The 144,179-nt window shown below is 42.8% G+C and overlaps 1 protein-coding gene across 2 annotated transcripts; it reads right to left on the reverse strand.

The window, feature by feature from the left end:
- Positions 1–2,805: 2,805 nt before the first annotated feature.
- TMCC3 (transmembrane and coiled-coil domain family 3) lies at positions 2,806–73,443 on the reverse strand. 2 transcript variants are annotated; one of them, XM_036455043.2, is made up of 4 exons: positions 73,207–73,443; positions 14,384–15,288; positions 10,625–10,760; positions 2,806–6,384 (listed from the first exon to the last, which is right to left on the reverse strand). In XM_036455043.2, the coding sequence occupies exons 1-4, from the start codon at positions 73,282–73,284 to the stop codon at positions 6,082–6,084; spliced, it is 1,422 nt and encodes a 473-aa protein (XP_036310936.1). In that variant the 5' UTR covers positions 73,285–73,443; the 3' UTR covers positions 2,806–6,081. The 2 variants fall into 2 exon arrangements, with proteins under 2 accessions (XP_036310936.1, XP_036310937.1); XM_036455044.2 differs by lacking the exon at positions 73,207–73,443 and adding an exon at positions 40,258–40,375.
- Positions 73,444–144,179: the final 70,736 nt, after the last annotated feature.

Genomic DNA, 144,179 nt, shown 5'->3' on the forward strand with positions numbered 1-144,179 from the left:
TTGCCTCCGGGAGGACTGATGACACACTGCTGCCCGCTCTGCAGCAGGCCACGAGAGCCAGCCACGGCCGTCAGCTCCTGTGTCCTCCCTCGGGAAAAAATACTGGAGCAACTGGCTGGGCCTGTTCCAATCCAGCTCCACATGGCTGAGGTGGTTGTTGCTTGCTGATAAGGGAAACGCCATGTGAAGCAGGAAGTCACCCTGCCCCAGTCTGACCTGGAGTCTGGGGAGAACCGCCTCCCTGTCTGGGACCCTGTTGGCCTCAGCCACTGTGTGAGGGGGTGTGTATGGTCTGGCCATGGCCTACTTTTGGGGGTTCTGTCTTATAGATCTCTGTTCTCTGCTGATAGAGGGCGAGGGCTTCAAACCCCAGGGAAGTATGATGATCAGAGTCACCGAAACCACTTTTGGGAGGAAACACCCAGGGGAAGGCTCGGTCAGCATCGCTGCTCGTGATGTGAACAGTCCCAGAATCAGAGAGATTCGTTGGCAAATGGAGTCTCTTAGCTATTAGCACAGACCAAGGCATGACTTCATTTTCTTTCTGCAACAGCCACACCTCATTTTATTGCTCTGCACCTCATTGCGTTTCACAGATGTGGGGCAGGCAAGACCCTCCACCAGCAAAAAGATTATGATGTGCTTTATTGCTGTGGTCTGGAATTGAACCTGCAGTGTCTCTGAGGTATGCCTGTACTCAGTTTGTTTTTAAGCGGAACAGAAAAAAAAAGTCCAATTCCCAAGGCCCGGGCCAGAGTAGAGTAACCACCAGCAAAACAGCTGTTAACACGGCTGATGCTCATTTCTGTTAACTGCTTTACTCCAGTGAAGGGCCTGGCGAGGGAGAAATTCTGGCTGGCTTGGCAAGGAGAGAAATTTCAGAGGTAGCCGCCACAGATGGCAGCAGATGTCATGCAGCTCAGAGCAGAGCCACTAGGGACTTCGCTATCTCAGAGCTAAGCAAAAAAGCTGATAAATACGCAGCCACGCCAACTGCCAATTATACACCCAGAGGCTCAGGGAGCCAGGGAGGGTGCAGAAGTTGCTTTAATTAACAGCTTTCCATTCTCTTCATCCACAACTATGTCAGCCCTTCTCTTCAAAGACTTCGGATGCTGGCTTCAGGTAATCATCCTTACCACAGTATGCCAGCGGGGCGAAGGTACTAGTATAAATGCACAATTTGCAATAATGGTATTGACTGTTCCAGTCCTAGGGTTAAAAGTGGCCTTTCCAGGGCTTCATGAGTCATCAAGCTCAAAGGAGCTGAGAGCTGGGAGTGACTAGAAGCCAATAGCTCAGTCCCTCCTATTACAGTGCGGGATCCTGCTTCCCAGTGTGGGCTCCTCACACCAGCTTGGGGCTGAATAAACAGCTCCCCCAATACCCGCTGCACCACGCCGCTGGTTCTTTAAGCTCAGCGTCCTCATCGGTTAGGCAGGGCTAAGAGTGCCTATCTTACTGAGTGTTGGAACAATTACATTTGGCGTCATAGGCAAAGCATCTGGCACAAAGCACTGTGTATAGTAAGTGCTCAAAGAATGTTAGCTGTCATCCCACATCTACCAAAGCCCAGGGTGTTTGTGTATCACCATGGTCCTCTGTGTCCTATAAACTTCTACATCTCATGGTCATACCTGTTAGAAAGTAACTCCCTCCCCACGAGGCTTGAGGAATGGGCTGCGTATCACACATTAATAATGTTGTATGTGATAGATGTGGAATTAGTTTACAAGCTGATTAAGAGAGGTAGTGGAGGGAGGGATAACTGGCAGAACACAGGGCTTTTAGCTGTGAAACTATTCTGTATGAAACTATGGACACATGTCATTGTACATTTGTCCAAAGTCATAGAAGGCACAAAAGTGAACTGTAATGTAGACTGTGGACTTTGGGAGATAATGAAGTGTGAATGCAGGTTCATTAACTGTAACAAGTGTACCCCATGGTGGGGGATGTTGACAGTAGCAGAAGCTGTGCATGTGGAATGGAAACATCTCCGTACCTTCTGATCAAGTTTGCTTGAAATAAAGTCTATTCAAAGAAACAAGAAATAAAGGCTATTAAAAATTGGTGATACACAAATGTACTATTGATATTGGCTCTGACAAATGTGAAAATTTAAGAAATCTAGCTCTTTATTTCACTTCAAAGCTAACATCAAGTGTTTATTTAAAAAAAATAATGGCACCTGCTTTGAATGGGGTGATGATCCTACAGAGGACTTATAATACAATTTTAGGCCGACATGAAACTGAGTAGTATTCCACCAAGTGTTAATTATGCAGTGGATCTCATAGTAACCATTTCCAATTTGTACTTTCAGAGCCAGTGACTAGCACCCAAACACGTCTTAAACATGGAGCACGTTTTGTTGAAACGTTTCTCTTAGGACAAGCACAGCGGGAGACACGCTTTAAATAACACATAAATTAAAACTGCAACGCATTAATCATTCCTAAAACAATTCAGGTACATGACTTCCCAGCTTCTTATAAACAGAGAAATTGTACTTCCTTTAGAAAGTGATAGGTTAATTCTGCTTTACAGCTTATGGGTTATCAAACTCTGAACTACCTTTTTCTTTTAGCTTCTTAACTACTTCTGATGTAAACAGGCCAATCTCATTGTTTTCAGTGGCTTTTTTTTTTTTTTTTTTTTTTAGTAACTCTTTTCTTAGTACATGTGCTAAACTTCTTGAAATACTTCTCTCCAGATAAAGCCCGAATTTTAAATAATGCCACTTTATCCCACCACCGGTTCCTCAGAATTATAGAAATATGCAAAATAGGTTAATCACACATATCCACATTAATAAGTATAATTAAATGTTGTTGTTTTTCAAACCAATACAACTATATTTGGATTCAATACAAAAAAAATGTTCCCATTCAATGCAAAATAATTTGGTATTTAAAATCCAAATGAAGAGGACAAAAGTAATTAGTTGCCCGAGGGAAGCTAGTTTCCATCCCTATCACTGAGCCCATAATTAAACCTGATTCACTACAGAACGGCTGGGCAATGAACACACACAGTGGAGCAATATTTCAATGAAAACAAGAATGACAAAGCAGGAGAGGGGCTAAAATCACACAGATGCTAAGTGATTGAGAGGGACGGCAGCACGATGGGCTGAAATGAAAAAGGAGGGGAAGGTTTCCAGAAGATTCCATCTACCAAGAGATGATAGCAAGCATGAGTAAAACTACTAATGGGACATGCTAGACTTTCACTGCCCCAAATCTGCAAGGGGGTACTTTTATTTACTGCTTCACTGTAGGATTGAATTTATTTACTTTTTTTTTTTTTTTGGGGGGGGGTCTTTTGTTCTTGCTTAATCATATTCAAGATATAAGCTGGAACAGCCAATTCAAAACCCACCAGGGAGTATTTTTTAGGTTTTTGTTTTGTCCTCAGCTATCGTCCTGGTGATCATGAAAATAATCTCACCAAAAATGTCAGCACCCAAAACCACTCAATCAGTTCACAGGATGAGCAGGTGCTCCCCCACCCAGCTGGCTTTCCTCCTCAGTAGGTATGTACAATGTTTACTACTGATGCAAGGTGTTGAAAAAGGATTAGCTGACTTAAATGTCAGTTACATATCCAATTCCAGCGTATGTCATAGCTTTATTACTACTTCCCATTGTGTACTGATAAACTTTTATTTAATTTCCTCATGCAGTGGGAGGGTTTATTCCGTGAGAAGAGAAAAAGAAGAGTCTCCTTGGAGTATGTCATCTGATTAGAAAGCTTCATGAACTTTCAACAAGACTCCAAAATAACTATGCCGTGTAGGCTGAGCATATCCAAGGAAAACAAGCTCCTCCGATGTTTAATAAGAGGCACCGAAAATATGAATTCTGGAAAAAGAATTCATGACAAGGTGCAATGAATTAGATGCCACGCTGTTTCAAACAGAGCATTTCAAGCAGCTTGTTAACTGCTCCAGACTGGAGGGGCCGAAGTGTGCTGCCTCCCACTTCTTTCATTTTCCCTGTGGGGGAAACATGGATCACAGGCCTAGGAAGTCCCTGCAAGCTTGCTGGGCTGAGCCACGGAGTGGAATGTGGTGGCAGGAGGTGGCTGATGTCTTCCTAGACCCCCCCCCCCCCCCCCCCTCAGAGCCTTACATGATGCCCACAGGCAAAAGGGAATGCTGGCCATGAAAACATAAAGCAAAAGGAAGCACACCATTCCCTCCCTCTCCCTCCCCTAGACCTGGAACCTGTTTCTGTCCCCTGGATATGAAGGACCACAGTATGTTAGCAGTCAGCTTGGGTGACCCAGGGTGAGTCTGATAGCGAAAGGAGACGGCCATGAGATGGGATGGGCTCAGTAATTCCCTCTTCCCTCCATCCAAAAACACTCTCTAGCCAACGATTTCATGAAATCATGTTTATTGTTTTAAAAAGCTTGAGTCTGGAATTGGATAATGGTGACAATTGTATGAGTTTGTGAACTGATTAGAACCACTGAATTGTAAACTTAAAAACAAAAGCTTGAGTTGTATGAGTCTCACGCACATTGGACTTGTGCCACATGCTCGACTATTCCATTCTCTCAAACCATGGCACTGTCACATTTCTTTCACGAGATTTCCCTAAAAGCAGCTCTTTGCAAAATATTGCACTTAATTTATACCCAGGCAATTTGAAGCTTTCTGGTAGAAAATGTACACTAACACGCATCTTGTGTCTTCAGATAACAGAGTGGGTGGTGGGAAGAGGAGCTAGACAGCAGTTCCCATAAATCCACCCCCCCCCCCCCCCCCCCACGTTCCTTTCATGTACAGGGAGCAACCCGTTTAAAGGAAAGTCTCACTGGGCTGAAGAGAGTGAGTGGCATCCCCCAAATAGGCCTGGGATGCGAACTTTTGGATGCTGCTACCACAGGGGCATGTGGCCACTCGGTTATCCTAGGACTTATTTTCAGTGAGATGCCAGGAGACAGATGGCACCCTTGGCTCAGACACTGCGTCTAATTTATCTTACTCCCGCTGGTCTTTCAGGATCCTCTCACTCTTCATCCAGGCGAACGGCGCCCACCGAGCTAGCTGCCGTGTCGTATTTCCTCCTGCTTCCAGTGCTCCTGCCCGAGTACGCTTCAGCTTTATAAATTATGATTCAGTTTTCCTTCCTGCATCATGTGCTTGCATTTACCGAGTAAGCTTCAAACCCCTCACAGACCTGCGAATACAGTGAATCACACCCTCACCGGGGGTTTGTCACAATTAAGGTTTGTTGAATCACAGCCTCTGCAGTAGTGCTGACAGGACCCCAAATTGATGTTAAAGCCGCAGCCTGGTGAGGGGTTTGGGAGCCTTTCTGTATGCTTTGGAGGCTGGGCATTCGATAGCCAGTTCAGAAGGAATCAGTGGACGGCTCTGTGGGTATGAAAAGGCACAAGTCCCATTCACACGTCCTCCTGTCTCTCCACGTAAAGTGCAACAGAACAACTAGTTAGACTTCGGATGGATAAACAGGTGTGTAAGAAAGGTTTCCATGTTACAGAGAGCCACACACAACTGAGCACTGAGGACACTGGGCACACCTGGGACCTACGGTCAACTGTGGAATGGGTTACACGGGGTTCACTGGGCTTCCACAGGCCGGGAGTGGTCCACACGGCCAACGCCTGCCCTTCCCCCCTTCCCCGAGCCGTGCCACATCTCTGTGGCTATGTGACTCAGGGCAAACGTGACCACTAACAACGGTGAGCTCATTTCCAATACAGGTCTGAGAGGATCTGTATCAGAAATTTTCTTCTGAGTCACCAGTTATGCCGAGTGCTTAATAACCAGAGGTCTACCTTGCCGGGCGAGTCAGCGGGGCAGGAAATCTGGTCTGATTAAGGCAGTGAGTAACATGGGAGCTCTGAACAGATTCACATAACCAGGGACGGGGACCGAGCTGGCAACGGCTGCTGAGATAAGAGAGTTGTTGTTATTTACAACACAGTCCCAGTCCTTCTGGTAATCCTCATTGGCACAACTGCTCATGTTAAAATTTGGTAGTATGCACAGAGTTCTCTTTAAACTAAAAACCAGGAGACACTTGAAGACGGGAACTAGCGGCCTCATCTGGGTATTATTATCCTTTCAATGGCACACAGAATGTGGTCCCAGTTTTTACAAAATATTGCGAGAAGAGTCACAGCGAAGAAGGTGCCAATGATGTGGAAGCGGCTCTTCATCATGGGCGAGACGAACTTGGCGATGGTAGACACACACACCAGGATGACGGTCATGAAGGCCAGCACCACGTTGATGCACTTCCCCAGGAGAACCCTGGCGTTCGCCGTGTCTGTCTGCTGAGCCTGCTGCTCCTGCTGGTGGAGCTCCAGCTTAGAGATGCGTGTCTGGCAGGATTCCAAGGCTTCCTGTGGGCAAAAGGCAGAGCAAGGGTCAGATGCTGTGCGATCACGGGCAACCTGCGATGGCCTGCCTGGAAGTGCAGGAGAGCCCCCAGCTCAGAATGCTGGTGCCGAGACAGCCTCACAGCCAAACTGACGACGATGATGAAGATGATGACAGCAAAGAAAGAAAACAAGGCTCATTTTATCGTTATTTATGGGCAGAAGAGGCACGTGTACACAACCATAAATGAGAAATTAGGATTAGGCATTATGACTCCACCTACGTATGAAATAAAGTGCACATTGGCATCTGCCGGTACCACAAGGGACTGACTGGGGGTAGAGGTGGGGAAGCGGGGGAGTTAGGGTTCCATTTTGGGACAATTGTCTGCTTCTAGCCATGGAGTAGGTAGTATCTCTAATTCTAGTCCTTCTTTCACTGCTCAGGCTGTGTCCACCCATTACAGACTGGCTGAGCATGGAGAGAGAAAGTTAGGAACAGGACTGACTGTGGGACAGCTCTGTTTCGCCTGTGTCTCAAGACACGATCTGAGGCCATGCATGCTCGCTAGATCTCGTTCTTTCCAAGACTTCAATGACTCAGACAAGATGATGCCAGGTATACCTCTGGCCCAGCTGTCTCTTCTGAGACTGACTCATATATCTACACACCTTCTTGAGCTTCCCTAAAAGCACCTCAGATGCACTATGTCCAAATGTGGATTCATGTATTGCACCTTGACCTATACCTACCATCAGTCCTGTTTCCCTTCCAGTTCCTTTTCCCAGTTCCTCAGGCCAGAACCCTGAGAGGCATTCATCAATACCATCATCACCCAGCCCCATCGATACAAGATCCAGGTCTATTTCTCTCCCCTCCCAGTCACCATTCCAATCTGAGCCACCAGGATCTCTTGCCTACAACAAATACAGAAATTTTTTTCACACACCTTCCTGATTCTCAACCCCATGAATCCACTTTCCACACAGCAGCTCAAGTGATCTTTAAAAGATGCACATCTGCTGTCACTCCTTGTAAACTTCTTCCATCTTTAATATGGCTCAGACCCAGCCACGCTCTCCTGCTCAGTGTCTGGCCATCCTGGCTTTCCGAATTCTGAGAAGGAGCACACTCAGGGCTCTGCATATGCAGTGCATGAGTCTGGCATGTCTGCCTCCCCACTCTCTCCCCTCTTCATCTGTGGACCTCCCATTCTCTTTCAGGCCACAAATTAACTGTCGCATCCTGAGGGAAGTCTTCCTGACACATCAGACTACGCCAAGCCTCCCTTTAGCCCTTCTCCCTGACCAAGAGGCCATAGCTGCATGAGGATAAGGAGTAGGCCCACTGAGCTGCGATCCCCAGCAGACCCCTGGCAGGCATGCAGCAGGTGGGCAGGCATGCAGCAGGTGCTACATACTAGCTGAATACTCAGGAGACTGGGTTATGAGATCTGAGGCTTGAAAGAGAAAAACCCTTAGTATCTTGAGAGAAAAGCACCTAACTAGAAGGGGGTATAGTGAGCCCCTTTTAGTTCACTAGCCTATTGTCTAACTCAGGTTTTTTTTAACAGCACAAAGATTTAACACAATTTGCTTTTCTTCTGCTGAATATACTCTATGGGCCCAAGAACAGGGTTTGCTGTTACTATAGTAACTTTCATTACACAGGCTACCAACAAAAAAGGTAAAACTTCTTCAGATCTTCATGTTCTAAAAAATACTGCTCTCTACAATGACACACAAGTACCCCACATCATATATATATATATATATTTTTTTTTTCAAATGTTTTGCCTCAAGGTTCCCTTCATTTAGGACATGGCATGGGAAAGTGATAGAACAAAAGACCAACTTTGTAGGCAAATTCATCTATCTTTGATTGGGTAGATAAATTACATATATAAATAGAATGATCCTAGAATTGTCTTAGAACTGCTACCAATTGTTTTTAACCAAAAGAAAAATCCAAAAAAAAAAAAAAAAATTAAGCGCTGCATTGCAAGGACCTTTAGTGACAGCACACACTAGGAGATAGTCAGCCCCACAACCGTCAGCCTTCCTTGGGCCCAGTATTTAATTTATTGAGAATAAAGACAAAGGACAGGGTTATCTTCTAAACTCTTTTCATTGGGATTCAGGGTTAAAAACCCCAATACTCAATTGCTTAAAATAACAACAAATCCTTGCAACCCCACAGGCAACAGCCACCCTCATCTACACTGGCGCATCCTCTGGAACAGGGGTCTTCAAACTACGGCCCGCGGGCCACATGCGGCCCGCAGAGGAGTCTGATCCGGCCCGCCAGGTTTTTTGGGCAGTGAGTGCAGCCGAGGTGTTACAGTAGGAATTAGTAGTTCATATAGTCCGGCCCTCCAGCTCTCTGAGGGACCGTGATCTTGCCCCCACTTTAAAAAGTTTGAGGATGCCTGCTCTGGAATAACCCTGTGAACAAAAGACACAACAAATAGGACAAAGCTGAGCAGGCCCAACTGCTAAAAGCCCTGAGGAATATGGCTACCCACCTACATACTAAAAAGAATGGTCAACATTTATTTTTTGACTGCTCATGTGTCCGGAAAAGATTTAAGTACTTTACATTATTATTCCGTCTCATCCTCTCGACAACCTTAGGAGACAGAGTTCATTCATATTTCCATTTCACAGATGAGGCAACTGAGGCACAGAACGCTGAGCTGTCCAGGGCCACACAGTAAGTAGTAGAGCCAGGACCCAGACACGTTCTAAGACAGAACGATCCAATAAACCTGCATTGTTCACCTGGCAGCACTGCACTCTTAAAAGGGTTCCCATTTTCTGAAGCCGGTCAGTGGGGAAGCTGTCTGCTAGCCTAGAGCAGGGGCAGACATCCTCAGCGTCTTCGGCCCCATGTCCCCAGGCAAGCACTTCCTACAGCTCTGTCTGATGCCAGAACTGCCCAAATACACATGTGGGATTAACCCAAGCTCTACCCTCCACACAGAGTGGAACAAAACATGGGTGCTGACCCTCCAGCTCACACACTGCGGGAGAAATCTCTATGCTTTAGTTTTCTCCCTTATAAGTGGGTCTGGAGAAAATGATCACTGGCTATAAAGAAGATTTGCAAACATGAAGCTGAACATTACTCGAAGAGTATAAATTTTTTTTTTTTTTTTTTTTTTTTTTTTTTTTTTTTTTTTTTAAATAAGGCAAGCTGAGGGTATATAAACTGGTGCAGCCATTGTGGAAAACAGTATGGCAGTTCCTAAAATAATTAAAGGTAAAACTATCAGAGGACCCAACAATCCCACTTCTGGGTGTATAACTAAAGGAAATGAAATCGGTATTTAGAAGAGACATCTGCACCCCATGTTCCCTGCAGCATTACTTACAGTAGCCAAGACATGGAAACAACCCAAGTGTTTACTGATGAATGAATGAAGAAAACGTGGCATTATATCTACAATGGAATACTATGCAGCCAGAGAAAGAAGGACATAACTGCCACTCGCAATGCCATTTGACATGGATGGACCTTGAGGGCATTATACTAAGTGAAATAAACCAGGCAGAGAAAGACAAATACTGTATGTTCTCAAGTATATGTTGAATCTAAAAAACTGAACTCATAGAAACAGGGGATAGACTGGTGGCTGCCGGAGGTGCAGGGACAAAATGGGTGAAGGTGCTCAAAAGCTATAATCTTCCAATGATAAAAGCAAGATTTGTTTTACGTTTTAAAATTTGTAAAAATTTTGGTTGTGGTGGGGAGAATAGGGTATAGGTGATGAGCTTGGGGTGGGGGGGCTAGATAATAAAAATTTGTTAATTAATTTAGGCAGAAAGTAAACAGAATATAGCTTCTTTTACCCAGTAATGCCTATAACAGTGACTTTAATCTGATGTGCTACAAGAATTTTTGCCCATTTAGTCAGGAACACTGATCTCTTTTCTCTTAGATTTTCAAATAAAAAAATGACAATAGCCAACACAACAATAACCCTCTGGTGTGAATGAAACAAAATTACATCTTTTTTGGTCAGATTGGCAAAAATATAAAAACTACTTACTAAAATTCTGGTGTGCCACAGAATTTTAATAAGTAGTTTATGTGTGCCACAAGATGAAAAAAGTTGAAAATTGCTGGTCTATAACATGAGTTCATAGCGTTAATAAGGTAGAGAGAGGAGAAATGCTTGCTGAGGGGTATGCACTTGGTTTGTTAAGTGACTTAAGGGCTGGGAGAAGCCCGGTGAGCGCCCAGGGCGGGGAGGAAAGGCACCTGGATGTCCCGCGAGCGCTCGTAGGCCTGGTAGGCCACCTTCTCCTCGATGCTGGCCAGCTCCTGCTTCAGGTCGGCCGTCTCGTGCTGATGCAGGTCCGTCAGGTCATGGAGCTGGTCTTCCAGCCGCTCGTACCTTTTGGAGAGAAGAGCCAATTCTGAGCACGACATTTCAAAGGTGTTCTAACAGCACATTCTGGAATGCTGCCGGTGCCCTTTGGCTGGTTGTCATCTCCTGGCAGACTGTTTCCAGAAGAAAAGTCTAGCTGTGGGAAATGCACTGACTTCTAGCTCCGGTCTCTGCAGACCTAACTGTCCTCACCACTGGGTGTCATCCAAAGCAAATCTGGCTTTTCCACCCAGGTCAGAACCGCACACTGGCTGGCTGTGATGGCAACAGGACGGACCTCAACAATGACACGTTTACTACGGCTGGTCAGGAGGTGGGCTGTGGGGGATCCTGCTCAAGGCCAGGACCCACTGGCATCCCGGTGCTCCTCCCCCCTCCACCCCCACAGCGCCCAGCAGCTCACGGCAGGTGCCAGAGTGCCTAGAAGGAAAGAATCAACTCTTACACACTGGAGCCAACTCCACGATTCCCCAGTGAACACACTGATTCTGAATATATGTCCCAGCTCTTGGAACTTCAGTCCCAATAACAAATTAAGCTCACTATAAATTATAGACGGCTTACCAGGCCAGGTGGTATTTCCAAAAGTCCAAATCTAAGGTAATGGAGACACAAAGATTCCCATTCTCAGCCCTCATTCCCCTCAGAGAGGAGAGATTTGCCTCATGCATATTTACATAAACTTATGTTTATTTTGAAGCAGGAAGCACTATTTGGAGAAGATACATTAGCCTGAAATGACTTTGATCAATGCCAGTTTTAAGATCCTTATACGTTTTTTAAAAATCAGACCAAAAATACAATACATATTTAATGCTTAATCTCAGGTAGGACTTCATAGGTGTCCAATGCTGGTGTTATAGATAAGCCCTTTAAAGATCTCTTAAAAGTAAGCAATATTGCCAGTTGCTAAATCATGGAGATCACAAACATTAACTATACTAGTGGCCTGGTGCTTGGATTCGTGCACATTGAAAGGAAATTAATTAGAATAAATATTTTAATATCACTATTTGCCCTTTCTCTATGATAGAAGTGTTAGAGGTTAAAGAAAATTAGTAAAATATATATGAAGATAATATCTAAGTTGATTAATTAATAAACAATAACAACATGATATAATAACAACAAAGACATGCTATAAAAACAAAAGCATTATATAAAAACATTGATAAAAACAATGACTGATAAGCTGATTAAACTTATTGCAATATCTCCCTGTATACCACATTAAGCATTAAAATACTTTCAGAGTGCTTGATTAATTTCCTTTGTGATGAAGAATTTACAACTTTAGCCGAAACCGGTTTGGCTCAATGGATAGAGCGTCGGCTTGGGGACTGAAAGGTCCCGGGTTCGATTCTGGTCAAGGGCATGTACCTTGGTTGCGGGCATATCCCCAGTAGGGGGTGTGCAAGAGGCAGCTGATCGATGACTCTCTCTCTCATCGATGTCTCTAACTCTCTATCTCTCTCCCTTCCTCTCTGTACAAAATCAATAAAATATATTAAAAAAAAAAAAGAAAAAAAAAAGAATTTACAACTTTAACGTCACATGCTCTTGGAACTCGAGAGAAAGCAACATATAACTGAACATATCCAAAAACGGGTTCAGGTAGGAATATTCCTACTCTGCCTAGAGTTTGTCCTTGTGATTTATTAAGTCATCACAAATGCTGGCATCACGGGAAACTGTCTCCGAATTAATTTAATGGGAGATCAGTGTCAGATGGGACAAATCAATTCTTGGAATCAGAACAACCTGTCCTTCTGCAGATCCTGTTAATAATTCAGCTTCAATTATGTTAGGTCGCAAATTTTTTGTTGTTGTTGTTGTTGTTTTTAAAAAATATATTTTTATTGATTTTTTTTACAGAGAGGAGAGAGGGATAGAGAGCTAGATACGTCAATGAGAGAAAAACACCGACCAGCTGCCTCTTGCACACCCCCTACCAGGGATGTGCCCGCAACCAATGTACATGCCCTTGACCAGAATCGAACCCGGGACTCTTCAGTCCGCAGACCGACGCTCTACTACTGAGCCAAACCGGTTTTGGCAGGTCGCAATGTTTTGATAATAAATCTAGTACCATTACAAAGACTCCTTTTACTATTAAGATTTTTCAGTAGCATGATCATTATACCTCTTTTAATTTTAATTTATGACATGGCATTCCCTAAGGAGTAACACTATTAAGAAAATTGATGGGAATTTTATATGTATCATGCATGTGTGAGTCAACATTTATTTTAAAACTAGAAGCCCAGTGCACAAATTCGTGCATGGGTGGAGTCCCTCTGTGGCCTGCAGGGATTGGGCCAAAACCCATAATCCAACACTGCCTATGGTTCCTACCTGCCACTCCCACTTATCGTGGCCACTCTGCACCTGCCACGGGCTTGTGCCCAGTAAGTCCCAATAGGGAGAGGCTTGTGCTGCCATACCAGTGCTGGCCAGCTGTGAGCCCTGTGTCTGGCGCCCTACCGAGGGGAGTGGCCTTCAGGATAGGTCTGAAACTGGCTCTCTGACATCCCCTGAGGGGTTCTGGATTGCGAGAGGGCTCAGGCCAGCTCTAGGGACCCTATCAGTGCACGATCAAGGAGGGACAATGGGAGGGATACAGGGTGTGTCCCCTGTCTTGCCCAGTCCTGATTGGCTAACCTAACTAGTTGGAGCATCTGCCCCCTGGTGGTTGGTGCGCATCAGAGCAAGCAGTTGAGTGGCCTTAGCATATCACTAGCATATTACACTTTGATCGGCTGAACAGTCGACCAGTCATTGGACAACCAGACACTTAGCATATTAGGCTTTTATTATATAGGATTGCCATATGTCATATTACTGGCTGGTCAGTCAGTCAGACCTACAGTTGGTGGTCACTTAGCCTTTTATATATAAGATAACAAATGAGAACAAAAACTTTTCTAGATTTATATAAGTGGGTATTTGTGACTTGGGATAAAATTTGGACCCAAAGAGGACTGCATCCCAAACTATTCGAATGGTATTAAGGTTAATATTCTCTGGAAAATTTGTGAGTTAAAAAAGTTCTTGTGTGACAAAGAAACCAAAGTCAAAGACATATGACGAAAGTTTAAAAAATTGTTTCATAAAATATAGCTGAAGAAAGCCACACTCCTAAATTAATACATATATAAATGTACCAGATATAAAACATGTAAGCTAAAATTTAAATCTTACAATATGTGATAGATATTTACTTTTTCAATCTACAATTTTGTAAGTTAACATATTCATTTAGACCAAAAAAACCTTTGAAGGATCTTTTTATTGGTAAAATGGTGGGCATATACACTTGTTTTTTATCCTCACCCAAGGATGTGCTTGAATAGATTTTAGAGAGTAAGGAAAAAAGGGAGAGGAGAGGGAGGGAGGAAAGGAGAGAGGAAGAGATAGAGAAAAACATCTACATGAGAGAGAAGCATGCAACCTTTTGATTCAGAGGATGTTTCTCAACTGAACCACACCGGCCTGGGCCGGAATGCCTTTTGATCCATATTCCTCTTTATGAAAAGTACAACCATTAGCGTATCACTGTTAAGCAATCTCTCTGCAATTAGTAACTCATGCTTCCAAATAAATTCTAAGAGAATTGTCTGAAATAATACCTGTATCTCTCCTCTTGCAGGGTCTGAGAAATAAAACCGTATTCTCTCTTAAACTGCACCTTCAGGGCCTCGATGTCCTCGGCCAGCTGTGCCTGGGTGTCCTTGATCTCCCTCAGTTCCTCCAGGATCATGGTGAGCTTCCCCTGGCTGTCCAGTGTGCCCGCTCCGCTGGCCCCGAACGACTGGTTCCCATTACTGTCGGCGGAGCCCGATGTGCCGCTCGAACACTCGTCGTCGCTGCCGTACTTCGGTTTATTAACGATGGTCGAGCTGCCCCCATAGGCCCTGGCACTCGCCTCGGGCCTAAACTCCTCTAAGGAATTTTTTAAGTGAGCAATGTTGTCTGCACTGCCAAACTTATTCCGGATCAAGTTGGCAAACTCTTTGGACTTATTGAAGACAAACACCGGTGGAGTGAGGGAGACCCCCGGCATGCCTGACTTGCTGCTCTCCAAGCTGTGCGGAGCAGTTCGAGACTTGGCCTGGGCATCTTTCAGGGAGTGCTGGATATCCTTCAGGTTGTCCTTGGAGCTTCTGGAGGCTCCGTTCTGTTCGATCTCCTTGAGCTTCCTGTGATACTGCTCTAACTTCTTCTGCAGCTGGGCAATGGAGTGAGCTGATTTCTGATTCTTCTTCTCAAAGACCTGTTTGATACGCCCAGCCTGCTGCTTGTCAGCGCTGTTGACTAGTTTCAGATATTCTGCAACATTCCCGTCCCGGGATGTCTGCTCGATTTTGATCTGCTCCGTCACCTTTAGAATTTTTTGTCTCAGGCTGTCGGCATTGAGCTTGACCTTGTGGAAGTCCAGGATGCCATCCGGTACATCGAAGTTAAGGTTGGTGTCTGACCCGCCTCGGCGTATGTTCAGGGGCAGGCTTAGGGTATTCATGTCATGGCGCTCCACCTGGAAAAGAGCAGAAGTAATTGTAAGGTTTGAAGTCTAAGAGACAGTCACTGTGATAGAATCTGTGCTCACAACAGACATACTTCAGTGCCAGAGTTTTTAAAAAAACTCCCTACTATCATCTTAAGTTGAATACAGGACAACAGTCCAACTCCTTCCCATATCCATGTACACTACTGTGAGATTCAGAGTCTAGTCTAGGGCATCCAATTTTCTTTTTTTTTTAAATTTAAATATATTTTACAGAGAGGGATAGAGAGTTAGAAACATCGATGAGAGAGAGTCATCAATCAGCTGCCTCTTGTACACACCCTACTGGAGATGTGCCCACAACCAAGGTACATGCCCTTGACCGGAATCGAACCCGGGACCTTTCAGTTCGCTGACCAACGCTCTATCCACTGAGCCAAACCGGTTTCGGCGCATCCAATTTTCTGTCTGATCTGATGGCAACGTTTGGTTGGCAGGGGAGAAATGCATAGAATGAGGTTACCAGTCAGTCCAGGTTTCCCAAAGTGCCCAGGTAATAGGGATGCTTGCCATGCCCCATTCACCACTGTGGGAAGTGCATCCAAGTGAGAACTCAATCATTTAATAGAAGGAGAATGAAAGAAAAAAAGAAGAGAAAAATGAAAGTAAAGTTCTAGCAGGTACATTCATCTATACAATAAATTATTTTCTTTTATTTTTTTAAATAATGTTTTTATTGATTTCAGAGAGAAAGGGAGAGGGAGAGAGACCTAGAAACATTAATATGAGAGAATCATTGATCAGCTGCCTCCTGCATGCTCCCTTACCCCCACAACCTGGGCATGTGCCTGACTGGTAATCAAACATCACGTGATCTCCTGGTTCATGGGTCAATGCTCAACCAGCTGGGCAAGAACTTATTTTCTTAATGAAATAATTAACAGATGTGATGAAATAATATGGTGCAAGATTAATTTTAATAATTGAGCAATACAACAATATTTAGATGTAGAAACAACCATAAACCACAACAGTACTAATATTAAGACCATGTGAAATAGCTTTCTTACTCAATGACCGCCTGGGGAAAAGAACGGTGAAGTTAGCATGTTGGCAGGGAAGGTGGGTGGGTAGGTGGGGTGCTAGACTGTGCTCTAAAAGGGAAAGCAAATGCAGTCTGTGTGCCAGGCACAGTGGATGCTCACAGGACTGTCCTACTTGATCCTCTACCACACCAGGCAAATAATGTGTTAAATCCGTGTAATAAGGAGAAACTGAGACTTCAAGGAGTCAGGATTTAAATCAAATCACCCTAACTCAGGTCCTCTTGCCATATCAAGACACTCTCACACTTGTGTCCCCAGAGGACCAGAACCAGGTGTTGGTAGACTCTGAATACATCCTCTAAACAAAGATTTGTAAGATCTAAACTGAAGCATCTTACTTGTCAAGTTAACAACCCTTTGATTAAAATAATGCCTTGATATAGATTCTCACATGGGAGACAATACAATATTCAGCCCAAATTACCTTTTTTGTTTTAAAAGGGGACAGAACATTGACATAGCAAAAAATTATTAAGGTAATATAACTTAATAGATTGCACACTGCCTAAGTGGCCCAGACTTGAGTGAATGAATATTAACAGTTTGCCATATGAAAAATGCCACCCAGTACTTTTTCCCAGAGAGGGGATCCCAGCAGCACAGGGGGATACACCCAGACTGGTGGGGCAGGCCTCCTCCATAACTTACAAAATCTGTTACCATTATTCCTTGGCCCCATCTTCCCACACACCATTTTGCCTTAGGTAAGTGACACTGGTTGTTTTATCTGGCAGAAAAGAATCAGGCTGGAAGGAACTTAATGTCAAATCACTATCAGACTAGAAAACAGGGTGTATGAAAAAAGAATAAAGGAATAGTAACCAGCTGGTCAAGAGGGAAGATGGGTGCAGGGACTAAAGAAAGTATGTAATAGTCATCAAGTCCTAGAAAGATGAGTACAGGAAACTCAAGGATGGCGCCCTAATGGACCCAAAAAGGAATGAGCTTCAGTTACAGCAATAAGGCATGCACTAAACCTAGCAAATGTTTATTTTGGGCAGATCGGGTAACTGCACAACCATGAGATGGGAAAATTATGTCATTGAAGACATCTAATTTGCTCGTGCTTCTCTACTCCTCAGAAACTTTCTTTGGCTCTCTAATGCCTCCCAATGAGATAACACAATCTGGCCACTGTAAGGCCTTAGCTCACCTTTCAGGCCTCACCCTGCACCTGATGGATGCTGGTTATGTTATGTGGCCCAAGCAACTCAAAGTTCCCAGAATGTATGTGAATTTTCTATAGCTTTCCCCCTGTGTCTAGTATTTGCAATGCTTGCTACCCATTCACCTCTGCTAATTCAACTCCTACATGAACTGCAATATGCATTTCAAATGCCACTTCTTCCATGGAGTTTGTCCCATTCCCCCTGGAAAGCTGCCTTTCCCTTCTGTGATCCTCCTTTGTCCTCCTTTCTCATTCATGCAGGGGGAGATGGGTCATACCTGTGCCCAGCCCGTGCTGGCATGGCCCCTATTCACAGGAGGCTGTCTCTGAATGTTTGCATGATGACATCATTCAGGAGAGTCTACACTGGAGTCATTTAAGATGCATTTTAATAGAATCAAAAAATAAGCTTGGAAGTTCGGCCCACACAGAGGTAGAATTGTTTTTCTAATACCCACGTAATAAACTCTACATCATTTCACAATGATCCAACTAAATGGAGATCAGGTGCAACAACATACACAAGCATATATCAGGACTTTTAAGTATAGCTTAGAGTCAGAAAAGAGCACATTTAATAAATTTAAAACTTAGTGAATTTCCACAAACTGCATGTATTATGTAACTAGGACCCAGTTGAAAAAACAGAAGGAAAACTTCCTCTTGCTCCTTTCAGTCACAACTGCATCATCCTCACCTCCAGAGGTAACCATACACATGACCTCAGCATTCTCACCTTTTTTTTCCTCTACACTGTGAGATTCACAAGAACCTGCTCCTGACCTCCTTGTGCTCAGTAGGATAAAGTTATTAAAAACAACAACAACAAAAAAAAAACACCAACAAAAACAAAACCCCCAAACAACCTGCTTGTATTCTCCATTGAGAAGTCTGAAGAAACAAGAGGTTTCTATACCTTACCAATCGCAGAGGTTAAGTCCTCACCTGTTCTTCCTCCATTAATTCTCAACCACACGGCAGCTGGCCACCCAACAACTCCGGCATCTCAACACAATGGCCTCGCTCTCCTACAGGCTGCTGGCCAGGACAGCCTCAGAGACACAGGAGTGTTTATGCCCAGAGGGCTGGCTGACTCTATAATAATGCTTGGCATGTTCACGAGAATCCAGGTCAGGAAAAGCTACTACATTTAAAGCTCAAATCAATCACTCTTAATGCTTGTCCTCAAATCTCAGTTAGAAATGTTTGATAAGGTAAAAAGTTGGACCTATTGCTGGGCCACTCTTTGCAGCCTTATAATCTTGAGCTTTGCCGAAAAACTGAGAATCAGCTAACACGTCACCCCGAAATGCCCATATAGTCCCTGAACAGAAACTGAAACTTCATGCACACGCTGAGAAGAAAGCATGAGGGGCCTCCGTCCTCCCTTTAATCTGCACTGAGGGCAGCTGTGCAGCGCAGCTGTTTTAGGGCTGAGACCTGGGGAAGAGGACAAAGTGTCACCAATCCCTGGAGCCGCCGGCATGCATGTGGACTATGTGGGCCAGGAGACACGTGTTTCAGTTCTGGCACTGACATATATCAGCTATGTTGTTCTTTGGTGAACCAAATCACATCTGTGGATTTAGATTTCCTAATTATGGGCAAAGGAGATAGAACCAGACTAACACTGCAAAATTCCAAGAAATGTAATCCCATTCTATGAAAAGCATCTTTACTGTTGAAAGCGGGGTAGAAATAGAATGTCGGGGAACCAGCTAATAGTGTAAGAAATATTAACCATGCTCTGTTCACTGTGATTGTTTTATTCTGATTAAAGAGAAGGCATATTCTACCCTTGCTGGAGCTGCCCTGGAGAAGCAGCCCTTCCTCCCTATTTGGAGTTGTCTGTTATCATGGAAAGATTAACAAAGATTTGTTAAGGAACCAGAATTGCCAGCCCTTTGAAGGTCCCCAGTCCTTTTGCTTATCAGTAAACTGCCCTTTTGCCTACTTTTCCTTTGTACTATATAAGTGCTGGCTTACGGTGGGCTACAGAGCAGACTTTTGTCAACCTGCTGCTCTACCATACTGCCGACAGTATTGGAATAAAGGCGCATATACAATTCAACCCCGTCTCTGCTTAATTGTCTCAAGTAGTGACAGGCAGCCCATACCCATATCTGTCTGGTTTGCACTGTGAGATAGCATCAGTAATAGTCAAGGGCTGGGCTCTGGAGGCAGACTGCTCTGGTTTCCATCCTTGGCACCACTCTTAAGAGCTGTGGGATCTTGGAGAAGTGACTTCGCCTCTCTGTGCCTCGGTTTCCTCTTCTGTAAAATGGAGATAATGATTCTTCAAAGAGTAGTTGTGAGGAAAAATAAGGTAATGCACAGAAAGTGCCTAAAGACTTCCTGGCACAGATAGTGGCTTCAACAAATGTTTGCTATTGTTATTTAAAAATGTACCCTATAAGTAACAACTAAAAGGAACAATGGTTATTTTTGTACTGGGGGTTCTAAAGAGTCATTCTTCTAATGCTTCTGTATGTCCCATTTTCTAAAAAATAATAAACACGAATTACAGTTTTGGCAGAGAAGCTGCTGTTTTTAAAATGACGGCTAGCCTCTTTCAGTTCTCAGAATTGCTTGGCTATTGTTACCTGACATGAAAGACGGAACACCAGCTCCTCAGTGAAGCCATTTCTGATAATGTTTTCCTTCCGGCAGTAGAAACATTCCTACTGTCATCTTGATGTTCTGGAACAAAGGCTACGGGAAAGCTGAAGCCCTGGACAGACGTCAGAAACTGACATAGTCATCGGTGCGACAATCCGGGCCTCCAGCCTAGGGCTGAGGAAGCCGGGCTCCAGACACCACTCCATCGTCACCGCCCGTGCTGCTCTAACACACTGTCAGGGGTCCAGAGAGAGCCGACCCCTGCCACATCCACATTTATCCCCTAGAGCCCCAGGAGGAAATGAACAGAAAGGGAAGGAGCGCTAGCGCAGAGGCGCACCACCCAAATCCCCACCCTTCTTGGGGACCCCTGGCGGGCGTGGACCGAGGCAGGAGTCCCCTGAGGGTCTGGGGGGTCACTGAGTGGTCAGAATGTGCAGGGCATTGAGAGGCAATGTGCCAGTCAGAACGAGGGGACAGAAGCAACCGCCTGCTTAGTCCCCAGGCCGGACACAATGAATCTTTGCTTAAAGAAAAGCTGCCTGAGCTCAGTCACGTGAGGAAAGGGTCAGGAATTTCAACGGGGCCGTCATTCCCAGGCAACAGGTGTCACGGCCACGTGAGGCGGAGTTACAGACAGGCCCACGATGGAGCTGCAGGTTCAGCAGCCCATCTTCCACAGGTGAGGCCGAGGTGTGTGTCAGCACAACTGACATTTTGGACTCATTTTAGCTGAAATCTAACTTCAGGCCTAGAGTTAAGGCTGGCCAGATGGTGTGCCTGTCAGAATGTGCTAGGCTTTGCTCTGGTTACAAACAATGTCAAAATATCAATGGCTTAAAAAAATAAAGTTTAATTCTTGCTCAGGTTCACACACCTACCATGTCAGGTGAGGGACCCAGGCTGAGGGAGCCTCTGTCTTCTAGACTGTGCCGGTGGTCATGGCAGGGGCATGGAGCCTGGCAAACCATCCACTGGCTCCTAAAGGCTTTGCCAGGAGAGCTGCCTGTGACCCCCACTCACTGCACTGGCCCCCAACTCCAGGGAAGTACAGGACAGGGAGGTACAATCCCGCCACATACTCAGGAGGAAAATTTCATGTCCGTGACACGCGCAATGTCTTATTTGTTAAAACCTCAGAGACAGGTTTTACTGTCATTATTGCTTTACAAATGAGAAATCTAGGCACAGAGGTCAGTATACTGTCCAGGGGCACATAGCTAGCCAATGGCAGAAGCCAGGACTGGAATCCACTCACTCTGTCTCCCTAGCAAAAATTACTGAGAACCTTGAAAGATCTGTACAAGCTCAGCCACTGGTCATGAGAATCCAGTCTGCAGTGTCCCTGCGTGGTTTTCCAGACCTGGGTGGCAGCTTCAGGCTTGGTGTAGACTTCTCTGTCAGAAATTCTCCCTCAGGCTAGCCTCAAAGTCATCGTCCATGTAACTTCCTACCCCTGGCCCCGGGCTGGGGCCGGGAGTCGCACCAATTTCACGTTGGATACAACTTTCTTTCATCCATGTTCCAAAATACAAATAGTGAACTAGGAAAAATAATTTTATGAGGGTAAAAAAGTTTATTGCTTTGATCAAAACTGGAAGGGTTAATCAAGAAACATGGCTCTGATTCAGCTGGGGCTAACAAAAGAAAGCTCCTTCTGCACACCTAAGCCTTGCACAAACACGCTCCCTGAGTGGTTATTTCACAGAAACCCCTGAAGACCATACCCCTTGCACAGCCCCCAGGAAGAAGGACTCTGGTGCCAGCAGGAGGACAAAGGGCAAGGCCTTAAAGCTAGAGGGGAGGGGGGGGGGGGGAGGAGGGGGAAACCCCATCTGCAGCACTCCCCGAGCACATAAAAAGCCTGCTCCCTCCCCCTTTGCCACTGGTTTCTTTTTGGGACTCAGTCCACCTGCACCCAGGTGACTTAAATAAATATCCTTTGACTACACTGAACCTTGAGTCGGATCTGTGCGAGCCTGGCCCAACCCTGAACCTTTCAAAAACCATGATCAGGCATTTACAGTCCCTAAGAAAGAAAAGAAAACAAGAGAAACAAGGGAAGAATAAGAAATGTAAGGCCTCTGGAGAAGAAGCAAGGGCCTCACAAAGGAGGGGGTGATACCTGGATACGGAGGGAAAAGGCACTTGGCAGACAACCCACAGCCCTGCCTGGAGAGAAGGGAGTGACCCTTCCCTGTGCTGGGCCAGGCCACACCGCTCAGAGGCCGAGGCGGGCCCTGCAGCGGTACCTTGTATCTTCTCCGGGAAGAACACGCGCTTTATCACCTTCCTCCCTGTGATACGTATATGTGAAACCACTAGGCAATCTTCCCTCCTGCTCGCTGAGGTCACTCGGCATGCACTAGGGAAATGTCTCTCCAGCCAGTGAACATGGAACCCAGGAAGGCTCGCCAGTCACAGATCCCAGCAGCAAACACTTGGTTTTCTTGCTCATTGAGCTAACCTGTCCTGGAAAAATCACGCTGAAGGCTCATTAAGCACCCTCCTTATCGTGACAAAATTAACACATCCACGTGGATACCTACCCACAATTCCTCTATTTCAGAAGAAAGCCACTTCCCCCACTACATACTAGAATTGGAAAAATCTTAGATCGTCTCATAATATCCAAAAGGATATAAGTAAAGGGTCTTAGTGACATGCTGGTTCTAATTTGTTTACACAAAGACATTTCCTTTTGTAGTTCAAGTCTGACAACAGTACACATTGAACTTGAAATAAGTTCACGGTGTACAGAACTGGAATTGAGTCCCCCAGTTTGGCCATAATGGTTCAATGCCCGCCTCCTCTTCCTCTCCTAGCATCACTGACAACAATCTGTAGTGTCATCCTTCTGGGTCTTGCCTGCAGGTGAAGTAGACCTCATGACTCAATCAAGGATCCTTCAGAAGGGAGGCTGAGATTCGGTCCCTGTGACAGCCAATCCTTCACTGCTAATTAACAGTGTAAAAGTGTTCAAGGCTCACAACAACAAATTTTTCAAACATCTTCAAGCACTTACAAACACTTGATACTGTAATTACAATTAATTACCTTCTCATTAAGCCTCTACCAGGCAACAGTGATAACCTACTTTGAGTTACATGCACTAGAGAATACACATTTCTTCAAAATAATTTATAACTCCTACTTTCAATTTTGTAAACTAACCCTTTACAAAATTAGTCTGACCTGGTAGATTTACTGTATTCTGTGTAATTTACATAAAAGTTATTAAAGGGGGGAAAAGGCCAGATTTTAAAAGACTGCCTTGAAGGGTAAAAGGGGAAGGCTATGGTAATGAAAATCAAGCAGCTTATAATGAGTAGCACCTGCAGGTAAAAAACAACCAAGCCTCCTCTGTAGAGGGTTTCAAGGCATCACCCAAACACCCCCAGCGGGCTATTTCTAAGAAGAGAAAGCAGCCTCTGGGGACCCCACATCCCTGGAAGATAGGCAAGTTTGGGAAAGGGAAGTGAGCACCTACCATCTGACCCTCACCTTTGCAGGCCTGGACATGGTGAATTCTCATGAAACGGAAGCAGGAAGTCCTGATATCAGAACAATTACAGAACAAACGTCATTGAGGCTTTTAGTTCCTATGTTCAGAAGAAACTGAGGGGAGGGATTCCCTCTTTGCCTTGGATGCTAGAAGTGTAAACCCCTGAGCACTAAACCAGTGGTCGGCAAACTGTGGCTCGAGAGCCACATGTGGCGTTTTGGTCCCTTGAGTGTGGCTCTTCCACAAAATACCACGGCCTGGGCGAGTCTATTTTGAAGAAGTGGCGTTAGAAGAAGTTTAAGTTTAAAAAATTTGGCTCTCAAAAGAAATGTCAATCATTATACTATTGATATTTGGCTCTGCTGACTAATGAGTTTGCTGACCACTGCACTAAATAACTTCGGGAATCTTTTCCATCCATGCTCGTTATACCCCATTGGCTCTGGGCAGTGTCTGTCAGTAAAAATTTCCCAGGAAAAGGACCTGAGCATGTGGCCTGAGGGCTAAGGGAGAGGTGGGCATACCACATTCCACGAAGGAACTCAGGAACTGAGGATTTGGCGGCAGCTCTAAAGAAGAATTTTAAGTGTCACCACCCTCAGCTAGTGAGCAAAGAACCCCAGCCTGGGCCTGGGAGGCAGCTGGGGGTAGCAGACCTGCCTCCATCCCAGTACTGCTACCCCAGCCGTCCACAAGCATGTCAAACTTGTAGCCAGCGGGCCACATGCTTTGTTTTAAATAAGTGTGGCATGCGGTCTGCCAGTCATGAGTTTGACATGCTTGTACCTACAGCATTTATTCATGTCTTCCCTTACCCCCCAAAATACAGAGGGTGAGCATTCTTGGGAGGGATGTGTGCTTACCTAAATTTCTATTTTTTTTCCCCTTTCAACATATTTTATTGATTTTTCACAGAGAGGAAGGGAGAGGGAGAGTTAGAAACATCAATGAGAGAGAAACAACCGTTAGCTGCCTCCTGCACACCCCCATTGAGGATACGCCTGCAACCAAGGTACATGCCCTTGACTGGAGTTAAACCTGGGAACCTTCAGTTCGCAGGCCGATGCTCTATCCACTGAACCAAACCAGTTACTAATATTCAGCTAAGTTTCTGAATGATAGCTACAAACCCAACACTGTCCTACCCCGTCCTCAGCACCACCAATCGAAGGCCTTCGAGGCATTCATAGGGCCTCTTAGGCACACACAATAACTGACTTCATGTGAAGAGCACAGACCTGGAACAGGAATTAGACTTTCAGAGCTGGAAGAATCCTTAGTTTTTAAAGGCCGCTTGAATCTGAACCCAGGTAACATTTCCTTTTGGTCCATGCTCTGTACATGATAGCTGCCTTGCACAAAAGGGAAAGGAACTTGTCTGCTGAAGTACAGCTTCTTGGATAAATGCAGAATGAATTCAGTGGTGAATATGAGAGTGTCTATCAGATAACAAGCGCGTTCCCTCTTTGCCTTGGATGCTAGAAGTGTAGAACCAAACTTAGAGCCACTGTTAGACCTGGTGCTTAGCCCTTTTGCTTCCCCCTCCTGTTTTCTTTTACGATTTCTGGACATGATTGCTACTCTATTTTCCATGTGCCTTATCGTAACCTGACTCTCATGGGAAGAGGTGGGTGAACTTTGTAGATGCGAAGCATGTCATGCCATCTGGAGATGAACGCTGCAGTCACTCCCAAATGTAATGGGGGTAACATGATTAAACATACCCAGCTCATAAACTGGCACAGCTACTTCCATCCCCTGCTCCAGGGCACCCAGAGGAAACCGCACCACGGGTTACAACTGGGCTTGTGCTTTTTTTGAAAAGTTGACATATACTAGTAAGACTGAGCCAGGAAATAGTAGTTGGTGCTCAGGTCCCAAAGCACATTCCCAAAGCAAATCTAAGCCTCAAAGTAAGTTCCTCTCTGCAGGCAGGGGTTGAGTTTGTTTCTGGTGCCCTCCCTAACAAATACTGGGGGGAGGGGGGGAAGCATATATGCCATATGATTTGTAGTATAGAATTTTGTTATAAATGGATCAGAATACTACCAGCCACCAGGTAGGGCCTAGAGATAACACACATTTGAGGGAGTGGGGAAAAACTTGATCTATATTAATTTATTTTCCCTTTGTAATAAGGTTGTTTCTAGCAGTTTTATTTTTTCTAAGATAAGCCAGCAGTATTGCTGCCAAACAGAAATTAGAAATAAAAATCTGTTTTTAGTTCTACCAAAATAATAAATAGCTTTACATTTAGAGAAAATAATGTTAATGTCCATGAAAAGTACATTCAACCAACACTTTAGTATTTATTTCCAATAAGGAAAAGCAACCTTATTTTGAAGTTGTGTTAGATTTTCAAATGAGGATAATCAATATAAAAACCTCTGACCTCTGTGGGTCAAATAAAGTGATCTTTGAAAAAGATAAATCAGGTCATGTCCTATTCTTTTGAAAATCTTTAAAGTTCCTAGATTAAAGTATAAACTCCTTAGCAAAGAATTTAAAATTCTGGATTGGGTTCCTATCTTAGCTACAATATATTCCTATAGACTCACCCATAATGATATTTTGAGAACAAGAGGAAGGTATACATTCTCAACCCCACAGCTTCATGAAGCAGGCGTCATTAGCTATGTTATGTACACTTGAAAGTGGGGAGGCAACAAATAAGTTGTGGCTATAGCTAGTAAGATTTGTAGCAAGATCTAAGCTTTCAACCTACAGCTTATTCCACGAGTTCAAACAGCCAGCTGCCCCCGACTGCTCTGCGTGCTTTCCTATGTAAGCATGTTAAATGCCTGCTAGTTCCTCACCCTAGAGGCCTCCCTGTCTCCATCCCAATTCACCTTTCCACTGCTGCTTTTCACAGCCACCTCCCATCTCAGCTGAAACTAACTGCTTCCTTTGTGCTCACCCCCAGGTCTGCCTTTACCCTTCCACAGTAAGCACCGAGTATACTAAGAAGGACTTGTGTAATATTTGTCCCTCTACGACCCTGAAGCCTCGAGGGGTGGAATGTCTAATCAGCCTCCTGCGTCCCGCCCACATTCCTCCCTCAACAGGACCTCAGCATCTGTTGCATGATTCAATACCTGACAATCAGCCAACTGGGGCAGCCTCATGTTTACATTCTCCCAGCTGTGTGCCCTGAAAGAACCTGCAGCTGAGGTTGTGCTGGATTACATTCCAGACAGACTGGGCTGGTAATGCTGATTCACGCCAGATCAAACATTCAGGAAACTGATATATCTTTATATGGCTCTGAGCAGAATATGGTTGACCACCTGTGGTTCAGTGGTTAGACGTCAACCCATGAACCAAGAGGTACTGGTTCGATTCCTGGTCTGGACACATGCCTGAGTTCCAGGTTCAGTCCCCAGCAGGGGGGTTTGGGATACAGCCAATTGATGTTTCTCTCTATCTCTCCCCCTTCCTCTCTCTAAAAATCAATTTAAAAAAAATATGCAGTTGTACTCCCTAAGTGACCTTTTCCCTGGGGTTACCGGCATAATTATGGCAGGGAACCCAGGAGGCTGCTCCATCTCACACATATTCAATCCATTAATTGTGATGACAAAAAAGCAGTCTTGCCTTGCATTAAAGTAAAAAACTTAAAATTTTTTATTTATTTAATGCACCAAGCAAGATTATTAAGTAAATATAGTTCCTTGTCCCTCAGAAAACCACAATACAATAGAACATGGAGGCAAAACAAAGGAGTCCTTTTATCCTCCAGGGTCTTAAAAGTCAGTGCCTTCTGTAAAGGGGAAAAGAAGGCCTCAAGAAGAATGGTCAGATATAAGTATTTATATCAGGATATTTTTATTTTAAATAAATTGGCAGAGTATTTAAAATTTACTTTAGAAAGAGAAGTTATCAGTTGCTAAGGACTTGTTAAGAATCACGTAATTTTCTAAATGCTTCACATATTTTATTTTTGCTTTCAATAATCTAAGTTAGGACAATTACTTCTATTTTATATATGGGAAAAATAAGTTACTTGTCTGAAGCCATAAGACAAGCAAATGGCAAAGCTGTGGTTCCAGCTGGCTTCAAGGTCTGGATGCTAATACTATCCCTGCCTTTTATTGAGAGCCCACTGCATGTACCTGAACCATTACCCCTATAGCCCCTGAAATGTAGTTCACTTAAATCATTGTTACCATTTATTATTACAACGTGAAAAATATGTATAATGGAGAAACTGGAACAGCAAACACAAGCAGACAGCTTTGGACAGTTCTTTAGAGATGTTCCCCATTTGACATCAATAAGAGAAGAGACTAACTTAAATCCCAAAAAGTCTTACGTCATAAAAAAATGTAGGTAGCTTCTGTTTTAACCACAAACAATGATTCTCGTCTCCAGGGAAGCATACCAGCTTGTACATATGCTCCCTCGCCTGGCTCAAGCCCTGTAATACTGTAATCATTAGACACTCTGCAACCAAGGCACAGGCGAGAGGCTTCCTTTCCTCCCTCCTCCTACAGCCACAACAATGGAAAACACCAAAGATTTAGATCTCAGAGAATAGTCCTCTAAGAACACAGTGTTTTATAATCTGGGAGAAAGGAAACTACAAAGAAATAAATTGAATGTGGGTTGTGATTTTTTTTTTTAAATAGATACTTTAAAAAAATGTATTGTATTGATTTTTTTACAGAGAGGAAGAGAGAGGGATAGTGAGTTAGAAACGTCGATGAGAGAGAAACATCGATCAGCTGCCTCTTGCACACCCACTACTGGGGATGTGCCCACAACCAAGGTACATGCTCTTGACCAGAATTGAACCTGGGACCTTTCAGGCCTCAGGCCGACGCTCTATCCACTGAGGCTAACCGGTTTCGGCTGGGTTGTGATTTTTAAGATAAACATTATACCATGACCCTTCTTAGAACCCGAGTCTACATTTGGGTGGTTTATCTTTTCGAACAGAGGGAACTGCCTGCCAGGACCCACTCACACCTTCAGCAACCAGCCAGCTCAGATTCGTAGGAAAGCCCTGATCCAGAACCATATGTCCTACAACAGAGGTTACTAACTACACATAGTGGTAGCATAAAAGCACAGATGCTGAGCCAGACTGTATAGGTTCAAAGCCCACCTTTGCCACGTCAATTGTATCACCTTGGGTAACTAACTTCTCCTCTCTCTATGCCTTGGTTTCCTTATCTGCAAAATGAGGGAGGACAGCAGTGTCTATTTTACAGGGTGACTGTGAGGATTAAATGCATTAATGATTGTGAAGTGACTGTGAAGTGCTTGGAACAACGACTCATACAGAGTAAGTGCTTCAGTGTAGGCTATTATTTTTTTAAACACAACAAACCCCCAATAGGTGGGAACTTCAGGAATTCCAGAGCCAAGAACAATGATGCTACTGTCACCATGATTAAGCTCTTCTGGTGGAAAGTGATTACTACTCCGCCCACTCATGAATCCTCCTGTGTACACATTTCTTCTGAGGAAGAGAAAATACATATAGGGCCTCAAACACATACCCGGAGGGCCCATAAGGATCAAGTTTCAAAGTACCTGAACTGAACAGTAAAGATACCCAAAAGAGGAATACTTAGTATTTGAGTGATTTAACCTGACTTAAAAAGGCACAGAACCTCAAATGACTATATCTTAAAACCTTTTAATAAATGTCATTAGTCTTCCCTATTGCTATTTACAGTAAAACCAGGACTCTATATGAAGACCTAAAGACAGATACATAACATTTCCCATCTCTAAGTCTTTAAGCAAAACAAGGGGAAACTGCATTAGAAATATTTATCTAATGATTGTAACTTGCTTTGTCTTCTAAAAAGTCCCTCAACCTAATTCTTGAGAGTATTATGTCATGGAATCTTGTTTCTATAGGTAATGTGCAGGGTTATTAAGGGCCGGGCTATAGTTAATTCCATGACCTTATCCATGAATGGCATCATTCTCTAATTTTATCCAGGTTCTCTCTCCTTCATCCTTATTCAAACGGTCACCAAATTCTGTTATTTCTTTGTCCAATCATTTCTCTCTAGACGGCCCTTTCCTTGCCATATTTGGACCCATCTACCTGCCTCCACGCCCTCACTTCCTATCTTACTTACAAAGGTACGAGTTTAATCAGGTTTTCAATTCTTTCAATGTTTTACTTCTTCAATCCAGCCTTAGAGAGTCATTACACGAATCTTCTAAACTTCCATCACTGCTCAGGATGTACAATGGTTCTTTAATAAAGGAACTGAGTTCCTTCTGCTGCTAGGACTTAATTTCTGAATAATTTTTCCCATTCCAGCTCTCCAATGTCTCTTCCTTCCACCACCCACTGGACAGATCTCAGCCCAGTAGTCTAATGAACGCATTGCTGAACTTTTACTTTTTTTTTTAGCCCTAATAATTACATCATGCCCTTCTGGACACACCATTTCTGAGGCCTCTGTCTTACCCAAATCTGATCATCCCCATGAGGCCTTCCCACAGGACTCCTGCCCGTGTTACTTTCTCCCTGCCCATCCATTTTGGCTCTTATTTATACTGTTGCGTGGGACCCTACTTGTGTTGTCTTCCTTGCTGAATTTTTGGATCACTGAAATATTCACTTTTATGATACCAAACAAAAGGCAGCACACACAGAACTAGCAGTATAACTGAGTGGCAAATACCTGTTTTGTAATCGGCTTCTTTGCTATAAAGCAGTCTATTACAAATTCTGGAAGAGGCCCACAGTAATAAAACCTATTTTACCAATGAATAAATATATACAGTATGTGTGCATGTATACACATATGTAATTGAAACATGTTTTATGAAATAATGCTTATCTCTACTACATGTGATACAACTGTCTTTTTAAGAAACAACCTATATTTGGACAGCTGAATACTTGGAAATTATAATGAATATTGTTAGATATATTAATTTTATTATGTAAAAAAGTGCTTGTTTTTAGATACAGACCAGAAACTAAGTTCCCTGATAACTTACCATTTTGAAACAGATTACATACACACCCACACAAAACAAATATAAAAGTTTAATTGTTTAATCTGGATAAGTATGTGGGTATCTGCTATATTCTTCTCCTTTTCCTTATAAAAATATAAAATGATACCTGTTACTTATTCAATTTATTTCATGGCCAACCAATGAGCCTCAATACTGTTTGAAAAATAGTGCTTTATAAATAGGAAAAAGTCCAGCCACTCCTTCCTGTTTGCTAATTATATTTAAGGAGGCGCTAACATACTAAAGAATGTTCTGAGGTTACTTCCTAGAGTGGGTCAATAAAGGATTTAATTTTCCATTGCTCCAAGTCCACTAATCTCTCCTTGAAAACTCTTTCTATGAAACTTTCTATGAATTATTAGTACCTTAGCAGGAGGGTATAAGATTAAGGATTAGTTTTTTACTTGCAGAGATCACAGAATCATAATTTACCCTAAGGGACCTTTCATCCTACGAAGAATCTTTGCAGTATAAGGATTACATCTGGGAATGGCAAAAGTTCAAGACAATGTATTGAAACTGAAAATGTCATAATTAACATGTGCCCTGGTTAAAAAAATGTTCCATGAGCAGAGCCATAACACCTCATTGAAGGCGTGTAAGAGGGAAGTGTTATAAGTGAATGAAAGAAATTTCCAGAGAAATAAAATTCTTTCCATTTAAAGGCCAATATTTTTAAGTCTTGCTGATTATATATTTCTGAATTTCTAAATTCCTAGGACTATTTTCCTGATGACTGAGTCACTTATATGATGCAATTTGCATTGTGATGTAGCTCCTTGACTGCAGAAAGAAACCAGGACTAGGTCAGCAGGGGACCTGGGCTCCAAGTGTAGGGCCCTCATTTGAGAAAACAAGGTAGTTGGACTTTCAACTTCCAAGGCCTCTGCAGCTCTGATACCCAACAATTCTGTAACGCTGGCAGCCCTACGCACATACCAAAGAATACAAATTGAATACGGGGTGGGTTACAAAAAAAAGGTTTGTAGCTGTTTATATAGAAAATAATACAATAATTAATAAATAATAATATAACAATAAACTTTGTTTTCCATACTCAAAACTGTAATCCTACTGTTGCCCCACCCTGTATTTATCCTTCCTTATAATGAATCTATCTTACCAAAAATGAAAATTAAGCAAACAGTAGTTAAAAACCATATGCAGCAAGTGAAAGAAATGAATAATTCTTAACACAACATAGATGAAGCTCATGTATGTCATACTTAATAAAAGAGATCACACACAAAGTGTACTTGCTGTCTGATTCCAGGGATCCAGAGGTCAAAACAGTGGTCGCCCTTGTGGGGAGAGGTAGGGAGAATGATCTGTGGGAAGGTGGCACAAAGGGGTGCTGGGTGCTGACAATGCTGATGCTGGGGGTAGTCACTCAGGGCACGCACAGGCAGAAATCATGCAACTGTACAATTGTACATTTAAGGTGTATGCACTTTACTACAAGTTATTCCTCAAAAAATTTAAAGAATAAAACACACCAAAAAAAAAAAAAAATCAATGGAAATACAGGAGCTGTTAAAATTACAACTTTATAGTACCTATAACAGTGCAGGTACTCAATAAATGTTAGTTAACATACAGTGTTGTTCAATTCCAGCAGAAAAAAGAACTTTAATTTCATTAGTATGTCAATATATACTGCATTCTGTCAGCTCTTTAATATTTTTAATGTTTCCAAAGCTTTCATGACACACCTAATAAATATTTGGTTTTAGTATCTATATATATATAAAAGACTAAGATACTAAGTGTCTGGGTAATGAGGTCACATAGCAATGCTAGGCTTCCTCTCCCTAGTTAGAACACAATTTGCTTTATAGCCAGGTGGAAACATTTTACACTGTAACCAAATGTCTGTGTAGCATTTTCCTGTGCCTCATCTCATTTGATCCTCACAGAAGTCCTGGAGTAGGTAGATAGAAGACTTGGTAGAATCCTATTTTCTTTTCATTAGCCAGAAAAGGAACATTTAGAAAGCTTAGAAACTTTACCTGACTGAAAAGTAAGAAATGGTGGACCTTGAAAACAACTTCAGGTTTTCTCACTGCACAGAATACAGTCAAACACTGCTGCAGTTAAATATTTTACCCTTTGTTCTCACTGTGTGATCTACAATAATAATCTGCTTTGTGTTGATATTTACTGCTGTGTTACTGACAATTACCTGAAAGAGAAGTTGGGGTACCTCACTGGACTGGAAAAAGTTTATCTAAATCAGAAAGCAGGTCTAATTAAGCAAGTTTATTTTATATCTATAAAAGGCTAACTTGACTCATACATGCGTGATACATATAAAGCTCTTGCTGGTACCTATCGCACGCGCGCGCGCGCGCGTGTGTGTGTGTGTGTGTGTGTTTCCATCTGTCAATATCTATCGTAAATATGGTTGACACTTCTATAATAGAGAAAGGTCGAACAGCGATATTAAAATATTTCTTCTAACCCTAACTGGTTTGGCTCAGTGGATAGAGCGTCAGCCTGCGGACTCAAGGGTTCCAGGTTTGACTCTGGTCAAGGGCATGTACCTTGGTTGTGGGCACATAACCCAGTAAGGAGTGTGCAGGAGGCAGCTGATCGATGTTTCTCTCTCATTGATGTTTCTAGCTCTCTATCCCCCTCCCTTCCTCTCTGTAAAACATAAATAAAATATATTTTAAAAAATATTTCTTATAATTAATTTCCTTTCAATGTGCACGAATTCATGCACCGGGCCACCAGTCAGAATATAAAAGAGCAAATGTACGAAACACAGTGAGTAGCCATTTGTATGGCATACTAGTAGCAAGGTTTTAATAATTGTGGTATAATTAAGTACCTCAGATCTACACACAAATATATTTAATTTTAAATTCTGCACAATACAGCAACATCCTAAATGCCATGTTGATGCAGGTTGCAAATGGCTCACTCATAATAGTTCTTAAGAAAGCCAATGTTTCTCCAAGAGGCTGAATTAACCAAAGCACACAAAGTACAAGTAGTGCCTACTCAGACCAAACTGTTTTATGACTGTTAATGGAACTGGTTAATTTAGGTTCCAAGCCAGGCCCTCCACAATACAAAATTTCCACTTCAAAAATGTTTTTCTGGGCATCTTTTGTGAGCCAGGCAGTATGCTAAAAGCACTCATGGAAAGATGAGTATGGTGAACTCTGCCATAAGAGCTGTACTAGGGTGGAGAGACACTTAGACGGGAAGATGTACAGGACACAGGGCTGGGGAAGAACAATGTGGTTAGGACCTTGAGTGCACAAGGGCTGGAAGTGAGCAATCAGAAGCATCAGTGATATACCTCCCAAGATGATATTTGGCTCAGACGTAGGAGAGGAAACTCAAAAATCAGCCAAGAGGGCTAAGAAGAAGCATAGATAAAAAGTAAAATATTTATTTTTAAGAGGCTTTTATTCATGCATAGTTCCCTAAAATATGTGAACGATGGGGTTTTATTGTCTTTTATGGGGAAAGCTGATGAGCTTTTTAATAAGACCCCAATGACTACTGTGTAAGTATTACAATGTAGTGTACTTTATTTTTATTAAATTGACTCAGTCCACCTACATTATTCAGCATTTCAAAATGTTAGAGGACCATCTGTTCAAGATTCGCCACTGAGAACATTATGAAACCTCATTCAGCCCAAGATGTTACCCTGAATGTGATGAACAAAAATGCCTTTGATTTCTATACAGGATGATGCCTCTGATGTCATTCATTACATCAGATGTTGTTATGACGGACGTTTTATTAATAAGGCTATTTTAAATATCTGTAAGTGTCACGGTCCCTGTAGCAGAGATAGTTTAATTGCTTTTTATTCTGGATAAACATGTAGATCACAGCCAGTGAATATATAATTCATATTACAGGACTGACTCAAAGTGTTCAATCCTATCTAATCAGAGGCAAGAATATGTTTATTTTATTAGGAGGCACATTCTTAAAAGGAGCCAAACTTCTTATGCAAACAGTGAGAAAGTGACAAATAATTAAACAAGAATTAAATGGCAAGCAGATCTGGGCACATTATTTATTTTCCAATTATATAGCATCTTTCATCAAAAATTTCAATAAATCTTGCCAAATGTTCTTGTCCCAACCCGGGATATGATTATCTGAAAGTGTTACAAGTCTGTTCTGAATTTCACAATAAACAACTGACAGACATTAAGTCTTTAGGACTCATTGCTAAGTCCTTCTTCCCCTTTGCCTCACATCAAGCTCTCTTTCTTTTTTGATGTTCTCGCCAACACTTGATACCTGCCTGGACTAAGTCTTCATACTGCACATCTGGACCACACTTCCTAACTCAATGCACTATCTCCAGACTGTCCCTCTCAACGGTCACCACTGAGGCTATATTCAGGATGAGGTCTAAATTTTGTTAGTTGGAAGTCAAAGTCCTCCACCTCTCGACCCAAACTGAATCTCTCCATTCACACCTCTTACCTGGACCAAATGGTCTGATCCATGGGAACTTGACAAGAGGAAGAACATGCCTAGGTCATTTCCACTAGCTCATCTCACCTTTGCTCATGTGCTCCGCCCACGCATGCAGTCTTACTACCCCTTCCACTTTCACCATCTCCTACTTGGTGCCTGCTATGCCCCCGAAGCACGACAGATGTTTGACATTTTTTGCCTTTAATCCTCACCCCACTTCTGTAAGTTATGTTTAGTCAATCACGATAAGCATCACAGAAATTAGGACTTTGACAAGGTCACAAACTAGCAAGTGATGAGACAGAGTCTGAACTCACGTCTGATTCCATAGCCTGTTTTTTTTAAAATCTCATGCACACTTCCTCAAATGCCATTCCCAACCTTCTATTTACCAACACCTTGGGGTTCCTTAGGAGTTTGGCTCAGTTTAACCTTTTCCACACACAGTCATTTCTTATCTCCTCCCATGTAGTAAGCAGTGCTTACTCAGAACTCCTGCTGCTCTTAGTGTCCTTCCTGTTGCACTTAATCCTCCACTGCCTTGTATTATTAGTTACCTTATTGTGTCTTCCCTTTTTTGCAGTCCCAGAGCCTCACATTGTCTCTTGAACACAGTAGGCACTTGACTGTCATAACTGAGCCTTCTGTACTTTGATATTGTCTTTGGGTAAAATTCCATATTGGGTAAGATAATTTCAGTAACTGAATAAAGTAAGTCCAACTATAGGGGCCTTTTTGAGCTCACAAACTAAAAAGATTAGAGGACAGGGCTAATTTGGTAGCTTAAAAAAATGTTATCAAAGACCCAATCTTCTTCCATTTATCCATTCCAATATACTCAGGACATTTGCTCATTCCTTCCTGGAGGCAAGAGAACTACTGCAGTTCTACTGCAGACATACAGACAATATCTGGCTATAGACAAGTATTGCTGTCTTCTCATATTTCATTAGAGAGGAAAATGTTTTCCAGAAACTTCCCCCTTTGGCCAGGGCTGAGTCCTATGTCTATGCATTAGTTGCAAGGGAGGATGTGGAAGCAGTAACATTTCAGGAGCTGGCTCTGCCAGCTATATGGAAAGGGAAGGAAAATGGTGCTTGGATAGGCAAAGGACAGTGTACGCAAACACTGTTAGAGAAATATTAATGTAGTAATAAACTCTGTATAGTAAAACTCCTCCATGTCTAAATAGATGAATCGTCATAAGAAAGGTTTGTTAATCATGCTATAACAAATAATCCATTATAGTAGAGGTAAGAAAGAAGAGAAATGGAATCTCCCAGCTCTTTAGCTGATAAATTGTAAATACATTCCTTATCTTCAGGTCATCAGTTAAATTGATCATGATTTCTTCAACCACCATGACCATCACAAAGGAGGAAAGGCGAGTGGGGGTGAAAAACTAGCCCTCTTGAGATTCTATATAAAAAGCACATTAAAACAGACAAATATACCAAAGAGATTTAAAGACCAAAAATGGACAACAAAGTATTTACAAGCCTTTGTCTTTTCTCCTTTTTCTTCTCAGTTCGAGAATCAGCACCAACATCCATCAACAGGGAACAACTTTTAAAAATCTAGTACAGCCCTAGCTGGTTTGGCTCAGTGGATGGAGTGTCGGCCTGCGGGCTGAAGATTCCCAGGTTTGGTTCTGGTCAAGGGCCCATGCCAGGGTAGTGGGCTCAACCCCCAGTGGGGGGCATGCAAGAGGCAGCCAATCAATGATTCTCTCTCATCAGTGATGTTTCTATCACTCTCTTCCCTTTTTCTTCCTCTGAAATCATTAAAATAAATAATAATAATAATAATAATAAAAAAAATATATATATATATAAATTCTAGTACAATGGAAAACAATGCAGCTGTTTAAATGTAGGTGGATTTGGATGGATATCATGGGAAGCTGTCCAAGCTGAATGACTCGAGAAAAGATGCAGAGCTCTGTCTACATACATATGTATTTGTGCTTTAAAAGGGGGGCAGGGGTGGGGTTATATAAATGTATACACATGTGCTGTGTATGACAATCTTTAGGGTATCTTGGGAATTGTGAATGGTAGTTATCTCTAGGGAACAGGACTAGGAAGCTGGGACCAGAGATACTTTTTATTTTACAACCTCTTTCTGGTTTAGTTTGTTTTTTTCATCTTATAAATTTTCATATTATAATGTTTCATATTAAAACATCTCCAGTGCCCACATTGTCAAAGTGAGACTATTATGCAAATACTTGCAAGATTTCATTAGCACACTTAAAATACTTTCTTGTTTCCTCCTAGGACGTATGATTTTACTAATAATAGCAAAATAACTGGCCTCTGTATTCAGGACAGTGAGCATTATTGTAATGCAAACTACTTTAATTTAATATATGAGATTACTTTCTGAAAAGCTCCCTACTGAAAAGGTTTTTAAAATCTGACAAAGAAGTAAAACCATGTTTCAAAAGATAGTTCTAAAATAATTTTGTATAACTCTTCGCAAAACGCCATCTCCTCCAGGGACCAATGCTACTGAAATATTTATATGGAGAACTCAGTCTCCAACTGTTCACAACTTTGAATCTGTATTGTGTGGGTGATGATGTTTCCCAAGCAGGGTCCTTTAAGAGAGCCTCATAAGAGCACAGGCAGCATATGACAGGCATGCATGTCCCTACACATGCAAACAAAAAGAGTCACAGAATTCATTCACCTAGTGACTGTCTACAGTGACTGACTCCTGAGGCTAGATTGTTTTATTTGCGATTGTCAGATTTTAAAGTTTTGTTTTGCCCTTCAAAATGGTTTTGTAACAACTATAAAAAAAGCAAAAAAGCCATTCTTAAACATTGAAGTTTCTCAGAAGCCAAAACAGGATCGGGCTACTTCCATTAAAAAACAAAACAAAACAAAAAAAACTTATTTTGATGGTTCTGGAATTTATTTCTAAATGAACCAATACTAAAATGGGATTATAAGATATATCTAGAATACTTACACTTAATGAATTCTTAAAACATTAAAAATGGTTTGCCCCAGAGACCCAGAAATTTCATTCCTAAGAACAAATGCCCATGGTTCAGAGTGCACTGAAAATATCCATAGCAGCAATGTACACATCAGAAAACACCAACAATAACAGCCACCCAGAAATAACCCAAAGGTCTACAGGCATTTGTACAGTGCAATAAAATGAAACATAGCTATAAGAATTAAAATGGATAAATCTTAAAAGAAGCAAGTGAAAGAAGACAACAGGCAGTATGAATTTCTTTATAAAGGTCAAATGCAGGCAAACCCTTATTTAGGTCTAAACACCTAGGCTGTAAAATGACAGAAAAAGCAAGGAATGGCTAACACAAACCTTAGGATAGCATGTTCTAGGGGTGGGGAGGCTTGTGATGGGAGAGATACACAATCAGGGTCAAGCTTGATTTCTAATCCTGGGTTTTAGGTATAGTGGCAGTTCACATTATTTTTTTAAACAAATATCTTCTATATGTAGTATTTTATAATTTATGGACATATAAATTTAAAAACTATTGACTAAATTCCACGGTAACATAAATGTGTGTATCTGTGTAAATTATATTAACACTTATTTAATCCCAATGCTCTCTCTAGCTCTAAACTTAACTCTTTGGGTAGCAAGTTAAAATGTAAATTTGAGGCCCTATTTAAATTGTGACCTGGACTCAAAGGCCCTTAGGCTATCAACTGCAGTATGTCCTATAATCTTTTTGGGACATTATCCTCACTGGTTTACTGCTGGGAATGTGAAGGATCTAGTCAGGTGAGAGCCCCAAATTTCCTCCAGGCTATGGATTTGCAGCCTGCAAACCACACAGGCTTGAGCCTGGAGGAGGAGGAGGAGGGGGGAGAGCTGACCAGAACTGAGGGGGCTTCTCCAGAGAGGCCTGTCAGCCAGCAGCCCAGCAGCCTCGGGAACAGCCTCACAAAGAGCGCAGCTACACTTGTTTATTTAACAAGCAGGGCTCTAGCAATTTGGGTGGGAATTTCCCCCTTTCATTCCAACTGAAACTGTGCATATCAATCTCTGCCAAACGTTGCACTCAGATGCCATGCAGCTATTAAGATGCTTTGCTGTTAGAACAACTGTGTGTGTGTGTGTGTGTGTGTGTGTGTGTGTGTGTTTTAAATAACAGAAATTTAATCTCCAAGATGCAAAGGATCAAATGTAAGCAGCAAATCCTTACAACTTTCCTGACCCCTCCTCCTGCCACTACTTGTTTTATTTTCTAAAGGCTGAGAACCCTACCCACAGGAAAGCAGCCCACTGTGACACTGCAGACAAACCTCTGATGCAGAGCTAATTGAAAAAAAAATTACCGCAATAAATAAATGTGTTCAAATATTTTAATATTCAGGGAATGAAAGAAAGATTATATTTATTTTTGAGCAATATATTGACATCTCCCATGACAAAGACACATACACAAAGCCACAAATTAAATACGGATTTCTTACGACACCAAGCAGCTCACATGGGCAGGGTTCAGGTGAAATGGAAGCTTCTCTGCCTCACAGGGGCCTTGTGTCCGGCACCCTGGGGTGTCTGAGGATGGCCGGTGAGCCCTGATTGCTCAGACCCACATTATGCTTCCCCTCCTGCTCCCAACCCAAGGCTCAGGGGCAGCCGCGATGCCTTTCTTTCTCACAGAGGCTGACAGTGGCTGTCACTGTCACCCAAAGTCAGTGTTATGGAGTCTGAAGTTTCTAGGGAAGGAGGGACTCAGATATCCAACTGCCAAAAGATCAGCGGATATCACAGTACAAAGTATAAACAACTCAGTCTGTTTAGACCCACGATCACTTCCAAATTGACAGGGAAGGGGAAGGACAACTGGCTCCTTCCCAGCCAGTCACCGGCACACTCCAAACAGACCTTGTTCACCTGACATCACACACGCTGGGTTTACATTTTTAAAGGACCAAAGGTGGTTCATTAGCAGTCCAGGCAGGCTAAATGCCTAGAAACCTGATGAGAAATAGCGAGGGATTTGGGCAAGCACGAGAACAAATATTAAGAGCACAAAGATAATTCATCATTTTTTCAAATATCTCATAGAACATTAAGGAGCACAAAGCGCTATGATACATATTTACACAGTCTGGGTGAAAGGCCAGAGTGGTAAAGAGACTTACCAAATGCCACACAACAAATCAGGAAGCAGACCAGGATCAGCAACCAGCTCCCTCCTGCCCAGCAGGCAGTCAGTCGCTTCTGCAAGACCGGCAGGCCAGACACCAACAGCACCTTCCTATGACTCACTCTGGACTTAGAGATACGGCTCACATGTCTCTGGGTATTCCCGGGTTGAGCTTAGAGAAACTCCACGCCCTGAACCGTAAATCAACACCACGGCTAGCAATAATACACTGTATTCAACCCATCACTGGACAAATGCACTCTTTGTGTGGCCAGAAGAAAAGATACACATTCTCTATCTTTTTCAGGGAGGCAGCCTAGGACAGAGTCCTGTTATCACACAACACAGGGATGGTGAGAGAACCCTTGACACGGTCCACTGGCACTCCCGGCTTACCAAAGAAGAAACAGGCTCAATTCAACAGACTCGGGTTGGGCAGAGTCAACACCAATCCAGTGAACGGAGCACAGGAATCCCCAACATGAATGAAGGCAGAACGAGCAGTAAGCAGCATGAGTACCTAAGGAAAGGCAGTGACTCAAAGGCAGAGAGGGAAGTCAGGAGAATCCTTTCTCTGTTGCTTCATTCATGAGACAGATGCTCACCGGTGCCTCTCTGTGTCAGGCGCGGGGAGGTGTCCTGGAGTGGTAAAGGGCACAGCACCCTCCCACGTCCAGTGGCGAGGGAAACAGTGTCCGCCACTGGTGAGTGCCAGGAGAGGTACACAGGCGCTATAAGGCAGCACTTGGGAGGGGGAGAGTAGCACCGGGGGGGGGGGAGGTTGGTATAAAGAGACTGTCAGTCAGAAGGTGCTTCAGGGAAAGTGAGTTCTGAATCAGTGTCACAGACAGCAGGTGAGGATTTGGAGGATGCGGTGCAAGGCGACAAAGGCAGGGGAAGAACTAAGTTGGCAGGCAGAGACTAAATGTTGAGGGTTCCGGTTAAATCATGTTAAGGTATTTGGATTTCAGCGGAGAGGCCATGTGGCAGCTGCCGAAGGGATTAGAAAGATCAGATCCCTGTTTTAGACAGTCCTTCAGAGAGAGCTGGGGCAGACTGGAGCCTGCCGTAGTACTCCAAGGCAAGAACTGGTGGAGGCTGGGTGTAGGGTGGAGGCTGGGTGTAGGGTGGAGGCTGGGTGTAGGATGGAGGCTGGGTGTAGGGTGGAGGCTGGGTATAAGGAAAGAATAGCATTTAAATAGCATCAAAGGACTCAGCAGCAATCAGCTGGCTGTGGGGATTCGTAGGGGGAGCCAAGGAAAACCACACTAGCTTTTCATTTCTTGTCATGGCCAATAAGATCATTCACAAGACAGACAACCGAGGAGAGGCCAAGAGGAGGCGGAGGCTGGAGTAGAGGAGTCAGAGTCAGATTCAGACGCAATGCATTAGAGATTCTATTGGACGTTTAAGCACAGACATCCAGAAGAATGCTCAGAGACTACCGAGCTGGAGAGACAGAATTGGAGCCTTCAGGGACAGTACCTTTGGAGCAATTCACTAGGAGGGTATGCATGGATTTTACGGTCAGGCAGACCAGATCAACCTCCAGTTCTGCCACTGAGTAGCTTGTACAAACTAGAGCAAGTAAGTTAGAGTTTTAAAAAAATACATTTTCATTGATTTCAGAGAGGAAGGAAGAGGGAGAGAGAGGTAGAAACATCATTGATTAGCTGCCTCCTACATGCTCTCTACTGGGGATTCAGCCCACAACCCAGGCATGTGCCCTGACCAGGAATTGAACCATGACTTCCTGGTTCACAGGTCGATGCTCAACCACTGAGCCACAATGATGGGCTAAATTAATGTTTTTAAGACTCTAGTTTCATATGAGAACATTGCTCCTAGAAATAAATGAGATCAGAAAAAGGACCCATGTCATGCCAGACACAAATATTTAAAGGTTTCCTCTTGCCCTTTTGTGGTCACATACTGTTTTGTATTATAATTGGAGTACTAACCCCTGCAAGAGTACAAGCTTTCCTGTTGTCAGCCACTGGTCTTTAATTCCCTTTTGACCTTTCTTGTCTGAACAGATTCTCCAATATCTGAATTGCCATAAATCATATAAAAAACTCAGACCAGAATTGTCCAGGGGACCAGGGGTTCCTTGCCCTTGACATTAGATAGCAAGTGCAAAGATCTCAAAATTGTTATGTGGTTGAAATGGTATTGATTTAATTTTGTGTTGGGGATACGACGGGGGAGAAAAGGGCAGTGGGGTTTGGAAAAGGCAGTGTTATCAGTCTAACAAAGTCTAGACAAAGAAATAGAACTTTACTCTCTGTGTAAAAGTATTCTGTAATATTTAAGAAGAAGAATGTTGCCCTAGCTGGATTGGTTCAATGGATAGAGCGTCGGACTGCAGACTGAAGGGTCCCAGGTTCGATTCCAGCCAAGGGCACATGCCTGGTTGCGGGCACAGTCCCCAGTAGGGGATGTACAAGAGGCAGCCGATCAATGATTCTCTCTCATCATTGATGTTTCTATCTCTCTCTCCTTCTCCCTTCCCCTCTAAAATCAATAAAACATATTTTTTAAAAGAAAAAAAAGAATGTTCCAAGGTTAATATATTGCACAGCCTCTATCTAGACTCTAGCTCAGTTCAAATAAAGGTTTCAAATAAATGTCAAATAACAAATTTTAGCAAATGGATCTTGCTTTAACAAAATATTAAATCAATAACATACTTTTAATATAAAAATACATATTTTTTTGCTAGGTTCATTTTGCTTATTTTATTTATAATTTAAAATAAACATTTAAACTACAATAGGATTTAAAAATCAGACTGACCACTACTGTGACTAAGGCATACAGAATTCAATTCCATATAGACAAGTTGTGCATTTTCTTCTGTTTTTGCCTTCAAATTTGAGCTACAATTTGTCTCATCTATTTTTATGGCTACCTTCCCAGTCTGAAAATATCTTGGTCACTGGATATTTTACTTCCCATCTCCAACTTACCTGTGTATTCACAATCACGTCTTCCTTCCTACTACTACCTCGGGCTGTGTGCATGGTAGCTCTATGTATTTTCATTCTTTCAACCGTAGCCCAGGTCAGCATATCAATATCAGTCATAAATATCTCACACTAAAAAAAAAAAAACTTCACAAAGTTTCTAATATAAAATTCCTTAATAATTGCCTCAAAGCTCTCTAATCATTTGGCTCATTTAATTATATTGATTAAACACAGAGAATGATTTGGTTGGGAACTATAGTTTTTGGAACTTGTTTTATTCCTGGCTGTCTTCAACCTGGCCACGTGTGACGTGGCTCAAGCATGGCCAGTTTGAGAGGGCACCTGGTCCCTAAGTGCTGAGGAAGAACATGTACCCTCTCTGCCCAATGCGCCTAGCGCTGACCTGAGGTTCTTGCTGCTCTCAGACTTTTGTGACTCTGGATAGTTCCCTTAAACTCACAGTACACCCAGCCAGCCCTCTTAGCCAACCTTTAAGATTTGGTACCCATGGACATGTAGATCCAAGAAACCTCTCAATTCTTCCCTTCCTTGACTAGACTTGAACCTGCCATTCTTGAATAGACTCAACTTATTTTCGGTAAGACCCTCTCCTATCTTGTGACCAGCGGGAGGCAAACAAAGGCAGGCAGATGGAATTAGATGGTATCGGCCACACTAAACCAGCATCCCCATGCCACTTGGATCCTGATCGGCACAGTAACCCTCAAACAGTAAGGAGATGCACACAGCCCGAGGGAGTGATTACTGAGATGTAATTCTTTTGACTCAAGCATTACTTTGAAACAGGCACACAGATACCCATAACTCATACCAGAGGCATTGCTCAAAATGAAGAGCACCTCACCACCGCAGTGCTTCACCCCAAAATGCCCTGCAGCATCTACCAGAAGAGGCCATGCCCAGGAAACAGTTTACCCAAATCTAGAGCAGGGTTTTCTCACGGGCACATTCTTACTTTCTGCAGAGTCCAGCTCAGGTTCCGTGACCTCTGGTGACTCGAAGCTCTTTCCTTGAAAATCTGGGGTTAGCTACTTGCTTTACCTAGCCTTTCTCTATTCTTTCCCCTCTGAACACTTTGATACCTTTTAGGTTCTTCTTTTCCTTAGGAAGTGTTCCATTTAATTCCTTCCATCTGAGGCTCTGAAGTGAGTCTCAGGTTTTAAGTCAACAAGGTAATTAGCTCTCTACCGGCTGCATCACAGTCAACTGCAGCAGGAAAGTCTTCTGAGAACAAAGATTTCTCAAGTAAACTGGTACAGCCCTGTGGAAGGATATTTTGTTCCCATCCATTCTTCTTTAAAGACACATAAACCTTGACCCGACAATTTTGTTTTTAGAAATTTATCCATATATGGTTACCAAAAAAGATGCACAAAAATATCCAGCCCAGTATTACAAAGTCAAACAAACAAGAAAAAAAAAAATCACCTTAGAAGGAACTTAAGTTGTCTATGGATAGGAGACTCATGGATATAAACATTTTGTGCAGAACACATTTCTGTAAAGATGCTTAAGAATATAACAGTGCTTAACTCTGGGGATAAAGATTGCACTTTTTAACATTAAGCTAGTTATTAGGAAAAATGTGAACCTTTATAATTTAGGCTTATATGGATGATCTAGTAAACTCTTCATTTAACAATGTTATTTAATCTTTGTTAAACAGAAAATAGAACAGAAGAGGCACAAATGGAAGCTCTATAGGGCAGATTTACTAGTATATTAAAATGTGTTCAGCATTTAGGAAACCTTGCCTTAGTCTCAGCAGATCAGCTTTTCCCTCTAAGGCCCCTTGAGGGATGTGTTACAGACGCCTCTATAATATGAGCAGCTGGACTGAACCATCTCCTGGTGATGAATATGTGTGTTTACAATTACAGTCATTTTTAACTGTCAATTGCGGTGAGGTTGTGAGGAGAGGGAACCCACAATATTTGTCAAAACATTAAAAAAACAAACCACGAACCCTTCAAGTTCTTTTTTTAAAAGAACTCATCAAGAACAATAAAAAAACCTCACAAAGACTGAAGCCCACGCCCTGCATAGGACTTGCTGAGTCTTTGGATTTGGGAGTCCAATCTCTGCATGTTTTTACAACCTTCCCGGTGATCCCTACATTGCTGGTACTGCCTCATGCACAGCAGAAGGAACCAGGCTTAGCAAACACTGTGTCTTATCCAAAGGAAACAAGACAGCACAGAGTAGAAAATGCTATGAACAAAAGCATTCACTATTGCACAGCGCCAAGATTCTAAAAGAAGCGACTTTAAAAAAATATATATTTTATTGATTTTTTACAGAGAGGAAGAGAGAGGGATAGAGAGTTAGAAACATCGATGAGAGATAATCATCGATCAGCTGCCTCCTGCACACCCCCCACTGGGGATGTGCCCGCAACCACAGTACATGCCCTTGACCGGAATCGAACCCGGGACCTCTCAGTCCCCAGGCCGACGCTCTATCCACTGAGCCAAACCAGTTTTGGCAGAAGCGACTTTTAAAAAAGCACTGACAGGGAGTCTGGAGCTAGCCCTGGGAGCTAGCAGACCCCTTCAGGTCCTTCCATCAGTGCAACTCCCCTGGCTCATTTGAGGTGGTCAGCGGCAACGTGTGAAAGAGCCACCTTGGGGGCTGGAAGGCAGCTCGGCTAGTGTACACCAGTGTTGCCAAGTTGTGGCTTCCATCAGCTGAGTCCTGAGCCCTGCCTAGACCCAGGGTTCTGTGGCAGAACCTGAGGATCTGCAGTAGGCAGGTCCTTTCTCCCTCCCACCCCACCCTCATCTTATGCCCAATAAAGTTTGGTAACTGCTGAGCTTGTCCAGTATGTCCTGAACATCACCCGGGGCTACTGCCATCTTAGCCCTGGTCTAGCAAATCAGGTTCTGTGACCTAGCAAGTCAGAATCTGTTAAACCAGTACCCGAGGTTATTCTTAAAACAGGGAAGTTTGAGAAACACCAATCTAGGTCAAGTTCTTCATTTTAAGATAAAGAATCGTGGTCCAAGAAATGAAACAATTTTCCCAAAGACTGAATAGCTGACGAAGGATAGCTGGGACACCGGAAACTGGCAAGCTAATTCTTGCCTCTTAAACCAATACCACCTATTATATTTATCATGAGTATCTGCGGGGTTTCTGATTCACCATGATGAGGCTGTAAGTGACTAAGTCTGAACCCAGAGGGCACGTCAGAATGTACTGCTGGTTTAAAGGGGGACGGGTGCTGCAAGTTGTCTGCCATCTGCCTGCCCCTGGAGCCTTTCACTCTGAATATCAGGATGGAAGTGTAAAGCAGCACATCTCACAGAAGGATAAACACAGCCCCACACATTTATAACCACAGGAGGGTGATCCGAAGTCCTCAAATCTCACTATGACTTGGTCAAGTATTAGAACTTTTAGTGAAAGAACTCTAATTAGTCACCCGCTTGGGTGATAGCATCAGCCTGCATCTTGCTGCTAGTAGAGAGAAGAGGATACTTCCACAGAGACCCTACAACCTGGCCCTGGAGGCAGCATCTCTGAACCCATCCATGGGAAACATGGATGGCAAATGAAACACCCAGGCTGCAGAGCGCACAGCAAGCTGAATCAGGGAGCTCCAATCAGTTCTGATTGCCTCTCCTTAGCCCTCCCACACTGTAACAAGCCACAGCTGTGATCAGCTGCACAAAGAATGTGCTACATTTGTTTCCTGCCTCTGAAATCAGAATCACCTAGTTAGGTTCTTGCCATTACTATTTTTCAAATATATATATTTTTATTGATTTCAGAGAGGGGGAGGAGAAATGGAGAGAATCACTGATTGGCTGCCTCCTGCACGCCCCCCGACTGGGGATTGAGCTCACAATCAAGGCAAGTGCCCTTGACTGGAACCAAACCTGGGATCCTTCAGTTTGCAGGCAGACATTCTATCCACTGAGCCAAATCGGCTAAGGCACCATTGTTATTTTGAATTATTATTATTATTTTTTACCAATAAAAAAGGGTGAGTGAATGAATAAAAGCAAAGAGGTAGACAGATCTTTTTGGAAATAACCACTGACCCCCATGACCTAATGATAACCCAGTGGGACTCAAATTTGTAATAGAGACTAATGCCAATTCGGAAACCTTTCTGTTCCAGGGCACATGATCCAAAAAACACATTCATCTGGTTGGACATTTTCCATACTCTTTTATCTCTCTTGGCACACGTGTCTCTCCTCAAAGTCACAACCTTTTGTAGCCATGGAGCCCAACCAGACATGGAGCCTGTTACTATGACTTCCCTGCAGGTCTTAAAAAATAATAAAAATCTAGTGACCAAGAGAACAGTTCTTTCTTAAAAAAATTTTCTCTAAGGCACAGAGGCTCCAAAAAGACTCTAACCCTTTTATATCCATTGACGTTTAAACTTTCATGCAGGCTAACTTGAACTCCTTTGAGCCAAAACTAGCCAATGTTTTGTAAAAATTTTTCAGCTGGGACATTCCTAAAAATATGATTTTATAAGTTAAGTACAAAGAGGGTAACAAAGTTCTTAGTATTTCTTCCTTTTTTTTCTCTTCTTCTAGGCAAGTCTCCTAAAATTTGAGTACCTGTTTATCAAACGTGTCAATCAGCAGCTACCAAATTTCTATTAATACTTAATTTTTGCCAAGAGCTCATTATTTCTCTGAAAAGAAAAGCCAAACAGTACAATCGGCCCTGTGTTCTGTCATCCCTGGAGCTAGACTACACTTGTGGGGACAAATATCTGAGACAAATAGCAGAGCTACTGGAGGAGAGAGAATTAACATTTGCTGAATGCCATGAACCTTCATCACGAGAACCCTGCCACAGAGGCATTTCCCTCTCTCTGTTCTGCAGATCAGGTACCAAGGCTCACAGAGCTTAAGTAGCTTGCTCAAGCTGCTATTCTGGATTGGTATCTGTCCCTGCCAAGGCATCAGGGGCAAGTTAACTAACTAAATGTTGACCAAATATAGCAGGCTAATTTTTAAGTTGATCATTTCGTATGGCCCGAGAATGTTATAAATATCCAAATGGCCCTTGGCAGAAAAAAATTTCCCACCCTTGCTGTAAAGCTTGTCTGTAAAGATGACATGGAATCCATCTTTACTGGCACAAGGTGTCAGTTCTGGCTATACCCAGCTATACTAACTACCACATCTGCATAGCAGCAGCTAAGCCTTGGGAGAATCACGAGTAAATGTCCTGGTGCTTACCTCAGATGACATTGAGCCAGACACCTACTGCCTCCTCACAGGCTGGCTGCGACAAGGCTTTCCCACCCTGGGCTCCGCAGTGGGCAAGGCCAGGGAGCTCATGGTGCCTGCTCTTCTGAGATTGTGCGATTTCAGCTACGAAGTCAAAGCCAAGCCACACAACTCACCACGATTATTCTATGCAACTCCGGTTTTAGATAACCAGCTTCAACCAATGATTGGCAGGAAGAATGTGTGTAAAGCATGGAAGTTAATTTTGAAGTTACATTATTAATCAAACCGGACTTCTGGATAAAAATATCTTACCTATTTCCTTTTGTATAAGGAATACAACTTCTTTCAATGAAAGAAATTTCAAAAACTGACCCAAAACCACAATAAGATACAACTTCACACCCACTAGGGATAGCTATAATCAAAGGGAAGATAAGAAGTGTTGCTGGAGACACACAGAAATAAAGACTCTCAAACACTGCTGGTGGGAATATGAAATGATGCTGCTGCTGTGGGAAACACTGGTAGTTCCTCCAAAGGTTAAACAAAGAATCACCTATGACCCAGCAAGTCTTCACCCAGGCATATTTAAGAGAAGTGGAAGTATGTGTCTACACAAAAATTTGCACACAAATGTTTCTAGCATTGTTAATCAAACAGCCAAAAAGTGGGAACAACTCAAATGTCCATCAACTGATGAACAGGTGATGAGAGAGATTGTGGCACATCCATACAGTGGAATAGTATTTGGCAATAAAAATGAAGGCTGAACATTGAAAACATTATGCTGACTTAAAGAAGCCAGACAAAAGACCACATCATGTCTGATTCCATTTACAGAAAATGTCCTGAACTGGCAAATCCATAGACACGGAGAGTAAATAAGTGGTTGCCTTGGCCTTGGGGTTTTGGGAGGGAGAAAATGGAGAGTGACTACTAATCGGAATGGAGTTTCTTTTTGGGGTGATGAAATGGTTCTAAAATTGATTGTGGTGGCGACAGCACAACTCTGTGAATATGTCAAAACCATTTAATCGTACACTTTAAAGTGTGTGTATGGTATGTGAATTATATCTCAATAAGCTGTTTTTTTAAAACTAGAGGCCCAGTGCATGAAATTCCTACATGGGGGGTGGAGAGGGGTTGTCCCTCAGCCCAGCCTGCACCCTCTCTAATATGGGACATTCCTCTCACAATCCAGGACTGCTGGCTCCCAACTGCTCGCCTGCCTGCCTGTCCCAATGCCCCTAACCACTTCTGCCTGCCAGTCTGATCACCCCTTAACCACTCTCTTGCCAGCCTGATCGATGCCTAGCTGCTCTCCTGTTGCCTGACTGCCCCTAATTGCCCTAACTTGCCAGCCTTGTCACCCCCAAATGCCCTCCCCTACCAGCCTGGTCAACCCTAACTGTCCTCCCCTGCAGGCCTGTGGCCTCCTACTGCCCTATGCTGCTGGCCTGGCCACCACTAACAGCCCTCCCTTGTCAGCCTGGTCGTCCCTAACTGTGCTCCCCTGCCAGCATGGTTGCCCCCAACTGTCCTCCTCTGCAGGCCTGGTTCCCCCCAACTTCCCTCCCCTGCAGGCCTTACTGCCCCCAACTTCCCTCCACTGCAGGCCTGGTCCTCCCCTCCCCCCCGCCCCAAATGCCATACCCAGCTGGCCATCTTGTGTCCACATGGAGGCAGCCATTTTTGACCACATGGGGGCGGCTATCTTGTGTGTTGGAGTGATGGTCAATTTGCATATTACTCTTTTATTAGATAGGATAGAATAGAGAAAAACCAACACAACCTTTTTTGCTTTTGGTTGTCCTATTAAATAAAAAAGTCCAAGTGACACCACCACCTGACCTTGGACAAGTGACTTTGTCTCTGTTGTCTCAGCAAAGTTTAAGAAACAAGGCTCATTCCTGAACCAAATGTTCTTCTGGCTCCCCACGATGTTTTATCTGAGGAGAAAACCCACTTGGATTAAACCTCTCAGGTAATGTTCATACTGGGAGTCAGACCCAGTCTGTCTGCCCGGCCGGGGTCCACCCCACTCTAGCTGAATCTTTTCACACTTTCCTTGTACAGTTCTGCCCTTCACTCTAGCCTCTGGGCCACAGTGGGTTCCTACATACCTGCCATGCACAAGGCTTGATGCCAGAGAGCTTCATTACTTTTAGTTCTCAACCCCTAAGCCCCAGGGAGATCATGCAGGAGACCAGGGTCGACAGTTGCAAAGTGGCAGCAGGATTTGAACTCAGAACCAAAATGAGTTGCTTCTCTTACTCCTACACCTAGGGTTTTTAATGGGGTCCATAAATATATTATTGGGGTTCCATGAGTTTGGTTCAATTTTAAATGATATGTTTACTTAAATAGCAAAGAATTTTAATAGAACTGCATTTGGTGGGGTCACAGTGATCACCACCTGCTAACCAAGTACTGTCCTGGTTTCAAGGCTATTTGTACTTTCTCTCATGTTAGTATTTCTTTGGTTGTGTGGGTCTGACAGTATTATTTTCCTAGGGCTGCCGTAACAAAGTACCAGAAACCAGTGCTTAAAATAACAGAATTCTGTTGTCTCCCAGTTCTGGAGACCTGTTATCAAGGTGTGGGCAGGGCCATGCTCTCTCTGAGGTGCCTGGAAGACCCACTCCATCCCTCTGTCCTTGCTGCCAGCAGCCTCTGTCACCCCTTGGCTTGCAGAAGCATCACCCCACTTCTTTGTCTTCACATTGTGGGCGTCCTCCCTCCGTCTTCACGTCACCAAACTCCCTCTTTTTATGAGACACCATTGAGACACAGTGGATTAGGGCACACCCTAATGGCCTCATGTTAACCTAATTACATCTATAAAGGAGGTCAGGTCTTTGTAAAGGAAAAACTCATTCCTGTATCTCCTCGCACGCTAATACCACTCTTCTGGTCACCAAATGTGTGTGTGGGGATTGGCGAGGGTTCCCACACCAAACAATTCCAGACCACCGGCTGGGGGTCCTGCAGTGTAACTCAGTTCTGTCTGGAGAGCATCAGATCCCACAGGTTACAGGTTACGGGCTCACCTGGAAGATTGCCTCCACTCTTCAGACACCAATTGCAAGCCCAGGTTGTTACTGGTGCTTCTGACCAACCGGCTATAAACTGGAGGTTCTTACGACCCCCTCTTTGTGTTGATTTGCTAGAGCAGCTCACAGAACTCAGGAAAACGTCTACTAACTAGATCAGTGGTTTATTATAAAAATATATAATAATAAACCTTAAGAGAGGCACAGGACAAGGTATGCGGGAAGGGGTGCTGAGTCTCCACACTCACTCTTGGCGCCATTCTCCTCAAATCTCCACATATTCACCAACTCGGAGGCTCTCCCCATCCTTCTGGAAAAGGATGAAAGCTGTGGCAGATGAATCTCTGGGCTGCTGGGGAGTAATCAACCTCCAGCTCCCCTCCCCCCACTGACGGTGGACAGAAAGTTGGTCCCCCAGCAAGAAGCTCCCTCCTTGGGGCTTTCCAAAAGTCACCTCATTAACAAAAACTCAGGTTTGGTTGAAAATGGCTTATTTATATGAATAACAAGACACCCATTTCAGTTTTACCACTCTCATCGCTTAGGAGAGTGCAAGGGTTTTAGGAGCTATGTGTCATAAATGGGGACAAAGATCAAATATATATTTCTTATTATAAATCACAATATCACAGACTTCAACATAGCTTTTCGGAGGGAGGGGAGACACACAATTCAACCCATAACTCTGACTTAATCTACAGGTGAGGCAGCCATTCCATGTGGAGGTTAAATGATTGCTCAGTGACCAAAGGTGTCACACACAATCTTTCTAAGGAAAGTTAATGAATTGAGCTTTTCTGAATAATAATATAGAAGGTAAGGGAAGTATTCCAAACGCAAAACAAAAGAAAGCAAAACAAACCCTGCCCGGCGGTAGTCATTAACACACTGCACAGACACCGAGGAGCTATCTGTACAGTAAGTTGATGTTAATTTAAATTGTTACAATGTTTATATTTCACATGTATTTGTTAGAAAAATTTCATAAGAAAATGTTGGGGAAAGTTTCCCTGAAACTGTTGATGAAATCTGCTAACGAAATCTTTATTCTTAAAAAACACCAAAGTAAAAACACCAATTAGCATCTCTGAACAAACAAACATTTCTCCATAAGCCAAGAGCAGAGAGGAGATAAATTTTAAAATATGGAAATAAGAGTACACGTTTTTCCTAATTAGACTTACTTAGTGAAAAATGTAGCCCAGGCCTTCATGAAATCATTTGATATCCTTAAACACTGAATTCTGAACAGAGAAAGCCCTGCTGTCTGTTGGAATGTGTGAACTCAGATACTTCACTAATAGCTATGCGTGAAATTCTTAACTCACTCTTTCTTGCTTCCTTTCATTTCTCCATCCATCCAGCATTTATTTTGTATTCTGTGCCCAGCACTAGATATACAGTCCCTGCCCACTTTCTGGTGAGGAGAGAGACAAGTGAACCACAAATGACCATTCTTCTTTCCCAATAGTTTTTGGTACAGTTGGGTAGGGTGCACCCAAGCCAGGTGTGAGATGAGAAAAGGGAGTTAAAGAACCTTTCACTGCACTCTTTTATATAAGCCCTCAACATCCTTCTAAGTTAAGAATTATACTTATTTTTTACACGAGGAAACTGTGGTTCAACTGGGTTGAGCAAACTGCCTAAGATGTCCTCACAGTTGCTTAGTATTCCATTGTGTAAATGTACCACCATTTTTGTTGTTGTTAATCCTCACCCAGTGATATTTTCCCCATTGATCTTCCTCCAGAGAGAGAGAGTGATAGGGAGGGGGAGAGACAGAGAGGAACGTCAGTGTGAGACAGATACATTGATTGGTTGCCTTCTGCACACGCCCTGAACTGGGCCAGGAATGGAGCCTGCAACAGAGGTGTGTGACCTTCACCAGAATCAAACTCATGACCCTTCAGTGCTCAGGCCGAAGCTCTAACCACTAAGCAAAATCTTCTAGGAGGACACCACAGCTTTTCTATCCACTCATCTACCGATAGACACTTGGGCTGCTTCCAAATCTTGGCTATCATAAATAATGCTGCAAAGAACATCAGGGTGCATATATTCTTATGAATTAGTGTTTTGGGTTTCTTTAGATAAATTCCCAGATGAGGAATCACTGGGTCAATAGGCAGTTCCATTTTTAAGTTTTTGTGGTAACTCCATACTGCTTTCCACAGTGGCTGCACCAATCATCCCCATTATTCTCTTGTAAAAATCATGGCCTGTGGATTGGGAGGGGATGTGGAAATGAGGGGGGCATACAATGACAATGGGAAAGCTCTAGCACCCGATTTGTAAAGTTCCAAGGCACATAAAGGGTGCTTTTCAGCTCTGAAATTCTATGAAGGAACTAAAATACTATTTCCAAAAAGCGAATAAACCCCACTGAGAGATGGTACTATAATTTCCTGAGTTTGCATTAGTCTATTTTCTGCAGTCAGATAAAAAGGTGACTGGTTTGGGTTACAAAGGCAGTGTTCCACTATAAAAACCTGCTGGTTACCATGACAATTAACATCTCTGTTCCTCCCTTTTCTGCAGCATCCTTCCTCCATCGAAGTCAAATCAAAGAACCCACCTGTGATCCCATGATTTAGTATTTCCTATTCAAGAGGATTATATATATGTGTGTGTGTGTATACAAAATAGTACATATACAAAATATAATAGTGCATATACAAAATAATACATATCAAAGGACTAATTTAAGAACTAAAACCTCAAGCATTGCCAGCTCTCCTCCACTGCCAATAATGTCCCACAAATGACTATCAGGAGACACCCTGCAGGAGGTGTGAGTAGGAAGGGAGGTGGGTAAGTCGGCACCTGTTCCTTTTGGAGAGCCTCTCAGGGTGGGCTCTGGGTCAGTTCTTTCCAGAAGGGTCAAACTGAGGCCTGGGCCTCCTGGAGCACTGTCTTTATCTGTCTGCAGGGCTCTCCTCCTCAGTCTAAGCTGCTCAGCATCCACACAGGACAGATTTTGGAGCCTAGCACTCTACTGGGCTCACAATGAAGCATGCAGAAAGGAGGCCTCTCTTTATATCTTCAACTGAGAGTTCGAGTTTGGGCCTAGCCTGCTTTAAATCATCTTATGGATTCATCCCAGGTATAAAAGCATGCAAAGGAATGAAACACAACAACTTTATAGGTTATATAGACCTCTGAGGAAGTCTAGAAGGCATCCAGATAGATGTACCTGGGACCATTTATTTCTTAAATATAAGTGACAGAAATTTGATGCAACCATGAAAATATGTTAACATCTGTTAAACTTACGAGATAGGTATATGGGTATCATATTTTCAAAAATGTTTTTTCCATGTTTGAAGCAATTAGTAATACAAAAAAAAAAATCTGTCTACTAATGATTTAATCAGAACAACTTGGTTAGGGATTTCATCTGGGATTTCCTCATGCTCAGAACATTCTCCCTCTGTGAATTGGTTTACTTTTAAATATGAAGTAAGTTGCTGTTTCTGACAGGCCATTTTGTTACCCTATAATTTCGGAATCTGATGTCACTGCATTTACATCCATAGGATGTTAACATCAACCTTAAATTTATTCAACAACCAAAGCAAGCATAACCTTAAGAAAATTAAAATCCACTGAGAATTTAATAAGCTAGCTGCCCTTCAAAAACACTAGCTCCTTTTAGGCTATTGTGTAAATAAACTAAGGAATACTTATTTGAAAGAATTATTTACTAACAAAATTACTGTGATTTCTGAAATGTGCAAAGTATCAGAGAACATAAAATAATCTTTGTATATAAATTCAGTGTCTCCATCCTTCACATGTTATGTATTATTCTGATTTAGTGAATTTGTTATTAAAATTACCCCAAATGTGCAACAAATTATTTCAAAAGTAAAGATTGAGAAGGCATCAACATGTAATTTAAAAGAAAGCCACAAAAATACAAGATTATTTCATTCATTTTCTATTTTCCTAAAGAAGCAGAAGCTCCAGGTGTGTGGGTTGGACTGGGGGGCTGTTTGCAAAACTGTCCTCAAATAGCAACAAGGCTGGAAGGCCTCCTTGTAAGTCCTTCTTTAAAAGTAAGAGCCCAATTGGAGTCCCGAGCTGGTCAAATTTATCAATAGTAAAATTTGATATTACCCACCCTCTCTCCCTCCCCTCCCATAGCTGTGCATTCCTGGTTGCTAGAAACAGATAGGATTTAGTATAAACAAGAGCCCTCATGACTCCTCAGGTGACAGCAGGACATAAAAGAGCCACTTCAATGGAAGAAGAAGGCATACCCAATAGACGCCAATTCAGTGAGTACCTCTACATTGCTCAGCATATGAGGTAAACCTTGGCTGGTTTTATACAAAAAAATATTTAAAATGTTAATATACTTGACAATGTGTAAGTCAAATGTTTTTACAAGCATGGTGTCATTCCAACATTAATGAGCTCTTGGGTCAGGTTATCAAATGTTAAGAGTTACTTTCTGGTAACAGCCAACAGTTTAACCCCCCCTCTGTGTCAGATGCAGAGATAATAAGGCAGGTGAAACTCTCAATAATCAATATACGGGACCAGAACAATCCCTAAATATCCAGTGATATTTAAACCATATTGGCATCTTACAAATAAGGATAATTCAGCCAAAAAAAGAAATAGCTATCACCTACAAACATGAAATCTTATATTCATTATCCTAACATGAGAGAAAAGTCAATTAATTTCCTAGTACAGAGGACAGCATAAGTGTGCTAGACATGTTTACTACATGAGAGGAAGACAAGCCTGAAAGTGATCTGTTCCCTACAAAACACAAGGTTAAGCTGGTTCTGCTGTCCTCCCTCGCTGGGGGTGACCACAAGTGACTAAGGCAGCAATGATGGTTTGTTTAGGAAGCAACAATACACAATCTTTACCCATGACAGCTTTTGCAAACATGTAGAAGGGCAGGGTTCTATACTAAATAAAAACTGAAAAATAACAAAAATAACTGAAAGCAAACTAAAAACAACAACAAACAAACTGGACCATCTCTTCCCCTCTACCTTTTGAACTTTCCTTACTGAAAATGAAACTGGAATCTGAGCTGTTTGAAAGTTTCTAAATGCATGAGCTAGAGTTCTCAAATTGCACATTTTAAGTCCTGGTTTTAGGGGAGGGAGAGACTATCAATACAGAATAAATGCACCAAAAGTATAACTTTTGAATTGTTTTAAAACCCAAAGAAAAAGTAGAAATTTATAAAAATAAATACATATATGTTAAGTGCATTTATTATACTTATTTATATGTGTAAAAAATACAAAACAAAAACAAATGTATAAAAATAACATATAAAAATTTATAAAATAATTATTCAGAAAATGGTGCCAGGATAACTATGTCATTTATATGTAGCTATTTTAAAGGGAAATAAATAAATTCTAACTGGATCAAAGTTAACACATATAAAAGTGAAAATCATATATTAGAACATAATGCTTTTTTTTTTTTTTAAAGAACCTCTAAGTATGAAAGGCCATTCTAAGAATGACACAAACCCAACACTTCCAAATTTCTTTAGGGAAAAGTCTGGGAAATATTTATTCAATGTTTGCTACATGCTACCCTGTTTCCCCGAAAATAAGACAGTGTCTTATATTAATTTTTGCTCCCAAAGATGCGCTAGGTTTTATTTTCAGGGGATGTCTTATTTTTCCATGAAGAAGAATACAGTACACATTTATTGTTAAATGAAAATAAAGGAAATTTATTATCTGTATACGGTACGGTAGTACGGTAGTTGTCAACACAAACCAGACAAACTGTGAATCCCACAGTACCGTGTTTCCCCGAAAATAAGACATCCTCCAAAAATAAGACTTAGTGCATGGAAAGATAAGACATCCCCTGAAAATAAGACCTAGCGCAACTTTGATAGAAAAAATTAATATAAGACACTGTTTTATTTTCGAGGAAACGGTATCAAGAATTTACTCATTTATTCAATGACAATCATGTCATCATCTTCTGGAACATCATCATAACAATGCAATTCCTGAATTTCCTGGTGAATTTCTTGTGACTCCATTTCTTTCAGAATCAGTGGACCAAATCTCTCATGTTTAGCTTGGGGGGGGGCCTTATCTTTGGGAGGATGCCTTATATTGGGTCGGCAACTAAGTAATTGCGGGTTTCACACATATATGGCTTCAGTTGAATTTTTAGGTTTGCAGACGTAGTACAAATGTAAAACACATTTTGTTATTTGATAGTTGGCTATTCAGCTGTTAATCAGATAAAAAAAGTTTTTTGATCTGTTTTGTAGTTTTCGTTTGGCGTTTGTTGAAAAATGGAAAATCAAAAGGAACATTTTCATCATATTTTGCTTTTTTATTTCCGCAAAGAGAAAAACGCATCACAAGCTCATAAAAAGTTATGTGCTGTTTATGGTGACGAAGCCTTAAAAGAACGGCAGTGTCAAAATTGGTTTGCCAAATTTCGTTCTGGTGATTTTTCACTCAAAGATGAAAAACGCTCTGGTCGTCCAGTTGAAGTTGATGACGCCCTAATCAAAGCAATAACAATTCGGACTGTCACAGTACAACACGTGAGATTGCAGAGAAGCTTCATGTATCACATACATGCATTGAAAATCACTTAAAACAACTTGGCTATGTTCAAAAACTCGATACATGGGTTCCTCACAAACTGAAAGAATCACAGTTAACGCAACGCATTAGCAGCTGCGATTTGCTAAAGAAACGTAATGAAAATGATCCATTTTTAAAACGACTGATAACTGGCGATGAAAAATGGGTTGTTTACAACAATATCAAGCGGAAAAGATCGTGGAGCAGGCCAGGTGAACCAACTCAAACAACATCAAAAGCTGATATTCATCAAAAGAAGGTTTTGTTATCAGTTTGGTGGGATTACAAAGGAATTGTCTACTTTGAACTCTTACCACCCAACCGAACGATCAATTCTGATGTCTACATTGAACAACTAACGAAATTAAACAATGCAGTTGAAGAAAAGCGGCCCGAATTGACAAATCGAAAAGGTGTTGTATTCCATCATGACAATGCAAGGCCACACACATCTTTGGTCACTCGGCAAAAATTAATGGAGCTTGGTTGGGATGTTTTGCCACATCCACCATATAGTCCTGACCTTGCACCATCTGATTACTTTTTGTTTCGATCTTTACAAAACTCCTTGAATGGTAAAAATTTCAATAATGATGATGATGTCAAATCGTACCTGATTCAGTTTTTTGCTAATAAAAACCAGAAGTTTTTTGAACATTGGATTATGATGCTGCCTGAAAGATGGCAAAAGGTCATTGATCAAAATGGGCAATACATTACAGAATAAAGTTATTTAGTTCCATGAAAAAATTCTTTAAAAAATCCGCAATTACTTAGTTGCCGACCCAATATTTCACCTACTGTAAGTAGGTCTTATTTTCGGAGGATATCTTATTTTAGGGGAAACACGGTGTCTATATCCTCAGCACACATAATTAAAACACGCGCGTGCGTGACACATCAGTAAGTCAGTGTAGTAGGGAGAATTCTAAGATGACCCTCATGAGTCCTACCTGCTGATGTACACACCTAGTACTAAACCCTCCCTTTTCATGTGAGCAAGACTTGTGGATATGATGGGATTTCACTCTCAAGATTAGGCCACATTATAGGTCCAAGGTGAAAGAATTTAGCAGAGTAGTCAAGGTTCTCTATCAGTTGACTTTAGAAAGGTGGACTACCTGAGTGGCAGGGCCTAATAGCAAGAGCCCCTTCAAAGAGGGTCTACAGGGAGCAAACAAAATACAACAGAGTTACTCTCCTGTTGACCTTGAAGAAACAAACTGCCATGTGATGAAGAGGGTCACCTTTCAGGCAGCAGTGGGTGGCCTCTGAGGGCCGAGGGCTTTAGTCATACATTTGCAAAGAATTTAATTCAGTAAAGAACCATGGAACTTGGGAAAGGATTCCAAGCCTCAGAAGATACTGTAGTCCTGGCTGAGATCCTGACTGTAGGCTGATGAAACTCTGAGAAGAGGATGCAGGTCAGATGTGTCTGGAGTCCTGGCCCATGGAAACTATGAGGTGGTAAGTAGGTGTTATTTTATGCTGCTGAATTTGTGGTGATTTGTTACACAACAGTAGAAAATTAATACAGTCATAGATAACAACCTGGAAATATGTTACGTGCAAAACAATGTATTTAATAAGTAAAAAAACTTCTACAAATCAATTTAAAAGATTAATAACTCAATACACAAATAGCCAGAATATAAAACAGATAGTACACAATACAAATGTGTGTGTTGTTGTTGTTTTTTAATTATGTGAAAATATAATAAACCTATTGTATTATAGATGTAACCATTGGGAGATTCTGAGTAATGGGTATATGGATAGCTCTATTATATATATAATTTATTTATTTTTTTTTTGCAACTCCCTGTGGGTCTGTATTTATTTCAAAATAAAAATTAAAAAAAAAAACACAGTCAACTTCATTTGTATCAGGAAAAATATCAATTAGAATGAGCTACCAGTTTCACGTATCAGCTGGCAAGGATCAAAAAACTTTGTAATACATAGTGTCAGAAAGACTTGAGCTGAGGCATGATCATACATGGATATAGATGGTTACATAAACTGCATCATTTTCGTTCACTGCTGCACCCTCAGCTCCTAGTGTTTGACACAGAGTAGACAGATGGTTAAGTTTGGCAATATCATAATTTAAAATGCCTCTACCCTTTGCTGAGAAAGTTATCTTTTAAGAATATATGACCCATTAACATATATATATATATATATATATATATATATATATATCCCCCACACACACACTGAATGGCCAGATTATTATGATCTCTGGCATAATAATCTGGCCACTGTGTGTGTGTGTGTGTGTGTGTATATTTATATTTATATTTATATTTATATTTATATTTATATTATTTATATTAGAGGCCCGGTGCATGAATTTGTGCACGGATGGGGTCTGGGCAGCCTGGCCAGGGGGAGGGGACATGGGCAGTTGGCCATCCTGCCTGATAGTCAAACTCCTGGTCGAGGAGACAATTTGCATTTTATTATATAAGATATACATTGAGTAGCCAGATTATTATGCATTCAGAGATCATAATAATCTGGCCACTTGGTGTATATTGTTTGTTTGTTAATTCACCCCAGAGGATATTTTTTCCATTGATTTTTAGAGAGAGTGGAAGGTGGAAGGAAGAGATACATCAAGGTGAGAGAGACACTTTGACTGGTTTCCTTCACACGCTCCCCAACAGGACCAGGATCAAACCTGCAATCCTTTGGTTCATGGGCCAAAACTCTAACCACTGGGCACCACTAGCCAGGCTAACATATTCTTCACATGTGCAAAAAAGAAGTATGTCCAAGGACGGTCACTGAAGTACCTGATTGGAAGCAATATTCATGCCCTTTAGTAAGGAAATAGTTAAATAAACAATTAAATACCTATACACTGCAATCCTGTTCAGCAATTAAAACAAGGTAGATTAATCTGCATTAATATAAATCAAGAGGAGAATGTTTTCCAGCTTCCCAAGTTCCATAGTGCAATTTTACAACATACCTTCATTCAGTATTTACAAAGCCCCAGCTACCAGGCTCCATATATAGGTAAAAAGAATCTGCATGTAGAAGAAGGGAACAGGTGCCCACAGGCCAGGCCTGGGTGATTATCAACCAAACTTGAGCTCAGAACAGAAAGTGGATGAAAGGTCAGATCGGAGACTCTGGGAGTCAGGCTAAGAAACCGGTTGAAGGATTTAAAGTAAGATACTGTCAAGACACTATGTCAAGCATACACCTGCTATAAAAAGAAGGCGTGATCCAGCTGGGGAAGTTCCTAATCAGGAGACCAGCTCCAATTTCATTACAGGTGTTTTAGGTACCTCAACCTGCACACCTGTGGTAAGCTGAGTCACCCCAAAACACCCCTTCACCTCATGCTTATAAAAACATGAGGACAACATAAAGTCCTCGTCAATCATCTTCCAGGGTGGATTCAAAGGAGATACTCTGGACATTTTCCTCATCTGGAGAAACAGTGACAAGAAGCCCTCTCAGGCACCTGGACATGCGGCACTCCACCAACTCCTTTCCCAGCTCGACACGCAGCACTGAATCACAGCAGCAAACCGTCAAACTGCACTTGTTCTATCTCCTCTCGGCCTTCTGTGCTTCTAAGGGCCAAAGCTTTCAAATACTCTGATGCCAACACAGCTGAACAGCTTTTACTGAATGGGCCTCATATTTTCAGATAAATTAAAATCTATGCCAACTAGTGATTCAGTCTCAAATAGAGGCCACCTGTTCCAATTAGTGAGATTAAAATAGTGCACCACTGACTAACTGAATTGGATTCCAGGCCTTCTGGATTATCACACTGTCTTCACAAACACAGAAAAAAAGGAACGTTTGGCCTCGATACACAGTTGCATACACTGAAGTAAATATATTGAGGTGCTGAATGTATTTACTAAGGGCACAGTTTTCACGAAGGGCATACTTTATTTTTAGACAAGTTCTTATATAAAAATTTCAGCGAAAGGCAGCAGCACCACTTAATTCCCTCTTATTACAAGCCTATATACCCATCTTAATTAGGTTCAACTTTACTTTAGAAAATCACAGAGCTTAAATTTCTCCACCCACCGCGTTTTGTCCTTCCCTGAAATTCCCCAAGACTTCATGTCTTCCAGAATGGTACCCTCTTTAGCCTAAGACTATCCATTGCCTCAGTTTATTTCAAAGCATCAGAAGACCAGAGGCACAGCCTGGAATAGGCCTAAATCTCACTTTTCCAACCTCATCCACCCATGTATTCATACTCAGTCAAGACTGACTTCAACTCACCAGGGTGGGCTTTTGTTTAGCCCAACACTCGTTATCCAAATTTTCACAATCCATAAAAAATACATTTTTAAAACTTAAGAAACACACTTTCTTTTAAAAATATTTTTATTTTTATTGATTTCAGAGAGGAAGGAAGAGGGGGAGAGATAGAAACATCGATGAGAGAGAATCATTGATTGGCTGCCTCCTGCATGCCCCCTCCTGGGGATCGAGCCTGCAACCCAGGCATGTGCCCTTGACTGGAACCAAACCTGGGACCCTTTAGTCCTAAGGCTGACGGTCTTAGGACTAAACCACTGAGCTAAACCAGCTAGGGCCATAAAATATACTTTGAAGCAAATTCTAGGCCAGAGGTCTAAAAGAAATATTCCCTAGAAGCAAATTCTAGGCCAGGGGTCTAAAAGAAATATCCCTTAAAAGAACCTGGAGAGATGATACATTAAGACCTGTATGTCCTCAAATGATTCTGAATTATGTTCGCTGGTATACCGTATTTTTCAGGCCATAAGACGCACCGGACCATAAGACGCACCAGTTTTTAGAGAAGGGAAATGAAGAAAAAAAGATTCTGAAACAAATAGTGTCCTAAAATATTTTATGTGCATTAAAACCCAACATCACAGTCATAAACACATGTAATCAACCCTGTAAAGTAAACAGCAGCATTTAGAACCATTTTAGAGCCGGGCAAGCACACAGAGACCACACAGAGCCGGGCAAGTAAAAAAACTTTTTTTTAAAGTATATGTGTAGGCTATATTTGGACCATAAGACGCAGGGACTTCCCCCCCCCCCCCCCACTTCTGGGGGGGAAAAAAGTGTGTCTTATGGTCCGAAAAATACGGTAAATTAAAAGCATCAAATAACAGAATCACGGGGAGCGAGTAATTGCCCTGAAAACAATCCTCAATCTGTCCAGTTGATTCAGTCGAGGAGGAAGTTTGTCGAGTGCTAAGAACTCTCTAACAAAGCTTCCACATCCACTGATCTTTTTAATCTGGCACTGCAGGCCTCAGAGGGCCAGGATGAAGAGAAGGGCAGGTTACTATTTAGCTAGAATAGTAACACTGATACTTTAAACATAAATTTAAGTTCCAAGGAGTGAACTGATTTAGAAATACTAAGTAAACAATCGTACAGGTGGTACCAAGCTATGTGTAGGTGTGGGAATGACTGAAGTATGGGAAACTCTCTGGAAGACAGTGAATGACTCAACATCAGTGCAACAAATGCTGTAATGGGTTTCCTAATGCCACTTGTCAAGGTTGCTCACACTCTGGCAAGTGGAGGAGTTGACAGGCAAGTTTGACTCCTGAGTCCACACTCCTAACCCTTCACTCTAACCACAAATCCAGAAGTAAACTAAGGGAGTGAGTGGTGGGGATAATGAGAGAAAGGTGATTGATGTGGTGTGTAAGTGGGGTGACTGAGGAATTTCCCAGCATCTGGTCTGAGGATCGGCTATATGGGAAAAATAGTAGCCAGGAATTGGGGACTAGTCGTTTGAGAGAACGTATTAAGTGTGATTTTGAGATGCCTGTGGGACATTTAAGTAGACGTGTTTTGTATTATACACTAAAGCCACATCTCACTCCAGGGTTGGGCTCTCAAGTCAGAGCATAAGGCAGAAATCATACAGATTTTCTCCAACAGAGACACTTCATTGTGGGTTGGCACTGTTTGCACTGTCTCTCAACAGGCCAACTCACCCTCTCCCTGTCTTCACCCCTAACTCCCATCCCCGGTGTTGGAACAGAACCACATGATGTTTTTGTATTTATGAAAATTATATATACTAAAGACACTTGGCAGGGGGGGGGAGGTAGGGGAACAGGAGGAGATTAAACAAAGACCATAAATGCAGATATGCATAGCAACAGACATGGGGGTGAGGTAAAATGGGGGACATCTGTAATACTGTCAACAATAAAAAATAAATTTAAAAAACGACAGGGTGCTGGAAGATGCTCTCAGTGAGAGACTCACAGGAACAGAACTTTAGAGGCAAGAGTAGGCTTGGGTTGAATTCTAAGTTAAACATAGAAGATACACTCCATGACATGTGCATCTGGCATATATTTTTCCCCAAGGTCAACACAAAGATGAACTCATTTCTCAAATTCGTATTTTGAAGAAGAAACAAGACTAAAAGAGACCTCATTCAGAAAAGATAATTTTTACAAAATGGCAGCAAATCCAGTGCAGCTAAGTAGTGTGATGTGTGAATTGTCACTTCTCTTCATCCTAGCCTCCTCAAAATCTGGAATAAATTCAGAAGGATGAGGGCTTAACACTAAATCATTTAAATTCACTTTTTCCCACCCAAGATACTCACAAAACTTCAAATCTGTTCAGTTAATTCTCTACTGAAAATTTTTTTTTGAATTCTCCTTCTACCTTGTTTAATTTTGAGATGTTTATCCCGCATAACTTAGCAATTAACTTGGTATTTAAAAATACTTAAAGCATGCTCTGGCTGGTGCAGCTCAGGGACTAGAGCACTGGCCCATACAATGAAGAGTCAAGGCGCATACCTGGCTCATGTAGGAGGCAACTGATAGGTGTGTTTCTCTCATATTGATGTTAGTCTTTCTCTTTCTCTAAAACTCAATAGAAAAATATCCTCGGTTGAGTGTATTAATATATAGCAGTTTTCTTTTCAGGAATTCTCTAAGACAGAACCAGTACACTGGTCAGTCCTAATCGATCTGTCTTAGCTACGGGATTTTTGCTGGATGTCACTTTTCTGTATCTGCACGTGGACTGACCTGGGGTTAATGTCTAAATTCCCTTCCAATCCTACCATAATACAACTTTGATGTCTAACTTTATAACCCTCTGCCTTAAGTACAACAGGCACACACTTTCAGTCCAGTGAGGCTGGGCCCGACAGGGAGAACTGGCGAGGCCGCACTGCGACAAGAACCACCCTTGTGATCTTTCAACTGCTCATCCTCCAGAGACCCAATATTAGGCTGGAAGATGAGTTTTTAACCGTGTCATTAACAGAGTTATTGAACAGCCTTTAGAGCTTTTCCAAGTTATCAATAAAATTATTATAGCCTAGGCAATATAAAAAGCTCCTAGATTATCACTCGAAATCATTCAATCACCAAATGTTTACTGGGGACATAGGACTACATGCAGAGCACTGGCAGAGTGCTGTGTCATCGGCATCTCAAGCACACAGTTTGGCCGGGTGCCCGGCAGAAGCGGAACACGTCCAAGCTCTCCACAGGTTGATGGAGCCCGGAGTGCTCTCCGGCATTTGCTTCAGAGGCAGAAGACAGGGAAGTGGTTAACTGGCAGGCTCTGGAACGAGACCTGGTTTTGTAAAATGCTAGCTCTACCATTTCTGAATAGCCACAGGACCTTGGCCGAATTACTAGAATGCCTGGAGCCCAACTCCCTTTTCTATAAAATGTAACTATAAATAGGATATCGTGAGCATTAAGGTGATGGTGCATTCAAAATGCTTACTATTGTGCCTGGTGTATAGTAAGGACTTAGGCAGTACATGTTGGCTGTTATAATTTCTACTGCATTCTTCTTATGTTCTTTTGCATCCTTACAGAGGAATACACACACACACACACACACACATACACACACACACACGGTAGGTTTTCCTTCAAGTAGCATTCCCCTCCCCCCAACTCAATGGACCGGTTGATTATGCACGGATCATATATCCCCATATTCCCTTTCTAAGGAGTGTCAAGTCCTCATTCTGATTCACAGGACAGTGATTCATGGTTCTCTTCCTTCTCCCCATCTACCCACCCTATATATACACACAATGAAATATAAAAACACAATTAAGAAACAGCAGGGCTGAAAGCTGCATCCTCGGTGAAGTCAAGACATGGGCAATCTCCATCCAGAAGGACTAAGTTGATTTCTAATTTTGACAGCAGCCCTGGAGAGGGAGGTAGTGGGTCTGAGCAAAACTCCTCCTGTGATCCCACTTGGTAGCAGCAGCTGTGGTGTGCAACAGGGAATGCGACAAGTGGGTGTGCCGGTGGTGGCTGGCAATTAGTTCTCTAAAGGGAGACTGGTGAGCTTGCAGCAAAGCGTAGCTCAAAATACACATACCCCATCAATCTATCCACCCTAAATTTAAGAAAAATCCGACCTGGAAGACTCATCATTATTCACCATCCCTTTAATTACCTCATCAGAATCAAACAAATCACTGATTCAAAGCGTATTCACAAAATGCTCATTTCACCACTTCACTAGGATCAGGGTAACCTACCATACAAGTGTGTTTCCACGCCCTGCAGTTCCTGCCCAGGAAGTAAGCATGCGATCATCGCCTTACTACATCCCTGCCCGGCCACTTCCACTGTGAGAAAGCGCTACGGCATCCTCTTTTCCTGGACTGCTTGTGGCCATTACTCATCACACTGCTCTGGATCTATTTCCAAACCGCAGAACACAAGATGTACTCCAGGGGCCACATGGCTGGCAGTTTGTTCCTTCAGATGCTAGAGACTGTACTTATCATCATCATTTCTTACTGTAAAAAGGAAGGGTATTTCCAGAGCCACAGTAGAAATACGATGCAATCACCTGACAATACTCTTCTGGAGTGGCCAGGCTGCCTGTTTCAATCACCATTACATTAGTGACACCTAGAGTGGCAGCTAGCACACAGAAGGTGCTCAAGCAAGTTACTTCATGAATGAATGAAGCCTCTGTGCTCAGAGTGTGAGTGTCTGTAGTTTATAAACATGTAAATGACAAGCATGTGAGAAATCCATGTGATGAGGAACAAAATACCGGAAAGACTATACCATTCACAAAATTAGCAGTCTTGCCATTTTCAAGCTTATCACTTCTTATATAGTCGCTAGAGGCCTGGTGCATGAAATTCGTGCATGGTGCAGTCCCTAGGCCTGGCCAGTGATAGAAGCCTGAGCATCGGCAGGGAAGGGCAGGTCCCAGCTGACCCCTGGGCCCTGGGCAGCACCTGGGCCCCTGGATGCCCCCTCCGCCTGAGTCATGGCGCTCGAGTCCCCATCAGAGATGCGGTGAGTGTGGCAGGACACCGCAGGGTGGGGCACATGTGGGCCGCTGGGCTGCTCAGTGGCACCGCACGGAAGCCGGGCGGGCAGCGTGCTCTCTCCCAGCCGGCCTCGCAGACGGTTCCTGCATGAACCCACGGGGAGCCCAACCAGCCCCTGCAGTCCCAGCAGTTGCAGGGCAGGCTCCTTGCAGGCACCTGGCACCTGAGTGCATGGGCTTCCCTGACGCCCTGGGGGAGGGTAGCAGGGGGAGTGAGAGCAAGCTTGGCGGACACCCCGCATTCTCACCGCACCTCTGTCCTCATCCCCAATGCCCTCAGGTAGCTGGTGAGAGGTTGCAACCCCCCCAACCCAGGCATCACGGGAGGTTGGTTGCTGCCACTCACCCTCAGTATCCCATCCCAGCCAGGGGCCTGGCCCTGATCATGACCTGCTGGCTGCTGGTCGCTGTCTGGGAGGCAATCGGTTGGGGCCAGGCCCCCTCCCTGGCTCCCTCAGGCCCTACCCCCTGTTGTCTCAGTTGTCCACGGTCTGCAGGGTGATCAGCAGGCCCCACTCACACCTGCCTTGGCCTGGTGCCTCCCGCTCACCTGCTCCATCATCCTGTCCCAGTCCTGCTCTTGTCAGGGCCTATCAGGGCCGGCAGCATCTTCACTGCCACCCGCTGCCAGTGCCGCGTCACTGGCGCCTGCCATATTCTGCGCTGTCCCCTCGTGGTCAGCACACTTTATAGTGAGCAGCTGAACTCCCAGTAGAACGCCCAATAGAACAATTTGTATATTAGGCTTTTATTATATAGGAGGATAACAAACATGGCTAACATCTATTGAGTTCTGACTGAGTACCACACATTTCACAGAAATTACTGCACTTATTCCTGGTACCAGCCCTAGGATATGGAAGAAGAAACTAATACTTGGAAAGATTACAGGGTCCAAAATCCCACCACTGGTCAGCAGCACTAAGACAAGATCTGTCTTCTGGGGGCCAGCCTGATGAGAGCAGTTCTGTAGGCAGAATACGCTAGGCCTTGCAGCAAGATGGAATGGAAGTTAACAAAATCACAGAGCAATGAGGAAGCTAGTGCACCAATTATCTCTTCTTGAGGTTCATTAAGTGGCTACCCTAGATGGGAGATGACAGGAGGAGTGAACCAACTCAAAGAAAGGTCCAGTGGAAATGGCTGGTAGATTAGAGATGGGGGAAGAGTAAGCACTCAGGATGACTAGAGTTCTGATTAGTGGTGGTACTGACAGAACAAGAAAAAAATTACTCACCTTACGTAAGGATCAAAAGGCTGCTGAAAGTGGCCTTTTAGAACATTTAAAATTAGAACATAAAATTTAATTCACACATAATTGATTAAAAAAAAAACACCCAGACTGCCTGTATTCTTAAAGAAATAATAGGCTTTAACTATGTAGGGCATGAAAAAAAAAAAGTAGGAGTCTAATTATGTATGTTCTTTCTTTTAAAGCAGGGGTATATTATGTGCATCGAGTTAACATGCACCATTTCTGAATTTTACCCAGATGAAACTTGAAAATGTGAATGATCTGACTTGTCAGCTTAGAGACAATCACAGAAGTCATCAGTTATATTACATTTTCACTGAAGGGGGAAAAAAAAAAAATCTAGGTTAGTCCACCTGGCTGTAAAAATAGACTTCTCCAATGTGAAAATAATAAACTGCCTCATTATTATTCTAGTCTCTAAGGCTTAACCAAGCTCAGCAAGAGACATGTGTATTTTCCCTGTTCTCCCCACAGAGTATCAATTTTGAACAAACAAAACAAAACAAAACAAAACCATTTGGTAATCAAGAGTTTGATCTCATGGAGTCTTGGGTCCTTCCTAAGAGGAGACCACACATCTCTGAAAGGTTAATAAACTCTTCACATGCACCCTAGTTCTCATTAGTTACAGTGTTTTTAGGGGAGCTAATTTCCTAAATGAGTTCACAAAAGGGTTCTTTTGAAATATTCTATTAGATAGATGGTTTCTTGCCAAAGAGAGGGTGACATCAATAAATTAAACCCTAGCCTGGCTGGTGTGACTCAGTGGTTGAGCATCGACCCAGGAATAAAGAAATTGTGGTTCAATTCCTGGTCAGGGCACATACCTGGGTTACAGGCTTGATCTCCAGAAGGAGGTGTGCAGGAGAGAGCCAATGGATGACTCTCATCACTGATGTTTCTATCCCTTTCTCCTTCCTCTCTTTTTAAAAATCAATAAAAAATATTTTAAAAAGAAATTAAACCCTAATACTACTTGACGTTTTCCTTTTGCATACTTTCTGAGTATAAAGAAAATATAGCTACATTGAAGTGAATCCCACAAAACAGGAGCTAGAATCACCTAATGAGATTTTCGCAAGAAAATTATTGCCGCCTTCCCTTCACAACAGCAGGCTTAGGACAGCTTTGAGGACAGACTCAAAATTACATCAGCTCCATCTGAGAAAAGTTCTTGCACAGTAATAAAATTCCCACTAGTTCTCTCTATTCCTCCCGACTCAACTACAAAAACCCCAAAAGCAGACAATCAAGAAGTTTAAACAGCGGTCTCAGCATCACAGCAACAGAACTTGTGATTTTATCCACTGACGTTCCAGCCCTCACTGGCGTGATTTCTTTTAGTCCTCACTAGATTTCATTTGCTCAATAAGATAATTTAGAATAATCAGCATACACTATAATGTCTAACTCCATTTTAATACATGGCCTATTTAAAAACCAGGTAGTCATGCACCATGTAACAACATTTCAGTTAATGACAGACCACATACACCACCATGGTCCCATAAAACTACAATGGAGCTGACGTTTTTTCTATCGCCTAGTGACATATTAGCAGGGCCACACATGACTCATGTGTTTGTGAAGATGCAGTATAAACAAGCCTTTGGCACCACCATGCATATAAAAGTGGAGCACATACAATTATGCACAGTCCTTCATACTTGAAAATGATGGTAAGTAAGTGCTACTGATTTATGTTCCTACTATACTATACTTTTAATCATTCTTTCAGAGTGTAGTCTTTCTACTTATTAAAAAAAAAAGTATGCTGTAAAACAGTAGCTTTGTTATGAAGGCCATCATCCATCTTGTGTTTGCCATCTCTTAACCGCACTGTTTTCTCTTGTTCTGGATTTAAGCTCATGTTGCTATGTACAGTAACATGCTGTAGCCTGGGGGCAATAGGCTATATACCACACAGCCCAGGTGTGTAGTAGGCTATACCATCTGGGTCTGTGGAAGTGCACTCTATCCAGAGGTGGGCAAAAGTAGGTTGACAGTTGCAAGAATGGGAAACCCAGTTTATTCTTGTATTATTATTTTCTACTAGAGGACCCCAGTGCACAAATTTGTGCAACAGTGGGGCCGCTCAGCCTGGCCTGTGGGACTGGGCTGAAATCAGCTCTCTGACATCCCCCGAGGAGTCCCAGATTGCAAGAGGGTGCAGGCCAGGCCAAAGGACCCCACCAGTGCACCACTGGGGCCAGGGAGGGACATGGGAGGTTGGCCAATATGGGAGGGCTCCAGGGCATGTCTGGCCCTTCTCGTCCAGTCCAGTCTAGTCCTGATCGGCCGGACCCCAGCAGCAAGCTAACCTACCAGTCAGAGCATCTGTCCCCTGGTGGTCAACGCATGTCATAGCGTCTGGTCAACAGGTCGACTGACTGCTTCCTGGTGGTCAGTGCGCGTCATAGTGAGCAGTTGAGCGGCCTTAGCATATCATTAGCATATCACACTTTGATTGAATGGTTGAGTGGACACTTAGCATATTAGGCTTTTACTATATAAGAGGATACAAACAACTATAAACCTACTTTTGCCCACCCATATGTTTCCCAACAATGACATCACTTAGTGACCCAGTTCTCAGAACTATTGCCAAACCATGTTAAGTGGCATATGACTCTATCTCTACAACTCACCACACAATGTAGTAGGTAAATATCCTGGGAATAATTAAAAAAAGAAAAAAAAAAAAAGAAACCTTCACACAAGGGTGTGACACTTCAACATAAAAGAAGGGTATAGAAAAGAACAATACAAGAGAAAAATTAAGTCTGCACTTAAAGCACTCATTTGCTTTGCCACTTATCATACTAGTTGAGGTGCAAACTATCACCACCATTTTACCCATTATGAAGACTGAATTTTAGTAGGCTCTGTGAGTTCTGCCAAAACTTTTAAATGATTTCACAGTCAGCCATCCATCCCTCAAAGATTACTAATCTTGTTGTTTACACAAAGATTAACACAGTTGTGACAAGTGAAACCAAGCTTCCAAATTTCTTCAAATCTGAAATTTATTCTGTCAACTGAGACATTAATATAGACTCCCCCAATTACAAAGGCATTAGAAATAAAGACTGTCCACTTTCTCCATAGTTTGACTCTATTAGTTAGCCAGCTGTCAGCCTTCCAAAGTGTAAACAATAAAATTTTCTGTTAAAGTGCCACAACCTTTTGTGAAGGTAAACTAATAGCCTTTGTCAATGCTTTTTCCTAAATGAAGTTTCTGGTTATTTTCATAACAAACTGTTATGAAACATTTAAAGAAAGTGCAAAAAACAAAAAAGAGAGAGAGAATTCTTTTGGGGGAGGAGAGTGGAGTTGATGCAGGAGGTATTATTCCACCAAATATAATTAATCTGTAAAAATCATTTGGTCAAATTGACTAACAGATGACAAAGGGAAAATAGGTCAACAGACCAGGGGTTTGTCACTTCACTTCTGGGGCAAATGATTACTTCTCTGCATTACCATTGTACGCCCACCCAAATCCTGCACGTGGGGCGGCTCCACATTTCTGTCCCTGTTGCCACTTTTCCCATCCCACTGGCCATAGGCCAGAATCTGAGCAGGACTCTTCCTCCCTGAACTTTATACAGACAGACAAGCTGACACACAAATGCTGAGGTCTCAGACGAGTGAGTAATCAACTAGCTGAGCAAAAAACCAATCCAGGTAGCTCCTGCCAGAACTGATGCCGGGGTGGAGGTAGTGCTGCTCCACATGGCATTTCCATGGGCTCAGGGGGGGACCGGGGCGCAGAGAGCGCTCCTGGACGGTTCAGCAGCCCAGGGGGGCCAAGGTCTCCCCGAGGATGGTATGGAGGAGGCTTCCTCTACCTCGCCGTCGCCTCCGTCTTTATCTTGAAGCGCTAAAAGAACCGTGTGCAGCCCGCTCTGAAGAGCTATTTTCACCCACAGCCAAAATCAGCAACAGCAAACTACACTGCAGACAATGGGGAAAACTGCTCTGCACGGCGAGCAACTCCGGAGAGGCAGCGCGAAGGCTGACTTTTCCGGGGCAGAGCCCCCGCGCGCCCACCGCCCCGCGCCCCGCGCCCGGAACCCCGAGGGGTCCAGGCGGGATGGGGGGCAGTCCCAGCGCGGACCCGGGGCCGCCGGAGCGAGATTCCCTTCCACAAGGTCCCGCGCGGCGGGCGCTCCCTGGCGGAGAGCACGGCCGTCGGGGAGACCGGGCGTCCCGGACGGACGGGCGCGCGGGGACCGAGGGCGGCGGGCGGCGGGCGGCGGACGTCCGCGGGCCGGGCCGGGCCGGGCTCTGCGTCCCCCCGGGCGGCGGAGACCTGGGGTCTCGGAGCCGCAGGCCGGGCTCCGACGGCCCCCTTCCCAGCCCCATTAGTGCGAACAGGGGCGGGGCAGCCCGGACGCGGGCAGCGCGGGAAGGAGAGGGGCGGCGAAGAGACGTGGGGGGCGAGAGTCCGTCCAAGAGGCAGCCCAGCCGGAGCCCCGCACACCCCGTTCGTGCCACTCACCCGAGTCTTGCAGCGCTGGTGGCGGCCCGGGTCGGAGTAGGTCCGGTCCACGGTGAGCGCCGTGTCGCTGCCCGGCATCTCGGCGCTCGCGCCGGGAACTTGCCCGTCTCCTGGGGCCGCCGCGCCGTGAGCTGCCGGCCCTGCTCCGGGCGCCCGGGGGCGGCGGCCGAGCGGGAGGAGCGGGCGCAGCGGGCTTTGCTGCCGGGCCGACCGCCGACTCCGCGAGCCGCCCGGCGCCGCCGCCGCCGCGGGTGGAGGGGGCGGGGCGGGCGCGGAGGCTCCTCCCCTTCCCTCCTCCCTCCCCGCCCCGTGCGCGCCGCCGCCGCCCAGCTTCCCCAGGTGTGACTGCCCGCTCCTGCCCTGGCTGAGACTTGAGTTTGCCCCCTCCCACACGGCCCTCTTTTCCTTCAAAAGATGTGAGGCATCTAGTTGTTGACTTATTCGTATAATTAGGATAAAAGATGGGTTTTTGACAAGCTGTTGAGGCGTGCCTTGGATGCTTGCTTTCAGGTTTTTGTGTTTTTAATTATTCAACGTGCACCTATCGGGCATCTGCCATGTGCCAGACCCTGGGACAGGGACCAGAGGTGTTTAATGCCCCTGTTTTTCTTATAATTCACTGAGCACAAAACACACTTCCACTTAAACAAATAGTCTGTGGTGCTGTGTGCTTTAATTTTGCAAGTCTAGCTCACCTTTATGTTGGAAGCCACCTGAAAATCAAGACATATCTTTTTCATTTTAGTATTCCCTATTTCCAATAAACAGTCCCCATCCTCAAGAAATTTGGAGTCCAGAAGAGAAAGGACTGATTGGTGAACAATTCAATGTTACCTAAACCAACATTCAGAACACAGGGTCTGGTGATCTAGGGTGAACTAGGGGGAGACTGAGTTGAAATACTGGAAGTGCAGCCGCCTCAGAGAGGAGTCATTGCCAAGGAACCAGCCAAGAAGAAAGGAAAGATAAGCTCCTCCCTTCATAGGGTTGAGGGGCTAGGGGAGTGCAGGCAGAAGAAAAGTACTGAGCATAAAAACAAAGCACATTTGGAAAACCTCAAGATATCAGTTTAGGGAGGTGTCTTTAAGAACAGAATGATGTGCTGGGAAAAGTAGGTGGAGACTGTGTGGTTCAGGGTTCCACTTTCAAAACTACCAAGTTCAGCCTTTTTATGAGGGTTTTCGGAAGCAGCTGGGGGTTTCTAAACAGGGAACGAATGACGTCAGAAGGGGAATTTAAGATCTATGTGATAGCCATGAGAAGCACTGACTGAAGATGGGTAAAGGACACTGGTTAGAAGACCATTACCAAGACTGCGAGGTCTTTCAGAAGGAGACTGGGTGTAAATTATGACACACCCATCCAGTGGAGTATTGGGTAGCTGTATGGAATGAGGCAACTCTCTGTGTGTAGCTACAGAAACATCTCTATCATATATGGTTAAGTGGAAAAAGCAATATGCAGAATAATTTGTATGGTATTCCACCATTTATGTACAAACCATATATGTATGTGTTATATATGCAGAGAATATTTTTAGAAGGATAAACAAGAAACTAGGGAGATAGACAAGAAACTGATAGCAGCTGAAACCGGTTTGGCTCAATGGATAGAGCGTCGGCTTGGGGACTGAAGGGACCCAGGTTCGATTCCGGTCAAGGGCATGTACATGGCCCTTGGTTGCGGGCATATCCCCAGTAGGGGGTGTGCAAGAGGCAGCTGATCGATGACTCTCTCTCATCGATGTTTCTAACTCTCTATCTCTTTCCCTTCCTCTCTGTACAAAATCAATAAAATATATTTTTTTAAAAAAGAAACTTATAGCAGGAGAACTAGGTAGCTACAAGAAAGGGATGAGAGATTTATTTTTCATAGTACATACTTTTAAGAATCTTACCTTTGTTGTTGAAAGTATTATAGATATCCCCTCTTTGTCCCCTATTGACCCCCTCCACGCCCCCCCCCTGCCTTCACTACACTATTATCTGTGTCCATAGGCTATGCATATATGCAAATAAGTTCTTTGGTTAATAACCTCCTACCCCCACCCCCACCCCCTTCCCTCTGAGATTCATCAGTCTGTTCCATGCTTCTAGGGCGAGGCATATTCCTGACAGTTTCTGGCATAGTTTGTATTCCTGACAGTTTCTGGCATAGTTTGTATTCAATACATACTTGCCAAATGAATGGATAAATTAAACATTTATTAAACGTCTACTTATTGCCCAAGCACTGGGGTTTTAAAAATGAGTAAGATATAAGATATTTTGCCTTTAAGGGGTTGGAATGAATAATATATAAAGATAAAAATTTGCTGAATGATGATTGTTACTAATTTTCAGATACTGCTTAGTTACTGAAATTTGTGCATTCCCGGGTTATTTATTCAACACCATAGGTGTGATAGACTCTGTTCCTGGTGCTGGGTGTAGAAAACTAACACACGGTCCAATCCTGCAGGGACATGCCCTCTAGCTAGGTGGTAGGGCAAAGGGGACACCTCCTGAGCTGTTTCATGTTTAGCATGCCAATACAGTAGGGAGAAGGAAAGAGACATGGAGGAGAGCCTCATTTTATAGAGGAAAAGTAAGCCTTTTACAAAGTAAAGAAAAATGTTTTTCCTTTCATATTCCATTTTGATTTAATAGTACAGGTAAATGTTGCCCTTGGGGGAAAGATCTATAAGACAAAAAGTACAGCTTTTCCCCCCTGAGAATTTAAGGACAGAGAGAGTAGAGAAAAAAATAAATCATATTTTTAAAATGTACTAACTAGCCTACTGTGAATGCATGCTGATCAGATATATGTATGTATGTATGTATGTATGTTGAGGATCAGAAGCTTCCAGGCCTGATGCAAATAGAATCTCTAATTTTAACTACCTGGTTTACAGCCAACTCGAAGTAACTACTCTTCACATTTACTGGTATATTTAATTTTTAACATAGCATGTTCTATACAAGAAAACAATGACTGCTATTTACTTAACATCAGCAATCATCTGGAATACAAGCCAAAAACTTTTACTTGTTAAGATTTTGACAAAAAACAGGAAAGTGGAAAGACTCAAACTCCGAAGGCTGGTAAATTTGCCCTCTAATATCCCTTTTATCGGATGCAACAATTTTGTGCTACTGATTTCTCAAGAACAGTGAATCTTAAAGAGAATTCTACAGGGAGCCTTCAATGTCCTGGAGACTGGTCTCTAACATTTACCTACCCTGCAGACTTGAGGCTACATTAAAAAGTACAAACATGTGTTTTACCTCATCAAAATGCAAAACCTTTGCTTTATGAAAGACCTGTTAAAAGTATGAAAAGACAAAATATAGTTGGGAGAAAAATATTTTCAAAAGCACATTTCCAACAAATTAGTTGCATTAGTATCTAGAAAACATAAAGAACTCTCAAAACTCAGTATTAAGAAATAAACAATCCAACTTTAAAAATGGGCAAAAAAAACTTGAACAGACATTTCATTGAAGGCAAACATAGATGGCAAATAAACACATGGAAAGATGCTCATTAGCTATTAAGGAAATGCACGTTAAAACCACAAAGAATATTACCATATACCTATCAGAAATGGTTAAAACAAAATGTAATAAAACTAAATGTGGACAAGGATATGGAGAAAATAGCTAATTCATACATTGCTGACAGGAATGTGAAATGGTACAGCCTCTCCGGAAAACAATTTGGCAAATACCATGTGACCTTGAAATTGCCCTCTCATGCATTTATCCCAAGAGGAGGTAAATGTTCATGCAAAAACCTATACACAAATGTTCATAGCAGCTTTACTTATAAAGGCCAAAAACTGGAAATATCCCAGACGTCTTTCCATGAGTAATAGTTAAACTGTGGGACATCCATACTGTAGAATACGGCTTACTACCTAGTAAGAAGGAACAGACTACTAACATATAACAACTTGTATGAGTGAGTGTAAGGGAATTATGCTGTGTAAAGAAGCCAGTCTCCCAGGGTATGATTCCATTTATGAGACAAAACTATAGAAATGGAGAAGAACCAGTGGCTGCCAGGAATTAGAAACTAGGCAGGGAGGTGAGGGGGCACAGGAGAGGTGGTTGTAGTTATCATCTTAGGGCAACACCACGGATCCTGTGGCGATGGAACTCTTTGTCTCAGCTGTAGGTGGTGGACAGGACCTGCTCATGTGGTAAAACTGCAGAGAACTAAACACACCCGCCTTACCCTCCCCCCACCTCACACAACTACAAACCAAACAGGAGAAACCTGATTATGACTGTGGATTGTATCAATGTTAATATGATATTCCTACCATAGTTTGGCAAGATGTTACCCCTGGAAACTAGGTTAAGAGTACACAGGACCTCTCCTGTATATTATTCCTTACAACTGCATGTGAAACAACAATAATCTCAAAATTAAAATTTTAATTTTAAATGTTATTTTACGCCCTGGGTACTTTGGCTCAGTGGATAGAGCATCAGCCCACAGACTGACAGGTGCTGGGTTCAATTCCGGTCAAGGGCACGTACCTCCGTTGCAGGCTCTTCCCTGGCCAGGTTGGGGCGTTTGCAGGAGGCAACCAATCAGATGTGTCTTTCTCACATCGATGATTCTGTCTCTTCCTCTCTCTCAAAAAATCAATAGAAAAATATCCTTGGGTGAGGATTTAAAAAAATAAATTAATAAAGAGAATAGATCTCATTTAAAAAATAAAACGTATTTTACACCTTTGGTGCAATTGTGGTAATTTTCACAGGAAAAACTTTGTTTGGGAGGGGACAACACAGCAAGTAGGAATGGGTGGTGTACCGATTTTTTTCTCTGAAGTTGTCCACAGAACAGAATTCTTCCGGGTTCTGGCCGCTTGTTGCTCCAGAGAAGGGGACCATGTGGGGAAACTGAGGAGCAAAGGAGAGACGGCAGGTGGTGTTCATTATGGTGACTCCCTCCATCAGGACCTGACCACAGTGGACACCATGAAGAAATTGAGGGCCCAGGGCAGAGTCCCTCAGCCGTGGTCCGCCAGTGTGGAGCACAGCACCGGACAAAAAGCAGTGATTCTATAAGGTTCTTGTGGAATAAATGATTGATGATTACATTGGATTTGGTTGAAAGAGTATGTTAAAGTTCCCAAATTTGGTTCAGGTTCAAAATGACTCATTCTATGCTGAGTTGAAAATTTACATTGTAAGTAAATTGTAAAACTTGACAAATTTGTGTGCTTCTTTCTGTTGTGGGTTCCCATATTGGCTCGAGTCTTTGTTTTATGTTAGTTACACATACATTATGACACGAGCTTTGTTATTTCTGACCTCCTGACCCTCCCGTTTGCGAAGAAAGGACTTCACTGTCTGATGGCTGCGCATGACTCACGGCTGCTGTTCCCCAGAGGCCCACAAGGACGGAAAACAAACAAGGATGAAACCGCCTTCCTGGGCGCTGGGCACAGAGTGTTCTTGCTGTTACATCTTTAACTAGAGCTGGGATTCTGGGGGTTCCTACTTCACTCGAGGCGATTCTCTGGAGAATGGTAGCTGTCTCCATTCTACGCATGGCCAGCCCAGGAAATTCTTTTATTGAGCACATCGTAAGTCTGAAGGATGGGCTAGCTATACTTCAGGAACACATTGTCCACGAATTCACTTTGAATTTTATCAGTTCTCTTGCATGATAAGAATAGTTGGTGGAATATGAAACTACCGGGGAAATCTGATGGGATGTCTCAAAACAGTCCAAGTCACAGTCCTACTGAAAGAGAGGGTGCTGCTTGTTGAGGCCTTCCTTGTCCACTGCTGTCGACACTCATCTCTCCCTTCTCTGAATTCTGACAGTACCTGTTGTTTACATCACTCCCATAAACATGCTGAAACCGGTTTGGCTCAGTGGATAGAGTGTCGGCCTGCGGACTGAAGGGTCCCAGGTTTGATTCTGGTCAAGGGCATGTACCTTGGTTGCGGGCACATCCCCAGTGGGGGGTGTGCAGGAGGCAGCTGATGGATGTTTCTCTCTCATCGATGTTTCTCTCTCATCAATAAAATATATATAAAACAAACAAACAAACCAAAAACATTTAAATATAAATGATCTTGTACTGAGAGGGTGTGGACTCTGCCTGGATTCAAATATCTGCCAAGAAAACAAGGTAAGATCTAAAATTTGTCTTCATGCGATAACTTCTTTCCAGTAAGACATCAATGACTGCATTATCCTGGAACGTGTCCTATTAAGGAAGAGGGTGCAAACCAATATTCTACCTCATCATCAGACATTCTGGTGATAGAACTAGAAGAAAGTGGGAAGGAACCTCTGGCTAAGCTCTGGGCTCTGACTACTGAGAAAGGCAAACTTTCTCCTTTTACATGAACCTTCAATTCCCTCAGTCCTCAGGGCACCTGCTCCCACATACAACAGAGTTTCTTTTCTGCTTGTACACTTTGACCAAATGATTCCACTTTGAGGAATCTGCCCTGAAGAAATAATACAATACAGGAAAAGTTTTACAGACAAGGATTTCCCATTACAGTGTTTTCTCATCCTGTAAAGCTTGAACGAATCTAAAGGATTGCTTATGAAAATGAAAAGGCAGATTATACAAAGTAGAAAACAGTCATACAAAAAATAAAGTATAACTGCCCAAATTATACTTGGAAAGAAATTGTAATCATATGGGGAAATGTTTATGCAGTAATATTTTACAAAAAAAAAAAAAAAAAGGCAGGGTAACCCTACCAGGCTGACAAAAATGGAAAAGTTTTATAATCCGTAGTGCTGACAACAATCTGCATCAGCAGGAACTCTCCCATGTGAACGAGGGAACATCAACAGTTACAATCCTTTTGAAGCACCAGTTGGCGTTGTCTCCTAACCTCGAAGCTATGGGTACCCTACAACCCAGCCTCTCCACTCCTCAGGATACACCTGGAGGACACATGCCAGTCAGGACACCCATTCAAGGATGTTCATGCTGGTAATAGTCCCGTCATGGAAACAAACCAGTTGTTGACAACAGAATGGCTAAATAAATCACAGCACAGTTATTTCCCAATTAACATCAGTCATCTGCTGCTAAAAACCCAGCAGGCAGGCACACCTGATCACCTGTATGAGCACACATTAAACACACATCTGCAGAAATGATCAGAAGTCACCAGGCATGAAACATGTAGGTTTTACAAAATATTCCCAGAGTTCAGTCATTTGGAGTTAAAAACAATAAATAAGCCTTTCAACTATGAAAAGGGACTCTTGGAGGTTATAAGAGGAAAACTAAAACAAGTGTTCTCTCTGAAAACAGTAACCTGAGCCTATTTCCCATTATCTTAATTCATTTTATAAAGTTAGATTTCTCTGGCATATGTAGCCAAACCTAACACTGATTAACACAGACCCTAACAAAATGCCTGCTGTGAAGTATCACGAATGTTGACACTTCCTGCCCACTCCATCCCTTGAAAGTTCAGGACAAAAGATCAAAGAAGATATCTGGGATGAGAGAGAAACCAAGATGGCGGCCTAGGTAAGCACCTAAGCTGCCACCTCGCATAACAATTTCAAAACAACAACTAAAAGACAGAACTGATATCATCCGAAACCACAGGAAAGCTGGCTGAGTGGGAAATCTACAACTAGAAAGAAGGAGAGAGGCTCAAGGATCAGGGGAGCTGCAAAGCGCTGAGGTAGGAAGACTTGCATGCAGAGAGGAAGGGTGGATGAGTGCCTGGCTGGCAGGAGGGGAAAGGAGGCCCCCGACTGCACTGAACCCCGATTCCGACCACACTGAAGCCCAACCGTGGCTGAAATCCAATGGACCCAGGCCCACATGGGTAGAGTCTTGACTGTAGAGAAAGGCACCCAGAGACTCAGAGTCTGGGAGACTCAGGGGAGCTGGGAGCTGCAGTAAATGGGGTCTAGAGGAGCCCATACGTGAGTGAGTGCGCAAAGAGAGGTCTGACTGCAGAGGTTGCCACAGCCTCTCCATAGCGAAAGGAGTTGGAAGCTGACTGCACTGAGATTAAAAATATTATACAGAGACACAACCCAATTCCAGGTGAGCCCTTGGGACACCCATGATCTTGCAGGGAGAATCTGGACTGTTAGTCAGAAACTCAGGGGAACCACGGAAAGCAGAGGTCTGAGGCTCGCGCACAAGGGCAGGGCTGACGGGAAGCCAAAACTGTCAGCTCAACCCTGAGACTCTGCCCCATCCAAGCTGAGCACAGAGGCTTTTGCAATTTTGCAAGTCTGATCCTATAAGACTGTCTCTAATACAGAAGGTATCCCAGCATAGACACAACTGATACTCACATCCAACTGGCCTGGAGATCAATTCCTCCCAGTAATACCAACAACAATCAAGACTAAGCTACAACAAAGCTGTACACACAGTCCACAAAGAGGAGCACCAAGAGTGTCTACCTCTGGTAACTGGGGAGGCTGACCCACCGGGCCACATAGGACACCAAACACACAAAGCCACCCTACCAACTCAGGGAAGCAGTGAAAATGCTGAGACAAGGAAACAGATCTCAAATGAAAGAAATGGAGGAGAACAAAAGACTGGATATAGAATTCAAAACCATGGTTATAAGAATTTCCTAAAAAAGGCTGATAAATTTAACAAGACCCTCAAGGATATGAAAAAGGACCAACTATAAATTAAACATACACTGACTGAAATAAAAAATATACAGAGACCCAACAGCACACTAGAGGAAAGCAAGAATCAAGTCAGAGATTTGGAACACAAAAAGCCAAAGGACACTCCTCTGGAGAAGCAAGAAGAAAAGAGAATCCAGAAAGTTGAAGATAATGTAAGGGGCCTCTGGGACAACTTCAAGTGTACCAATATCAGAATTATGGGGGTTTCAGAAGAAGAGAGAGTGCAAGATACTGAAAACCTATTTGAAAAAATAATGTCAGAAAACTTCCCCCACCTGGTGAAAGAAATAGACTTACAAGTCCAGGAAGCACACAGAACCCCAGACAAAAGGAATCCAAAAAGGACCACACCAAGACACATCATAATTAAAATGCCAAGGGCAAAAGACAAATAGAAGATCTTACAAGCAGCAAGAAAAAAAGTTACCTATAAGGGAGCACCCATACGATTATCAGCTGATTTCTCAACAGAAACTATGCAGGCCAGACAGGAGTGGCAAGGAATATTCAAAGTGATGAATAGCAAGAACCTACAACCAAGATTACTTTACCCAGCAAAGTTATCATTCATAACTGAAGGGCAGATAAAGAACTTCACAGATAAAAAAAAGCTAAAGGAGTTCATCACCACCAAACCAGTATTATATGAAATGCTGAAAGGTATTCTTTAAGAAGAGAAAGAAGAAAAAGGTAAAGATAAAAATTATGAACAACAAATACATATCTATCAACAAGTGAATCTAAAAATCAAGTGAATTAAAAATCTGAGGAACAGAATAAACTGGTGAATATAATAGAATCAGGGACAAAGAAAGGGAGTGGATTGATACTTCTCAGGGGGAAAGGGGTGTAGGGAGTGCAGGAAGAGACTGGACAAAAATCGTACACCTATGGATGAGGACAATGTGGGGTGGGGGGTGGGGGTAAGGGCAGAGGGTGTGGTGGGAACCAGGTGGAAGGGAGCTATGGGGGGAAAAGGAGAAACAATTGTAATAATCTGAGCAATAAAGATTTATTAAATTAAAAAAAAGATCAAAGAAGCTACAGAACAGTAAGAAAAAAATCTCTCCATTTTTTGTGTGTCTTCCTATAGCACCTCTACAGTACTCTGTACAGAGTCAGCAAATGACAATATTTATTATTTATTTAAGCTTACTGCATCTGCACTAGAATTTAAATACATCAACTCTGAGTTATTCCAAACCTTTTCCTGCCTCTGCCTCTATGATGGTAGGAACTATTATTTCCCCATTTTACTGAGTAACAATAGGGTCTCTGGATAGAATAAGTGGTTTGACCAACTAATAAAAGAAAACGGTGGAGTTTGATTCTGATTCCAGGCATATCTTACGCTAAAGCTCATTTACCAAGTGTATATCATTGGACAATCAATGCAACCTTTCTAAGCCTCAGTTTCCACACCTGTAGAATGAGCATAATTGCACCCATATACATTATAAAAGACCAGGGGCCATCACGACCTAAATTACCAGACACTGGTCACCAGGAAGTACATGGAGCACTTCTCAGTCTTTCACCTGCAGCCCACAGGCTCCTATCACAGCAAGGCTGGTGGCCAGTGGGTGGGTGAGGCAGTAGGGAGTGGGTGAGGTGAGGCAGGCATGGCAGCTGCGGATCAGGCCCGAAGAGAGGCCTGGAGAGAGAGGCAGGGTCTGATCTACAGCTACTGCTGCAGCTGCTGGAGGGGCCTGGGGAGAGAGAGAGAGGTGGGGCCTGATCTGCAGCCGTCATGGAGGTGGATCAGACCTGGAGACACTGACTGGCATAGAAACCGACCAGTCAGAACCAAATCTGGGTGAACTGCAAAGGCAGAACTTAAGGTGGGGACTGAGGAGGGTTTTTAAGGGCAATAGCTGTGTGGTGTAAGTTGTAAGAAAGAGGTTCAACTTTTTAATAACCAGTTTGGCACTGTAGTGCATATGATTGGCTATCAGTCCAGATATAGGGATTATATATTTTTGTCTGCCAAGAGCATGTCCTCCTACTGAAAAAGTCTTCCCGCCATTTAAACAACCCTATCCTATATAATCTACCTATACTAATAAAAGGGTAATATGCTAATTAGACCAGTTGACCAGCCATCATCTGGACATCCGACTTCTTTCTGGACAAAGCTATGGTAGTGGGGGCTGAGGCAGAGGCAGTTAGAGGCAATCAGGTCGGTAGGAGAGGGCAGTTGGGGGTGAGATCAGGTTAGCAGGAGGTTAAGCACAATCAGGCAGGAGGGGAGGGCAGTTGGGAGTGACCATGCTGGCAGGGGAGTGCAGTTGGGGGGGGAGGGGTCAGGCAAGCACGGGAAGGCAGTTGGGGGCAAGATCAGGCCTGCAGGGGAGGGCTGTTGGGGGATACCAGGCTGGTAGGGGAGGACATTTGGGGACTATCATATCAGTAAGGAAGAAGTTAGGGATAATCAGGCAGGCAAAGGCAGTTAGGGGCAATCAGGCAGGCAGAGTGGTTAGGGGGTGATCAGGCAGGCAGGCAGTTGAGCAGTTAGGAGCCAGTGGTCCCAGGTTGCGAGGGGGATGTCCAACTGCTGGTTTAGGCCTGATCCCTGTGGGGATTGGTAGTTGGACATCACCCAAGGGGTCCCCAATTGGAGTGGGTACAGGCATGGCTGAAGGAACCCCCCCCCATGCATGAATTTCATACACCAGGCCTATAGTTAAATAATACCTGTCTCTTAATCAAAGGCCTTTGCTGGCACTACTGAGAATATTAAAGAGAAAGAAACTCAAAGCATCTGGAAACTCCACTGTTGCACGTCTCTTCACATAATACTTAACTCATATGAACTTGATTTGCCCTCCACTCCTTCTTGACCTTTCTCTGCTTTTCCCAAACAGTTTAATGTACAGGATCTCCATTAACCCCACAATAAAGCTCTTGTTTCCTGTTCTTTCCCTGAAGAAAGAAAACAAATAGAGCTTTTGAAATTAAAAATCACACCATTATGACTTTATCCTCCAGCTGAAGGCTCCTTGTAAAACTTTCGTTTTTAAATCATTTCCAAGCACTTTTCGATTTTCAGTTTTGCTCTTTAAGTTTCACAAAATGAGGTTTCAATTTTTATCTCACTTTGGAAGTGAAGGTCAAATTTCCTACAGGTATTTAGAAGTACTCACTTTTCTAGCTGACAGTTTTGAAAGGTATTCTACAGTTCCATGATTTCTCCTTGCTTCTTCCCAGATCAGCTGTGCCTGATGCACTCCTAGTTAGTATCTCTATCATTCCACTGAAGGGATGTCTTTCACAAAAAGACAGTATGTTGGGGTTTGAGAGAAAAAGAAGGTTTTAAACATGTTGCAGATCACGTGTCCCAGATCATCTCTCATGTGAGTGGTAACCAGAAGTCAGAATGTATGTGTTTTTTTTTTTTCCAGAATACTAGCAGGGTGTGGTTATTTTGGAGTTAAAAAACAAACATTCATTTCAACTATGAAAAGGGACTCTTGGAGGTTATAAGAGGAAAATCAAACAAATAAAAGATCTAATAAAAGACCCAACAGCTTGTAAAGCTCAAGTTTCAATTTTTGCTCTACCCAAAGAAGCAGAAAATCCATATATTTCACTACAGTTTCCTGACACCCATAACTGCAATTTTTTTTTCTAGACAACACTCTAGAAATGGGAGGCCTTTTTTCTGGCTTATTTTCATCTTTTACAAATGGAATTTCATTTGCCTCAATCGAAAAATATCAGAATGTTTTAGATATAATCAATTAAAATACAGATGATCAATTAGAATATATATCATTAACAAAAACCCAGCCTAGAGATACCTATTTATATTACTATGCTGCAAACATTTCCTTTATTTTGATATCAAATTGATTGTCTAAACTGCCTGCCCCTGCCTGCCAACTGAATAGACCATAGCCATATGTGGCCAAAGAGCAAATTTCCTACAAGTATTTAGAAATACTCACTTTCCTAGCTGACAGTTTGTACCCAATGGAAATAAAAAGGAACAGAAATGATGGTTCCTAAGAACTTACTTTAAAGGTGCCCATGGGTACCTGAAACATTTTGTTCTTCTTTAATGTACTGAATCAGGTCAGAAGTCACTGTGGCTTTGTGGAGGTCAACATCTTAGAACTGAGGTGGAGGCCAACAACTAAATGGAGGGATTCAGTTACGGTGCAAGTAAATACTGAGATGTGCATAGTGGGGCAGAGGAACTGAAGTTTAAATTTGATTTTATTAAATATTATTTTAAAGACTTTGCATAAAAAAATTTAAAATATCTCACTATTTCTTATTTTGATTGGATGTCAACATAAACAACAAAAGCCACTTTTATGTAGTTGCCAAAATATGAAAACACAGAGGCTAACAAGTTTTTCTACATCTTATTACAGGAATGTGAGGTGAATATTATATAAATACACTATATTCATATTATGCATATAGCTCTTTCCTCCAAGTGATCTCTCAGGTAAAAAATAATCTTCCTTCACTAGTAGCATATTATGTATAATTTTAGAATAGTATTTTAAATCTGATTTATATTACATAAATTGTGTATATATATATATATATATATATATATATATATCCACCACATCCCTTTCTATTAGAGTATGATCTTTTTAAAATAGAGGACTAATTTACTTATTTTAAAAATCTGTCACTGCCCAGCACAGTTCTTGCAATGGAAATCCTTCCATAAACATGTGGGTATTTGAATATAGTGTATACTAGTGGTATTTTTAAAAATTCATTGTCCTATGAAAGAAGACCTGAACCTAACACTGAATTATTCCATGCTCTGGGAGTGAAATATGCAGTGTCCACCAGTTGTCAATTTGCACTAAATCAATTGATAGATGAAACAGAACCCAATTTAAAAGGGTTCTTTTTCTAAATGTGACAAGCTTATTTTAAAGTTCAGTGGAAGAAAACCTAACTTTGAAGAAAAACAATGTGGTGAGCTGGGTCAGGCAAGGTGAATCCTCCTTACCAGATATCAACACATTTTATAAGCAACAGTAATTCAGTTAACACAATTAAGAATAAGCTTGTATACCAATGAAGAGAGAGCTCAGAAACAGACCCATTTGGAAGCATCAGTCTGTGACAGAGGCAGCATTATACATCCAGGGGGAGGGAAAACATTGGGAGTTCACCACTACCTCATGCCAAAATAAATAAAAAATTCAGGTGCAATTCATTGCTGACAATTATGTCATATTTCCTATTGTTGGTGAGTCACTGAGAATTCCAAGTAGACTGTGCAATGCATGAACTATACATTGTTTATTCGTTGTTCAAACCCAATGGAAATCAGAAGGAACAGAAAGGATGGTTTCTAAGGACTTACTTTAAAGGTGCCTATGCAACAGGGTACCTGAAACATTTTGTTCTTCTTTAATGGATTGAATCAGGTCAGAAGTCATTGTGGCTTTATGGAGGTCAACATCTTAGAACTGAGGTGGAGGCCAACAAGTAAATGGAGGAACTCAGACACAGTACAAATGCATATTTCTAAAGACTTTTTTGTAGCTAACGCCAGAAAGCTGAAACCAAAGTCCATCTGAACAGCGACCTCTGACCCACATAAACTTGGTTGTTCACCGAGGCAAAGCTCATTTCACCCTCCCCTGCCTCAACTCTCAGGGTCACCTCACAGACACTCAGCGCCCCCGCACGGAGAGAACTCCTCTGGCTGCTGCAGGGTTGCTTCCACCTGTAGCTCGGAGACTGTGGTGACATTTCTTCCCTGACTTCGAGGGAGAGGGAGGCCAAACCCCCACACTTGGGCTTTGAGAGAAAAAGATGGTTTTAAACATGCTGCAGAACACATATGTCCCAGATCAACTTTCACATGAGTTTCCTGAAGTTGTTGTTCCTGTTTTCCAGCTCTTATATCTTGATTTTCCTGTTTGGCCCTGAGGTGATTGCAAAACACAGATGTGGCACTGCTATGAACATTTAAAAAGTATTTTTTTTCAATTACAGTTTACATTCAGTATTATTTTATACTAGTTTCAAGGGTACAGCATAGTGGTCAGACAATCACATACTTTACAAACTGGTTCCTTGATATTGCCAGCACCTACTTGGCACCTTAGTTATTACAACATTATTGACTATATTCTCTGTGCTGTACTTTACATCCCCATGACTATTTGGTGACTACCAATTTGTACTTCTTCATCCCCTTACCTTTGTGACCCAGCCCCCCAATCTTCCTCCCCTCTGGCAACCCTCAGTCTGTTGCTATGACATTTATATTAGTTTACAGGACTACCATAACAAAATGTCAGACACTGGCTGACTTAAATCACATAAATTTATTTTCTCAAAGTTCTGGAGGCTGGAAGTTCAAGATCAAGGTGATAGCAGAGCTGTTTTCCTTGGAGGCCTTTCCTTGCGCACAAACAGCAGCTGCCTTGCTGCCTGGTCACCCCTCTGGGAACACAATCCTGGGATCTCAGTGTTCAAATTCCCTCTTCTTATAAGGACACCAGTCAGACTGGAGTAGGGCCCACCATATGGCCTCGTTTTTACTTAGTCACCTGGTGAAGGACACTATCTTTAAAAAACAGTCATATTCTGAGTCACTGGGGGTGAGGGCTTCAACACCTGTTATGTTGGGGGGGGGGCACAATACAGCTCATAACATTTATGTGATGATTAATTTGGCAAATACATGTAAGCAGCTGTGCTGTGAGGCAAGGAGGAATAGCAGCAGATGAGAGAGAGGGGGTCTCTAAACTGACAGAGAACTCTCCATCCCGAGGAAAATAAAACCCTGATTGCTCATTTTGATCAGGCAGTTTCTAAAGTCCTACTTTTATCAGAGAGAGAGATGGAGTTATGTAAAGAATTTTATCAAAAGAGGTCACTAGAGAGATAATGATGGGTTAACTGTCTTGAACAGCTCCTGCAAAAGACCGTCTTTTCTCCTCCTGAGCAGTTACAATTCTCAAGATGCCAGCCCTATCATGTGTGCAGGGCCCAGTGATAAATGGGCCAAAAGTGAGAGTGTAGGGAGAGGAACGGAAGACGTGGGAGAAAAGGGAAACCAGTGAATTGAGGTTTTAAAGAAAGAAGTGCAGTTAAGAAAAATAAACACCCTATGGAGAGATAAGAACACATTGTAATGGTGCTTCTCTGAATGAAACACTGGGGGAGGACTAACCAAGTGGACTTCTGGTGTGGAGAAGTGTAACAGGAAGGAGAAAGCAGAATAAAGTATTTACAAAACTCAGTGATTCATTTTTTAAATGAGTTGTAGTCCACTTAAAAGGACTTGGGAGATTGGGAGAGCATGGGGTTATCAGTGGAGACAACACCAGAGCCACTGGGGGCAGGACTACGATCTGCAGTTGCTGGGTCAAATGAGGAGTGGGGTTTTCAGGTCAAATACCCAATATCCCCAAAGAATTGAGTCTGAGATTAGCAAAGGCTCTACACTCCCATATTCTGGTGTTAAAAGTCCATGCCTTGCCTAAATAAATGCATTTAAAGAGCTGTAGCCGAAGATGAGATTTTATAATTACATATCGACTTATATTGGATTTCCCGTTTGGCAGCAGAATTTGGGACCTTTCCAGCATTACTTCCCTGCCAACTTCTAGGTAGCTTATAGTAATTTCCAAGAACCTCTGAATGCACATTTTTAACAGATGGGACTATTAAATGCTTAGTGCAAACAATGATCCATAGACGTGTTACCACCCACCAGGAGACAAAGCAGATCTCTCTGCGTCACTCTCATTCCAATAAATATTTACAACCTGCCGTGCATTCATTTCAAGACTGCAGTGTATGGAATTTCATTGCTCTTTTACGGTGGATGCAATAAACAGTTGATGATTTCCAGATTTTTCAATTAGCTTGCTCTCAGAATAATTCATTTTTAGCATACAAAATAGGCACAGTTCATGGTCTGTAGATATTTACATTTATATTTCAATCATACTTATAAGAATGGTACCAATATATTTTTTTCAAGTAGGAACCGTTTCTTAAAAAGTATTTAAATAAAGCCTAGAACTGTAGAACTTTCAGAATCTTCAAGGGTGTGTAGTCCAGCTCTCTTTTTTTAGATGAGAAACTGAGACCCAGATATGTGAAATGGTTTGCTAAGCAGTGGCAGAGCCAGAGGAAGAGGCAGGAAAAGGAGAGAAAAGACTTTGCTGATACTGTGGGAACTAGCTGGGTGGCCAGATCCAAATCTGTGTGCCTGCTCTCTCTCTCTGTCTCTCTGTCTCTCTCTCTCTTTCTCCTCTTCTCCCACCGCCCCCCCCCCACCTCTCTCTCTCTCTCTCTCTCACACACACACACACACACACACACACACACACACCACGGAGTCCTTGACATGATCTTAGGACAGTGGGGCTGAGAAAGCTTAGGAAACTTGCCCTTGTGACTCTGAGCGACTGATTTAAACCCAAGTCTGAATAATACCCCACACCATCCCTTTCCCATTTCCCTAGACTTTCAAAGAAAATAAACAGAACCAAGTTATATCAAGTTCAAAACTGGTATTTATAATGGCATTATACAAAATTAGATTCAATAGCTTATAAAAATCTTAGTATCTTAGTTTATTTCCTACTATTCAATCTCTGTATTGTTCCTGCTTCTATTTTGGCAACATAATTGATATTTTGTTAAGAAAGTATGAATTAAGACATATTTGGTTATAAATCAAGTGAAATCCTGGCTGTCTGGCCTTAATTTATCAGTGATTTAAAAAAATTCCATAATATTTTGGGTTTCATTTTGAAAGCAATTATTTGAATGAAAATGCTATGCAGGCCCTGGCTGGTGTGGCTCAGTGGAAGAGTGTTGGCCTGGGCACCAAAGGGTTCAGGGTTCAATTCCCATCAAGGGCACATACCTGGGTTGCAGGTTCTTCCCTAGTCCTGCCAGGGCATCTGCTAGAGTCAACCAACCGATTAGTCTCTCTTACATCAATGTCTGTCTGTCCGTCTGTCTGTCTCTCTCTCTCTGCTCTTTCTTTCTCCTCCCCTCCCTTCCACTCTAAAAATCAATGGAAAAAATATCCTTGCGTGAGGATTACAAAAAAACAAACTCAAAAGATAAAAACAAAAAAGGGAAATGAAATGCAGTATGTTTTAGCATGTCTTAACTGAATAGGAAATCTACTGACCACATACCCATCACCAAATGTTCATGCTGAGAGACACAAAAAGGTACAAGAATCAGCTTGTAACTGATTCAACTCAAGACTATCTGACGTCAGAAGCCAAGCCAAGAAAGTATGGAATGTGTGTTTAAAACAAATCAAGCTTATTTAAATGTTCTTAAAACTTACAACTTAAAGCTTTTTAAAACCCTGCATTTGGCCGAAACCGGTTTGGCTCAGCGGTAGAGCATCGGCCTGCGGACTGAAAGGTCCCAGGTTTGATTCCGGTCAAGGGCATGTACATTGGTTGCGGGCACATCCCCGGTAGGGGGTGTGCAAGAGGCAGCTGATCGATGATTCTCTCTCATCGACGTTTCTAGCTCTCTATCCCTCTCTCCTCCTCTCTGTAAAAAATCAATAAAATATATTTTAAAAAAAACAAACAAAACAAAAAAAAACCTTGCATTTGTTTCACAGAACTTATAGTCCAACTGAAAATGGTTTATCAAACCGAGCACTGGTGCCCAATTTCTGTGATCCTATTAATAAACAGTTTTATTAGACTGAAAGAAGAAATAATTCATATTTATGTGATATCAACTGTTAACTATTCATCCACAAATAAACTCACTGCTAAACACTGCTGGACTTCAGAGCAAATGGGACCTGATGCTTCACACCTACCTATTGATTCAAAGTGAACACAAGGTCATCCTCAAGTCCCATACTGTACACGTGAACTGCATGAGTGATTAGGTAAGAGTGTGACCAATTATTAGTGCCACGAGGACAGCTCAAAGGGCGTATACTCTGACCCTTTGTCGGAGCCCAGTGGCATAATATTAGTTTTCAACAGACAGCTAGTAACATCACTGGCAAACTTTTTGTGTCCTTCTGCTTATAGTTAATGCACAAGGTTAGAGTCTAAAGTCAAAGCTGTTTTTCCTTAATAATAGTCAATTTTCTTTCAGATGGCTTTGAAAATCCATGTCTGCCCTGGGGTCACCCTCAGTAGAATGGAAACTGGGAAGGGAATGAGCTGCTTTTGTTTTTATGTCATCACGTCCATAATTAGGCAGTGTTTTTCAAAAGAGAACCACCAAATAGTCAGGCACAATAACCTTGTAACCTTGTGCAGTTCTGCAATCTAAAACGGCACACTGACAAACCTGGTAATTATTCTTTTTTTAATCTCAGATAGCCTTCTCCATTGCCAAGGGTGTATTCAGTAAATCACATCTACTTCCTTCAGTATTTTAAACCCCATTTGTATCCCGGTATAAACACACATTTCCTGAAGACTAGGAGTCGTGTTTTTACAAAGAAAGTTGAAGTCTTTAAGCTTCAGATAAGTCTTTTCAGAATGAAAAACAAAAACAAAACCCACCTTTGGCAGGACTGAGTGCGGCCTATAGCAATGGAAATTAGAAACCTGCTCTTTACGTCACGGCTATTGCTATACAAATTACAAAACATAGTGGTGAGAAGGTCCTATGAGCCAAGGCAAGCGTGAGAGGGAAACTGAGGCAGATAGCTGAACAAACTGACAAAGCAACTTTACAGGAGATACAGAGGGTCACCTCCTAGAAATAACATCTAGGCCTCAGCTGTATTTCAGTGTCAGACCCAGAAAAGCAGCAAAACCGGGATTACAACGCCAGGACCAGCTGCGGTGCCTGATGACACCCTGACACTGACCAATCAGTGAAGACCCTGGCCCGGGAGGAGCAAACCTAGAAAACTATTAATATTCCGCTGAAACCCTGCCCTGAGACCCCTCCTCAGATTCCCACCTTTGAGAAAGAGAAAAATCTTCAATATAAAGGACCCCGTGTGTGCTCTCCCTCTGGGGAGCCCCCACCATCCCATTTCCCCTCTTCTTCCCCCACTTTTCCCCACAGACATGTATCTCCTAAACCCTAAGGGACCCCATGTGACTTGCAACCAGGCAGCAATGGGCAGCGGCAGCTGGTCCCCTGAACCTGTTCCCACAGACCCTTTCCTCCGACTTCCCAGAGAGCTCGAGCAGCCCAGCCTCGGCTCTCCTCTCACTTCCTCTATGCTCAGCCCTTTCCTGTGTCACAGCCCCAGCTTTAATAAAGGCGCCTTCATCGTCATCTGGACTGGTGTGGTGAAGTTTTCCTGCACGAAAACAAGCACCCTCACAAGGGCCTGGTCCCCTTTCAGGTAACATTGGTACCACATCAACCAACCACAGCAAGTGTCTGCAGGTTCAGACAGCACCTTGCTGAGGGGAGGGGCAAACAGAACTAGACTTTGGATTTGAGGTTTGTGAAGACACTGTGTACTGTCATTGTCCCAGATGGCCCTTGACCCTCATCTCAGGGAGGGCGCCTTAGGGCTATTCATTCAGGCCTAGATTGAGAGGAACCCTGTGTTATTGGGTTAGGCACATGAAGTCAAGTCCTCACAGTTTTTGAAGCAAGACCAAGAGAAATGAAGCCCATGAAAAGGCTGATGGAACAGCCAAAGGACCACCTCAGCTTCCCTACTCTCTGTAGCTCACCACCTCTCTTGAAAACCTATTTCCGTTTTTTAAGAGGTACTGTTCATATAACTACTGAATCTTCCTGCTGTTTAACGAAAAGGATCAAATTAATGAGTGCCGGTACCAATCTTCACTTGGAAAGCATTTTGTTTTGTGAAACAGCTTGACATTTATGGCAGAATTCAAGCAAACCAGCTGGTCGACATTTCTGGAGGGCCTACTGTGTGTCAGTCAGGCTTGGCCAGGCTGTGGGGAGACAGCGGCTGAAGGAGAACCACCCACAGTACCTGGCCATGCGGAGCAAAGCATGGCTCCCGGAGGAGAGACGCTGAGCAAGTGAGTGCAGCGTGATTTGGGCTCAGGAATGCAAATGCTTCACTAACTGAAAAGGCCGTTCCCTGTGAGAAAGACCCATCCTTACAGAAACAATAACTTTTCACTGTTGCTCACAGAGTCCTCAGGACAGCCCAGTGTGAGCTAAAGGGGCAGAGCAGGCGCCGAGCCCCAGTTAGGGGAAGTGGTGGCGGCTGGCGCAGGGTGAGGAGCCCCTCTGGGAGAGAGGGGGGGGACAGAGCAGCAGGACTGGTGATGCCCTGAGTACGAGGCGCCCAAGGAAGAGACTGTGAGGACACTTGAGCCATTTTCTGAGTGTGGGGCTAAAGAGAGGTTGGGGGCATGCAGGAGCATGGGCACATTTGGATGTGCTGCGTGGTCACCACGTGTCGATGGAAGTAAATAAATGGACACATAAGGCTGGAGGCGGGAAGAGAGATAGGAGCAGGAGAGTTCAGGGTGGGAGTTGCAGGCACAGATACCATTTGAAGCCTCTGTGGTCCAGGAGACAGCAGGATGTGAGAGGAAGGGTCTGGGAGAGACCCAGTGAAGTGCTGGACCATTTCAACAGCCTCCTATGTGAACCCTGGCTTCCGCACTTGTCCCCTAATGGACTTTTGCTTAAAATCCTGCACTGGCCTCTAACTTTACTCAAAGTAAAGCAAAGCCCTTATGCTGCTTAGACAATGCCACACTCTGCTCTGCCCCTCTCTAGACCCCAGGCTACCCTCTGTCCTCCCCTCCCCACTCCGCCCTCCCCCGCTGCGCACACTCTGCTCCAGCACTCTGACCTTGCTGTTCTCCAGATGCACCAAGGACCCTCCCACCAGAGTCTCAGCACTTGCTGTTCCCGTTGCCTGAATGGTTTTCTTATAAATACTCTGCATGAATGTGCTGCTCTCTCACTTCCTCAGGTCTCTGGATAAGTACCAGCCAATCAGTGAGGACCTCCCTGAGCATCCTACGCTAAACTGCACCATTCATCCACCCCCTTCCCTGGCCTTTGAAAGCTTATTAACATCTGTATGATATATGTCCACTTGACATATGGTTCATCATATATAATAAGTATGTGTTATACCCAATGTTATATACCATATTTATATTTATGACATATCAATTTTCATCTGGTGTGAATTACATTCATGTTTATCATTTACCAACCCCAATGTAACTCCAAGAAGCCAGCAGCTTGATTTTGTTCACTGCTTTCTCTCAAGAGCCATGAAAAATTCCTGGCATGAAACATGCCCTTGCCAAAATATTAGTTGAATTAAAAACTCTAACATTTCATGATACCATAGAAGAGTAGAAGGGACCAAGGCATGGAAGGAAAACAAGAAAACACAGGGTCACAGAAACCAAGGAGGAGTGTGCCATTAAAGCGACGGACGACAGTTACTGTGCGCACCCCTCCCACAGACTATCTCAGTTCGAACTGCTACAGTCCTATGAGGAAGGCACTACCCCCACCTCATAAAAAACTTAGGTAAGTAACTTTCCTTAGGCCCTGAGGATGTGTAGTAAATTCTGCTAATAGAGGAATGAGTCCTACAAACATTCGCCGAATCGATTCGCAGGGAGCCCATTGGTGACCTTAACAAAAACCTGGGCAGTGTCCAGACGGAGAAGAGTGAGAGAGGGAGGGAGGGAGGAAAGGAGGGAGGGAGAAAGGCAAAGAACTGAGGACAGGGATGCAACCTGTAGCCAAAGCTGGCCTACGTCATTAAATGCCTACATCATCCTTAACCCTTCATGGTCTATTGAGACTTTCAGAACTCAAGTCCTGGCTCCTAGTCTGATGAAACTCTAATCTCTTCCCTGTCTTGTGCTGTCTGTATAAAGCAGCATGCCATTAATGTGAAGGAGATACCTGAGTATGTTTTTCCAACTCTTCAGTAAAATTGCTAAGAGACAGAATGGAAGATATATGTATTTAGGCTATAATGTTTCACTATGATGTTTCAGCAGCTGATGTGTACAAGGTAAAGACATTTGCAAGATAAAACATATTGTATTACTTTTGCATAAGGGTTCAATCCTTCAAGAGTCTGGAAAAAGGACTGGACCTGTGGTTAAAGAGAAAGAGGGTTTTATTTTAGGTGAAAATGAAATAAATCGAATTTCTCAAAGCCAGCCCTCTTCAGAATTGTGGTTAGCTGGTATATATGATGAATCAGAATAGATGAGGCATTTGTTTTTCCTATTTCCTGCTCCACAAAAATTCAGATGTTGCTTACAAATTTTGTTTAAAAAGTCCTCGGCTTTGCATAAAATTTGCTTCCCACATCCTTCAGGACAAAGAAATCTATAGAAAAGAAATTGTGTATTTGGATCAACATAACAAAGGGAAGAAAAAAAAAAGACCTACTGCGGCTCTCTTGGGAAGATGAAAAGTCAGGGCTTTAGAAAAACATGCAGAGGAGAGGCCCACACACCATACAGGACCGCTGGCTGCTGCTTCTGACTCAGCTAGTTTGCCACCTTGTGCAGGTCGCTCAACCTCAGTGTCAGGATCCTGTTTGTTGTCCCTCTCCGCTCTGAGCACGGTAAGGTGGAGCCAGTAAAAGTGCTTTATACACATGCTAGGTATTCCCAGTATTTCTTGTAAACAAAGATAAGCCTGACCAATTCCTATTCTAATGTGCACAGCTTGGAAACAACCTGTTTAGATATGTGTACAAACATTCACCAACTGAATCAAGAGCGGGGAAAATGCCATAATCACTTAACAATTCCACATGGTATGTACTTAGAAACACCTGCACCTTTATCTGTCATTCCTGCAACTCGTGCGGCTGAAGCTGATTTTACTGGGATTCAGGCTGAGCCAGGCCTAAGCTGGAGGCAATGTCTGCCCTCAGAGAATGCTGTGACATGCTTTTCTGTTTGCTGTGGATCTGACGATGTAACAATCTGTACCCACATCCAGCTACATAGCAATGCCAGGCATTTGCTAACCAAGGAAAAACCAGTATAGCCAGTGCGATGACAAGCCAGCCACACTTCAAGGCTCTCCCTTAAACATTTCTGAAATGAGGCTCACTTAGGGCAAGATCAAACATGACTCCAGCCATGGACCAATTCCCCTGCTTTGCCCATTTCTTATGGGGACATGGATATGGCCACCTCCATTTAGAATAGGGGCGGGAACCTTTTTGCTGCCAAGGGCCATTTGGGTATTTATAACATCATTCGAGGGCCATACAAAATTATCAACTTAAAAATTAGCTTGCTTAAATATATATATAGCCTGTTATATTTGGTCAAACATTTAACTAACTCACCCCTAATACCTTGGCAGGGCCAGACCAAATGATTTCATGGGCCTTATATGGCCCGGGGCTGGATGCTCCCCTCCCAATTTAGAGGAACAAAGATAGAAGAAAATAATTTAATTTTAATTTTTAAATCATACAAGACCTGCCCTTTAGTTATTCCTGCACATTATAAGTATTAAAGATGCTGGACGGGGGTGGAGCTGGGATTAAGTGTTAGAGGCCAAATGAATCTGGCATTTCACTTATGTAACATTCTGGGCTCCAAGAACCTCTGCGTGGGAGTGAATCAATCCCATATTCAAGCAGATAACAGCTGAAGTCTCCCTCTTAGCACAGTTTCTCCAGGCATCCTCTTGTGTCTCTGCAAAATAAGGTTGGCTCTCCTTCCTCTCCTTGACCACCAGGCCTGGGGCCCAGGCTGCTCAGTGACAGAAACACCCCAATCATACTGTCTCCTGAACTGCTCAAGCCCTGCGGCTGAGGCTAGAAATGAGCATGGAGGGGCTGCGGGGAGAGTAGTGCTGCATTCGGAGCTTATAAAAGGGTCCGGTGACTGCAGAAGTAATCCTGTTGCCTCCTAAGTCTGCAAGAGAATTCTTGCCTCCCAGGCAGTATTCGTTAGGATCATGAGTATGATAATTGCAGAAAACAAAAGATAGGGCAATTATTCTTTACTGAGGAATGGACCAGGAGATTAATATGATGAGACTGTGACCAGCCTTTCCCTCCTCCCTGCACAGCTCTCTCACCCTCTCTACCTCAGCCACTCTGTGTTGCTCACCACTCCCAACACCTGCCTCCGCTGCCTGCTCATCTCTGTGCTTTGGCAGGTTATGTTCCTGCAAAAATATAACCTTTATATTTGCAGGAACAAAAACATAAAGGAATGACTCCTCTTCTCTCAAAATGCTCCTCCTCAAAGAAGTCTTAGTCAATTACTAAATACAAACTTTACTTCCTCTTGACACAAATAACATTTTGTTTCCAACAATAATAAGTTAGAAGACCTGGTAACAAGATTACTTATTGAGCACATTGTATGTGACAGGGATCATGTAAGCACTTTATAAATATTATTTTATTAATTCTCACAATGACTTCCATGTGTACGTGCTATTATTCTTTCTTAGAGATGAGCAAACAGAAGCTCAGAATGGTTAACTACTTAAGGGAAGTGGGTGCACTAGACCTGGGCCAGGTCGTTTGATTCTGGAGCTCACACATCTTCATGTTGCCTTATATGTAACTAGAGGCCTGATGCACATGCACGAATTGTGCATGGGCAAGGTGGGGGAGCCAATCGTGGGCCAGGCTGGTCAGGTGGAGGGGTCCTGAGAGGTTTGGGGAAGCCAATTAGGGCCCAGATCGAGCCATTAGCTGCTGCAGTGTGCATCATAGCAACTGATCATTCTAATTGTTTTGCTGCTCAGGTTGCTTGGCATATATATATATATATATATATATATATATATATATATATATATTTTACAGGCCCAGTGCACAAAACTCGTGCATGGGAGTAGGGGGAGGGGAGTGTCCCTCAGCTCAGCCTGCACCCTCTCCAATCTGAGATCCCTCTTGCAATCTGGAACCACTGGCTCCTAACTGCTCGACTGCCTGCTTGCCTGATGCCCCAACTGCTCCACTGCCTGCCTGATCCTCCTAACTGCTCTCTCCTGCTGGTTGATCTCCCTAGCTGCCCTCCCCTGCTGGCCTGATTGCCCTAACTGCCTATCTGTGCTCCCCTGCTGGCCTGATCCCCCTTAACTGCCTATCTGTGCTCCCCTCCTGGTCTGATCCCCCTAACTGCCTATCTGCTCTCCCTTCCTCTCCATACCCTATGGACCCTTGGTGCAGGTGTGCTGAGAGTTCTCTGCTATGGCCCCAATCCTGTCCTGATTGGTTGTTATGTGATGGCATCCTGGCCAATTTGCATATTCTTCAATTAATAGTATAGACCAGGCGTCTTCAAACTACGGCCCGCGGGCCACATGCGGCCCGCAGAGGAGTCTGATCCGGCCCACCAGGTTTTTTGGGCAGTGAGCGCAACAGAGATGTTACAGTAGGAATTATAGTAGTTCATATAGTCTGGCCCTCCAGCTCTCTGAGGGACCGTGATCTGGCCCCCACTTTAAAAAGTTTGAGGACCCCTGGTATAGACTAATGGCCCAGTGCACAAATTCATGCACCTTTAAAGGAACTGTGGGCTGAAAGGCTGTGGTGGGCACAGGGGCGGGTCTTGGATCATCCACTGTGCCTCTGCCCAGCTCCTCCTGCTGTGGCTCCTGTTCCCTGTCTGCCAATAGCTCCACTCCTGCTGCTGCTGTTCCAACATACTCATGGTGCCAGACCCACTTGCATCAGCAGCAAGTGTGAGAGGTGGCTGTTGCCCTGATTGCCCCTCAGGAACAGGGGGAGATGGAGAAGCCCTGAGGGGTGATCAGGGATGATAGTGGCTGCTCACACCCGCTGATGGTGCTGAGCGATGGGGGCCAGCGCCAGGCACTAGCAGGGTATGTGAGTGGTGGTTCCAGCGCCAGCAGTGGGTGTGATTAGGGCCAGCGCTGTGAGCATCAGGTGGAGCCATGGTGTGCAGGAGCAAAGAATTCTCATTAACTGCCAGAGGCTCACCCTAATGATAGTGACCAGCACCTCACCTTGGTCTGGCACCCCTGCTCATCTGCTATGTTCCACGTGTGCCCCTTGGTGGTCAGCTCACGTCATAGTAACTGGTTATTCGGTTGTCCCGGTTGTTCTGCCGTTGCATATTAGCCTTTTATTATATAAAATAGATGATTTCTGCTCTTGTTGCATCTGCCCTATGTATTGGGTATCCCGTTCTATTAATTCAGAGCCTGGTTCAAACTGGGTGCCTGAATGAGAGCAAAAGTAATCTGGTGTGGCTTTACATATTTCTAGACAGACCACTGTGGCAAATTTTCCCAGGCATGCTATTCCTGTCTATTCTATCTTTAATTATATAAAAATAAAAAGGCTCAAGGAAAGGTCAACAGTAGCAATTATAACTGGCCTTCCAAAGTTAAGAATCCAAGACCCAGGGAATTAAGAGAACTTTGGCCCCTGAAACTTTCTTGAGGCACCGAAGGGGCCATGGGAAGTCAGCAGCATTGTTCCTAATGTCAGTGATGAGGTACCTGAGACACGAAAGAACCACCTCTGTGTGAATGAGCTAGGTATTTGAATAGCACGACTGGGGGTCCTTTCTTTTCAGGTTTATAATAAACTTATATTGATTTGCCGTCAATGTTTCTTCAGATTCTCTGTTTTCAGTATCTTAGAGAATAATAAATTCTACTTGTGAAAATAGGCAGCATGGTTCAAAGTTACCAGCTGATGGGCTTTAAAGTTAGATGAGTACTATAGGGGAGGAAAAAGCTTATCTCAACCATCTTAGGGTCTGAAAAGTAGACTGACAAAGACATGAACAAGAGAAAAGGACAAATATTTATTTAACCTAAATTTTAGATGACATGGGAGCCTTCATATGAAAGTGAAGACCCAAAGAAGCAGTGAAGTATTGAGTACTTTATACTAAGTTTGAGGAACAGTGGACAGGAAAATGTGATAAGATAAAAAAGTAAGAGCTAAGGGTAGCAAACTGGAGGACACTTAGGCCTATACATTTGGGCTCTTCTCAGTGTCCCTTGTCTTTGGAGGTTAGGATGCTCCTGTTCTCTGGGTAAAAGAGGGTTTTATGGCCTCAGGAGAGAAGGGAAGGGAAGGTGGGAGTGACCTTTCTGCCTCTGCTGTTTTCTCAAACCCTTTCCGCTTAAAATATTCAATATGCCAAGTCCCATATTTTGGGATGGCATGTCCTGAACACCACCAGTCCCATCTCTGTGTTTGCGACAAGTTACTTACATCAGTACCTCAGTCTCCTGGTTTGAAATTGGAGATAACATCACCATCTACTCATTCATAATGTGATTGGGAGGACAGAGTGGGATAACACATATGAAGTCTTAGTACAGTGCATGTAATAAATATTAGTTCTTCCTATTTAACAACTAGAGGCCTGGTGTACAGATTTGTGCACCAGTAGTGTCCCTCAGCCTGGCCTGCAGGGATCAGGCCAAAACGGGCTCTCAGACATCCCCTGAGGAGTCCCAGATTGCGAGAGGGTGGTTCACCCAGAATTGGGCTCCCTCCTTTCTAGTTCCAGGTGTGTCAGAACCACAGCTAACAAGTCACCACAGCTTGGCAGCTCCTGCATTGAGCGTCTTCCCCTTGGTGGTCATTATGCACCATAGCTACCAGTCGGACAGTTGAATAGTCAGATGGCCACTTAGGCTTTTATATACAGATGACTATTATCAGTATTAATAGCTACTCTTGGCAATCATGGTTCATAGCTCAGGGGAGCAGTTTTTTCATGTGAGAGTCTCCTCTGAAGTGTACTGATAACTGGTATTCTTTTCTGTGGAGCTCACAGTGAAGCTAGACATCAGCAGCTCTAAAGCTAAGGGATGAAGAGACATACGCTGTAGAGGTATCGTCTGACAACTAAAACTACTCAAAAGATGGTGGCCTCTGAAAAGTCTCCTCTCTTTCCCTATCCGACTGAAATTGCCTCCTATGAATGTTGCCTTTGGTACAAGATCCTAGCCAATTTAACCCAGTCACATATATATACATATCAGTCCTCAAGAGTCTGGAATACAAGGTGTCAGGAGAGAATGCAGCTGCAAATACTGGATCTGCTCCAGGACTGGACAGTCACAGTATTACTTTCCCTTGACTCCAGTGACAGGAGGCAACATGGCATTTACTGATAAGATCACAAACCCTAGGGAAGACTGCTCAAGTTTCAAATCCAGCTCCTGTACTCAGTACTGTGTGATCCTGGGCAAGGTACTTAACTTCTCTGTGCCTTATTTTCTTCATCTATAAAATGGGATGCTGTAAGAATAAAGTTGGTTCATAAGAATGTTTTCATTATTGGATGATCATGTGGCCCAAACCAAGCCAATGACTCTTAGTCTTGGGAGGTTTGCTTCTGCCAGAGGTTTTTTTTTTTTTACTAAATTGGTAAAAATACAATATAAGCTGAGAACTGCCACAGGCCACCTGTGGAGAATGTCCTTCTGAGAGTGAGGTTCCCGCTGAGGAGAGAGAGCTGAGGGATGGAGAGAACATCCAGAGTTTAATGTCATTGCTTGAGGCTGGGGCTTTTCAACCACATGAATTATTAACTCTCCCTTTTTTGATTGAGTCAGTTTGAGTTGGGTTCTACTGCTTGCATACAAAAAAATTCTGACCTAGCTTTATTGAGATCTAATTCCCATACCATACAATTCATCCATTTACAGTGTACAATTCAGTGATTTTTAGTACATTCACAGAGTTGTGAAACCATCACTATGATGTAGGAGTTTTGATCCCAAACTCTTCAGAGATGGCTCAGTAGGCATGGGGTGTGGGCGGTAGTGGGAACGGCATGAGCAAATCTGCTTCCAGGGTCACCTCCATACTGAAACTACCTGTGAAGTTGAAATCATTGACTTTTTAATTTGCAAGTGGCTTAAAGGCTCAACAGTTAGTTGGAAAAGGAAATGAAGTGGGAGTCTGGGAAATTAGAAAATCCCTTAGTTATCTTGATCCTGTACGCAATTCTATAATTTTAGTCAACTCTTCTGATCTGTCATGATAAAACTAAGGAACAGAGAGGCCAAGCCAACTGCCCAAGTTGACGGAGGTATTTACTGTAAGAGACACGATTATAGTTCAGTTTTCTGGTGTTAGTTTCAAGGTGTTCTTACTTTTCCTGCAGCATGTCATGCTCAAAATTCAAGTCAATCCATTAACATGCTTGGAGGTTAAGAGAGTCTTTGTAAAACTAATCGAATACTCATTCATTCATTCCAGAAATACAGTGTGACTATGGTATTCCTCATATTTTTGTTCAATTCCAGTGTTTCTCTTCAGATAGAAGAAAATTAATATACTTTCCTTAAAGCAGAATGTAATGGTGAATTTTGAAAATATTCTATGGTGTATATAGTATGAGGTAGATTAACAAATTGTGCGTTTCTACATACATTTGTGCAGGACCAGGAGGTTTAATTACAAAGAATTACTGCAGGGGATAAGGGTGGATGGCAGTTAGTAACAATAAAGTAACTTGATAATCAAACTGGAGATTGAGAATAATTTCACTTTTAACAGCCCTTAAGGTTTCAGAGGCCTTAGCAAAAACATACAGAACAACCCTTTAGTTACTAATTGCAAATCTGTCTTTCTGGGTTCACAAAAACTCTCTATACAGGCTCTGGACATTTTTAGAAACACATTTCCTGGAAGGACCCGAGAGGTTTGGATCTGGGCAACGAAATGCTGTGCAGCCGGGGCAGGAAGCACTGCACTTGGCTGTATTCAAGGACAGAAAGGCATTGCTTTACCTGGGATATCCTGTGAAAACACAGTGAGGGCCCAGAGAAGCCTCATCAGCAGGGATATTACTTGTGGGTCATCGTTGTTTTTAATGTGTTTTTTCCTTTGTGAATATAGACAAAATAAGATGAAGCCTTAAAAGAGGCCATTTTATTTAAATTACAAGTAAGAGGTGGTCAAATTTTTAAACCACATTTAAGGTGAGGTCTTTGGATGGAATTCAAGGGGGAAAATAGTGAAAAAGGGGAAAAAAAAAACCTGTCCAGGATTCCACTATCCTGGCACAACTACTATGAGGACTCTGACACATTTTCATTTACTTTTCTCCTAAGTATTCATTGTGTATATAGTTGCAACTGGCAAGACCCTCTTCCACCAAATTACCCCTCCTCCCAACACATGTATTCTCAGCCTTTGCCCCTACCTGTCGTGTGCCCTTTACCCGTCTAAGGATAGTCACTTAAATTGGGACCTACAGGGGTGCAGGCAGGTAAGCATCGTCACTGGGCTGCTGCCGACACAGTGCTGACAGCCCAATGCCCACACCCTTCCACTCTCCTCACAAGCTAGGGTCTGTCTCGGGTAGGTCCTCTCCACCCTCAAACTTTCAACAGTCTCTCCACTTTCTGAAACCTGGGTCTCCCTGAGGTCAGTGCTCCCTGTGGTTTGCTCTCCCACTCCTGTTGTGCCCCAGCCCTGCTGACCTCCACAGTGGGCCTCCCCGCACCCCTCTCTCCCCACCCCCTCTCCCGTCACCGGCCTTCCTTTCTCTTTACACTTGCCTCCCTTTCAGAAGTGCTGTCATCAGACTTCCCTGGCTGCCCCTCTTTGCTGCAGTTATCAATAGAACTGCCCAAACTGTCACTTTCCACACATTCCTCCAAGATTTGAGCCCCTGACTCAGTTACTTCAGTTACCTTTGCCAACGTTACTTAGCGAGAAATCCTCGGTGATTTATAGGAACACTGCCTCAGTGTTCCTGGGCCACTTGTCCATCAAATATCTTGTCTTCCACCCGACTTCACCTCCCCCCGCCCCCAGTCATACTACAGAGCATGTCCCTGTCTCCACCATCCATTTCAATCTCTCTAACCACAGCATACTCATACCCAGCTCACTACCTTTAGTATACTCCCAATCTAAGGGAACCTAAGATGCATGGATTCTACCATCTTTTCACTATTATCAATATTTTCCACAACCTCACTTCTTCTTAAATATATATATATATTTTTGTATCTTTGTTGATTTCAGTGAGGAAGAGGGAGAGAGAGAGATAGAAACATCAATGATGAGAGAGAATCATTTATTGGCTGCCTCAAGCTCACAACCCAGGCATACACCCTAACTGGGAATTGAACCGTGACCTCCCTGGTTCATAGGTCAATGCTCAACCACTGAGCCACTGTGACCTGGCTTCATGTAACTTGTTCTTAAACAGCTTATCATTATTCACTCACTTATTCCCCAATTCCTTTGCCTCTCCTTCTCTTCATAATATTCACCCAGCAAAGCCTCTGCCTCAATTAATCAGACTCTCCACTTACCTGTGTCTGCACCCTTGCAGCTCAACATGGTTAGGCAAAAACAGCCATGCAATGGTCTCATTTTAGACTCTCAATGAGAAACCAGGACCATGATCTGAGCATCCTGCAGCATTTCCCTGGTCCACTAACTCTCCCTCCTAGCAGGTTATAGTTCATACCCTCTGTCCTCAAAGCTCCAACACCTCCTCCTCCTCACCCTGGCTCATGATCTTGCTCTCTACTTCTCTGGAAAAGAAAAAAACAAACAAACAAACAAAAAAAAAGCAAGCAGTCAGAGAACTTCCCGCATCTGTACTTTCCTTGTGGCTGCTCTTGGATGCACTGTCTGTGACCCTGAGGCTGGTCCCTCTCCTCCTGCTCCATATCCCACCCCATTTCTACTCAAGGACACATTGTCTTTTCTCCTCCATGTGTTGTTTCCAAAGGCAGGCAAATATGCTGTTAGGTTCCCGGTCCTTAAAAATCCCAAAGTTAACCTGTCACTAACCCTGTAAAACTGTCTTGTCACTCCTGCTCAGGACCTTTTAACAGCATCCATCTCACTCAGAGAAAGGCCAAAACCCTACAAAGGCCCACACAGTCAGACCTCACCTCGGACTTGACCCTCTGTGCTCTAGCCAAGCTGGCGTCTCTGTCTCCACTTTTCCTAGAATCCATACCAGGCATGCTTTCTTAGGGCTTGGCACTTGCTGTTCTTTCCGACTGAATGCTCACCCCCTCCCTTCACATCCTGAATCAAAAGTCATCTGTAAGTGAGACTTTCCGCAGCTTTCCTAAGTAAAACTGCATCCACTCCCCTCCTCCCGGCTGCAAACTCCGGCTCTCACCCCTGCTGTATTTTTCTTAGCACTTACAATTTTCTAACATGCCCCATCACATACTTACTTGTTAGGTTTATTGACTGTTTCCCCAGTCGATATTCATGGAACTAGAATATAAGCTCCGTAAGAGCAGAAATTTTTAAAATTGCTTTTTTACTTCTGAATGTATTCCCAGCACTGAGTGCTCATCACATAGTAGGTGCTCCATAACTATCAGTTGCATGAATAAATGATGAAAATTACAGACACAGACATAATAATGTCTTATGCTTTTAAAGTTTTCACGATCATGCTTCCTTATGATCCTTCTAGAGCTTCTGCACTGAGAGTTCTCTGAATCAAATGCACAGAACTTCCTGTGAGGTTCTATTGTACACACATCTTTGTCTTTCAAATAGAATGTGGCTTCAGGATGAGGAGAGTTAAACTCCTGAGTGCCATCAGCAGTCTCCCGATCTCCTTCCTGGCTTTCATTTTGATTTATACCAAGTCTGGTAGGGAGGGAGGAGGTCCTTGTGTCTGTCTTCGGGAGGGAGCAGAGATCTTGGGAGGATTTCAAAAAAGAATATTTGGCACCAGAAAGCATCATTCAGAGCTTAGACATGAAACCCATCAGAGTCCACGGGGAAAAGCAGAGCTGGAGAGGAAAGCTAGAACCATGTCACCTGAGACTGGCTCTCTGGGTCATAAGGACAGGGTGGCCCAGAGCAGCTGCCACAGATCAAAGGGGGGGGGGGGAGGGGGAAGAAGTGGCATTCCACAACAGCAATCTAGATTTTACATGATTGAAAGTAGAAATAAAAACAAAACCACAACAGGATAGAGGTTCCAAAACAACAGGGAGACAGTGGCCGGGGAGTTGGAAGACCTGGGCTGAGGCTGGCTCCACACTGCAGAGCTGAGGCTCAGCCTGGCAGGGGGCGGGGGCTTCTCTCCACTCCATCTCCTCCGAGTCCAGAGCCCAGCACAGAGCGGAGGCTCACAAACATCACTTTATTGAACATGCCTAACTCAGCAGCACGAACTGCTCACATGGAGCTGCTGTACCTTTGCACCAGACTTCACAGAGCTAGCCTGTTTTTTCTCTCTTTCCTGCACCCTCTCCCCCTCTGCTCAACCCATTGCCAACATCACTTTCCCATTTGTTGTTGGTGTCCCGGCTCCACAATGGAGCTGGCGCCTGCTACGTCAGTCCCTGAGCTGCCAAGAGTGACCTTCCATCTAAAAACAGTGCTTCGAGGAGAAACAGACCAAGGAGGCTCCGTGCAGACTCCAGCCTCCATTTATCACCCCGACTGCAGGGCTCTGAGCAGGTTCTTGTTTTTTCTCCTCCAGAGGAAAGCTAGTTTCCATAGAAGGATTTCCCCCCTTTGTGTTCCTTCTTTGTTCACAGTGTTAGTGTTTACTTCTGCTTTTTGTCTTTGCATAATCCTTGCTGTTATCAAGAATCTGAAGAGATTCTGGGCTGGAATCCCTCACCTTCCCTGAAACCGGCTCTGCTCCCTGCCAACAGCAGCTGACACATTTCCCTCCGTGTCTTTTAACATCGAAGCTGTGAAAGGAGGCTGGTGAATCCCCAGGACAAACCTCGGAGAGCCTGGTGTTTGTTGAAGGGTATTTTTCAAGTCTTCAGCCAAGATTATGTGCAACAATTAATTTGTTTCAATGGAGTTACTGGAGAGAGGTTCCTGCAGGTATGGGCTATGTGTGTAACCACTGGCCTCTTCAGAAGGCCAGCCAGGCTGGGCAGGTGGAGGGCCTGTGGGTGGGAGGAGGGAAGCCCACTGAGGCATGTGGCTGCTCCCCAGGACTAGCTTATAGAGCAGCAGGAGAATGGGGGCTGGGAATTGCTTAGAAAACACTGGAGCAGCAGAAGTGACACCAGTGAGGGCACCTCAGCAGACAATAGCCTCCATGAATGCGGGGCTCTTCTTGTTCTGTTCACTGTGTCCTCAGCACCTCGCTGTGTGCACGCGTCTTGACTGGTGTTCAGGAAACATTAGTGGAATGAATGGATGAGGTATAAGGGCAGGCAGGGCACCACAAGAATCCTCTTGAATAAAAAGGAGAGTTTTTGGAAGATTTAAAGCTGCCATTTTCATGTTTAATTTTATTACAAAATATTCATAATTCTACTGAAACCCTGGGTTGGTGTGGCCTGGAAAATATGGTGCCAAGTTGTGCCAAATATGATGAGATGAGGAACTTTATGAAGAGGTATGTTTATTTACGTGAGTTATTATGCATGTGTACATGCACCTATACATACACAGAGTTACAATTTATTGAGCACTTGCCCCAAGTCAAGGCACTAATTCTTCTAATACCACTAAAATGTTGTGGCATTATTATTTCCATTTTGTAGAAAAAAATTGAGATCTAAGAAGTTTTAAAAAGATTGCTGGCTATAAGGCAAATAAAATGATTCTTCCTTTTCCCAATGAAAATATTTCCCCCTTACAAAAATTTTTGGCTAACTTAAATAAAAATGTTTTTATAAATCAGTACAAAATCTCTTTATGAACTGTTCAAAATAGGGGAACTATGAGAGGTGACTGATTTAATTTTTCCTTTGGCAAAAAAACAAACAAACAAAAAACCCACAAAAGACAAATTTTGGAGGATCCCTTTCTTGCCGAAAAAATAAAAATGTTTTATCATCTTTGGAAGTTATAGTTACCGATCAAAATAATGTTATCCATGGCAGTTAATCAGCTTGTAGTGTTATTTCCAGAGGAGAGAGAAAAATTCAGAAAGTCTAATTCTCCAAGTGGATTTCTTAGAGACAAATCTGAAAAGACAGTAAGTTATTAAGAGTAGGATTTTGATGTGGGAATGTTTTCAGTCTTCAACTTTGTCTGAGAGCTTTCCCCTCAGTAGCTTAGGGGGTAGCACCCAGCTTCCTTACATCCGCAGACTCAGAGGCCAGGGTGCCTTTAACCAGCAACTGCTGAAAAGGAGAACCGCAGCTTCAGGCCACAGACAAGACTTCATTTGCTGAGTCTGAATCAGACACACAGCCCCTAAATCTAAGGCTAACCTACAGAATATGAGAAGAAATAGATTCAAGGAAGGAATGTAAGACCTATAATTTTTTTCTTCCTGGGATGTAGTAAATAATGTGTCATAAGATAGCTATAGTATTGTATTTATCAATTTGATTTAATACACAATATTTCAAATGTTTTCATCACCACTAAAGCCACTTTTTTGAGTCAACTAACAGGTTTCCTTGGTGGAAACACACATTTAATTGAAAGAGTGCCTTTCCCCACCCTGCTTCTTAAACAGTTTCATGTTACCACAGAACGTAACTACCAATTTTCAAAACTCAACCCTGGATTGTTCCCAAATGCTCTACATTACAAAGGGCACTGAAATGAAAATCTTTATGGATAAACATGTACATGTGTTCTTAATCACTTCTATAGCATACAGGCCTAAGGTGTGCTTATTCCTAAGTTTTTTTCCTCCACATTGACAAAGTCTCCAGAAAGACTGTATCTATGTATAGTATACTCTGTAGTAAATGTCCCAATGACCTTGCAATGCAAGTGGTTTACCGCCAATACGAACCTCTAAGACCTGATAGTCCACAATTTGCCACAGAATCAACAATCTAAACTTATGAGCACTTTTATCTCAAATCTAACTTAAGAGATTTATAACTAATTACCAATCCATATGTTAGACATCTTTACAAGACTTCTCATCTCATGACAAATCTCAAGGAATATATAGATTTTGACTTGTGGAAGCATATATTGCCATGTTAATTTTATAAAAAGTAAACTGAGATTTTTAAAAATTAATCTTTATTGTTGAGATTATTACAGATGTCCCCCCACCCCTCATACTTCCCCTCCATTCGGTTCTCACCCCACCCCAGGCCCTTGCTACCCTATCGTCTGTGTCCATAGGTAATGCATACATGCATATAAGATCTTTATCTAATCTCTTCTCACATCCGCCACACAGAGAATTATCAGTCTGTTCCAGTTCCTTGCCCCTCATGCTATTCCATTCACCAGTTTATTCTGTTCATCAGATTTTTTACTTGTTTGATGTTTTAGATTCAATTGTTGATAGGTATGTATTTATTGCCACTTTGTTGTTCATATTTCTTATCTTTACCTTTTTCTTCTTCTTTGGTGGTGATGAACTCCTTTAGGTTTTTCTTGTCTGTGAAGCTCTTTATCTGACCTTCAATTCTAAATGATAGCTTTGCTGGTAATCTCAGTTGTAGGTTCTTGCTATTCATCACTTTGAATATTTCTTGCCACTCTTGTCTGGCCTGCATAGTTCTGTTGAGAAATCAGCTGACAATTGTATGGACATTCCCTTGTAGGTAACTGCTTTTCTCTTGCTGCTTTTAAAATTATCTCTTTGTCTTTTGTCTTTGGCATTTTAATTATGATGTGTCTTGGTGTGGACCTCTTTGGGTTCCTTTTGTTTGGGGTTCTATGCACTTCCTGGACTTTAAGTCTTTCTTTCACCAGGTGGGGGAAGTTTTCTGCCATAATTTCTTCAAATAGATTTTCAGTCTCTTGCACTCTTTCTTCTTTTGGCACCCCCAAAATTCTGATGTTGGTACTCTTGAAGTTGTCACAAAGGTTCCTTACACTATCTTCATATTTTTAGATTCTTTTTTCTTTTTGCTCTTCTGGTTGGATGTTTTTATTTATACTTTCTCATATTTCAAATCTTTTACTTGATTCTTTGGATCTTCTAGTCTACTGTTGAATTTCCATATATATTATTCTTTATTTCAGTCAGTGTATGCTTAATTTATGACTGGTCCTTTTCAATTTTTTTGGCATTCTGACTTAGATCCTTTAAAGTCTCACTAACTCCCTTAGAAGTTTGTAGAAGATTCATGAGTAACCTTATACCTGTGGTTTTGAGCTCTATATTCAAAAGTCTACTTTCTTCCATTTCTTTAATTTGTAATATGTTTGTCTCCACATTTTGTATGCTTCCCACTGTTTGTTTCTATGTATTAGGGAGAGCTGCTAAGTGTCCTTGAGTTGATAGAGTGGCCTTGTGTAGTAGATGTCCTATAGGGCCCAGTGGCTCAGCCTCCTTAACCACTAAGTTGGATACTCTAGGTGCACCCCTGTGGGGTTGTGTGCACAGTCTTGTTATAGTTATCCCTTGATTGCTGTTGGTGTCACTGTGGGGAATTGACCTCCAGGCCAATTGGCTTGGGGACCACCTGTGACTACAGTGGGAGAGCTGCTGTGAAGTAGACACCTCTATGGAGCAGGACTTGCTTCAGTGGGGCTTTGGTGCTCACTGAGTCTACCCTTTGAGTGTGTCACTTATGGATGTGAAGAGTTGTAATCTGGTATGGTCTGACACTGACCACTGCGTACACTGGCTCTTGGGTCTCCAGGGAGGTACAAAGTCAGCCACTGTCTGGGCCCACCCAGCAGGAGCTACAGAGAGATATGTAGATTTCTCCTCTTTATATTGGGTTCAGAAGTGCCCAGACAAGGTCCAGCTGTGAAGCAAGGCAGAATGGTGCTGGATCTTGGGTCTGTAATTGATAGCTTTGGGGCTCTCTGACCCAGCTGCAGCTTGTTTAACAGGTTTTTAGCCTGAGAAAGGACAGGCCATTCATATACAAAATCTGTTGCCTACAGCTTGGATAGGGTTGTAAATTAGGTGGGGCAGGGTCTCAGGGAATCACCAAGGCAGAGCAAATAGAAATGTCTGCCAGTCAGCCCTGCAACTGGGGAGGTTCCAGCATGGGAACAATGATCCCTGCAAGCACCTCTGCCTGGGAGAAAGCCACCCTCAAGTTCCTGTCCCGATGCCAGACAGTCCTGTTCCTCCCCTTATGTGTCTGGGTCCCCCAGAGCCTTGCCTGACACTGGAGCTTAGAGGAAGCAGGAGCATGTAAGTTCAGTTCATGGTGCTGGCCTTTTAAGAGGAGCAGCTGGGTCTCCAGCAGCCTGTTTTTAAAGCCTGTAGTTCTTACTGCCCATTCTTTTCTCAGTTCTGGGACCCTGGGCTAGGGCCCCTTGCTTCTCCAGGTGGCCTATGCAGAGGCGATCTCCATCTGGATTAAAAAAGCAGCATTTGTGGGTGCCATTCTGCACCTCTGCACCTCCTACCAGTCTCAGTATGCTTTCTTCTTTACTTCTCTCCTTGTAAGATTTCCACTCAGCCAGCTTTCCAATGGTTCTGGATGATGGTTGTTCTGTGTTTTAGTTGTAATTTTGATATGGTTGTGAGAGGAAGCAAGTACAGGTATTTGCCTAAGCCACCATCTTGGTCCTCCTCTCTGAACTGAGATTTTTAAAAACAGGTATAGCTAACGAGAGTGAATCAGTCTCAAAGGCTATGCATGGGAGTACCAATTCCTTTCTTTGTCCTCCAACTACTAGTAAATCATTGCTGAGGTTTTATTCAGTTTATGTGCCCTTATAAAAAGTAATCTTTAATTGTCTACCTCGTGGATCCAGCCATCTGTTTAAACAGCTGGACCTAAGAGTATTTGAAGCTACACAAATACAAAAACCTGTGAGAAACTGAACCTGCAATCTGCCTCACCATTCCCGGCCGTGCCGAGTGAGGGCAGTGTGGCTGACTACCTGCCACCTTCCCCTCAGAATCTCCTCTACCTTCTCTGGGAGCCCAAACCATATGGGCTGCATTCAGGGCCTTCAGCTGGACTCTCCCCTGGGGAACAATGGCAAGGGGAGGGAGTGAGGCTAGGCTATTCATTCCCCCAGTGTCCTCCTCTCTGGCTTGCCCTGGGCAGGCTGCATCCCTGCTCTGGTCTGGTCAGGCAGCCCCTCCTCGTGGCCTCCTGTCTCAACCTCTGGTAGCCATGCCTTTCCTCTTCAGGTCCAGGGCTGGTACCAGCCAGACGTAGCCCTGCACTATCCCCCCTGCATTTTCTCCACTTTTGCAAAGAGTTTCTTTTCTTTTTAAATTTAATTTTATTGTTTAAAATATCATAAATAGTAGTACATGTCTCCTTTTTCCCCCCACTGATCTTCCCCCAGCCTCTCCTACTCCCCAGCACTTGCTCTCTTTACCACCTCCCCAGTGTCTTGTGTCCATTGGTTATGCTTATACACATGCATACAAGTCCTTCGGTTAATCTCTTACCTGTCTCTCCAACCCTCCCCAGCCTTCCTGCTGTAGTTTGACATCTGTTCAATGCTCCTCTGCCTCTGTATCTATTTTTGTTCATCAGTTTATAATGTTCTTTACTATCCATAAATGAGTGAGACCATGTGGTATTTTTCTTTCACTGACTGGCTTATTTCACTTAGCATAATGCTCTCCAGTTCCTTTATGAGTTTTCTTTAAATTACCTGATTTGTGTGCATCATCTACTTCCCGTTTAGGGTCTAGTTGCTATTGTAATCTTGTCTTTTTTCATGTTTATAAAGCCCAAGACTTTATAAACATGAAAAAAGGGCCACCATTAGAAATATCCTAAGGGACATGCTTAGCAGGCCTGGAGGAGGAAAAAGGAATGAACAGGATTTCCATTCAAACAAATAAACAAACCACCCACATAGTTGGTGGTCCCCTCAGCATCTGCTGCTCTGCCAGGTATGGGGGGAAGGGCAGAAGGACCTGGAGCAGCACCTCTTATGGGCTGGTACAGGCACTTTCACACATCATGTCATCATGTGCTGTGTAATCTTGAACAGCCTTGTAATCTCTCTTCATCCCAGTTTTTCATCTGTAAAAGTGAAAATAATAATAGGACCTACCTTATATGGATATTGAGAGGATTAATGAGATAATACATAAAAAGTGCTTAAGACAGGACATAGTACATGTTCAATAAACATTAGCAATTAATAATGATGCTGTTGATGATGACAGTTACAAGACTAAATAACCTTTATAAAAATCTTCTGAAGTAGATGCCATTTCCCATATTTTAAACATGAGGAAACTGTGGCCTCATGGGCTATGTTACAAAGAAAAGGCAGAAGAGAAATTAATCTGGGGGTTACCTCTTGATAGTGAGGACAGAAAGGATTATGGTGATATATTGATGATGCTTTGTAGTTAAATATAAATTTTTTTAGGAGCCATAATTTCCAAAAGACAACTAATCTGTCAGTAATCTACAATAGAAATACACTCATGTACTAATATATTCATACACAGCACACACACAAACACATGTATAAATGTTGAAAACTAAAATGAAATCATCACTTTTAATCAAGTCCCCTTTATGTTTTCTGAGTATTTGATTAATTAAATATCCTGTGCCTACTGAATTTACTTGTGGATGAAGTACTGGTTGCTGCTTTCTCAAAATATGTGGAATCTAATGAACTATCTAAACTGATGAACAAAATATATCCAGAGACATTGAAACATGCAATAGATTGACAAATTTCAGAAGGACTGTGGGGGTGGAGGTGGGGCATAAAGGATTAATAAAATAACTTATATACAGGCTAGAGGCCCTGTGCACAAATTCATGCACCAGTGGGGTCTCTTGGCCTGGCCTGTGGGTTCAGGTCAAAATTGGCTCTCCAACATCCCAAGAGGTACTGAATTGTGAGAGGGTGCAGGCCAGGCTGAGGGACCCCACCAGTGTTCGATCAGGACTGGGCAGAAACCATGGAAGGGCTCCAGGGAGTGTCCAGCCCATTTTGCTCAGTCCCTATAGGCCAGATCCCAGCAGCAAGCTAACCTACCAGTCAGAGCATCTGCCTCCTGGTGGTCAGTGCACGTCATAGCAAGTGTTATGGAATAACATCTAAGAAACTTGATCAACATCTTTTCACTATTCAATACAACATTTAACTAACCCTAAAGAAGTTTTACTACTTTCCTGTCTCAGAAATTATACACAATATATATTTAGGATCTTATTACCTTCTGGCACTTTATAGATACCTTCCTTTTAACTCGTTAGAGACTAATAATAAAACATTTAAGAATCTTCTATTATCCTTCTTTAAATAAAAATTAATTTTCTTTTAAAAGGAGATAAGAATCTGAGTCCTAACACCAAATCTGTGTCTACTGTGGTTGGGAAACTTCTTGCCATCACTAGGTCACACTCCCCTTATATGCCTGCTGTGTACCACGATTCAATCCACATAAGGGATAACACCTGAGTGACCCATTTGCTCTCACACTCTTCTCCCCAGATGAGTGATAGAAGAGGGTCCTCTTTCCAGTCTATTCCCAGAATGCCTAACACACTACCCCAGGCAGCCACTGACAATCCATTGGAGTTGACTTGTGATGTTAAACTCATTCACTATACTTGAAGGAAAACATTAATTCAGATGAACAGGATAATTTCAGATTCAACAAAGAACGTCTGCTCATGGATCTGGAACTTCGCTGTGTTTACACCATAATCTTCAGGGCCTAGAATAATTCCTGGCACTTAGGAAACACTCAACAAATATTCATTCAATAAATATTCAATAAATATTTGTTGAATGAATGAGTGAATGAAAGCTATCTATGATCTATAAGAGCCTAGGTACCACCCCTTCAGGAAATTTACAGAGAATAAAGATGGACAAAAAGAAGAAAATACATAACCCTAGTGAATAGAAAATCGAGTGTGAATGAGTGAGATATTGAATTATTTGAACATGAGCTCCAAGGACTATCACTTTTCCCACTGAAGCCTAACAGAGCCCAGTACAGAGACTTTTTGTGTGTTTTCTCCTTTGGACCCTAACATGGACATACCTTAAATTTTTCTATTATAAAAAGCATGTATACTTATTCTAAAATGTTCCCAAAATACATAAATGTAGTAAATAGAAAGTAGAAAGCCACTTCCTCTTTCCTCAATCATTTACTATGGCTTGTAGACCAATCCAGCCTGCAGCCTGATTAAGTATAGCCTGTGAGCTAAGCATGAGTTTTACATTATTGAATAATTTTTAAAAATCAAAAGAATAATAATATTTTATGACACAAATATGAGAGTTATATGCAATTGTTTTCAAAGTCTACAAAAAAGTTTATTGGCACATAGCCATGCCCATTTGTTTATCTATTTGTGGTTGCTTCCACACCAGAGTTGCAGAGTTGTGTGGTACCCCTGGTCTAATAGAATTAGATGCTGAGACCCTTTCTGAAAAATACCTCTCTTTCTAACTCACTATCTTAAGCATCCATCTATGTATCAAAAACAAATTACTTGACACCAAAGCCCTTTTGACTGACAATCCTCTTTTTTTTCCCAATTAATTATATTTGTTGCCATCTTAAGTTTTCATAAACCCATCCACTCTCTAATGAGTATTTCACCACTAGCCCTTTCATGGCCAGCCATGCATTCAAGGGCATTTCTTCCCCTCCTCACTCACCTTGCAGGGAACACTCAGGGAATACAAATTGGAAAGGGCTCAGGAGAAATGGGAGCAAAGGTGCCATGACTTCCCTTTTTTAGAAAGCGCACAACCCTGGTAAGCAATCCCTCTCCCACTTGGCTGGTCAAGTCTGGTGGAACATTCCCTACGTAACTGTGCTGTCTGGTTGGAAAACTATGTGCCAAGCAAATGCCTTGAGTGAGTGGGCAGTGTCAAATAAAAATGTTACTAGATTTTAGTCTTCTGCCCTTTAGCTAATGTGAGGAACAAAGTTTAGTTCATATATCTAATTTCCAGTGACTCACCAATTCATATAAATCGGATTTTACATTAATTTAGTTTCTGCAATTATTTTGATGGCACTTTGTTGACATTCTAATAGCAAATGTGTTGTTGTTTTTTTCTTAAAAGATTCCAATTTAGTCAGTAAATCTGTACTCATGTAGGTGGTCTTTGACATTTGCTTTAGTGAGGATAATGAAAAAAACATTTTGGCTATGCAAAAATGATTTCTGGGATGATTTTCAGGGATGACTTGAATTAAGAGTTGAGTTTTTCTCTAGAGGAAGTTTTCTGTAATAGCACTAATATTTTAAAAAATGAAACTTTTTTGACTTTGACCTGACATTTTATTTGAGTTTTTATTTGTTAGACAAAGTTGGCAGGTGGTCCAGTTACCTACTGCTACACAACACACCCTGCTACATTTTAATGGCTTAAAATAATAACCATCTTTTGTTTTGCTCATGAGATCTGCAATTTTGGCAGTGTTGAGTGGGGCAGCTCATCTCTGCTCAACTGGGGCTGGAGGACACACTGGCAAGATGGCTCACTCACATGGCAAGTTGGTGCTGGCTGCAGGCTGGGAGCTCAGCATCCTTATTTTCTTTCCTGGTGGGCCTTTCCAGGGGGCCCTTGGGCTTTTTCACAGCATGGCAATTGGGTTCTAAGAGTTGGTATTCAAAGGAGCCAAAGCAGATGCTACAAGTCTGCTCATATGTCACAGGGCATCATTTCATTCCCTGTGCATCCCACCAATTAAGCAAATCATTAAGACCAACTCAAATTCAAGGGGAGGGGAATGCCATTCACATCTCAACAGGAGAAGTTGCAAAGAATTCATGGCCAACTTTCATCTACTACAGCACATAAAAGAAATGATGTACATGTGTCTCTGAAAATCATGTTCTGGATATTAAAGTGGCAGCAAAGAGAAGCCAAGAATAGAATTAGAGTATGCGTGACTGAACCAGCTCTCCTCAGAGGAAGTAAGCCATCGATGTCAAGAGCATAGGCTGCCTGGGTGTGACTGCTAGACATAAACCAATGTCCTATACCAGCTCTATGACCATGGATAACACTGTTTGAGCCTTCCATGGCCCCATATCATCATCTATAAAAAGTGTGTGTGGTTTGTCTGAGGGAAATCAAGATTCTGTTTTTTTTAAATAACTTTAAGACATTAAAAATCTGCCGGGACACGTTTGGCTCAATGGGCTTCTTCACAGCGTCGGCTTGGGGACTGAAGGGCCCTGGGTTCGATTCCGGTCAAGAGCATGTACCTTGGTTGCGGGCATATCTCCAGTAGGGGGTGTGCAAGAGGCAGCTGATCAACGACTCTCTCTCATTGATGTTTCTAACTCTCTATCTCTCTCCCTTCCTCTCTGTACAAAAATCAATAAAATATATTTTAAAAAAATTGAAAACATAGAAAAAAAATCTAACAAATAGCACACTAGTAAGGACAGAAAAACACAAAATAATAATTGCTTTATGACCTTTCACAAACTAAACACACTCATCTGACCAAAAAACAGAAAAGTGACAGGACTGGGGAAACAATAGGGATAGGAACTTTGGCTAAGATTCGGGCATGGAGAAAGCACACCCGTGGCTCCTGCCAGTGCTTGCCATGTGGAGATAAAGGTGGAGTGTGCGTCCTGTCCAGGACTCTACGGAAAGGTGTGGAATGATGACAAGGGGATGGAAAAATAAAAGGGGACAGAACAAAAAGGGATGTCAGCATAACCGAGCCAAGCATGGCAGGGATAATGAATATGGAATCAACTGGGCTCAACATTCAGGAAAAAACCCTGGTCTGAAGGTGTCCTTGCACAAGAAGGAGGCTTCCTGATGTTGGGAAAGACTCACAGACAAACCTACCACAAAGCCCAGAGCTCACCTTTCACATGGGCGGCAGCCCATTTTAATCACTAAAGTATCTTAAAGAGCTCCATTCCCATGACCAATTGTCCTAAATCGTTCTCTCCCACTCCTTTACACAGAGGGAGACTTGCTTTTTCTACTTTCCTCACTGTCTTATCTTGCTTTTCTGTATATTGACCTTTGTATGGAGTTCCTAAGGTTCTCTCTCATAGCGCGCGCGCGCACACACACACACACACACACACACACACACACACACACAGTATTGGAAAATTTCGGCACTTCAAACGCTTTTTGTAAAGAGGTAGATACAAATGAAAACAAAATCTTATTCACTACTCTATGAAATTTGAGGCATCTGGTAGATCTCTTCAAATAATCCCAAGGCCTCCTCTGCTGGCGATGGAGCATGGTTTAAGCAGTGGTTAATGGAATTTTGAGTAGGGGTGGAAGGAGGGGAAATCAAGGATCATTAGCAACTAACTGCATAACTGGCAGATCTAGGGAATGGCTTCCCACAGGGTGCAGCTGGTAAGAGCAACATCAGGAATATTTCTGCTTTATTCAGTAATATTAAATCAAATTACCATCTGAATATTATATAAAGGGTGGGGCAATAGTAGGTTTACAGTTGTTCATATGTAACATAATACAATAATTAATACATAATACAAGGATAAATTCTGCGTTTCGAATACTCACAATTGTAAATCCACTTTTGCCCCACCCTGTATATGTCTGCAGCTTACTGAGACAGTGCACAATATGCATTTAAAGCTTAGTTGCCTGGCAAAGTGTAGGTGATCTGTAAACCTCCCCCACCCTTTCCCTCTCATCTATTGCTCTGTCAGGCTGTATATGACTACATGAAGCTTTATTTATTTGAGTCCTGCAGGTTACCATCAGCTCCTTTTCTCAAGCTCCGCATCCTGACTGATCTGAACTACATGGCTACCATTGTTTTCTTTCTTTTTAATCCTCACCTGAGGATGTGTTTTTAAATTGACTTTTAGTCAGTGGGGGAGGGGGAGAGAGAAACATCAATGTGAGAAACATCGGTTGGTTGCTTCCCATATGGGCCATGACCAAAGATCAAACTCATAATCATTTGGTGTAGAGGATGATTCTCCAACCAACTGAGCCATCTGGCTAGGTTATAATGATTTTCTACTGACCTGGGAAGAAAGATGATTTTGAATCATTTCATTCATGTGTGTAAGGTGGAGTCTCTAGTTAGAGATCTTGAATGTTTTTGGAAATGCTACATATCTTATAAATCATCATTATATTTACCAGTATACTGGTAAAGCTGTTTTTTCATATATGTGAACACTTTCTTTTATGCTCAGCACACATTCTATTGAGAGATCTAGGAACTTAAAATAAATCTGGAAGATGTAGATATAGATTAATAAAATAAAAGTGAAGAGTTTTCCCTTAAATCTCATTCCCCCCCACTCTATCTTTTCGTGCATTGTACCAAGCCTTGCCTTGAATATCTTACATATTATAGTATGAAATACAACTAAAGAATGATAACTATGTATTGGCTTCTCTTTGTTTAAGACAACTCTAGATTCCTCACACTTTGAATAAAATCCCTCACTCAAAAATTTAGGATGGCTATAACTTTCACTTAAGAAAGTCAGCATTTTTTTTAAGAGGAGAGTATGGGTGATGATGGGAATCCCTTTAAGGTTCTACAAATAATAGTAACTTATAAGACAGGGCAGTTTACACCACTCAGAATTTAGCACTGAGGGTCTACACTTGGGCTTAGGTCTTAAAATATTTTTAAGATAGTCTCCTAGAAGTGGAATTTCTGGAATAAAGACTATTACACATTTTAAAGCTTGGAATGTAGATTTCAAACTTCTCCCCCAAAAGATCATTTTGATTTTTATTCCCACCACAGATGTGCCAGCACAAGAACCTCTATTTTTTTTTTTTTTTTTTTTTTTTTTTTTTTTTTACTATCTTTACAACCTCATTGACATTGTTTAGCTGTGAGATCTTTTATTTCATAGAGGAAGGGAGGAGGAAGAGATAAAAACATCAATGATGAGATATTTGGCTGCCTCCTGCATGCTCCACCCTGGGGTTGGAGTCCACAACAGAGGCATGTGCCCTGACAGGGAAATGAACCATGGCTGACACTCAATCATTGAGCCACGCTGGCCAGGCAGTTGTGAGATTTTATTCTCATACATTTATTGCCATCTGATTCTCTTCTGTTGTAACTGCCTGTCCATGACCTGTGCAGGTATGGGGTCTTTTCGACTATGGTTTTATCATGTACACTGTTAGTATACAGCTGACATCACAGGCCTCCAGAAGCCTTTGTGCACTTTTGAAGCAATTCTGGCTGCAAAATATAAATAGGATAAGACAGAAAAAGGAATGACTCAAACAAAGCTCTTAGTGTTGTCTGAAGCAAACAACACATTCTCTTGAGTGTGGGTCAACACAACCAGCACTTATTGCTAAAGAAAAAGAGCTGGCTCTGGCTGCTGAGTCACTTAAAGAAATAATGTTCCACTTGGCAATAGGACTTTAATGCCTTTTGCAAATGAAGAAGGGCTTATAGCTACCCCAAGCTCCAAGCAATGCTTTATGACAACATAGACAATGCTTCTTGAGTTATTATGGAGTTATGGCTTAAGATTCCCATGGCGAAATGTAAATATTGTTAAGTTGAAAATACATTTAATGTTACACAGCCTGGGTTGTTTACCCTTGTGAATGCATGGGTGTTTGGGAGCTGTGTGGCTATCCATCATGAGAGAATATCCTACCGCATGCCACTGGCTCAGGAAAAGATCAAAATTCAAAATGCAAAGTATGGTTTCTACTGATCCAATACTATGACTAAACTCCATGCTTTATTCAGATGTTGATAGAGGCAAAATACAATTTTCAATGCAAATATCAAGGGTACATGCTGTCAACACAACTTCCCACTGATTGTCTGGCTGAGATAATGTTTGCCAAATTTCTCCATCTTAAGTTACCCCCTCTACTCCTGCCCCTTCCATACTCATTTTGCAGATGAGGAAAGCACGTTTATAAGTGAAATGACTAAGTCAAGGCTGTAAGGTAGTAAACTGAAACTGGAATGTAAGGCTTCTTGCTCCTAGTTTTCTGCCTTTCTTTCACAGAGTCAGCAAACTGTGATGGTTTGTGGGCCAACTCCTACCCACTACCTGTTTTCATAAGGCCCACAGCTAGACATGGTTTTTCATATTTTCAAAGGGTAAAAGAATTAAAAGAATACCATTTTACAACATGTAATACATGAAATTCAAGTCAGTGTCCATGAATGAAGTTGACTGGAACACAGTCATGCTTGCTTCTTTATATGTTGTCTGTAGCCACTGGTATGATGCATCAGCCAAGCTGAATAGTTGTGATAGAGAACTAATGGCCCACAAAGCTTAAAATATGTACTATCTGGCCATCTATAATACAAAGAATGTTTACCAAGCCTGCACTACACCATGGTATTATTACCCATCCAAGCAGCCTTGTCTTTGTCAGGGGCTGGAGATAAGAAGTAAGATGACCTGTTAATTATGCATTTTACAAAGTATGAAATAAGGCCCTCTAAAACGTTTCTTTAGGGGCTCAGGTCTGAGGTTTGCTGATGAAATCACATATGTGGGGGCAGAGGGGTTGGGGGTGGGAATGAGACAGACTTGCAGAGACAGGGACACAGAGCAGCAAAAGACAGAGAAGCACACACACCCTGGCTGTTAGAACTGGACCAGGGTGGAGGGACTTCCTCAAAGAACATATGAAACATAAAGATGTATGCAATGGGCCAAAAGTACTGTACCCCGGGCAACTGTGTGATAGGCTTGGGGATAAATGCAAGCATTGAGATGCTCCTCCCACTTGTACAGCAAAGGCATTCTTAGAAACTTTACTTGCATGGTTCCAAGTCTCAGCGGCTCCAGCACAGTCCAGAGAAAGCCCCTCCCAGCTTGCTGCCTCTCTCCAAGCATGACCCACTTCATTTCCATCCACCAACGAGAAGGCTGGCTACTCGCCCAACCCCAAAACGGCTCTCAGTTTATTTTTAACTGAGGAAAGAACAGAGATGTCTCATGATAACTATATGTAGGGGTGTTAAGTTATCTGATTTTAATTATGTATAAAGTACAGAAAATTACTTCTGATTTTTTTCTCAGTATCTTTTGTGAATAGTCGTTTTTCTTTCCATGTTCATCTCAAATGCTGATGAAATTTCTTAGTTAGGGGGCCCCTCCTTTTGAAGAGGATTTCACAAAGTAGAAAAGAGGCTGACATTGATCAAGAATCAGGAAAATGGAATCATCTTTGGAGAGAAAAATGCAGCTGTCGCAAAAAAGACAAAGGGCAAAGGGAGGGCCCCTGAGGATAACTTCGTGAAAGTAGATAATAAGCAAAACAGCTGATCTTGGAAAGTTCAAGGTTAAGGACATTGCTGAGGCTGTAACCATGTTGCCCTGAAGAACTCTACAACTGTTTTATACTTCATATGTTTCTAAATGTGTTTACCATAGCAATGCTGTGTGGTTAGGAAGTAGCCTTACTTTTAAGTTAAGCCCACAGAAATTAAATGGTTCCTTTAACTTATTCCATGAAGACACAGTATGTCAGATTCATTATGAGTATACTCCCAGAACCTGGCCTCATGCCTGGGAACACAGCAGGTGTTCAATAAGGAGTTGCTGGAAAAATGTCATTTGGCCAGATGATAAATCCCCCAAATCTTCTGCCTCCTGCCATTTACATTGCTGATGGATGAAGATGACCCTCACTGCAATAAATGGTCCTCTCCCCTCCAGTACACCTTCAGAGTGCAATTTGTTGATTCATGACTTGCCGGCTTGAGCATCATTGAGGGCAGGTCTGCCCCTCAGTGAGTCAGCTGTGGATAAATAGAGCCAGGGGAGAGACTCAACACCCATTTCTTGAGCATTTAAAATTAATTCCAGTTCAGGGGATGGATTATACTCATCTCAAAAGGCAAATGTAGACCATGGTGTACATAGAGGATCAGTATTTATAGAAGAGATGTTACCTTTTAAAAAGTTAAGTCTTAAAACTGCTTCCCAAGCTTACAGATAGGACTGGGTTTACTTATCAGTTTAACAACATGAAAATAAAGTACAAGATCAGAATTCTGCAGAATTCTCTAAATTAGCCTCTTGGTCAAAGCCGTATCTGTAAAACAGAAGAGCTTTAAGAGGATGCACCAAAAAGCTAAAGAAAAATCCAGCTGTCTTTTCATTATTTTTTTCATAAAAACAGCCAACTTCTCAATCACAGTACATTTTGTACAATCTTCTCATTAACCCCTATTTACATAATGATGTAACTATTTGAGGTTACAATTTTCCTTGCAGGAGGCCTTAGGTTTAAAAGCAAATACCATCTCAATGCTACACAAGGCATGAGGATACTGAATGAGCAATGTCAGGGGTTGCCTAGGCCCCTTAAAATTTCTTCTCCTTTCAATCTCTGAAATAAATTGGAACTCCTGATTATGCCATCTGACTGCATTTTAGAAACAAATTGGGAACAACAAGGCATTAAATTGCTTTGCAAAATAAATTATTTTTCTGTTTCAATAAGTGGTGCTTGGGGTGGGGCCCATTCAATACCTGATCTGAATTAGGTAGAGCAAAGGAAATGGAAAAAGTGGGGAAAGATAGAAACATCAATGATGAGAGAGAATCATAGACGGGCTGCCTCCTGAATGCTCCCTACTGGGGATAGAGCTTGCAATTCAGGTACATCCCTTGACCAGGAATCAAACCATGACCACCTGGACCATAGGTCAAGGCTCAACCACTGAGTCACATTGACTCGGCAATATTTATAGTTTTTGATAAACATGATCATAGAAGTGACTTTGCTTTCTTTGTGAATGTAACAGTTTGAGAGAGAGTTCATGAAGCTTGTAACTAAAAGACTGCTAACACTCATGGGGGAAGTTTTCAAAATACTCGTGTTTATATCCATCCCCAAGCCTTCTCCCCTACAACAGATTGACAGACTCTGATATGGCCTGGATTGGTGTTGGTTACAGGAGAAGGTGGTCAGGGGTATGCATTCTTAAGCATCGCTAGAAATAAAAAAATCCTGCATAGAAGGGCAATTTGGCAATTTCTATTACTACTAAGAGAATATACCATTCGGCCTAGTGATTCTACTTCTGAGGGGGCGATTCTGCCTTCCTAACAGATGCTTATGCTACTGTCCCATGACCTCTCCAAGTTCCTTCTAATAACTAAGATTTCATAGCATATACAAAAAGGACATGCAACAAACAAAATCCCCCTAAGTAGTTAATTCCAATTTCTCTCCATATCACAAAGCAAAGAAGAGTCACATTTATCAAACAGATACTACATACAAATTAGCACATGTGCCCAAAGGTATATATTCAGGGTTATTCAATTATATATTGTTGGGATGGCAAAGGACTGTACAGCCAAGATGTCCAACAATAAAAGACCGGCTAAGTAAATGATCCATTTAAACAATGGAACAAACATTCTGTCACTATTAAGAAAAAACATGGCTACCATGGAACAATTCCCAAGATATGTGACAAATGTAAGGTGTGGAATAATAAGTATAGTATGCTAGCATTTGTGTAAACAAAGAGGGTAATTAAATAAGTATGTGTGTATATGTACACATACATGTGTATATATAATAAGAATACTCATTTATCTAGGATTAGAATGCCTTTATATGAATAAACAAAACTTATTAATGATTGTTTCTGGGGAGGAGACAGGGTTGGGCAAGAAATCTACTTTATTCATTTAAGTCTTGTAACTATTATAAGCATCCGTTACATATTTAATGTCTTGGCCTAGCTGGGCCTTTTTGCTCCTTCTTCCTTTAGAACTGCTGGCCTAGAGGAGATGAGGGTACATGTCCCAGGCAGGCGGTGTGGAGACTGAGTCATCAGCAGCCTCCTCTTCTCTAATTAGACCAGGAACTAAGCATGTCACAGCCACTCAAAAACTCTTAACAAATCACTGACAGAACCGAATGTAATCAGTGAGAATGGAGCTGCAAAATCAGAAACGGGAGTTATTTTCCCCAGGAGCAGAAGTGTACAAAGACTGGACCTTGGAAACATCTGCTTTTGCTGCTAGCATGCTCCAGGGAAGGAAAGGTTCCCGGCACGCTGTCCATTAGAGCAATCCTATTGCTTATTACTTTCACGTGGCTGGACTCCTCAGCTCCTCAGTGGCCTCTGGCCAGCCCTATTGGCCATTTAGAATTGCTGAGCCCTCCTCAGAACACCATTTTAACTTCTGAAGATCTTCTTTTCTGGTAATTGTACAGCTGGAAGCATTTAAAGCTTCAAGTGGTTTAAATGAGAAGTGGAAGCGAGGACGAGCGTTGATTCTGAAGCTCTGACTCTCCTGATTACCGGAGGGTTAGATAGTCTCTGGCACAAGTCTGGGAGGCTCTACAGAGGCTGCTCAATGAGTGAAACACAAGCACAGGGTCACATCAGGGTGATGTGGGACACTCGGAGCCAAGTCCACACACAGAGTGACAGCTGCTGTCGGGGAAGCCCAGAGACTGGTGTTTGAGGTCACTATCATTTTACCATCATCAACCTAAGTGTGCTGATGTTGTTGTTTCCATTAAGCGGTAAAGCACCTGCAAAGTAACCTCTGCTGCATGGATTCAGTTAAATGATGCTTTAACAACAGCTGGGATCCCAGCTTTTGGAGGTAGAAACTTATTATCTTCCTCCTATTCCCCAGCAAAGCCTGACCCTCCCACTGACTCAAATTACACATTTTACTGGTTATAAAAAAATTACCAGTAGCCTTCTGAACATGATGTGTGTTTATGCATGTATATGTGTGCAGTGGGGGAAGGGAGTGAGTGGGGAATGTGACCCATGTTTGCTATCAACACAGAATTAATGTTGATACTTTTCCTAGTAAATACTTAGAAACTTTGCCCTTAATATCCTTCCAGGCCTCAGATTTCTTATCTGCCCTCCCTCCCCGGGGGAATGAGATGGATGGTCTCAGAATGGTCTTATACTGCATCATCAGCGCTTGGACCAGAAAGCACCCAAAGAGGACAGGTGGCATCTAAAAGAACGAGTGATTTTGTTGTTGCTTTGATTACAATTGTTAGATTTGTGTGCTTTCATCTTTCACAATGTCTGTCTTAGGAAATGCTTAGCAAATACTGAATTGAGCAACCTTTGTCTCCATCCCATCTGCCTATAGGACTGTGAGAGTGTGTGTGTGTGTGTGTGTGTGTGTGTGTGTGTGTGTGTCTGTGTGTGTGTTCAGTTTAAACATAGAAAAAAAACAACAGTGCAAGTGTGAAATTTTGTAGAGCCTTAATGCATTAAAAATGGACTGTTATCTGTTGGTGAGCTGAGAGGAGATGCAGTTCTTTAAGAAGTGGGGAATTTTAAAATTACAAGGGCAATTCCAGTTTAAACAAGGTAGTGGCCTCTTGAATTTAGGCAGATTGTGACACAGGCCCAAAGAGGGCTATTCACCGGCCTTCGAGTCTGCAGAAATAGCTTCACCTTTGTTTCACTCTCAGCCTCCCCCTGTCCCTGGTTTACCCCATAGGACAAGATGAAAGTCACAACAGGTGCCGGTGGGCCATCTGTCCAGAGATTACTTTACGCACATCAGTCTGGGTAACCACAAACAGAATTTGACTCTATGCAAGTGACATGTGGTCAGCTAGTGTGTGGTTGGGTTAGACTGGATTACAGACAACACTCCTAACAAAATGCCCCAAATAATCTGTAGCCAAGTTTGAGTCACTGTTACATCTCTAGCCACAATGCTAATGCTTGAGATAGGAACTCAAAAGTTGTTGAATAAATGAAGCAAAAAATAACAACAACACAAGACTAAATCCTTTGAATCTGTTAAACCAAATCTATGGCAGCTTCTAATTTTAATCCCCCCAAATGATTTAAAATCTTGTATTTGTTTCAGGTGTACAACATAGTGGTTAGACAATTACGTAAGTTATGAAGTGATTCCCTGATAATTCCAGTCCACACCTGGCACCACACATAGTTAGCAAAGCATTATTGACTATATTCCCTATGCTGTTCTTTACACCCTATTTTGTAACTTCTTACTCCCTTCATCTTTTCACCTATTCCCTCACTCCTCTCTATTCTGGCAACCTATTTGTTCACTTTATGAGTCTATTTCTGTTTTGTTTGCTCGTTTATTTTGCTCTTTAGAGTCAACATATAAGTGAAATTATATATTTGTCTTTGTCTGATTTATTTCATTTACCATAATACTCTCTATGTCCATCCATGTTGTCCCAAATGGTAAGATTTCATTGTTTCCATTGTACTTTGTACCACATCTTTTTTATCCTATTTTCTATTGATGGGGACTTGGGCTACTTCCACATCTTGGCTATTATAAATAACACTGCAATGAACATAGGGGTGCATATATCTCTTTGAATTAGTGTTTCAAATTTCTTTGGATATATTCCCAGAAGTGGAATTTCTGGGCCATAAGGTAGTTCTATTTTTAATTTTTTGAGGAATCTTCACACTGTTTTTTCACAATGGCTGCACCAATTTGCAATCCCACCAACAGTGCATGAGGGTTCCCTTTTCTCTACATTCTTGCCAACACTTGTTTTTTGATTCACTGACGATAGCCATTCTGACAGGTGTGAGGTGATATCTCATTGTGGTTTGAATTTGTATTTTTCTGATGATTAGTGACAGCCATCTGTATGTCCTCTTTGGAAAAGTGTCTATTCAGAACTTCTGCCCATTTTATTTTATTTAAAATATATTTTATTGATTTTTTACAGAAAGGAAGAGAGAGGGATAGAGAGTTAGAAACATCAATGAGAGAGAATCATCAATCAGTTGCCTCTTGCACACCCCCTACTGGGGATGTGCCCGCAACCAAGGTATATGCCCTTCACCTGAATAGAACCCGAGACCCTTCAGTCCGCAGACCGACGCTCTATCCACTGAGCCAAACCGGTTTTGGCAACTTCTGCCCATTTTAAACATTAGATTGTTTGGGGGTTTTGGTGTTAAGTTGTTTAAGTTCTTTATAAATATTGGATATTAACTCCTTATAAAATGTATCACTGCGAATACCTTCTTCCATTCAGTAGGTTGCCTTTTTGTTTTGTTGATGGTTTCATTTGCTGTGCAAAAACTATTAGTTTGATGTAGTCCCATTTAATTTTTCTTTTGTTTCCCTGCCAGAGAAGATACGCCAGAAAAAATAAAACTAAGAGCAATGTTAGAGAGTTTACTATTTTGTTATTCTAGAAATTTTATGGTTTTAGGTCTTACATTTAATTTTTAATCCACTTTGAGTTTATTCTTGTATCTGGTGTAAGAAGGTAGTCTAATTTCATTTCTTTTGCATGCAACTGTCTAAATTTTCCAACATCTTTTATTGATTACACTATCTTTACCCATGGTATATTCTTGTCTCCTTTGTCTCACACACACACACTCACACACACACACACACACACACACTTACACAATAATGCACATTGGGGATATATATATATATATATATATATATATATATATATATATACACACACACACACACACAATATATTGCACATTTAACAAATGCTCCCCACAGTAATCATAGACCCATCTGTCCAATCTTCCTCAATGCCCAACCTCAGTGTTCCCACTAGACAACAATGATGTGAAAATTCATTTATCTTGCAGTCCCTGCTTTCAAAGGCCTGGTACTGTGACTGGCACAGGCAGTTACTCTGAAAATATGTGATAAGAATAAAATGATGACAGCAGTGTTTGAAAGCACTCTGACAGTATGTCATGAAAAGCACGATATTCACTGTGATCCTCAAGGGAAAGGGAAGAAGACGGTATCCTAAGCAAGCTTAGCTTGTCTTTTTTCCGCCCGTTGGGGTTAACAGGGAAATGAACAAGACCAGACACTGAAAGGTGTGCTGGAATTAAACTGCCAGTTCCCCAGCAATAACAGAAAGCTCCACCAAGGAGCTGAGGCTGGTCACCTATTCACCCACTCCATTCTTTTAAAAATCAAACCACTCTCTCACACAAATTCTCTCTCTCACTAATAGACATGAGTTCCTAAGAATTCTCATTATATAAAATCACACACACAAAAGCAACAGGAATTCAACAATTTCTTTTTCACAGACATTTGCCTTCCCCTTCCCCCAAACTGTAGGTGACAGAGTGCTGACCTTGCCAGATGACAGGTTTTACAACTGCCCACTGACAGCAAATCGGGTGGGGGAAGAGGGGGCTGATGCTTCCTTTGGGGATCCTGTACCAGGAAGGATCCATAATCAGATGAGGGAGGACTGTCCAAGACTTGGAATCAGAGCTCTGGTCAAGGCAACAGAAACTCCAGGCTTCAGACACAAGTGTTTCCCACAAAAAGTGAAAATTATTCTCTGGTATGCAGAGGCTGCACTGTTATAAAAGGAAAGGATTTTGCTTTCTTTAGAGAAAAAAGTCATCAGTTGCTCCAAAATGAAATTAAATGCCAAAATGTTCATGATATATTGAGCTCCCACATACTCCTCCCGCAAAGGAAGTTGTAGACCAACATGTCTACTGAGTCCATTTAATTAAATAAAATCAAGACCAAGGCTTCTCCATGACTCCTTTCTGTAATTTATACATAGAAAAATTTCTGGGAAAAATATATCAAATTGTTCATATTGATTACCACTGGAAAGTAATCAGGGCAGACTTCTATATGTATTTAAATTTTTATTACGGAAAAAATAAATAGGTTAATGAAGCCCCGGCACCCATTATTCAGCTTCAGCTTTGATTCATGACCAGTTTTGTTTCATCTATATTCCTACACACTTCATTTCTTCTGTATTAATTTGGAGCAAATTCCCGGTATCATATTATTTCACCTGTAAATATTTCAGTATGTACTGCTAACAGACAAAAACTCTTCCTTTAAAAACATAACAATACCATTATTATATCTTAAAAATCAACAATAACACCTTAATGCTTCAAATAGCCAATGCTTACATTTCTCATAAATCTTGTATTTTTCTTAATTTGTTTGAATCAGTTCTCAAGTAAAGTTCACATATAGTGATTGGTAGATGTATATTTTAAGTCTCTCAATCTCTTACTGTCTTCTCATAATTTATTTGTTACATTAAAAAATTTATATACCTATTAATTTAAAATTGACCACAAATATGTATTTTTTATAAGTCAGGAGGAAGAAAAATTAAATGGCTGACGGCACAGCACTGAGTTTCTTCACAGCTCAAAAATCAGAAGAGGAAGCAGTGGTAAAAGGTAGTTTCATTAGGTGGTATTCTCTGCTCCCCCCAAAACCAACTAGTTAACAGTGCATCAATATGTAAAAAATTTTTAGAAACAAAATTTACAAAACTAGCGAATTGTCAGTAGTACAATAACACAGATGGCAGTGTGATATCACCAGAGACCTATCTGAAGCAATGGGTAAGTTAGCTGTAAGTGTGTCTTAGTTCAGTCCTAGTTAAGAATGTCTACTTTCGTAGGTCAATAACTTTCAGGCAATGCAGATGCTATGGTGATATGTTAGTAGATTTTTGTATTGTTTTTGGCATTATAAGATGAATCCATGCTCACTATGTAGCAAATACAATAAAATAACACATAAAATGTAACCTATAACTCCACTAGTAAAAAATAACCATGATATTGATCATTAAGGAATCTTTGTCTCTAAATCAAAGAAGACCTAAGTTAAACTGGCTTACATATAAAGGGAACTTCCATGCTTGGGAAGGCCAGTAGTTTTGGCTCCCACCAAAGTTTAATCTGGCGGCTGGGTTATGTCACAGCGACCTGATTCTCTCCATTTCTCCACGCTGCCTGGCTGGATGTCAGCTCATTCTGAAACTAGCTTTATCACAGGTGCATAATAGTTACTACCTGCAGCTCCAGGACAACACATTTCTTGCTCAAGTCAAGCAAGAAAGAGCACAGTCATGGACCAGTTAACAAGGGGATACATTCTGAAAAATGCATCATTAGGCCATTTTGTCATTGTGTGAACATTGCAGAGGCACTTATACAAACCTAGATGGCATAGCCTACTATACACCTAAGCTGTATGGTATACTGCTAGGTACATGCCTGTACAGCACCTTACTGTGCAAACAACAAGAGATTAAGTCAAGAAGAGAAAATGACACAATCAAGAGACACAGTAAACATGAGATGTATGAGGTGGATAACATGCTCTGTTTTACAGCAAGCTATTGTTTTTAGAAGTAGAAGTTATTTACTATACTTTTTACCACACTCTAAAAAGTATAGTAAATAACAGACCTATAACATAATCATTTATTGTCATTATCAAGTGTTATGTACTATACATACTTGTCCATGCTATATTTTTATACAACTGCCAGGACAGTAGGTTTACACCAGCATCACCACAAACACTTGAGTAATGCACTGTGCAAGATGTTAAAGCCAACAGCTTGTATGTCACGAGGGACAGGAATTTTTCAGCTCCATTATAATTTACTAGAGGCTTGGTGCACGAATTCATGCACAGGTGGGGAATCTAGGCCTGGTCGGTGATTTGGGCTAATTGGAGACATCTCGTCCAGTCCCAATCAGGGCTGATCAGGGTGGGCCTGCCAGGAGGAGGGACTGTGGGAGATTGGCCAGCTGCTCATCCCACTCCCCCAATTGGGGCCATCAGCTGGTGTATGTGTGGGAGGGGAGGAGGGACCGGGGGAGGTTGGCTGTGAGAGCACACTGACCACGAGGGGACAGCTTCTGCATTGAATATGTGCCCCCTGGTGGTCAGTGCGTGTCATAGTGACTGGTTGTTTGGTTGTAAGAGTCGCTTAGGCTTTTATATATATAGATGGGACCACCATCATACATGTGGTTTGTTGGTGACTGACACATTGTTATGCAGCTCATGAATGTATGTCTTTGTCCCAACCTGCTCAGTGACAATTCTGAAATATACTCTGTTCAGTCCAGATTAGATCACGTTCGACCTCACAGAGGCCAGGGGGGTATAATGTATAAATTAGCTTAGCCTAACACACAGACTCCACCTCCAACCCAGGCACAGCCAGCTTCCCCAGAAACTTGTAGATCCCTAAATGGAAACAGGGGCTTCAGGAAGATGGAAGGCAGAAATCATGTTGAGGAAGCACCAATAGAAGTCCATTGCCATCACTGTTTATATTTGTCGTGCTGTGACTCTGTTTTTAAATGTGGATGATGCTGCCGATGCTGAGATTTATTTCCAGATTCTGTAAATTTAGGGAGAGAAGGTTTTCAATAGACAAAATGATGCTTCACATTTGGTAGGTACCAAGAGCATTTGTTAGTTTGAATATAAAATATTTCAACTTACAAGGTTTTTCCAAAGATGCTTCCCGAAGTACAAGACCAAGAAAAGTAAACTTACTCCATGGCACTCCCCTGCATTAAGAAAACATAGTCCTGCCCTGAATGGTGTGGCTCAGTTGCTGGGTATCATCCCGAATGCTTAAAGGTTGCTGGTTTGATTCCTGGTCAGGACACATGCCTGGGTTGTGGGTTCAGTCCCCGGGAGTGGGTGTGCAGGATGCAGCTGATGGATGTTTCCCTCACACATTGATGTTTTTCTCTCTCTCTCTCCCTCTAGAAATCAATTTTTAAAAGCCTTAAAAAATAAAAATAAAACATAGTCCTTATTTACATAAATATTTGAATCTCTTGGGTGTGTTATGCAGACAATTGCACTCAGTTGTTCAAAGAGTTGTCATGGTTTCTTTTCTTGTAATAGAAATCAAGGAATCATAACAACCTAATTTTCTCACATTTTTTGGGGAGGGATGTTGGAGGGGGAACATAGCTCTTTAAAAAATAAAACCCCACTGGTCATCACAACACCTGAATCAGATACAAGTTGAATGGAGCCCTTACACTGATCTACTCCACTTCCCTTTCACATGGCGGCTTGGATATCTCTAGTGTCAGGATCATTACCATCTCACAACACATAACCTTACTCTAATTTCAGTTCCTGATGTTAAAACAACTCCTTACTATTGTACAAAAGTCTGATTCCCTGCAATGTCTACTCAGTGGTCCCAAACACTCTTCTGCACGCTGATAGGTCACACATCCTAAGATGCTCTCATTGTGCTCAGCTCTCCACCTTCTCCAGGTTCCACGTTCTAGTTCTTTGACTTCCTGACATGGTTTCTGCTCTTTGTATCATCCTGCCTGCCTTCCTGTGGGTGTTTTTTGGGGCTTTAAGAATATGCCTTTGACTTCAAGAAGTGTGAGAACTGCTCACTATCTGTGGAATTTTTAAATTGGCTTTTAATAACACAAGCATGTTCTACCTGCCAGCCAACCCTGTTCCTATCTTTCAATATTTATACCTCAGCCTGCTAGAATGCTCATTAAAACTCAGCTACTGACCCGAGGCTCCACCTTCTGGATTGAAGCACCTTCTCCCCTCCTTGTGAGGTGCTCTCCACAGACTGCTCACTCCTGGCAAACACCTTCCATTTGTGATCTGCTCCAGCAGATGGTGGTGCCTGGGCATAGGCCACCTGTCTGGACCCCACCACTCTCCCAGAGCAGTCCAAGGGAAAGTCAGGGTTCACTCTCAATTGTGTCTCTCCTAAAACAGAATGCAACACTCGCGGTGTGCCTGGATCAGCTCGGAGTTCAGAGGGCCTGTTCGCTCCCTGCTCTACGCAGGGCTTCTTCTCACCCAATGAATGTTATCTGTGAATGTGTGCGTGGGTTTGGGTTTTAGCCTCTTCTCTTCTCCGTCAGCTTATCTTAAGCTCAGAGTTGACAGTCTTGAATGGCCACTGCCCTCCACTCCCCAAAACTCCAGTGAGGTGGCCTTGGGTAGATTTAGTGAGGCCCTGAGCCAATGACAACCAGGACTGATGACATAGTAAGACATGGCTCTCAATGCACATTAGAACCATCCAGGAGCTTTAAAAATAATCAGTGCCTTGTTCTTTAGCCCCAGAGATTCTGATTCATTATCCCTTTTAAAAAATCAGTACTTTTAAATAAATCACTCCTGAAGTGATTGTAATATAGAGCCAGGATTCAGAGTCACTGCAATAGGAATCCTTCCTAGCAGGTACCTTCCAGCTTCTCCCTATCTGTAAATGAGCCCAAGGTGCTGGCCAGAACTTATTTACAATTTGATAATGACACTAACCATTTAATGCACCACATTTAATTCTCCCAACAATTCTGGAATGCAGAAATTATTATCCCCAATGAACAGATGCAAAAACCCAGTCTCAGAAATGTCAAGTAACCTGTCTCAGAACACATGGAAAGAAAGGGGTGGCAGAGACTATTCCGGCAAACTCCAGAGACAGTGTCCTCACCTAGTGCACATTCGGCAGTGTAGCCCCAACCTTGGCCTTGTTGAAGTGCTCCCCACTCCCTCCCAGAGCCCTGAGAGGTGGGTTCTCCTCAGTTCTCAGAGGGGATTGGAGTCCAACCCCAAACCTCTGCTTAGTTCCTACCATCCCTCCTCATCTATTTTCTCTGGTAACATTTTCTTCACCTCTGTCCATTATGGCTTGGACACCCCAAATTCCAATCAACTCCCTCTGGCCCCCGGCATCCTGTGCCCTCCCTGTTCTCTGCTCCCCCCCTCCACACACACACTCACACATACACTCACACACACTATCTAACTGATTTTTTTCTCCCAGACACAGTCTTGGTTTACTCCCAGTTGTCAGCATGCTGTGAGACAAGGACCGGTCAATATCTGCATCAGTTAAATCCCTCTGATTTTTCCCCCATTTGAACTGCCATGAAACTGTTCTCTTTTTCTTCCTTGGAGTGAAAGTTCCCAATTATAAGTATTTATGGGGCATCTTACATCTGATTTCTTCCAGTATCTTTTTGAAGAAGATGACCACACTCTACACCTCTTATGTAATTTACAGCTGCTGCTTGACTCCGATACCCAAACATTCCAGATGATTAGTCTAAGCCAAGGATCATATCCTTTTCCATAAAGGGGCAGAGTAAATATTTCAAGCTTTGTGGACAAGCCACCTAGGTCACAACTACTTAACTCTGCTGCTTGTAGTACAAATGTACATGCAGGCAATATGTGAATGAACAGGTGTGGCTTTTACCAATAAGCCTTTATTACTAAAAACAGGTAGTGAGCAGTAGTTTGCCAGCGCCTGGTCTAAGTCAATCATACTAATTCCTTTCCCTCAGCCAGTGATTGGTGCCGCACTCAATATTGCCAGGAGTGAACCTGAAGGGGGATGGTGGTGGTGAAGGATTAAAGAAGATAGAGGAGCTAAACTGGTTTGGCTCAGTAGATAGAGCGTCGGCCTGGAGACTGAAAGGTCCCAGGTTCAATTCCGGTTGTGGGCACATCCCCAGTAGGGGGTGTGCAAGAGACAGCTGATCGATGTTTCTCTCTTATCAATGTTTCTAACTTTCTACACCCTGGAAGAGATCAACCAAAGGACTTGTGTGCATGCATATGGGCCTGGCCAGTGGCCATGGACAACGGGGGGATGAGGGCATATGTAGGGAGGGACTTGGGATGGGATTGGGGGGATGAGGACAATTATGTGATACCATAATCAATAAAAAAAAGAAAGAAAAAGAAAGAAAGAAGACAGACAAGAGAATAAAGCTGGTGCTAGGTGGCACACTGCAAGCTGAGTATTTTACAGGTTCCATGAGGCAAAGTAAGGGCGAAGTAAGGCAAAGTAAAGCAAAGTAAGGCAAAGAAACAAATGTTTACAATGTTCTCATGGGTTTGGAATCTACTCAATTACATGCACCTGCTTTGATTTGGCAGCACTTGCACCTCCTGCAGCTTATATCACTTAGCCACCTGGGACCACAGGTTTGGACCATAAGGTCAAGCTTACAACTATAGCCTCTGGCTATAATTGTGCTGGGACTTGCACGTAGCTTTGCCAGGAGAGGACCGTGCCCTCTCATTAGTCTGAGGCTTGAACCTGTCCAAACGCTGGAGCTGCTGTCCACACAAATGGACAGGTGATCTAATCCTGGCACATGGCATGTGAGAAGTCTGCTGAGAGGCTTCTAGGGAAGATATTTCACATTTAAGACACACAAAGGAGAGACAACCCTTCTGTTTCCCTTGAATGTTATCAGATATGGATGTGGTGCCTGGAGTCACTACAGCCACTTTGTTCCGAACCTAAGATGCAGCCATCAAACAGAGGGCAGAGCGATAGCAATCACAGGGGAGCGGCAGCTGGACAGGCTGTGACGGGGAAGTTGCCCTATTTCTTCCAGTGTAAGAACAAATGTCCTTAATGCTTAAGCCAACGACTTGGCCAAAAGCATGCTCATTCCTATACCCACTTCGGCACTCAGCAAAGTATGTCCCAGAGCAAAGTTGTTCAATAAACAACAGTTTTTGGCGTTGCTCAAGCTGAACCATAAACATTTGAAGATCAGAATTCTTTCCATTGTAAATAACAGCTAGCTCCTCTTATATAATAATACAAGGTCACATTCCTCAAAAAATAAGTCATGACACCAATTCGAGAAAATAACAGGAAGCCTTGTATTATTTAAGAAGCATAGAGAACAAAAGTTTTGGACAATTTTTCCTTTTCCTGAAAGTAAATGTATTTCAACTATTCACTCACTGTCCTTTTTCTCCTTTGACTCTAAGGCTTACCCACAGGTTGAGAACCACTAGCGGGGTCGCCTAAGACTGTGGTTGGCAAACTGCGGCTTGTGAGTCACATGTGGCTCTTTGGCCCCTTGAGTGTGGCTCTTCCACTTAATACCATGGCCTGGGCAAGACTATTTTGAAGAAGTGGCGTTAGAAGAAGTATAAGTTTAAAAAATTTGGCTCTCAAAAGAAATCTCAATCGTTGTACTGTTGATATTTGGCTCTGTTGACTAATGAGTTGGCTGATCACTGGCCTAAGACCATCAGAAAACACAGATATTAACATTGCGATTCATAACAGTAGCAAAATTACAGTTATGAAGTAGCAACAAAAATAATTTTATGGTTGGGGTCACCACAACATGAGGAACTGTATTAAAGGGCCGAGGCATTAGAAAGGTTGAGAACCACTGCAAGCCTTTCTTTCCTTCCTGGCTCCTACGAGGCGTTCTGTATGCAAATATGTGTGCACACATCAGTCTTATTAGGCACAGTGCCAACTGGCCACCACACATGAACACAATTAAGAGTTAAGCAGCAATTAAAATTTATGAAATCCATTTAGCACTCTGAAAAAGTACTGAATAACTAGATACATTTGGGGCACAAATGAATCTAAATTGCTTTTTATGGCTCTTCAGTTATCAAACACACTGGGCGTCATTTTAGACTCTGTCCATTGCTCCTTCAGCTTCCACCGAGGAGGCAATGAAAACTGAGCCCAGGACAAAGGATAGAAACATTAAATGAAATGCCACAGGTTTAGCCAGCCAGGGTCTCTTTGTGATGGTGGCACAAGAGACATTCTATGGGAGGGCAAATACTGCCCGGGGGTGAGGTACGGGCAGCTGGCTTCTCCTGTGAGACCTCTGCCAAGATATTCATCTGCTTTTGTCTAATAGGCATCTTCAGTCTTAACATGCCCAAAACAGAATGCACAATTCCCCCTAAATCTGTCCTTGTGCTAGCTTCCCATTTCGATAAATGCACCCAAATATATAAGCCCCAACTCAGCATCACCCTGGATTTCTTTTTCCATGTCCCACAACCATCAATAGGTAATTCCTTTTGGCTCGGTATCCAAAATCTGCTCAATCCTCTCCATCCCGCTGCCACACCTCAAGCTGGACCTCTGTTATAGCTCTCCTGAGATTACTGCCACAGCTTCCTAACTGGCTCCCTGCTGCCCTGCCTGCCCGCATGCCCCACCTCCCCCATAACTCAATCTTTAAGAAACTGAAGAAGATACCATCATCACTTCTCTATTTAACACCCTCCAATAGCTTCCTACTGCATTTTGGAATTAGTAACCTGCATTAGTTTCCTATTGCTGCTGTAATGAATAACCACAATTTAGTGACTTATAACACAGATGTTTTCTCTCACAGTTCTGGAGATGAGAAGTCTAAGATCAAGGTGTAAGCAGGGCTGGGTTCCTTCAGAAGGCAGAGGAGAATGCTTCCTTGCCTTTTTTAGCTTCTGGAGGCTGCTTGCATGCCCTAGTTTATGTTACCTTGGTTTATGTAATCACAGGGAAAGGCAACATAAACCAAATGTGTGTGCATTCATTAGTCTTATTAGGCATACTGCTGTGGACCAAAGGGGCCACATGCTGACCTGACAAGCTCAGGGTGAAAGGGCAGGGCGGGGCGAGGATGAGCTCCCAACTCCTCCCCGTAGGGCGGAGTTATCCCTAGCCCTCAAAACCCCTGCACTGGGAGAAATTCGCTCTCTTCCGCCATGCTGCCGGCATGAGTGGGAGGAGCCCATTGCTAGCATGGTACAGGCTCTTTTGTTTATTGCATCGGACTCGGCTCCCTGGTGGTCCTTGGGGATCACGAAGTCTGGGCATAACAGATGGGGGAATTCGTCCGGAATCCCCCGGACCATTAGGGAAAACCCGATCCGGAGAGTCTGACTGGCCGCGGTAGGTGTGTGTGTGTCTGTGTTTTTGTGTGCGCGCTCTGGAGGGAAGTAAAACCCCTTGTGGAATTGGTGCCCGAAAACGCCTGGTGGACGCACCATGAAGGCCACGGGCAGGAGGATCAGAAGACGTTCTGACCTCCCGGGAGGGCCCGAGAGGGACCCTCATATGGGGAGAGGAATGGCGTGAGCCGTTGCCTCACCTGCGGAAAGTGAGCCTTTCCCAGGTCTGAGTTTGGTATCTGTGGGCGACATGGCGCCCCAGGATGGAGCCGGCGAAGTGTGGCCGGCATGGTGGTTCGGGGCCCCCTGGCGGCGTTGGGTCGGAGGGGGGGCTCCCGCGGGGCTCAGTCTGCGCATTGGAGCGCGGCTGGGCAGTGGTGGCCTCGCTCGGGGAGCAGGCACCTGGGTTAATTTGCTGGCTGCCTGGGAAGTGGAGCCGGGAAGCTGCTGGGGCGACCCGCGCTTTCTCCTCGGGGGCTGCCTGAGTAGTGTGGCTGGGGTGGCCAAAGCAGCCTCGCCCCAGGGGCCTGGGCCCTAAGGGCCTGGGCCAGCATAGAGACATTGGTCCCTGGAGACATCAGGTACCGGAGAAGAGCTCAAGGGCAAATCTCTGTGCTCAGTAAAGAGAAAAGGCCAGTTCAAAACGAGTGCGCATAGTTTTGGGCTGTGCTTAAAAACACTTTTCTGGGTACAGAATAAGTTTTAAAAGTGGTGGAGATAAATTAAAACTGGTTTCCCAAGTCATTGTAAGCAGCTCTTGAAATTCCCCGCCATGAGGCGGAAACTAGATGGTAATGGTAACAAGTTTACGTGAATGGTGGTGAATGGCCGTGAATGGCCAGGAGTCTTTAGGTAAAGAATGTGTTCATTTGCATTTGAATGCTGCTCCAGCTTCAGGAATGGCAGGTGATTGGTGGTGAAGCAGCCCACAATGGTTAGTCTTCCTTGTCATTGGTATCAGCTAAGCAGAGTCAAATAGCTACTTAAGTATGAATTGTGATTGACCTATGATTTTCTGACATTGTCTTAAATCCTAGTAAACTGCCTCTGGTGTGGAGAGGTCTAGGGGAGGCCGGAGAGCGCAAGACTATTAGCTCTCCTACAAAGAGATTATTCAGTGCTTTGTTTGAACTTCAGAAAAAAAAAATTTTGAGATCTGAAAAAACTGTATGATTAGATCTGTTGCTAAAACTTTACCCTAAGCAGGATGTGTTAGAAATGTAATGTTATTAATCTAAGAAATGCCAAATTTATTTGACTTGCCAGCTTTAAAACTTATAAGTTGATTTAGGAAAAGTTAATTGCAGTAACTAGATGCCTAGAATATGGCAGGCTAAACTGTATTATATATGTTAAGAATAAGCAGTAATGATCAAAGATCTCAAGGATTGATTTATTCTCATTTGTCAGATGAAAAAGTATGTAATGCTTACACTTAAAAATTATTTTAAGTCAGTGATGCAGTATTTTTTTAAGTCAGTTTTTCTAAAGTAATGTTTAATGTAACATATGAAACTTTTATATTTGATTTGTTTTGTTTTGCTTTTCTCATATGCCATTGTTGTTGGATTTGGGCTTGTACCTGCATCTTGTATTTTATTTAAACTTTGAGAATCATTTTTGTTTTCAGTCATGTGTATCTACTTTATAGATTTAAGTAGACTTCATCACAAAGGTTTATAATTTATTTAGAATTGTGTTAAAACAATGTGAAAACAATTGTTTGTATGATTTAACCCCCTGCTACTGCTTGGACAATTTTCACCGATGTTCTGCAGGGGGGAGTAGAGGGGCTTAGAAATGCAGATAGATCTGTATCTGTAGGAAAAATGTGGCATTTTAAATTTTAAACGGCTAGAGGCCTGGGAACAGGTACTGGACCTGCTCCCTCCTCCTTTGCCTTTTCTTTAAAATTTGAGGCATGGTTATGTATTTATGAAAGATAAGATTTTTATAAAAATTATAAAGAATATGTCCTGACAGGTTAGCTAGGAGAGGCAAGCCTGTTAGTTTCCTGATGGGCATGGGGGCACCCTATTTAGTCTTGAGAGAGCCAATAGGACCCGTACATCAGCCCAGGAAGCCACTGGACAAACTGCCTGTTTTCCTTGGACATCAAGAAGGACTGTGGTCCTCAGAAGGAACACGTACTGGGGGAATGCAGCTGTTGAACTGGTCCAAAGTGGAACAACGGATCTTTGAGGAGCTAAAGAAGGCTCTCATCTCAGCAGCTGCCCTAGCCTTGCCGGACAACGCGGAGCCCTTCCACCTCTACGTGAGTGAGCTAAGAGACATTGCCAAAGGGATTCTCACTCAGACTCTAGGTCCCTGGAAGAGACCTGTTGCCTATCTGTCTAAGAGACTGGACCCTGTGGCAGCCACAGCATTGCTGGTGAAGGAGGCAGATAAGCGGACTCTGGTCCAGGAGCTAACCTGGATGGGCCAGGCTTTTCCCCTGGACCAGCCCTGTGTCCAGATTCATAAAACTCTGGCCATCAACCCTGCCAGCCTGCTTCCAGATGATGATGAGGAACCCATTCATGACTACACAGAGGTAACAGACGACAAGGTACTGTTCACGGATGGGAGCAGTTATGTTCAGGATGGGACCTGATATGCAGGGGCAGTGGTAGTCACCCTGGACCACACCATTTGGGCACAGCTCCAGAACTTTTGGCCTTAATCCAGGCCCCTTGATGGAGACACTGTGCCATCCACAGAGAAAAGAGGGTTACCAACTGCAGCCGGAAGGAATTGGCTACAGAAGCAAGCCACTGAAGGACCAGATGTTTGATGGACCCTCCAGATGACAAAACTTGGTCCCAGAGGCTCTAGGTCAGAGTTGCCCGGTGACACCAGGTTAAGTGTCACCAAGACTTCTGAACTTCTGTGAGGTAGAGTTGCTAGAAGTACTATCTGTGCACAGGTAAATGCTAAGCAAGGTAAGGGGATCCCCCCTGGGAATTCAGGTCCCAGGGGACCTCCCCAGGAGAGCATTGGTAGGTGGATTTCAAAGATTAAACCACCAGCATTAAGATCTAGTTTTTATAGACACTTCAGATTAGGTTGAGGTATACCCCACTATCAGATAACAGCCCCACCTTGGTAGCTAAGGTATCTCAGAGTATAGCTCTAACCTTAGGACAGGTAGGTGCGACTCGGGAGGAAGGGGGTTTAACTAAATGTGTCTTAGAATCGGTAAAAATTGGACCAACCCCGGGTCCTTTGCCCTCTTGAGGGCCAGGTGTACCCCTTACTGGGACAAGTTTCCCCTTTTTGGGAGGGGATCATGTATGGTAACCATTTCCTTGCTCAAGTCCTTACAGGCTCTGCAGTTTGCTTGTTCCAGATGCACTGCCAGTGCCTACCGCAGACCCTGTAGCCCCGGAACTCAATGTGGGTAAAGAAATTTGCTGCCCAAGGACTCAAAGGGATGCTGCACTTTATCCTGAGCACGCCCACTGCTGTTGAAGTAGATGGCACCCAGACCTGACTACATGACTCCCAGCTCCTGCGTGGCCTGGATCCTGGCAACTACAGGCCAGGAGGAGAACTGGTGCCTGCAGGAGGGGAACTGGACTTCAGTGAGGACAATACTGATGGGAACTGTGGTACTAAGGGTCTTGATAACTGTATTTGTTGTTTATGCTGAAAGGAAATAGGCTGCTGAGTCAATGATTTGACTAGGCACATTAGACAAGGGGGGAATGAAAGGGCAGGGCGGGGTGAGGATGAGCTCCCAACTCCGCCCCGTAGGGCGGAGTTATTCCTAGCCCTCAAAACCCCTGCACTGGGAGAAATTCGCTCTCTTCCGCCATGCTGCCGGCATGAGTGGGAGGAGCCCATTGCTAGCATGGTACAGGCTCTTTTGTTTATTGCATCGGACTCGGCTCCCTGGTGGTCCTTGGGGATCATGAAGTCTGGGCATAACAAGGGGAGGCCTGCATGGCAGTCTTGCAAACTAAGACCTAAAGAAACCACAGAGGATGGTCTGAAATTAAATTTTAAGTAAAAGAAGTTATGGTGGGCATTTACATGCTAGGCTGATATCTTCACTGACAAGGTCAACCTTTACCTTAACTGAGTCTATTTGTCTTTTTGCGTCTATGATAAAATACCCTTGAAATGTGTGGGTAATTGTAACTTCCCTTTTTCTGGAGCCCCTGGGGCACAACCAAATGTGGTGGGTGCCTGGACAGATACCACAAATTCCTTCATTACCATGTTAATTGTTCCTGCACCCACCTAGTTATGTGTCCATCATTTTACTTTTTATCCAATCCCAAAGGTTTCCCACCACTTTGCTTTATCCCACCTCCTTAATCTATCACCAATGAATTTCATGTAACCCACCTATGTCCCTCCTTTGATTGCAATGTATAAATACAAATGTAACCCGTCATTCTCCGGAGCATTATCTCAATTCGTTGAGGTTCTGCTTCCCAGCATATGTCGACAGTTTGGCTCAAATAAACTCACAAAAATTCTTTACAAGTTTCAATGTATTTTTTTGATGTTAACAGTGCCAACTGGTAAACCTACCAGGTAATCCAGGATCACCTCCCCATTTTAAGATCGTCAATTTCATTGGCAAAGTTCCTCTTACTATGTAAGGCAACATATTTGCAGGTTCTGGGAATAGGACATGGCCATTCTGGGGTCATGTTCAACCTACCACAAAACCAAAACCCAAATGCAAGACAAAGAACAGCCCTCTGTGACCAAGCCCTGCCCATCTCTCTCACCCTTGTCTCCCACCGCGCTCTCCCCTCACTTACGTTCTCCTACACTAGCCTTCTGTCTGCTCCTTCAAATACCAACCTTGCTCTAGGCCGCTGGTTCCCTCCTTCTGGAGCATTTCCCCCCCCAGAAGTCACACAGCTGGCTCGTTCCTGAGAGCTCAGATTCATCTCCTCACTTATCACCATAGAGATAACCTTGTTGACATACATTCTCCCTGTCAATAAGTACACTCCAAGAATAGAGTCCTTGTCTGTCTTGCTACATGTGTTAGTCACTGTAACAACTTAATATTTGTTAAAGGAATGAATTATATGACTTTAAAATGTTAGTGGTTTCCCTATAACATGCCTTCATAACCCATTCTGGTTTTATAATCCATAGGTTTGTAT

This window comes from Pipistrellus kuhlii, unplaced genomic scaffold, assembly GCF_014108245.1.
Source record: "Pipistrellus kuhlii isolate mPipKuh1 unplaced genomic scaffold, mPipKuh1.p scaffold_m20_p_3, whole genome shotgun sequence".
Classification (NCBI taxonomy): domain Eukaryota; kingdom Metazoa; phylum Chordata; class Mammalia; order Chiroptera; family Vespertilionidae; genus Pipistrellus; species Pipistrellus kuhlii.

Coding starts and splice junctions, on each gene's coding strand:
- TMCC3 (XM_036455043.2), bottom strand. CDS start 73,284: ATGCCGGGCAGCGACACGGCGCTCACCGTGGACCGGACCTACTCCGAC. Junction 10,761..14,383: donor CTGCAAGAGGAGAGATACAG/GTATTATTTCAG, acceptor TCTCTCCAAAAG/GTACGAGCGGCTGGAAGACC. Junction 6,385..10,624: donor AGCGCTCGCGGGACATCCAG/GTGCCTTTCCTC, acceptor TTTTGCCCACAG/GAAGCCTTGGAATCCTGCCA.